This window comes from Bufo gargarizans, chromosome 2 (assembly GCF_014858855.1).
Source record: "Bufo gargarizans isolate SCDJY-AF-19 chromosome 2, ASM1485885v1, whole genome shotgun sequence".
In the NCBI taxonomy this organism is placed as follows: domain Eukaryota; kingdom Metazoa; phylum Chordata; class Amphibia; order Anura; family Bufonidae; genus Bufo; species Bufo gargarizans.
Window position 1 is genome coordinate 319,262,018 of NC_058081.1, and position 144,179 is coordinate 319,406,196.

The window sequence follows — 144,179 nt, forward strand, 5'->3', positions numbered from 1 at the left end:
GTATATGACTACAAACCTGCCGATGAGATGACTAAAAATATAATTAACGAAATGTTGGAAGACAGCAGGGGCATTGGTCAGACCGAAAGGCATGACTAAATTTTCGTAATGCCCCTCAGGGGTGTTAAAAGCTGTCTTCCACTCATCCCCTTCCTTGATACGAATCAGATTGTAGGCCCCCCTAAGATCAAGTTTGGAGAACCACCTAGCACCCGCAATCTGATTAAAAAGGTCAGGAATGAGAGGAAGAGGGTATGGGTCTCGGACGGTTATCCGGTTTAGCTCACGGAAATCTAGGCAAGGACGCAGGCCCCCATCTTTCTTTTTAACAAAGAAAAACCCTGCAGCCACGGGTGAAGAAGAGGGTCTGATGTGTCCCTTGGCCAGACTCTCGGAGATATAATCTTTCATGGCTTGTCTCTCGGGACCCGAAAGATTATACAACCTGGACTTGGGTAATTTTGCACCGGGAATCAGGTTAACCGGGCAATCATAAGGACGATGAGGTGGTAGCTTCTGACAACCCTTTTCAGAAAAAACGTCCTCAAAGTCCGAAATAAATGTAGGTAGGGAAGCTATGGAGGCGATTAAGCAATTGTTATTTAAGCAATTCTCTCTGCAATGCTCACTCCACTCCAATATCTCCCTGGCCTGCCAATCCACCACTGGATTGTGCGCTACCAACCAGGGAAGACCCAATACCACAGGAGAGGGAAGGCCCTCCAGAACGTAACATGAAAGACGCTCCTTATGGTGGTCCCCTACCCGAAGATGTAAGTTATGGACAACGTGAGTGAGGTTTCTCTGAGACAGAGGAGCAGAGTCAATAGCGAATATGGGAATGGGTCTCTGCAGCGTACAGAGAGAGAAACCCATAGTGCGGGCAAAATGGGCATCTATCAAATTTACCCCTGCACCACTGTCTAGAAAAAAAGAAATAGACTCCGTCTTAACACCAAAAACAATAACCGCTGGCAACACAAATTGAGATGTTCGTATGGAGGAAACGTATACCCCCCGGCTGACATCCTCCGCACAGCCTGGGGTTAGTAGTTTTCCGACGGTCTTTTGTTTTTGGGAAAAGGAGGGACAGACATTAATGAAATGACCCTTCCCCCCACAGAAAAAACAAGCCCCCCACCTACGGCGAACCTCAGGAGGACGGACCTGACGAGAAGTTCCTCCTAGCTGCATAGGCTCATCTAAGTCAGTACAGACTAACTGCTGCTTGGGAGAGGTTACCGATTGCTCAGGAATTTTCGATCTCTCCCTAAGACGTCTATCTATCCTGATAGAGAGGGACATAACAGCATCAAGGGAAAGGGGGGTCTCATACAGCGCCAGCGCATCCTTAACCCTTTCAGATAACCCAGAGCAGAACTGACTCCTGAGAGCCGGGTCGTTCCACTGAGTATCCGTAGCCCACCTGCGGAACTCTGAGCAATACTCCTCTGCTGGCCGATCTCCCTGTAGGAGTCTCCGTAACTTCGACTCAGCCAGGGCGACACGGTCAGGGTCATCATATATGAGACCCAAAGCCCCAAAAAATCCCTCCACTGACCGGAGAGCCTGGGAACCAGGGGGTAACGAGAACGCCCAGGATTGCGGGTCCCCCTGAAGCAGGGAAATAACAATCCCCACCCGCTGTTCTTCATTACCTGAGGAGTAAGGGCGCAGCTTAAAATATAATTTGCAGGCCTCACGGAACAACACAAATTTGTCCCTTCCTCCAGAGAATCTGTCAGGAAGAACAACCTTGGGTTCTGTAACAACCTGGTTACCCATAGCAACCGCTGGGCTTACGGTCTGCTGCATTTGCTGCTGCTGTTGGAGGACAGACGCCTTCAATCCTGCCACCTCCAAAGACAGGCCTTGAAGCTGTTTTGCCAAAGCAGCAATAGGATCCATATTGGATTCTAAGTAGAGAAAAAAAAAAATTATATATTTTTTTTTTCTTTTTTTTTTTTTTTCTCAAAAAAATAAAATAAGGGCCAGTTATAATATCACGATCGGCGTAACTGTCACATACGTGACACGGAGGGAGGAAAAGAGGGAGGCCCTGCCCTAGTGAGAGGGAAGGTGGTGACCCCTGACTCACCTTGCGACTGGCGCCTGGCTGCCCTGTCGTCCCTAGACGGGTTCCTCACCCGTACGCCGATCACGTGCCTAAAACCCTGGCTTTCCCTAAGATGAGCCCTAGATAGTGAACAGGGCGGTGGGAACACTAGTCCGCACCACTAGCTCTAAAGGAAAACACCAAGGGGAGGACAGACAATACAAACTAAACATATAATCCCAGGAGGGCAACAACAGGAGACAACAAAAGCCCAACAGGGATCCGGAGGGTAGCACTCTGGAACAACAACCAGATTCTCAGCTCCAGTGGGTCAGCATAGATGTCCAGGCAGGAAGCTCTATAACTGGCAACAAGAGAAGTGTGAGAGGAGAATATAAGGAGTTTGGGAGTGGCAGACAAGAAACAGCTGAGGAGGAGAAGCTACGGATCCCTGAGTGAGACAAAAAGGATAGCAAGGCAAACACAGAAAACAAACACTAAGAAACACCGTGATCTTTAGACATAGAGCGCGCAGCCACCCGCTGCGACTTCCTGACCACGGGTATAACGGAGTCAGACGTGGCTCTTGACACCCTCGTGACACCTGAACAACGCAAGGCTCAAGTCCTTTCCAGGTGCGCAGCAAGGTGAGAATCACCTGCCAGAGTAAGGACTAGAAAAAACACAATGGATGCAGTGCCTTGGCGTGTTATATAGAGTACCTAGGGTGTTGTCAATTGTGTTAATTGTTAATTGTTTGATTGTTAGATTTTTTTCTAGGTGGGCGGTCCTATGATACAGTGACTGGGACGGGAAATATCCCTTCTGTGCTGCTGTAGGACGAAGAAGAAATAAGCTATATAACTATCTATCTAATGAAATGTGGAAAGTACAGAGCACAGCAATGACACTACCTAACACCCTGCACTGGAACCTGTCAGCTACACTATATCAGGATATAACCTACACTGACTATCTGTATTATATATATAAGCTATATAACTATCTATCCAATGTAATGTGGAAAGCACAGAGCACAGCAATGACACTACCTAACACCCTGCACTGGAACCTACCAGCTACACTATATCCGGATATAACCTACACTGACTATCTCCCACTATCTGTATTATATATATAAGCTATATAACTATCTATCTAATGTAATGTGGAAAGTACAGAGCACAGCAATGACACTACCTAACACCCTGCACTGGAACTTACCACCTACACTATATCAGCATATAACCTACACTGACTATCTCCCACTATCTATCTGTATTATATATATATAAGCTATATAACTATCTATCTAATGTAATGTGGAAAGCACAGAGCACAGCAATGAAACTACCTAACACCCTGCACTGGAACCTACCAGCTACACTATATCAGGATATAACCTACACTGACTATCTCCCACTATCTGTATTATATATATATAAGTTATATAACTATCTATCTAATGTAATGTGGAAAGCACAGAGCACAGCAATGACACTACCTAACACCCTGCACTGTAACCTACCAGCTACACTATATCAGGATATAACATACACTGACTATCTCCCACTATCTGTATTATATATATAAGCTATATAACTATTTATCTAATGTAGTGTGGAAAGTACAGAGCACAGCAATGACACTACCTAACACCCTAAACTGGAACCTACCAGCTACACTATAACAGGATATAACTTACACTGACTATCTCCCACTAACTATCTGTATTATATATATAAGCTATATAATTATCTATCAAATGTAATGTGGAAAATACAGAGCACAGCAATGACACTGCCTAACACCCTGCACTGGAACCTACCAGCTACGCTATATCAGGATATAACCTACACTGACTATCTCCCACTATCTGTATTATATATATATAAGCTATATAGCTATCTATCTAATGTAATGTGGAAAGTACAGAGCACAGCAATGACACTACCTAACACCCTGCACTGGAACCTACCAGCTACACTATATCAGGAAATAACCTACACTGACTATCTCCCACTAACTATCTGTATATATATAAGCTATATAACAATCTAGCTAATGTAATGTGGAAAGTACAGAGCACAGCAATGACACTACCTAACACCCTGCACTGTAACCTACCAGCTACACTATATCAGGATATAACCTACACGGACTATCTGTATTATATATATAAGCTATATAACTATCTATCCAATGTAATGTGGAAAGCACAGAGCACAGCAATGACACTACCTAACACCCTGCACTGGAACCTACCAGCTACACTATATCAGGATATAACCTACACTGACTATCTCACACTAACTATCTGTATTATATATATAAGCTATATAACTATCTATCTAATGTAATGTGGAAAGTACAGAGCACAGCAATGACACTATCTAACACCCTGCACTGGAACCTACAAGCTACACTATATCAGGATATAACCTACACTGGCTATCTCCCACTAACTATCTGTATTATATATATAAGCTATATAACTATCTATCTAATGTAATGTGGAATGTACAGAGCACAGCAATGACACTACCTAACACCCTGCACTGGAACCTACCAGCTACACTATATCAGGATATAACCTACACTGACTATCTCCCACTATCTATCTGTATTATATATATATAGAGTTAAGCGAACACCTGGATGTTCTGGTTCGAGAAGTTCGGCCGAACTTCCCGGAAATGTTTGGGTTCGGGATCCGAACCCGATCCGAACTTCGTCCCGAACCCGAACCCCATTGAAGTCAATGGGGACCCGAACTTTTCGGCACTAAAACGGCTGTAAAACAGCCCAGGAAAGGGCTAGAGGGCTGCAAAAGGCAGCAACATGTAGGTAAATCCCCTGCAAACAAATGTGGATAGGGAAATGAATTAAAATAAAAATTAAATAAATAAAAATTAACCAAAATCAATTGGAGAGAGGTCCCATAGCAGAGAATCTGGCTTCCCGTCACCCACCACTGGAACAGTCCATTCTCAGATATTTAGGCCCCGGCACCCAGGCAGAGGAGAGAGGTCCCGTAACAGACAATCTGGCTTCATGTCAGCAGAGAATTAGTCTGCATGTCATAGCAGAGAATCAGGCTTCACGTCACCCACCACTGTAAGAGTCCATTTTCATAAATTTAGGCCCAGCACCCAGGCAGAGGAGAGAGGTCCCGTAACAGACAATCTGGCTTCATGTCAGCAGAGAATCAGTCTGCATGTCATAGCAGAGAATCTGGCTTCACGTCAGCCACCAGTGCAACAGTCCATTGGCATATATTTAGGCCCAGCACACAGGCAGAGGAGAGAGGTCCCGTAACAGAGGATCTGGCTTCATGTCAGCAGAGAATTAGTCTGCATGTCATAGCAGAGAATGAGGCTTCACGTCAGCCACCACTGCAACAGTCCATTGTCAGATATTTAGGCCCAGCACCCAGGCAGAGGAGTGAGGTCCCGTAACAGACAATCTGGCTTCATGTCAGCAGAGAATCAGTCTTCATGTCATAGCAGAGAATCAGGCTTCACGTCACCCACCACTGTAAGAGTCCATTTTCATAAATTTAGGCCCAGCACCCAGGCAGAGGAGAGAGGTCCCGTAACAGAGGATCTAGCTTCATGTCAGCAGAGAATCAGTCTGCATGTCATAGCAGAGAATCAGGCTTCACGTCAGCCACCAGTGCAACAGTCCATTGGCATATATTTAGGCCCAGCACACAGGCAGAGGAGAGAGGTCCCGTAACAGACAATCTGGCTTCACGTCAGCAGAGAATTAGTCTGCATGTCATAGCAGAGAATGAGGCTTCACGTCAGCCACCACTGCAACAGTCCATTGGCATATATTTAGGCCCAGCACACAGGCAGAGGAGAGAGGTCCCGTAACAGACAATCTGGATTCACGTCAGCAGAGAATTAGTCTGCATGTCATAGCAGAGAATCAGGCTTCACGTCAGCCATCAGTGCAACAGTCCATTGGCATATATTTAGGCCCAGCACACAGGCAGAGGAGAGAGGTCCCGTAACAGACAATCTGGCTTCACGTCAGCAGAGAATTAGTCTGCATGTCATAGCAGAGAATGAGGCTTCACGTCAGCCACCACTGCAACAGTCCATTGGCATATATTTAGGCCCAGCACACAGGCAGAGGAGAGAGGTCCCGTAACAGAGGATCTGTCTTCATGTCAGCAGAGAATTAGTCTGCATGTCATAGCAGAGAATCAGGCTTCACGTCAGCCACCACTGCAACAGTCCATTTTCATAAATTTAGGCCCAGCACCCAGGCAGAGGAGAGAGGTCCCGTAACAGACAATCTGGCTTCATGTCAGCAGAGAATCAGTCTTCATGTCATAGCAGAGAATCAGGCTTCACGTCACCCACCACTGTAAGAGTCCATTTTCATAAATTTAGGCCCAGCACCCAGGCAGAGGAGAGAGGTCCCGTAACAGACAATCTGGCTTCATGTCAGCAGAGAATTAGTCTGCATGTCATAGCAGAGAATGAGGCTTCACGTCAGCCACCAATGCAACAGTCCATTGTCAGATATTTAGGCCCAGCACCCAGGCAGAGGAGAGAGGTCCCGTAACAGAGGATCTGGCTTCATGTCAGCAGAGAATCAGTCTTCATGTCATAGCAGAGAATCAGGCTTCACGTCACCCACCACTGTAAGAGTCCATTTTCATAAATTTAGGCCCAGCACCCAGGCAGAGGAGAGAGGTCCCGTAACAGAGGATCTAGCTTCATGTCAGCAGAGAATCAGTCTGCATGTCATAGCTGTCATGGTCTTACCTTCGTTTGACATGTGCTGGCGGCCATCTTGGTTTCTGGGTTTCTTGTAGCCTCCCACCCTGCGGCTTCTCCTTCCCACTGGGAGGAGCTGGATGCCTAGCTCATATATTGAGAAGGTCTGTGGCTTCAGTTCCTTGCTTGGTCCTCCTGTGTTCACATGCTTCTAAGACTGCTGCTGCTTCTGGTTCCTGATCCTGGCCTCGTCTGACTACCCCGTTGGTTCCTGATCCTGGCTTCGTCTGACTACCCCGTTGGTTCCTGATCCTGGCTTCGTCTGACTACCCCGTTGGTTCCTGATCCTGGCTTCGTCTGACCACCCTCCTGGTTCCTGACCTCTGTCTACGCAAGACCCTGCTTCGGTTTAGCCATCCGTTTGGACTTTTGCTACGGCTTGATTTCCAATAAAGCCTTCTTATTTCCACTCATCTCTGTTGTACGTCTGGTTCATGGTTCCATGACATTAGGACCAAGCCATGAATTCTGACGGTACAGGGCCATCCTCGCTACCTACGCTGGTTGCCAGACTTGATCAGCAGGATCACCTGTTGGGTCGGTTCGCTTTGGCGTTGCAAACCCTGCTTGAACGCACGGCTCATTTCGCTTCCGTTGCCGATGGGTCGGTTGTCGCTCCTGGGCCCGCTCCTACTGCCGCTCCGGTTGTTGCGCCAGAGTCTACCCCGACACCTGTTGCTGCGCCTGCGGTGTCTCGGGGTATGACCGGTTCTGCCCCCCTTCCACAGCGCTTTGGGGGAGAGCCAACTCAGTGCCGAGGTTTCCTTAACCAGGTGGGCATTTATTTCGAGTTGCTGCCACATGCCTTTCCTACTGAGAGATCAAAGGTGGGCTTCTTGATCTCGCTGCTCTCGGACAAGGCCTTGGCCTGGGCCAGCCCTTTATGGGAGAACAACAATCCGGTGGTTGCCGAGTTTTCCGGTTTTGTTGCTTCTCTTCGGAAGGTATTCGATGTGCCGGCTCGTGCTGCCTCTGCTGCGAAGCTCCTTATGTCCATCAGACAGGGTTCACGATCCGTAGCTGAATACGCCATTGAGTTTCGTACCCTGGCAGCAGAGGTGGGCTGGAATAATGAGACTCTGGTCGCTGCTTTCTCTCATGGTCTCTCGGATGCCTTGAAGGATGAGGTTGCAGCTAAGGACCTACCAGTGGAGCTCGAGTCTCTTATTTCTTTCCTGATTTTGATTGACACCAGACTCAGGGAGAGACCTTCCTTTAAGGAGAGCCTGCGGAGGTCTCCTAACAGATTGGCGCCTACGTTTGCTGTCCCACCCGTGCCTCCCTCTCCTCCCACGCCTCCTGGGGATGACTTGTCTGGGGGTAAACCCATGCAGCGGGGGTTTGCTCGCCTGTCCGAGGGGGAGAGGGTACTCCGGAGACGCGAGGGCCGATGCATGTACTGTGGTCTCGGTGGGCATTTTCGGTTGGCATGTCCGAACCGTCCGGGAGAACGCTCGCACCTGAGGTCCTGTCGGGGGCAGATCTTGGGTGGAGTCTCCTCGTCCCCGGTTTCCCGTGTTGACAAACCACTGATCACGGTTGTCCTCTCCTGGGTCGGGGGCTCGGTGACGACCCAGGCGTTGGTGGACTCTGGTGCTGGTGGTTTGTTCATTGATAGAGTGTTCGTTGCCGCCAATTCCATTCCTCTGCAGCCTCGAGGTTCCCCACTGGCTCTTGAGGCGATAGACGGCAGACCCCTTCTGCCGCCACACGTGACTCATGAGACCCTTCCAGTGGGGATAGCCATTGGTGCCGTTCACAGAGAGTCAGTCTGTCTCCAGGTTATTTCGTCTCCACACTACTCGGTGGTCTTGGGGTACCCCTGGCTCCAGAAGCATAATCCGACTTTCGATTGGAGATCGGTCGAGATCCTCTCGTGGTCACCGCAGTGTGGGGCTAGTTGCATCCATGGGCCTGTCAAGTTGCTGTGTACTTCCTCGGACTCTCTGTTGCCTCCTGAATACGAAGAGTACCGGGATGTATTCGATAAGGTGCGCGCGGTTGCCCTACCTCCGCACCGCCCATACGATTGTGCCATAGAGTTACAATCCGGTGCCGTTCCTCCTCGTGGCAAAGTCTATCCACTGTCGGTAGCGGAGAATGAGGCCATGGAGGAGTACGTGAGGGAGGCGCTTTCACGCGGACACATTCGCAAATCCTCGTCCCCGGCAGGGGCTGGATTTTTCTTTGTGAAAAGAAGGGCGGTGAGTTGAGGCCTTGCATCGATTACAGGGGTCTCAATCGCATCACGATCAAGAACGCTTACCCGATACCCTTGATTTCCGAGCTGTTCGATCGCCTCAAAGGGGCCACGGTCTTTACCAAACTCGACCTGAGGGCGGCATATAACCTGGTAAGGATCAAGGCGGGCGATGAGTGGAAGACCGCGTTTAACACCAGGACCGGTCATTATGAATCCTTGGTTATGGCCTTTGGGTTGTGCAATGCGCCCGCAGTCTTCCAGGAATTCATCAACGATGTTTTCCGTGACCTGTTGCAGCAGTGTGTGGTGGTCTATTTGGATGACATCTTGGTATATTCTGAATCCATGGAGGCCCACATTATGGATGTCAGACGAGTGTTGCAACGGTTACGAGAGAACAGGCTGTTCGGTAAGCTTGAGAAATGCGAATTTCACCGATCCCAGGTAACCTTCTTAGGTTACATCATTTCCGCTGAGGGGTTCTCCATGGATCCTGAGAAGGTTTCGGCTGTCTTACAGTGGCCCCAGCCCAGTGGTCTCCGTGCCCTGCAGCGCTTTTTGGGCTTCGCCAATTATTATCGGAAGTTCATCAGGGACTTTTCCATGCTAGCCAAGCCTCTCACGGATCTGACCAGGAAGGGCAGTAATTTCCAGGTCTGGCCGCTCGAGGCCATCAGAGCTTTTGAGGCTCTAAAGTCCGCTTTTGTGTCGGCTCCGATTCTGTCGCATCCCAACCCTGGGTTGCCCTTTGTCCTCGAGGTGGACGCGTCTGAGACGGGAGTAGGCGCCCTTCTGTCTCAGCGTAGAACACCAGAGGGTCCTCTGCTTCCCTGTGGGTTTTACTCCCGGAAACTGTCTTCCGCGGAGTGCAACTATCAGATTGGTGACAGGGAGTTATTGGCCATCGTGCAGGCCCTTAAAGAATGGAGGCACTTGCTCGAGGGCTCGGTGGTTCCGGTTCTCATCCTGACGGACCACAAGAATCTGACCTACCTTTCTGAGGCCAAGAGATTGACACCACGTCAGGCCAGATGGGCTCTGTTCTTGTCACGTTTTAATTACGTGGTCTCCTACCTACCCGGCTCCAAGAACATCAGAGCGGATGCCTTATCACGGCAGTACTCCGAGCTGTCCGGGGAGGAGTCGATTCCGACTTCGGTCATACCTCCGAATCAGATCCTGGCCGCCATTCGCACCAGCCTGACCTCTCCCCTGGGTGAGCAGATTTTGGCGGCTCAATCTGGTGCTCCCTCTGGGAGACCCAACGGCAGGTGTTTTGTGCCTGAGGAGTTGCGCACTCGGTTGTTGCGAACCTACCATAACTCCAAGGCCGCGGGGCATCCTGGAAAGAACCAGCTGTCCTGGGCTGTTTCACGTCTGTTCTGGTGGCCTTCTCTACGTTCCGACATCGCCGCATATGTAGCGGCATGCTCCGTTTGTGCCCAGAGTAAGTCCCCTCGGCACCTTCCGTTGGGCCTTTTGCAACCCATAGCCACCGGGGAGCGCCCATGGTCACACCTGGGGATAGATTTCATTGTGGACCTCCCTGCATCCCGAGGCCATACGGTCATTCTCATGATTGTGGACCGGTTTTCCAAAATGTGCCACTGTGTTCCTCTCAAGAAGTTACCCTCTGCACAAGAGTTGGCCACGATTTTCGCCAGGGAGGTCTTCCGGTTGCACGGTTTGCCCAAGGAGATTGTGTCGGATCGGGGGAGTCAGTTTGTGTCCAGGTTCTGGCGCGCCTTTTGCTCCCAGTTGGGGATTCATCTCTCTTTCTCCTCGGCCTACCACCCTCAGTCCAATGGGGCCGCAGAACGATCTAATCAGGCCTTGGAGCAATTCCTTCGTTGCTATATCTCCGATCACCAAGACAATTGGGTTGACCTCCTGCCTTGGGCTGAGTTTGCCAGGAACACGGCGGTGAACTCTTCCTCTGGGATCTCTCCCTTCATGGCCAATTATGGGTTCCAACCTGCCGTGTTACCGGAGGTATTCTCTCCCCAGGATACTCCGGCTGTGGAGGATCACCTTTCCGTCCTACGTGCTTCTTGGGTACAGATCCAGAGGTCCCTTGAGGTCTCTGCGCAGCGCCAGAGACTCCAGGCTGATCGCAGACGAGCGCCCGCTCCTTCCTACCAGGTCGGAGACCGTGTATGGTTGTCCACCCGCAACCTCAACCTTCGAGTGCCCACTCCCAAGCTGGCGCCTCGCTTTGTTGGTCCCTTCCGAGTGCTTCGCAGGGTAAACCCGGTAGCCTATGCCCTTGCGCTTCCTCCTGGCATGCGGATCTCCAACGTGTTTCATGTCTCCCTGTTGAAGCCGTTGGTGTGTAATCGTTTCACTTCCTCGGTTCCTCGGCCCCGTCCGGTCCAAGTGGGCAATCATGAGGAATATGAGGTGAGCAATATCCTGGACTCACGCCTGGTCCGCGGTCGGTTGCAGTTTTTGGTCCATTGGCGTGGTTATGGTCCAGAGGAGCGTTCCTGGGTTCCCTCCGCAGATGTCCATGCTCCTGCTTTGCTCCGAGCCTTCCACGCACGCTTCCCTCAGAAACCGTTCCTTACTCCGCGGAGGAGGGGCCCTTGAGGGGGAGGTACTGTCATGGTCTTACCTTCGTTTGACATGTGCTGGCGGCCATCTTGGTTTCTGGGTTTCTTGTAGCCTCCCACCCTGCGGCTTCTCCTTCCCACTGGGAGGAGCTGGATGCCTAGCTCATATATATAGAAGGTCTGTGGCTTCAGTTCCTTGCTTGGTCCTCCTGTGTTCACATGCTTCTAAGACTGCTGCTGCTTCTGGTTCCTGATCCTGGCCTCGTCTGACTACCTCGTTGGTTCCTGATCCTGGCTTCGTCTGACTACCCCGTTGGTTCCTGATCCTGGCTTCGTCTGACTACCCCGTTGGTTCCTGATCCTGGCTTCGTCTGACCACCCTCCTGGTTCCTGACCTCTGTCTACGCAAGACCCTGCTTCGGTTTAGCCATCCGTTTGGACTTTTGCTACGGCTTGATTTCCAATAAAGCCTTCTTATTTCCACTCATCTCTGTTGTACGTCTGGTTCATGGTTCCATGACAATGAGGCTTCACGTCAGCCACCACTGCAACAGTCCATTGGCATATATTTAGGCCCAGCACACAGGCAGAGGAGAGAGGTCCCGTAACAGACAATCTGGCTTCACGTCAGCAGAGAATTAGTCTGCATGTCATAGCAGAGAATCAGGCTTCACGTCAGCCACCAGTGCAACAGTCCATTGGCATATATTTAGGCCCAGCACACAGGCAGAGGAGAGAGGTCCCGTAACAGACAATCTGGCTTCACGTCAGCAGAGAATTAGTCTGCATGTCATAGCAGAGAATGAGGCTTCACGTCAGCCACCACTGCAACAGTCCATTGGCATATATTTAGGCCCAGCACACAGGCAGAGGAGAGAGGTCCCGTAACAGAGGATCTGTCTTCATGTCAGCAGAGAATTAGTCTGCATGTCATAGCAGAGAATTAGGCTTCACGTCAGCCACCACTGCAACAGTCCATTTTCATAAATTTAGGCCCAGCACCCAGGCAGAGGAGAGAGGTCCCGTAACAGACAATCTGGCTTCATGTCAGCAGAGAATCAGTCTTCATGTCATAGCAGAGAATCAGGCTTCACGTCACCCACCACTGTAAGAGTCCATTTTCATAAATTTAGGCCCAGCACTCAGGCAGAGGAGAGAGGTCTCGTAACAGACAATCTGGCTTCATGTCAGCAGAGAATTAGTCTGCATGTCATAGCAGAGAATGAGGCTTCACGTCAGCCACCACTGCAACGGTCCATTGGCATATATTTAGGCCCAGCACACAGGCAGAGGAGAGAGGTCCCGTAACAGACAATCTGGCTTCACGTCAGCAGAGAATTAGTCTGCATGTCATAGCAGAGAATGAGGCTTCACGTCAGCCACCACTGCAACAGTCCATTGGCATATATTTAGGCCCAGCACACAGGTAGAGGAGAGAGGTCCCGTAACAGAGGATCTGGCTTCATGTCAGCAGAGAATCAGTCTGCATGTCATAGCAGAAAATCAGGCTTCACGTCAGCCACCACTGCAACAGTCCATTGGCATATATTTAGGCCCAGCACACAGGCAGAGGAGAGAGGTCCCGTATCAGAGGATCTGGCTTCATGTCAGCAGAGAATTAGTCTGCATGTCATAGCAGAAAATCAGGCTTCACGTCAGCCACCACTGCAACAGTCCATTGTCAGATATTTAGGCCCAGCACCCAGGCAGAGGAGAGAGGTCCCGTAACAGAGGATCTGGCTTCATGTCAGCAGAGAATTAGTCTGCATGTCATAGCAGAAAATCAGGCTTCACGTCAGCCACCACTGCAACAGTCCATTGTCAGATATTTAGGCCCAGCACCCAGGCAGAGGAGAGAGGTCCTGTAACAGAGAATCTGTCTTCATGTCAGCAGAGAATTAGTCTGCATGTCATAGCAGAGAATCAGGCTTCACGTCACCCAACATTGGAACAGTCCATTGGCATATATTTAGGCCCCGGCACCTAGACAGAGGAGAGGTTCATTCAACTTTGGGTAGCCTCGCAATATAATGGTAAAATGAAAATAAAAATAGGATTGAATGAGGAAGTGCCCTGGAGTCCAATAATATATGGTTAAGGGGAGGTAGTTAATGTCTAATCTGGACAAGGGATGGACAGGTCCTGTGGGATCCATGCCTGGTTCATTTTTATGAACGTCAGCTTGTCCACATTGGCTGTAGACAGGCGGCTGCGTTTGTCTGTAATGACGCCCCCTGCCGTGCTGAATACACGTTCAGACAAAACGCTGGCCGCCGGGCAGGCCAGCACCTCCAAGGCATAAAAGGCTAGCTCTGGCCACGTGGACAATTTAGAGACCCAGAAGTTGAATGGGGCCGAACCATCAGTCAGTACGTGGAGGGGTGTGCACACGTACTGTTCCACCATGTTAGTGAAATGTTGCCTCCTGCTAACACGTTGCGTATCAGGTGGTGGTGCAGTTAGCTGTGGCGTGTTGACAAAAGTTTTCCACATCTCTGCCATGCTAACCCTGCCCTCAGAGGAGCTGGCCGTGACACAGCTGCCTTGGCGACCTCTTGCTCCTCCTCTGCCTTGGCCTTGGGCTTCCACTTGTTCCCCTGTGACATTTGGGAATGCTCTCAGTAGCGCGTCTACCAACGTGCGCTTGTACTCGCGCATCTTCCTATCACGCTCCAGTGCAGGAAGTAAGGTGGGCACATTGTCTTTGTAGCGTGGATCCAGCAGGGTGGCAACCCAGTAGTCCGCACAGGTTAAAATGTGGGCAACTCTGCTGTCGTTGCGCAGGCACTGCAGCATGTAGTCGCTCATGTGTGCCAGGCTGCCCAGGGGTAAGGACAAGCTGTCCTCTGTGGGAGGCGTATCGTCATCGTCCTGCCTTTCCCCCCAGCCACGCACCAGTGATGGACCCGAGCTGCGTTGGGTGCCACCCCGCTGTGACCATGCTTCATCCTCATCCTCCTCCACCTCCTCCTCATCCTCGTCCTCCTCGTCCTCCAGTAGTGGGCCCTGGCTGGCCACATTTGTACCTGGCCTCTGCTGTTGCCAAAAACCTCCCTCTGAGTCACTTCGAAGAGACTGGCCTGAAAGTGCTAAAAATGACCCCTCTTCCTCCTCCTCCTCCTCCTCCTGGGCCACCTCCTCTTCCATCATCGCCCTAAGTGTTTTCTCAAGGAGACATAGAAGTGGTATTGTAACGCTGATAACGGCGTCATCGCCACTGGCCATGTTGGTGGAGTACTCGAAACAGCGCAACAGGGCACACAGGTCTCGCATGGAGGCCCAGTCATTGGTGGTGAAGTGGTGCTGTTCTGTAGTGCGACTGACCCGTGCGTGCTGCAGCTGAAACTCCACTATGGCCTGCTGCTGCTCGCACAGTCTGTCCAGCATGTGCAAGGTGGAGTTCCACCTGGTGGGCACGTCGCATATGAGGCGGTGAGCGGGAAGGCCGAAGTTACGCTGTAGCGCAGACAGGCGAGCAGCAGCAGGATGTGAACGCCGGAAGCGCGAACAGACGGCCCGCACTTTATGCAGCAGCTCTGACATGTCGGGGTAGTTGTGAATGAACTTCTGCACCACCAAATTCAGCACATGCGCCAAGCAAGGGATGTGCGTCAAATTGGCTAGTCCCAGAGCTGCAACGAGATTTCGCCCATTATCACACACCACCAGGCCGGGCTTGAGGCTCACCGGCAGCAACCACTCGTCGGTCTGTTGTTCTATACCCCGCCACAACTCCTGTGCGGTGTGGGGCCTGTCCCCCAAACATATGAGTTTCAGAATGGCCTGCTGACGTTTACCCCGGGCTGTGCTGAAGTTGGTGGTGAAGGTGTGTGGCTGACTGGATGAGCAGGTGGAAGAAGAGGAGGAGGAAGCCGAGAAGGAGGAGGTGGCAACAGGAGGCAAAGAATGTTGCCCTGCGATCCTTGGCGGCGGAAGGACGTGCGCCAAACAGCTCTCCGCCTGGGGCCCAGCTGCCACTACATTTACCCAGTGTGCAGTTAGGGAGATATAGCGTCCCTGGCCGTGCTTACTGGTCCACGTATCTGTGGTTAGGTGGACCTTGCTACAGATGGCGTTGCGCAGTGCACACTTGATTTTATCGGATACTTGGTTGTGCAGGGAAGGCACGGCTCTCTTGGAGAAGTAGTGGCGGCTGGGAACAACATACTGTGGGACAGCAAGCGACATGAGCTGTTTGAAGCTGTCTGTGTCCACCAGCCTAAATGACAGCATTTCATAGGCCAGTAGTTTAGAAATGCTGGCATTCAGGGCCAGGGATCGAGGGTGGCTAGGTGGGAATTTACGCTTTCTCTCAAATGTTTGTGAGATGGAGAGCTGAACGCTGCCGTGTGACATGGTTGAGATGCTTGGTGACGGAGGTGGTGGTGGTGTTGGTGGTACATCCCCTGTTTGCTGGGCGGCAGGTGCCAACGTTCCTCCAGAGGCGGAGAGGCCGAGGCGGCAGCAGCAGAAGAGGCCGAGGCGGCAGCAGCAGAAGAGGTAGCAGGGGGAGCCTGAGTGACTTCCTTGGTTTTAAGGTGTTTACTCCACTGCAGTTCATGCTTTGCATGCAGGTGCCTGGTCATGCAGGTTGTGCTCAGGTTCAGAACGTTAATGCCTCGCTTCAGGCTCTGATGGCACAGCGTGCAAACCACTCGGGTCTTGTCGTCAGCACATTGTTTGAAGAAGTGCCATGCCAGGGAACTCCTTGAAGCTGCCTTTGGGGTGCTCGGTCCCAGATGGCGGCGGTCAGTAGCAGGCGGAGTCTCTTGGCGGCGGGTGTTCTGCTTTTGCCCACTGCTCCCTCTTTTGCTACGCTGTTGGCTCGGTCTCACCACTGCCTCTTCCTCCGAACTGTGAAAGTCAGTGGCACGACCTTCATTCCATGTGGGGTCTAGGACCTCATCGTCCCCTGCATCGTCTTCCACCCAGTCTTGATCCCTGACCTCCTGTTCAGTCTGCACACTGCAGAAAGACGCAGCAGTTGGCACCTGTGTTTCGTCATCATCAGAGACATGCTGAGGTGGTATTCCCATGTCCTCATCATCAGGAAACATAAGTGGTTGTGCGTCAGTGCATTCTATGTCTTCCACCGCTGGGGAAGGGCTAGGTGGATGCCCTTGGGAAACCCTGCCAGCAGAGTCTTCAAACAGCATAAGAGACTGCTGCATAACTTGAGGCTGAGACAGTTTCCCTGGTATGCATGGGGGTGATGTGACAGACTGATGGGGTTGGTTTTCAGGCGCCATCTGTGCGCTTTCTGCAGAAGACTGGGTGGGAGATAATGTGAACGTGCTGGATCCACTGTCGGCCACCCAATTGACTAATGCCTGTACCTGCTCAGGCCTTACCATCCTTAGAACGGCATTGGGCCCCACCATATATCGCTGTAAATTCTGGCGGCTACTGGGACCTGAGGTAGTTGGTACACTAGGACGTGTGGATGTGGCAGAACGGCCACGTCCTCTCCCAGCACCAGAGGGTCCACTAACACCACCACGACCATGTCCACGTCCGCGTCCCTTACTAGATGTTTTCCTCATTGTTATGGTTCACCACAACAACAAAAATATTATTTGGCCCAATGTATTGTATTCAAATTCAGCGGGATATAAATTTGAGGCCTAGTATTTAGGCGCTGGGTGACCGGTATGGATTTAGTGACAGAATTAGACTTGGAAATGCACAGTAGCGTGTGTGTGAAGTTATTCTGAATGACCCTATGTGCACCTTGAATATTATATACCCTTTTAGGGATAGATTTCAAATAGCTCTGATATAGCAGGAACCACTAAATTATGAAATTGCTAAATTGGGAATTGTATTTCAACCCTGAACAAAAAATGTGCTTTGACGGACACTAAATAACTTGCCCATCCACAACAGTACAGCGGTAACGACAGATTTAGCGGGATATAAATTTGAGGCCTAGTATTTAGGCGCTGGATGACCGGTATGGATTTAGTGACAGAATTAGACTGGGATATGGCCAAAAAATAACCACACTATTGCTGGTTAAATGCACTTGGTGTGACAGCTTGACCAACCACACTACTGAGGGTTAAATGCACTTGGTGACGGGCGCAGCTTGCCCCTGATGTAGTATATGGCCAAAAAATGAACAGACTATTGCTGGTTAAATGCACTTGGTGTGACAGCTTGACCAACCACACTACTGAGGGTTAAATGCACTTGGTGACGGGCGCAGCTTGCCCCTGATGTAGTATATGGCCAAAAAATGAACAGACTATTGCTGGTTAAATGCACTTGGTGACGGGCGCAGCTTGCCCCTGATTTAGTATATGGCCAAAAAATGAACAGACTATTGCTGGTTAAATGCACTTGGTGTGACAGCTTCACCCTGATGTAGGCTTTAGCCAAAAAACAACCACACCATTGAGGGTTAAATGCACTTGGTGACAGGCGCAGCTTGCCCCTGATGTAGTATATGGCCAAAAAATAAACAGACTATTGCTGGTTAAATGCACTTGGTGTGACAGCTTCACCCTGATGTAGGCTTTAGCCAAAAAACAACCACAACATTGAGGGTTAAATGCACTTGGTGACAGGCGCAGCTTGCCCCTGATGTAGTATATGGCCAAAAAATAAACAGACTATTGCTGGTTAAATGCACTTGGTGTGACAGCTTCACCCTGATGTAGGCTTTAGCCAAAAAACAACCACACCATTGAGGGTTAAATGCACTTGGTCGCAGCTTGGATGCACTTGGTCGCAGCACCACACAAGACACAAAATGGCCGCCGATCACCCCAGAAAAAAGTGACTGACAAACGGTCTGGGCAGCCTAAAAACAGTGAGCAATTGAGTATCAGCAGCTCAATGATCCACAGCTGCAGATCGATCAATTAATCAAGTGCTTTGGAGGAGTTAATCAGCCTAATCTCGCCCTACTGTCGCAGCCGCAACCTCTCCCTACGCTAATCAGAGCAGAGTGACGGGCGGCGCTATGTGACTCCAGCTTAAATAGAGGCTGGGTCACATGGTGCTCTGGCCAATCACAGCCATGCCAATAGTAGGCATGGCTGTGACGGCCTCTTGGGGCAAGTAGTATGACGCTTGTTGATTGGCTGCTTTGCAGCCTTTCAAAAAGCGCCAAGAAAGCGTCACAAAAGCGCCAAGAAAGCGACGAACACCGAACCCGAACCCGGACTTTTACGAAAATGTCCGGGTTCGGGTTCTTGTCACGGACACCCCAAAATTCGGTACGAACCCAAACTATACAGTTCGAGTTCGCTCATCCATATATATATATATATATATAAGCTATATAACTATCTATCTAATGTAATGTGGAAAGCACAGAGCACAGCAATGACACTACCTAACACCCTGCACTGGAACCTACCAGCTACACTATATCAGGATATAACCTACACTGACTATCTCCCACTATCTGTATTATATATATATAAGCTATATAACTATCTATCTAATGTAATGTGGAAAGTACAGAGCACAGCAATGACACTACCTAACACCCTGCACTGGAACCTACCAGCTACACTATATCAGGATATAACCTACACTGACTATCCCCCACTAACTAAATACATATCTACATAATAATACAATTAAAATACAGTACATTTGCGGATCCACTTCCAATTCCATGATTGTTATATACCACAATAAATATATATATGTATAATAATACGATAACGGTACATTTGCAGATATCATGTAACCCCAAACACACAATTCATGTCCAATAAACAGTATATTTCATAAATCGTAAAAATATATATCCTCACATGCATGATTAAAAAAAGGATCACAATTCGTATCTATAATGTCCATTGACATAATATAATCCAATAAAGTGCTGAGTCAGTGCTTTCTCATAGAAAAAATATATGTAATAATAATATATAGATAAAATGAACCATGCTAAAAAAGTTAAAAAAAAGTTAAAAAAAAAGGAAAGAAATAGTCAATTTATTACAGTACATGTTACAAAGATCATCTTCAATATTAATGTTTCACCCATGCATAAAATTATAATAAATACAAAAATAAAAATATATGTTAAAGAATAAATGTAATAAACCTTAAATAAATAACACCTAAAAACCCATCAATAATCACTCTGCATGATGGATATACAAAGATTATCTATATTATAGATAAAAACTATCTCATAGTAAAGAAGTAATCGCATATACATTCTGCAAACCAGAGGGTGTGGACCATGCAACGGGACAAGTGGCCAGAAGAACGCAGGCGCAATAATAAGGAAGAGAGCAAACCAAGGACACTTATAAGTGAACAATAAATACATTTCTCAAATTGATTGTTAGGTCCTAATATTTATGCATCAAAACCAATCTCAAGCAATACATACACTAGCAGGAGTGAGCCACAACATACAGATAGAAATATATAATTTGAACAAAGGCCAGGTTAGCCACCCAAAAAATGAGAGGGCGTAAGGTGGACCAAAAAAGGGGGGGGGGGGAGAGGAAAAAAGGGGGAGTGTGTTTTATAGGGGGGGAGGGGGTGTTGGTTTAATGGCGCCTGCAGGTGTGCGTGGACCATGCACTGGGACACATCTAGGTGACATTCATCGGCTGTTTTCCCTCTGGCCCCCTTACCCAATGATAGCTTTTTAACAGGTATGACCACAGCTGATTTATATTTACTTAATTAAATATCTGATTATACTGACTATATAGGATGAGTTCCTAGTAGAGTTGAGCGAACACCTGGATGTTCGGGTTCGAGAAGTTCGGCCGAACATCCCGGAAATGTTCGGGTTCGGGATCCGAACCCGATCCGAACTTCGTCCCGAACCCGAACCCCATTGAAGTCAATGGGGACCCGAACTTTTCGGCACTAAAAAGGCTGTAAAACAGCCCAGGAAAGAGCTAGAGGGCTGCAAAAGGCAGCAACATGTAGGTAAATCCCCTGCAAACAAATGTGGATAGGGAAATGAATTAAATTAAAAATTAAATAAATAAAAATTAACCAAAATCAATTGGAGAGAGGTTCCATAGCAGAGAATCTGGCTTCCCGTCACCCACCACTGGAACAGTCCATTCTCAGATATTTAGGCCCCGGCACCCAGGCAGAGGAGAGAGGTCCCGTAACAGAGAATCTGTCTTCATGTCAGCAGAGAATTAGTCTGCATGTCATAGCAGAGAATGAGGCTTCACGTCAGCCACCACTGCAACAGTCCATTGGCATATATTTAGGCCCAGCACCCAGGCAGAGGAGGGAGGTCCCGTAACAGAGAATCTGTCTTCATGTCAGCAGAGAATTAGTCTGCATGTCATAGCAGAGAATGAGGCTTCACGTCAGCCACCACTGCAACAGTCCATTGGCATATATTTAGGCCCAGCACACACACAGGCAGAGGAGAGAGGTCCCGTAACAGAGAATCTGGCTTCATGTCAGCAGAGAATCAGTCTGCATGTCATAGCAGAGAATGAGGCTTCACGTCAGCCACCACTGCAACAGTCCATTGGCATATATTTAGGCCCAGCACACACACAGGCAGAGGAGAGAGGTCCCGTAACAGAGGATCTGGCTTCATGTCAGCAGAGAATCAGTCTGCATGTCATAGCAGAGAATCAGGCTTCACGTCAGCCACCACTGCAACAGTCCATTGTCATAAATTTAGGCCCAGCACCCAGGCAGAGGAGAGAGGTCCCGTAACAGACAATCTGGCTTCATGTCAGCAGAGAATTAGTCTGCATGTCATAGCAGAGAATGAGGCTTCACGTCAGCCACCACTGCAACAGTCCATTGGCATATATTTAGGCCCAGCACACACACAGGCAGAGGAGAGAGGTCCCGTAACAGAGAATCTGTCTTCATGTCAGCAGAGAATTAGTCTGCATGTCATAGCAGAGAATCAGGCTTCACGTCACCCACCACTGCAACAGTCCATTGGCATATATTTAGGCCCAGCACCCAGGCAGAGGAGGGAGGTCCCGTAACAGAGAATCTGTCTTCATGTCAGCAGAGAATTAGTCTGCATGTCATAGCAGAGAATGAGGCTTCACGTCAGCCACCACTGCAACAGTCCATTGGCATATATTTAGGCCCAGCACACACACAGGCAGAGGAGAGAGGTCCCGTAACAGAGAATCTGTCTTCATGTCAGCAGAGAATTAGTCTGCATGTCATAGCAGAGAATGAGGCTTCACGTCAGCCACCACTGCAACAGTCCATTGGCATATATTTAGGCCCAGCACACACACAGGCAGAGGAGAGAGGTCCCGTAACAGACAATCTGGCTTCATGTCAGCAGAGAATTAGTCTGCATGTCATAGCAGAGAATGAGGCTTCACGTCACCCACCACTGCAACAGTCCATTGGCATATATTTAGGCCCAGCACCCAGGCAGAGGAGGGAGGTCCCGTAACAGAGAATCTGTCTTCATGTCAGCAGAGAATTAGTCTGCATGTCATAGCAGAGAATGAGGCTTCACGTCAGCCACCACTGCAACAGTCCATTGGCATATATTTAGGCCCAGCACACACACAGGCAGAGGAGAGAGGTCCCGTAACAGAGGATCTGGCTTCATGTCAGCAGAGAATCAGTCTGCATGTCATAGCAGAGAATCAGGCTTCACGTCAGCCACCACTGCAACAGTCCATTGGCATATATTTAGGCCTAGCACACAGGCAGAGGAGAGAGGTCCCGTAACAGACAATCTGGCTTCATGTCAGCAGAGAATCAGTCTGCATGTCATAGCAGAGAATGAGGCTTCACGTCAGCCACCACTGCAACAGTCCATTGTCATAAATTTAGGCCCAGCACCCAGGCAGAGGAGGGAGGTCCCGTAACAGACAATCTGGCTTCATGTCAGCAGAGAATTAGTCTGCATGTCATAGCAGAGAATCAGGCTTCATGTCAGCCACCACTGCAACAGTCCATTGGCATATATTTAGGCCTAGCACACAGGCAGAGGAGAGGTTCATTCAACTTTGGGTAGCATCGCAATATAATGGTAAAATGAAAATAAAAATAGGATTGAATGAGGAAGTGCCCTGGAGTCCAATAATATATGGTTATGGGGAGGTAGTTAATGTCTAATCTGGACAAGGGACGGACAGGTCCTGTGGGATCCATGCCTGGTTCATTTTTATGAACGTCAGCTTGTCCACATTGGCTGTAGACAGGCGGCTGCGTTTGTCTGTAATGACGCCCCCTGCCGTGCTGAATACACGTTCAGACAAAACGCTGGCTGCCGGGCAGGCCAGCACCTCCAAGGCATAAAAGGCTAGCTCTGGCCACGTGGACAATTTAGAGACCCAGAAGTTGAATGGGGCCGAACCATCAGTCAGTACGTGGAGGGGTGTGCACACGTACTGTTCCACCATGTTAGTGAAATGTTGCCTCCTGCTAACACGTTGCGTATCAGGTGGTGGTGCAGTTAGCTGTGGCGTGTTGACAAAAGTTTTCCACATCTCTGCCATGCTAACCCTGCCCTCAGAGGAGCTGGCCGTGACACAGCTGCCTTGGCGACCTCTTGCTCCTCCTCTGCCTTGGCCTTGGGCTTCCACTTGTTCCCCTGTGACATTTGGGAATGCTCTCAGTAGCGCGTCTACCAACGTGCGCTTGTACTCGCGCATCTTCCTATCACGCTCCAGTGCAGGAAGTAAGGTGGGCACATTGTCTTTGTAGCGTGGATCCAGCAGGGTGGCAACCCAGTAGTCCGCACAGGTTAAAATGTGGGCAACTCTGCTGTCGTTGCGCAGGCACTGCAGCATGTAGTCGCTCATGTGTGCCAGGCTGCCCAGGGATAAGGACAAGCTGTCCTCTGTGGGAGGCGTATCGTCATCGTCCTGCCTTTCCCCCCAGCCACGCACCAGTGATGGACCCGAGCTGCGTTGGGTGCCACCCCGCTGTGACCATGCTTCATCCTCATCCTCCTCCACCTCCTCCTCATCCTCGTCCTCCTCGTCCTCCAGTAGTGGGCCCTGGCTGGCCACATTTGTACCTGGCCTCTGCTGTTGCCAAAAACCTCCCTCTGAGTCACTTCGAAGAGACTGGCCTGAAAGTGCTAAAAATGACCCCTCTTCCTCCTCCTCCTCCTCCTCCTCCTGGGCCACCTCCTCTTCCATCATCGCCCTAAGTGTTTTCTCAAGGAGACATAGAAGTGGTATTGTAACGCTGATAACGGTGTCATCGCCACTGGCCATGTTGGTGGAGTACTCGAAACAGCGCAACAGGGCACACAGGTCTCGCATGGAGGCCCAGTCATTGGTGGTGAAGTGGTGCTGTTCTGTAGTGCGACTGACCCGTGCGTGCTGCAGCTGAAACTCCACTATGGCCTGCTGCTGCTCGCACAGTCTGTCCAGCATGTGCAAGGTGGAGTTCCACCTGGTGGGCACGTCGCATATGAGGCGGTGAGCGGGAAGGCCGAAGTTACGCTGTAGCGCAGACAGGCGAGCAGCAGCAGGATGTGAACGCCGGAAGCGCGAACAGACGGCCCGCACTTTATGCAGCAGCTCTGACATGTCGGGGTAGTTGTGAATGAACTTCTGCACCACCAAATTCAGCACATGCGCCAAGCAAGGGATGTGCGTCAAATTGGCTAGTCCCAGAGCTGCAACGAGATTTCGCCCATTATCACACACCACCAGGCCGGGCTTGAGGCTCACCGGCAGCAACCACTCGTCGGTCTGTTGTTCTATACCCCGCCACAACTCCTGTGCGGTGTGGGGCCTGTCCCCCAAACATATGAGTTTCAGAATGGCCTGCTGACGTTTACCCCGGGCTGTGCTGAAGTTGGTGGTGAAGGTGTGTGGCTGACTGGATGAGCAGGTGGAAGAAGAGGAGGAGGAAGCCGAGAAGGAGGAGGTGGCAACAGGAGGCAAAGAATGTTGCCCTGCGATCCTTGGCGGCGGAAGGACGTGCGCCAAACAGCTCTCCGCCTGGGGCCCAGCTGCCACTACATTTACCCAGTGTGCAGTTAGGGAGATATAGCGTCCCTGGCCGTGCTTACTGGTCCACGTATCTGTGGTTAGGTGGACCTTGCCACAGATGGCGTTGCGCAGTGCACACTTGATTTTATCGGATACTTGGTTGTGCAGGGAAGGCACGGCTCTCTTGGAGAAGTAGTGCCGGCTGGGAACAACATACTGTGGGACAGCAAGCGACATGAGCTGTTTGAAGCTGTCTGTGTCCACCAGCCTAAATGACAGCATTTCATAGGCCAGTAGTTTAGAAATGCTGGCATTCAGGGCCAGGGATCGAGGGTGGCTAGGTGGGAATTTACGCTTTCTATCAAATGTTTGTGAGATGGAGAGCTGAACGCTGGCGTGTGACATGGTTGAGACGCTTGGTGACGGAGGTGGTGGTGGTGGTGTTGGTGGTACATCCCCTGTTTGCTGGGCGGCAGGTGCCAACGTTCCTCCAGAGGCGGAGGAAGAGGCCGAGGCGGCAGCAGCAGAATAGGCCGAGGCGGCAGCAGCAGAAGAGGTAGCAGGGGGAGCCTGAGTGACTTCCTTGGTTTTAAGGTGTTTACTCCACTGCAGTTCATGCTTTGCATGCAGGTGCCTGGTCATGCAGGTTGTGCTCAGGTTCAGAACGTTAATGCCTCGCTTCAGGCTCTGATGGCACAGCGTGCAAACCACTCGGGTCTTGTCGTCAGCACATTGTTTGAAGAAGTGCCATGCCAGGGAACTCCTTGAAGCTGCCTTTGGGGTGCTCGGTCCCAGATGGCGGCGGTCAGTAGCAGGCGGAGTCTCTTGGCGGCGGGTGTTCTGCTTTTGCCCACTGCTCCCTCTTTTGCTACGCTGTTGGCTCGGTCTCACCACTGCCTCTTCCTCCGAACTGTGAAAGTCAGTGGCACGACCTTCATTCCATGTGGGGTCTAGGACCTCATCGTCCCCTGCATCGTCTTCCACCCAGTCTTGATCCCTGACCTCCTGTTCAGTCTGCACACTGCAGAAAGACGCAGCAGTTGGCACCTGTGTTTCGTCATCATCAGAGACATGCTGAGGTGGTATTCCCATGTCCTCATCATCAGGAAACATAAGTGGTTGTGCGTCAGTGCATTCTATGTCTTTCACCGCTGGGGAAGGGCTAGGTGGATGCCCTTGGGAAACCCTGCCAGCGGAGTCTTCAAACAGCATAAGAGACTGCTGCATAACTTGAGGCTGAGACAGTTTCCCTGGTATGCATGGGGGTGATGTGACAGACTGATGGGGTTGGTTTTCAGGCGCCATCTGTGCGCTTTCTGCAGAAGACTGGGTGGGAGATAATGTGAACGTGCTGGATCCACTGTCGGCCACCCAATTGACTAATGCCTGTACCTGCTCAGGCCTTACCATCCTTAGAACGGCATTGGGCCCCACCATATATCGCTGTAAATTCTGGCGGCTACTGGGACCTGAGGTAGTTGGTACACTAGGACGTGTGGATGTGGCAGAACGGCCACGTCCTCTCCCAGCACCAGAGGGTCCACTAACACCACCACGACCATGTCCACGTCCGCGTCCCTTACTAGATGTTTTTCTCATTGTTATGGTTCACCACAACAACAAATATATTATTTGGCCCAATGTATTGTATTCAAATTCAGCGGGATATAAATTTGAGGCCTAGTATTTAGGCGCTGGGTGACCGGTATGGATTTAGTGACAGAATTAGACTTGGAAATGCACAGAAGCGTGTGTGTGAAGTTATTCTGAATGACCCTATGTGCACCTTCAATATGATCTACCCTTTTAGGGATAGATTTCAAATAGCTCTGATATAGCAGAAACGACTAAATTATGAAATTGCTAAATTGGGAATTGTATTTCAACCCAGAACAAAAAATGTGCTTTGACGGACACTAAATAACTTTCCCAGCCACAACAGGACAGCGGTAACGAGAGATTTAGCGGGATATAAATTTGAGGCCTAGTATTTAGGCGCTGGGTGACAGGTATGGGTTTAGTGACAGAATTAGACTTGGAAATGCACAGTAGCGGGTGTGTGTGAAGTTATTCTGAATGACCCTATGTGCACCTTGAATATTATATACCCTTTTAGGGATAGATTTCAAATAGCTCTGATATAGCAGAAACCACTAAATTATGAAATTGCTAAATTGGGAATTGTATTTCAACCCAGAACAAAAAATGTGCTTTGACGGACACTAAATAACTTTCCCAGCCACAACAGGACAGCGGTAACGAGAGATTTAGCAGGATATAAATTTGAGGCCTAGTATTTAGGCGCTGGGTGACAGGTATGGGTTTAGTGACAGAATTAGACTTGGAAATACACAGTAGCGGGTGTGTGTGAAGTTATTCTGAATGACCCAATGTGCACCTTGAATATTATATACCCTTTTAGGGATAGATTTCAAATAGCTCTGATATAGCAGAAACCACTAAATTATGAAATTGCTAAATTGGGAATTGTATTTCAACCCAGAACAAGAAATGTGCTTGAACGGACACTAAATAACTCGCCCAGCTACAGCACTAAGGACAGATTTAGCGGGATATAAATTTGAGGCCTAGTATTTAGGCGCTGGGTGACAGGTATGGGTTTAGTGCCAGAATTAGACTTGGAAATACACAGTAGCGGGTGTGTGTGAAGTTATTCTGAATGACCCAATGTGCACCTTGAATATTATATACCCTTTTAGGGATAGATTTCAAATAGCTCTGATATAGCAGAAACCACTAAATTATGAAATTGCTAAATTGGGAATTGTATTTCAACCCAGAACAAGAAATGTGCTTGAACGGACACTAAATAACTCGCCCAGCTACAGCACTAGGGACAGATTTAGCTGGATATAAATTTGAGGCCTAGTATTTAGGCGCTGGGTGACAGGTATGGGTTTAGTGACAGAATTAGACTTGGAAATGCACAGTAGCGGTGTGTGTGAAGTTATTCTGAATGACCCTATGTGCACCTTGAATATTATATACCCTTTTAGGGATAGATTTCAAATAGCTCTGATATAGCAGAAACCACTAAATTATGAAATTGCTAAATTGGGAATTGTATTTCAACCCAGAACAAAAATGTGCTTTGACGGACACTAAATAACTTTCCCAGCCACAACAGGACAGCGTTAACGAGAGATTTAGCAGGATATAAATTTGAGGCCTAGTATTTAGGCGCTGGGTGACAGGTATGGGTTTAGTGCCAGAATTAGACTTGGAAATACACAGTAGCGGGTGTGTGTGAAGTTATTCTGAATGACCCAATGTGCACCTTGAATATTATATACCCTTTTAGGGATAGATTTCAAATAGCTCTGATATAGCAGAAACCACTAAATTATGAAATTGCTAAATTGGGAATTGTATTTCAACCCAGAACAAAAATGTGCTTTGACGGACACTAAATAACTTCCCAGCCACAACAGGACAGCGTAACGAGAGATTTAGCAGGATATAAATTTGAGGCCTAGTATTTAGGCGCTGGGTGACAGGTATGGGTTTAGTGACAGAATTAGACTTGGAAATACACAGTAGCGGGTGTGTGTGAAGTTATTCTGAATGACCCAATGTGCACCTTGAATATTATATACCCTTTTAGGGATAGATTTCAAATAGCTCTGATATAGCAGAAACCACTAAATTATGAAATTGCTAAATTGGGAATTGTATTTCAACCCAGAACAAGAAATGTGCTTGAACGGACACTAAATAACTCGCCCAGCTACAGCACTAAGGACAGATTTAGCGGGATATAAATTTGAGGCCTAGTATTTAGGCGCTGGGTGACAGGTATGGGTTTAGTGCCAGAATTAGACTTGGAAATACACAGTAGCGGGTGTGTGTGAAGTTATTCTGAATGACCCAATGTGCACCTTGAATATTATATACCCTTTTAGGGATAGATTTCAAATAGCTCTGATATAGCAGAAACCACTAAATTATGAAATTGCTAAATTGGGAATTGTATTTCAACCCAGAACAAGAAATGTGCTTGAACGGACACTAAATAACTCGCCCAGCTACAGCACTAAGGACAGATTTAGCGGGATATAAATTTGAGGCCTAGTATTTAGGCGCTGGGTGACAGGTATGGGTTTAGTGCCAGAATTAGACTTGGAAATACACAGTAGCGGGTGTGTGTGAAGTTATTCTGAATGACCCAATGTGCACCTTGAATATTATATACCCTTTTAGGGATAGATTTCAAATAGCTCTGATATAGCAGAAACCACTAAATTATGAAATTGCTAAATTGGGAATTGTATTTCAACCCAGAACAAGAAATGTGCTTGAACGGACACTAAATAACTCGCCCAGCTACAGCACTAGGGACAGATTTAGCTGGATATAAATTTGAGGCCTAGTATTTAGGCGCTGCGTGACAGGTATGGGTTTAGTGACAGAATTAGACTTGGAAATACACAGTAGCGGGTGTGTGTGAAGTTATTCTGAATGACCCAATGTGCACCTTGAATATTATATACCCTTTTAGGGATAGATTTCAAATAGCTCTGATATAGCAGAAACCACTAAATTATGAAATTGCTAAATTGGGAATTGTATTTCAACCCAGAACAAGAAATGTGCTTGAACGGACACTAAATAACTCGCCCAGCTACAGCACTAGGGACAGATTTAGCTGGATATAAATTTGAGGCCTAGTATTTAGGCGCTGGGTGACCGGTATGGATTTAGTGACAGAATTAGACTGGGATATGGCCAAAAATAAACAGACTATTGCTGGTTAAATGCACTTGGTGTGACAGCTTCACCCTGATGTAGGCTTTAGCCAAAAAACAACCACACCATTGAGGGTTAAATGCACTTGGTGACAGGCGCAGCTTGCCCCTGATTTAGTATATGGCCAAAAAATGAACAGACTATTGCTGGTTAAATGCACTTGGTGTGACAGCTTCACCCTGATGTAGGCTTTAGCCAAAAAACAACCACACCATTGAGGGTTAAATGCACTTGGTGACAGGCGCAGCTTGCCCCTGATTTTGTATATGGCCAAAAAATGAACAGACTATTGCTGGTTAAATGCACTTGGTGTGACAGCTTCACCCTGATGTAGGCTTTAGCCAAAAAACAACCACACCATTGAGGGTTAAATGCACTTGGTGACAGGCGCAGCTTGCCCCTGATTTTGTATATGGCCAAAAAATGAACAGACTATTGCTGGTTAAATGCACTTGGTGTGACAGCTTCACCCTGATGTAGGCTTTAGCCAAAAAACAACCACACCATTGAGGGTTAAATGCACTTGGTCGCAGCTTGTGCTGGCGCACCACAAGACACAAAATGGCCGCCGATCACCCCAGAAAAATGTGACTGACAAACGGTCTGTGCAGCCTAAAAACAGTGAGCAATTGAGGATCAGCAGCTCAATGATCCACAGCTGCAGATCGATCAGTTAATCAAGTCCTTTGGAGGAGTTAATCTGCCTAATCTCGCCCTACTGTCGCAGCCGCAACCTCTCCCTACGCTAATCAGAGCAGAGTGACGGGCGGCGCTATGTGACTCCAGCTTAAATAGAGGCTGGGTCACATGGTGCTCTGGCCAATCACAGCCATGCCAATAGTAGGCATGGCTGTGATGGCCTCTTGGGGCAAGTAGTATGACGCTTGTTGATTGGCTGCTTTGCAGCCTTTCAAAAAGCGCCAAGAAAGCGTCACAAAAGCGCGAAGAAAGCGACGAACACCGAACCCGAACCCGGACTTTTACGAAAATGTCCGGGTTCGGGTCCGTGTCACGGACACCCCAAAATTCGGTACGAACCCGAACTATACAGTTCGAGTTCGCTCATCCCTAGTTCCTAGGATTAAAATGTACATGGGCCTCTGAGGAAGCTAGTCCAGGCACTAGCGATACGCGTTAGGCTTGAGTGCAGTCCTCTTGGATGGGTTTTGTATGCTTTGTGTGTTACCACCATGTTTGTGTTTCCACTACAGGATTGATGGATATTATTTGCAGGGATTTGACTGTTTATCCGTTCATGTATTGCTCTCCCTGTGGGACACTACCACACACATATATAATCATTGCCATACTTCCATTGTACCATCCTTGGGGTTTGCCCCATGTAAATGTTGTTTTTAACCTTTGTATTTCAATAAATTGCATACTTTTTTGATGTGCGGCCACTGTATGGTATTTCTTTGTCTAGTTTTATTCATTGGTTGCTAGGGATGTTGCTAGGCTCAGACAAAGACATTGCAGCCTTCTCATTGGCCCACAAGCAAGAAGGGAGGTTACTGATGAAAAACAAATCTAGAATATTCAAAATTACGAATATATATCACTATATTCTAAATATTTGTGAATTCTCAAAGTGCCGATATTCGCGATTAATATTAGCAATTCGAATATTCGCGGCCAACACTAGTTACTACTTCCATTCACTGCAGTAGCCAGCTCTGTCCACTACTCAGGGGATAGAGCTATGTAGCTCTGGTGCTGATATGTAGCGCTGGGGTTACCTCGAAACAGCTGATTAGTAGGAATGTGAGGTGTTGGCCCTAGACGATCCTAAGGATAGGTCACAGATTTTTTTTATAGGAAAATAATACAAGAAAAGATATAACATTCATATTGAGAGAAGTGGCATGATGTCATAGGCAACCATTACTTTAGAAAAAAGACAATCACACGTAATCAAAGTAAATCAATTGAAATTTATTGAAATTTATGGTACTTAAATGGCCGCGATGCTTATTACGTTTACCAATAAATTATTGATGTATAACCAACAGAAAACCAATTAATCATCAACCAATCAAATTAATCAAAATAATAATTAACCGTCAGTCCACTCAGAGAGTGACTTAACCCCCGTCAATAAGCAAGCGACTAACCAAATAAAATTAGGGAGGGAGGGAGGGTGTCTGTTGGAAAAACTTACGTGAATGCGCCAGTAATGAGGGTTTCTTCTTTTATAGGCTCAGAAAGACCGTTGAGAAGCCGTCCAATCAGCTGTCAAGAAGACCCCGAGATCAACAGACCCAGGGATTAATCCAAACTTCATATAAACAGGTAAGAAATAATAAGTTTAAAGCCATAACTTGTAGGTTGCCATGACATCATGGCTCCCCACAAGTTATGCACAGTGGTTCGCTCCATGATGTCATAGGCAACCATTACTTTAGAAAAAAGACAATCACACGTAATCAAAGTAAATCAATTGAAATTTATTTAAATTTATGGTACTTAAATGGCCGCGATGCTTATTACGTTTACCAATAAATTATTGATGTATAACCAACAGAAAACCAATTAATCATCAACCAATCAAATTAATCAAAATAATAATTAACCGTCAGTCCACTCAGAGAGTGACTTAACCCCCAAAGCGCCAAATCGGAAACGAAGTGGCCAACAAAGCATCGCAATCAATTAAGTAGCATATTTCTCAATCATATTTTGAAGGTCAGAAATGAAGATATCACAACCAATTTCTGAAAGTTGATCCGAACCAGGACAATACATTCCTTTTAAAAAACCTTCAAGCTCTACATGTCTGTAAGAGAGTTGACCAATACTTTGCATAAACTTCTCCATTTTATTATTGACTCTTTTTCTTATTTTGTCCAAAAATGACAATTCAGGACTGGACCAAGAGAATTTAGGAATAATATCCGAGAGTATAAGAACAGAATTCAGTAATATTTGTCTTATCTTGCAAATCAGTTCCTGAAGTTCGTAGATCAACAAATGAGTTTTTATCTTACCTATGTCAAAAGACCCAACATGTAAAATTACTAATTCAGGAATGTAACCTTTCGAGAACAAATAGTCAACTTCAAAAAGAACATTTGAGATCCGGAGGTTAGGAAATGCTTTCCACTGGATACAAAATTCCTCCGAAAAACCAAAATTTTTTGTGGATTTTCTGATATTGGAACGGTCCATTACACATCTAATTAATTCGTCACCAATTATCCAAATATTCCGTTTGGTTCCTGCAATTACTGAACAAGTAGATTAGGTCTAATATAACGCTTGTAACAGTTGGAATTCCATCTTCCAATGCGTTTTATAATGGAAGAATCCAAACCTATTTTTGCCGCAAATGTTGCTGCACCTATTCGAAAAGAATGCGCTGAAATTTTTTGATTAGAATGACCTAAATTTTGTAAACATTTATGTAAAACAAAGTTAAATTGGTATTTCGTTAAATATGAGCCATCCACATGAGTGAATAAAGCTGAAAAAGATTTCTCTCTCATACTTAACCACTTTGACATAAGTTCATATGGGCATATACCTTTATAAGAGAATTTATTAAGAGTAAACCAAATACCTTTTCCCATTTGATCGGTCTTAGATTTTTTTATGAACAATTGGACTTGTTCATTAATAGAGTTGAGCGAACACCTGGATGTTCGGGTTCGAGAAGTTCGGCCGAACATCCCGGAAATGTTCGGGTTCGGGATCCGAACCCGATCCGAACTTCGTCCCGAACCCGAACCCCATTGAAGTCAATGGGGACCCGAACTTTTCGGCACTAAAAAGGCTGTAAAACAGCCCAGGAAAGAGCTAGAGGGCTGCAAAAGGCAGCAACATGTAGGTAAATCCCCTGCAAACAAATGTGGATAGGGAAATGAATTAAAATAAAAATTAAATAAATAAAAATTAACCAAAATCAATTGGAGAGAGGTTCCATAGCAGAGAATCTGGCTTCCCGTCACCCACCACTGGAACAGTCCATTCTCAGATATTTAGGCCCCGGCACCCAGGCAGAGGAGAGAGGTCCCGTAACAGAGAATCTGTCTTCATGTCAGCAGAGAATTAGTCTGCATGTCATAGCAGAGAATGAGGCTTCACGTCAGCCACCACTGCAACAGTCCATTGGCATATATTTAGCCCCAGCACCCAGGCAGAGGAGGGAGGTCCCGTAACAGAGAATCTGTCTTCATGTCAGCAGAGAATTAGTCTGCATGTCATAGCAGAGAATGAGGCTTCACGTCAGCCACCACTGCAACAGTCCATTGGCATATATTTAGGCCCAGCACACACACAGGCAGAGGAGAGAGGTCCCGTAACAGAGAATCTGGCTTCATGTCAGCAGAGAATCAGTCTGCATGTCATAGCAGAGAATGAGGCTTCACGTCAGCCACCACTGCAACAGTCCATTGGCATATATTTAGGCCCAGCACACACACAGGCAGAGGAGAGAGGTCCCGTAACAGAGAATCTGGCTTCATGTCAGCAGAGAATCAGTCTGCATGTCATAGCAGAGAATGAGGCTTCACGTCAGCCACCACTGCAACAGTCCATTGGCATATATTTAGGCCCAGCACACACACAGGCAGAGGAGAGAGGTCCCGTAACAGAGAATCTGTCTTCATGTCAGCAGAGAATTAGTCTGCATGTCATAGCAGAGAATGAGGCTTCACGTCAGCCACCACTGCAACAGTCCATTGGCATATATTTAGGCCCAGCACACACACAGGCAGAGGAGAGAGGTCCCGTAACAGAGAATCTGGCTTCATGTCAGCAGAGAATCAGTCTGCATGTCATAGCAGAGAATGAGGCTTCACGTCAGCCACCACTGCAACAGTCCATTGGCATATATTTAGGCCCAGCACACACACAGGCAGAGGAGAGAGGTCCCGTAACAGAGGATCTGGCTTCATGTCAGCAGAGAATCAGTCTGCATGTCATAGCAGAGAATCAGGCTTCACGTCAGCCACCACTGCAACAGTCCATTGTCATAAATTTAGGCCCAGCACCCAGGCAGAGGAGAGAGGTCCCGTAACAGACAATCTGGCTTCATGTCAGCAGAGAATTAGTCTGCATGTCATAGCAGAGAATGAGGCTTCACGTCAGCCACCACTGCAACAGTCCATTGGCATATATTTAGGCCTAGCACACAGGCAGAGGAGAGAGGTCCCGTAACAGACAATCTGGCTTCATGTCAGCAGAGAATCAGTCTGCATGTCATAGCAGAGAATGAGGCTTCACGTCACCCACCACTGCAACAGTCCATTGGCATATATTTAGGCCTAGCACACAGGCAGAGCAGAGAGGTCCCGTAACAGACAATCTGGCTTCATGACAGCAGAGAATCAGTCTGCATGTCATAGCAGAGAATGAGGCTTCACGTCACCCACCACTGCAACAGTCCATTGGCATATATTTAGGCCTAGCACACAGGCAGAGCAGAGAGGTCCCGTAACAGACGATCTGGCTTCATGTCAGCAGAGAATCAGTCTGCATGTCATAGCAGAGAATGAGGCTTCACGTCACCCACCACTGCAACAGTCCATTGGCATATATTTAGGCCTAGCACACAGGCAGAGCAGAGAGGTCCCGTAACAGACAATCTGGCTTCATGTCAGCAGAGAATCAGTCTGCATGTCATAGCAGAGAATCAGGCTTCACGTCAGCCACCACTGCAACAGTCCATTGTCATAAATTTAGGCCCAGCACCCAGGCAGAGGAGAGAGGTCCCGTAACAGACAATCTGGCTTCATGTCAGCAGAGAATTAGTCTGCATGTCATAGCAGAGAATCAGGCTTCATGTCAGCCACCACTGCAACAGTCCATTGGCATATATTTAGGCCTAGCACACAGGCAGAGGAGAGGTTCATTCAACTTTGGGTAGCCTCGCAATATAATGGTAAAATGAAAATAAAAATAGGATTGAATGAGGAAGTGCCCTGGAGTCCAATAATATATGGTTATGGGGAGGTAGTTAATGTCTAATCTGGACAAGGGACGGACAGGTCCTGTGGGATCCATGCCTGGTTCATTTTTATGAACGTCAGCTTGTCCACATTGGCTGTAGACAGGCGGCTGCGTTTGTCTGTAATGACGCCCCCTGCCGTGCTGAATACACGTTCAGACAAAACGCTGGCTGCCGGGCAGGCCAGCACCTCCAAGGCATAAAAGGCTAGCTCTGGCCACGTGGACAATTTAGAGACCCAGAAGTTGAATGGGGCCGAACCATCAGTCAGTACGTGGATTGGTGTGCACACGTACTGTTCCACCATGTTAGTGAAATGTTGCCTCCTGCTAACACGTTGCGTATCAGGTGGTGGTGCAGTTAGCTGTGGCGTGTTGACAAAAGTTTTCCACATCTCTGCCATGCTAACCCTGCCCTCAGAGGAGCTGGCCGTGACACAGCTGCCTTGGCGACCTCTTGCTCCTCCTCTGCCTTGGCCTTGGGCTTCCACTTGTTCCCCTGTGACATTTGGGAATGCTCTCAGTAGCGCGTCTACCAACGTGCGCTTGTACTCGCGCATCTTCCTATCACGCTCCAGTGCAGGAAGTAAGGTGGGCACATTGTCTTTGTAGCGTGGATCCAGCAGGGTGGCAACCCAGTAGTCCGCACAGGTTAAAATGTGGGCAACTCTGCTGTCGTTGCGCAGGCACTGCAGCATGTAGTCGCTCATGTGTGCCAGGCTGCCCAGGGGTAAGGACAAGCTGTCCTCTGTGGGAGGCGTATCGTCATCGTCCTGCCTTTCCCCCCAGCCACGCACCAGTGATGGACCCGAGCTGCGTTGGGTGCCACCCCGCTGTGACCATGCTTCATCCTCATCCTCCTCCACCTCCTCCTCATCCTCGTCCTCCTCGTCCTCCAGTAGTGGGCCCTGGCTGGCCACATTTGTACCTGGCCTCTGCTGTTGCCAAAAACCTCCCTCTGAGTCACTTCGAAGAGACTGGCCTGAAAGTGCTAAAAATGACCCCTCTTCCTCCTCCTCCTCCTCCTCCTGGGCCACCTCCTCTTCCATCATCGCCCTAAGTGTTTTCTCAAGGAGACATAGAAGTGGTATTGTAACGCTGATAATGGTGTCATCGCCACTGGCCATGTTGGTGGAGTACTCGAAACAGCGCAACAGGGCACACAGGTCTCGCATGGAGGCCCAGTCATTGGTGGTGAAGTGGTGCTGTTCTGTAGTGCGACTGACCCGTGCGTGCTGCAGCTGAAACTCCACTATGGCCTGCTGCTGCTCGCACAGTCTGTCCAGCATGTGCAAGGTGGAGTTCCACCTGGTGGGCACGTCGCATATGAGGCGGTGAGCGGGAAGGCCGAAGTTACGCTGTAGCGCAGACAGGCGAGCAGCAGCAGGATGTGAACGCCGGAAGCGCGAACAGACGGCCCGCACTTTATGCAGCAGCTCTGACATGTCGGGGTAGTTGTGAATGAACTTCTGCACCACCAAATTCAGCACATGCGCCAAGCAAGGGATGTGCGTCAAATTGGCTAGTCCCAGAGCTGCAACGAGATTTCGCCCATTATCACACACCACCAGGCCGGGCTTGAGGCTCACCGGCAGCAACCACTCGTCGGTCTGTTGTTCAATACCCCGCCACAACTCCTGTGCGGTGTGGGGCCTGTCCCCCAAACATATGAGTTTCAGAATGGCCTGCTGACGTTTACCCCGGGCTGTGCTGAAGTTGGTGGTGAAGGTGTGTGGCTGACTGGATGAGCAGGTGGAAGAAGAGGAGGAGGAAGCCGAGAAGGAGGAGGTGGCAACAGGAGGCAAAGAATGTTGCCCTGCGATCCTTGGCGGCGGAAGGACGTGCGCCAAACAGCTCTCCGCCTGGGGCCCAGCTGCCACTACATTTACCCAGTGTGCAGTTAGGGAGATATAGCGTCCCTGGCCGTGCTTACTGGTCCACGTATCTGTGGTTAGGTGGACCTTGCTACAGATGGCGTTGCGCAGTGCACACTTGATTTTATCGGATACTTGGTTGTGCAGGGAAGGCACGGCTCTCTTGGAGAAGTAGTGCCGGCTGGGAACAACATACTGTGGGACAGCAAGCGACATGAGCTGTTTGAAGCTGTCTGTGTCCACCAGCCTAAATGACAGCATTTCATAGGCCAGTAGTTTAGAAATGCTGGCATTCAGGGCCAGGGATCGAGGGTGGCTAGGTGGGAATTTACGCTTTCTATCAAATGTTTGTGAGATGGAGAGCTGAACGCTGGCGTGTGACATGGTTGAGACGCTTGGTGACGGAGGTGGTGGTGGTGGTGTTGGTGGTACATCCCCTGTTTGCTGGGCGGCAGGTGCCAACGTTCCTCCAGAGGCGGAGGAAGAGGCCGAGGCGGCAGCAGCAGAATAGGCCGAGGCGGCAGCAGCAGAAGAGGTAGCAGGGGGAGCCTGAGTGACTTCCTTGGTTTTAAGGTGTTTACTCCACTGCAGTTCATGCTTTGCATGCAGGTGCCTGGTCATGCAGGTTGTGCTCAGGTTCAGAACGTTAATGCCTCGCTTCAGGCTCTGATGGCACAGCGTGCAAACCACTCGGGTCTTGTCGTCAGCACATTGTTTGAAGAAGTGCCATGCCAGGGAACTCCTTGAAGCTGCCTTTGGGGTGCTCGGTCCCAGATGGCGGCGGTCAGTAGCAGGCGGAGTCTCTTGGCGGCGGGTGTTCTGCTTTTGCCCACTGCTCCCTCTTTTGCTACGCTGTTGGCTCGGTCTCACCACTGCCTCTTCCTCCGAACTGTGAAAGTCAGTGGCACGACCTTCATTCCATGTGGGGTCTAGGACCTCATCGTCCCCTGCATCGTCTTCCACCCAGTCTTGATCCCTGACCTCCTGTTCAGTCTGCACACTGCAGAAAGACGCAGCAGTTGGCACCTGTGTTTCGTCATCATCAGAGACATGCTGAGGTGGTATTCCCATGTCCTCATCATCAGGAAACATAAGTGGTTGTGCGTCAGTGCATTCTATGTCTTTCACCGCTGGGGAAGGGCTAGGTGGATGCCCTTGGGAAACCCTGCCAGCGGAGTCTTCAAACAGCATAAGAGACTGCTGCATAACTTGAGGCTGAGACAGTTTCCCTGGTATGCATGGGGGTGATGTGACAGACTGATGGGGTTGGTTTTCAGGCGCCATCTGTGCGCTTTCTGCAGAAGACTGGGTGGGAGATAATGTGAACGTGCTGGATCCACTGTCGGCCACCCAATTGACTAATGCCTGTACCTGCTCAGGCCTTACCATCCTTAGAACGGCATTGGGCCCCACCATATATCGCTGTAAATTCTGGCGGCTACTGGGACCTGAGGTAGTTGGTACACTAGGACGTGTGGATGTGGCAGAACGGCCACGTCCTCTCCCAGCACCAGAGGGTCCACTAACACCACCACGACCATGTCCACGTCCGCGTCCCTTACTAGATGTTTTTCTCATTGTTATGGTTCACCACAACAACAAATATATTATTTGGCCCAATGTATTGTATTCAAATTCAGCGGGATATAAATTTGAGGCCTAGTATTTAGGCGCTGGGTGACCGGTATGGATTTAGTGACAGAATTAGACTTGGAAATGCACAGAAGCGTGTGTGTGTGTGAAGTTATTCTGAATGACCCAATGTGCACCTTGAATATTATATACCCTTTTAGGGATAGATTTCAAATAGCTCTGATATAGCAGAAACCACTAAATTATGAAATTGCTAAATTGGGAATTGTATTTCAACCCAGAACAAAAAATGTGCTTTGACGGACACTAAATAACTTTCCCAGCCACAACAGGACAGCGTTAACGAGAGATTTAGCAGGATATAAATTTGAGGCCTAGTATTTAGGCGCTGGGTGACCGGTATGGATTTAGTGACAGAATTAGACTTGGAAATGCACAGAAGCGTGTGTGTGTGAAGTTATTCTGAATGACCCAATGTGCACCTTGAATATTATATACCCTTTTAGGGATAGATTTCAAATAGCTCTGATATAGCAGAAACCACTAAATTATGAAATTGCTAAATTGGGAATTGTATTTCAACCCAGAACAAAAAATGTGCTTTGACGGACACTAAATAACTTTCCCAGCCACAACAGGACAGCGTTAACGAGAGATTTAGCAGGATATAAATTTGAGGCCTAGTATTTAGGCGCTGGGTGACAGGTATGGGTTTAGTGACAGAATTAGACTTAGAAATACACAGTAGCAGGTGTGTGTGAAGTTATTCTGAATGACCCAATGTGCACCTTGAATATTATATACCCTTTTAGGGATAGATTTCAAATAGCTCTGATATAGCAGAAACCACTAAATTATGAAATTGCTAAATTGGGAATTGTATTTCAACCCAGAACAAAAAATGTGCTTTGACGGACACTAAATAACTTTCCCAGCCACAACAGGACAGCGTTAACGAGAGATTTAGCAGGATATAAATTTGAGGCCTAGTATTTAGGCGCTGGGTGACAGGTATGGGTTTAGTGACAGAATTAGACTTGGAAATACACAGTAGCGGGTGTGTGTGAAGTTATTCTGAATGACCCAATGTGCACCTTGAATATTATATACCCTTTTAGGGATAGATTTCAAATAGCTCTGATATAGCAGAAACCACTAAATTATGAAATTGCTAAATTGGGAATTGTATTTCAACCCAGAACAAGAAATGTGCTTGAACGGACACTAAATAACTCGCCCAGCTACAGCACTAACGACAGATTTAGCTGGATATGAATTTGAGGCCTAGTATTTAGGCGCTGGGTGACAGGTATGGGTTTAGTGACAGAATTAGACTTGGAAATGCACAGTAGCGGGTGTGTGAAGTTATTCTGAATGTCCCTATGTGCACCTTCAATATGATCTACCCTTTTAGGGATAGATTTCAAATAGCTCTGATATAGCAGAAACCACTAAATTATGAAATTGCTAAATTGGGAATTGTATTTCAACCCAGAACAAGAAATGTGCTTGAACGGACACTAAATAACTCGCCCAGCTACAGCACTAACGACAGATTTAGCTGGATATGAATTTGAGGCCTAGTATTTAGGCGCTGGGTGACAGGTATGGGTTTAGTGACAGAATTAGACTTGGAAATACACAGTAGCGGGTGTGTGTGAAGTTATTCTGAATGACCCAATGTGCACCTTGAATATTATATACCCTTTTAGGGATAGATTTCAAATAGCTCTGATATAGCAGAAACCACTAAATTATGAAATTGCTAAATTGGGAATTGTATTTCAACCCAGAACAAGAAATGTGCTTGAACGGACACTAAATAACTCGCCCAGCTACAGCACTAACGACAGATTTAGCTGGATATGAATTTGAGGCCTAGTATTTAGGCGCTGGGTGACAGGTATGGGTTTAGTGACAGAATTAGACTTGGAAATGCACAGTAGCGGGTGTGTGAAGTTATTCTGAATGACCCTATGTGCACCTTGAATATTATATACCCTTTTAGGGATAGATTTCAAATAGCTCTGATACAGCAGAAACCACTAAATTTTTAAATTGCTAAATTGGGAATTGTATTTCAACCCAGAACAAAAAATGTGCTTTGACGGACACTAAATAACTTTCCCAGCCACAACAGGACAGCGGTAACGAGAGATTTAGCGGGATATAAATTTGAGGCCTAGTATTTAGGCGCTGGGTGACCGGTATGGATTTAGTGACAGAATTAGACTGGGATATGGCCAAAAAATAACCACACTATTGCTGGTTAAATGCACTTGGTGATGGGCGCAGCTTGCCCCTGATGTAGTATATGGCCAAAAAATGAACAGACTATTGCTGGTTAAATGCACTTGGTGTCACAGCTTGACCAACCACACTACTGAGGGTTAAATGCACTTGGTGACGGGCGCAGCTTGCCCCTGATGTAGTATATGGCCAAAAAATGAACAGACTATTGCTGGTTAAATGCACTTGGTGACGGGCGCAGCTTGCCCCTGATTTAGTATATGGCCAAAAAATGAACAGACTATTGCTGGTTAAATGCACTTGGTGTGATAGCTTGACCAACCACACTACTGAGGGTTAAATGCACTTGGTGACGGGCGCAGCTTGCCCCTGATGTAGTATATGGCCAAAAAATAAACAGACTATTGCTGGTTAAATGCACTTGGTGTGACAGCTTCACCCTGATGTAGGCTTTAGCCAAAAAACAAACGCACCATTGAGGGTTAAATGCACTTGGTGACAGGCGCAGCTTGCCCCTGATGTAGTATATGGCCAAAAAATAAACAGACTATTGCTGGTTAAATGCACTTGGTGTGACAGCTTCACCCTGATGTAGGCTTTAGCCAAAAAACAACCACACCATTGAGGGTTAAATGCACTTGGTCGCAGCTTGTGCTGGCGCACCACAAGACACAAAATGGCCGCCGATCACCCCAGAAAAATGTGACTGACAAACGGTCTGGGCAGCCTAAAAACAGTGAGCAATTGAGGATCAGCAGCTCAATGATCCACAGCTGCAGATCGATCAGTTAATCAAGTCCTTTGGAGGAGTTAATCTGCCTAATCTCGCCCTACTGTCGCAGCCGCAACCTCTCCCTACGCTAATCAGAGCAGAGTGACGGGCGGCGCTATGTGACTCCAGCTTAAATAGAGGCTGGGTCACATGGTGCTCTGGCCAATCACAGCCATGCCAATAGTAGGCATGGCTGTGATGGCCTCTTGGGGCAAGTAGTATGACGCTTGTTGATTGGCTGCTTTGCAGCCTTTCAAAAAGCGCCAAGAAAGCGTCACAAAAGCGCGAAGAAAGCGACGAACACCGAACCCGAACCCGGACTTTTACGAAAATGTCCGGGTTCGGGTCCGTGTCACGGACACCCCAAAATTCGGTACGAACCCGAACTATACAGTTCGAGTTCGCTCATCCCTATTCATTAACAATTAATAAGTCAGAAATGACCAGAGGAGGATCGGAATACTTATTTTCTGCAGCAATCTCTCCAATTCGAAGGGCGGCAAAAAAAGTTAAAGAAAAAGCTGCAGAAAACAAACACTCTTCGTAAGCCGAAGAACAAACTTTGGATAATAAATTTAAATTTCCAGCCAATTGGGGAACGGACAATGGATTGGTTCTTTCCCTCGGAATCGAAGATTTTTTGATACCTTTAATTAATTGTTTAATTCTGAAATTATTTAATATTGAATTATGACCATTCAATTTAAAAAAGAAAGAAATAGCAGATAATCTTTTTGAGATAGATTCAGCTGCTAAACCTTTTTTCCATAAATGAATTATGAAAGCGTTGAAATTCCCCAGATTAAATTCCGTGGCTGATAATCGACCCAATCCGCAAAACTCCTTCCAATCGAACCATGCAGCAGAATAGGCTGCCCATGTATTTTCAGCTAACGAATACATTAATAATTCGTTATTTATTCTTCTGTAAGACTCCATAACTGATCTGGACACGGTATTCCTTTCAAAGATGCTTGGGGTGCCATTGTGAAAAATTTCGAAAACTGCTGACGAGATAAAGCATCAGCAATAATGTTACTTTTACCTGGAATAAATTTTGCTTTTAACCAAATGTTAAATTTAAGACAATGTAAAACCAATTTACGTAATAAAGAAGTTACAAGAGGAGACTTGGATGACAAACAATTTATGGCAAAAACCACACCCATGTTGTCTGAACATAATAAAATGCGCCTGTTTTTAAAATCCTCTTGCCAGATTAATAGAGAAACCAAAACAGGGAAGAGTTCAAGAAAAACTAAATTTTTTGAATAATATTTGTTTTCTAGCCAAGATTGAGGCCATTTTTCAGCAGACCAGTTATTGTTGAAGAATGCTCCATAACCAATGGCACCCGAAGCATCAGTGTAAAAAGATAGAGAGTCGGAGTCTATAAATTCTTCCTGCCAAATTGTATGTCCATTGAAGTCTTTCATAAAATGTAACCATATGTTAATATCACTTTTTAATTCCCTTGTTAATCTAATGTGAGAATAATGAGAGGACTTACCTGCTGTTGCTGCGTAAAGTCTTTTAGAAAATACCCTACCCATGGGAATAACTCTAGTGATAAAATTTAGGGATCCAAGTAATGACTGTAATTGTTTCAGAGTAGTTTTTTCCTTGCTTGCCATAGAAGATAATAGCTGAGTGGTTTCAGAAATTTTAACCATAGGAATACTGAATTCCATAGTAACCGTATTGATGCAAATACCTAAAAATTTTAAGGTAGTAGTAGGAAAAACAGTTTTTTCCACAGCCAACGGTATATTGAAATAATCCGCTACTGCTATAAATTTATTAAGAAGATTCAAACATTCTGGAGTATCCATACGACCTATGAATAAAAAATCATCTAGGTAATGTAAGATAAATCCAGAATAAGAATGAATTTCTACTAACCAATGTAAAAAAGTGGAAAAAGCTTCGAAATAGAAGCATGAAAGAGTAAAACCCATGGGTAAGGCCATGTCATAAAAGAACTTATCCAAAAATTTTAACCCAAGAGAATTATAACCTGTAGGATGTATTGGTAATAATCTGAATGCAGATTTTATATCTGCTTTAGCTAGAAGAGAGTGTCTACCAGCTTTCCGAAGAAAATCCAGAGCTTGATCAAAGGAAGAATATTTTACACTAGCTTTATTCTTATCAATTTCATCGTTTAGGGAAGAAAATTTTGGAAAAGATAAATTATGAATGAGACGATAAGAATTACACTCTTTCTTAGGGACAATAGCTAGAGGAGAAACACGAAAATTAATAAAGGGAGGAGAATCAAAAGGGCCAGCTATTCTACCTGCGGACATCTCCAACAAAATTTTTTCCTTAACAATGTCTAAATTTTTCTTGACAGAATATGCGTTTTCCGCAATAACACAACCCGGACCTTCAAATTGAGGTACGTAAAAACCTTCAGAAAAACTTTTAAACAGTAAATTAGCCATCTGTGTGTTTGGATAAAGTTTTACCCACTGCAGTAATCTTCGCAAATTCAGAGGTGTCATCTGGCTTATTTGCATGAAAGTCTCTGATGGAATTTGGGAAATGAATTCCTTGCTTCTTAAAACATTTGATAACTGGGTGAGGACCTGAACAGAAGGAACATTCGTGGCGATATCTGCAGTTGGATTGCCATCTACAGAAAGCCTCGTTAAAGGCAAAACAAATACCTTTTTTGAGATTACTGGGACTTGATTGTTGGCGAAAAAGATAATTTTTATTAGGGAGCATAAGGCTCAACCAAAGTCCTACGTCTTTGTTACCCCAGTTTAAATTCGGATAGACTGCAATCTTTTGACGAAAAGATTCGTCATAAGAGCACCAGCCCATACCTCCAAAGTTCCTATATGCCTCTAATATGGAATCTATGTGATAAAAGAGACCGGTACATAAAGATGGGTGTTTTTCCCCTAAAACTGCGGAATAGATACAAAAAGCCTGAATCCAATTAAGAAAAGTTTTTTGTACCGGTTTCTTTTTCTCATCAGAATCAGATTTTTTATCCTTAGCAGATTCATTTTTAAAAATTTCATTTGAAGAGGGCAATAATGAAAATAAATCGATGTAATCTTTCCTCCAGATTTTTTCCTTAATGGCCTGAGGAAGATGAAATCCTAAGGGAGAAATTTGGCAAGCCATAACTTCCTTAACTACAGATTGTCTAATTCCAGAACTATTTTCTAGTTCCGGAACAAAGAGATCGGAAGATTTTTTAATAGAATTAGAAATAGAAACATTTGGAATACAATCCGTTACATCAGAGGCAATATTGGATGGGTTAGAAATGACAGGTTCAGACCAAACATTGCCTGATGTAACTGATTGATTGTTAAGAAATTGCATAAATTCATTGAATAATTGCAACTTAAAAGATGAGTTAATTATAGTATTAGGAATATCTTGGGCAGAAGTGCCCTGCAATTTGCAGTCACTTAGATAGATGTCAGTATTTTTCTCACCACTTAATTGCTGCTCCAGTTGACGGTTGGGCTGCATAACCGAAGCTGACTGAGAAGTGACAGTTGCTGAAGAAGTGCGTCTATGGTGAGAGGCACCTTTACTGGATGATGGCTGCTGTGCGGATCTCTTTTTTGAAGAAGGAGGCGCATATTGGGATGGAGAATATGCCCTCTTTTCCTTGCGGTTGCGTTTCTTTGCTGGCGAAATAACCTCCGTTTCACTGCGCATGCGCGCGCCAGTGACGGAGGTTAAATCGATTAGATTAGGGCTCGCGCTGCGGACTGGGCAGACGAAATCAGCATCAGGAGTAGCAGGGATCATTTCTTCCTGTCCGGACGGTAAGCGCAGACATTGCTGTAGCCACTCTTCACCTCCGTTGCCTTCCGCCTTCAAAATGAGTTGTTTGAGTAATTCCTCCATGGATAGAAACAGCGCAGGTGTTTGTCTGTTGGAAAAACTTACGTGAATGCGCCAGTAATGAGGGTTTCTTCTTTTATAGGCTCAGAAAGACCGTTGAGAAGCCGTCCAATCAGCTGTCAAGAAGACCCCGAGATCAACAGACCCAGGGATTAATCCAAACTTCATATAAACAGGTAAGAAATAATAAGTTTAAAGCCATAACTTGTAGGTTGCCATGACATCATGGCTCCCCACAAGTTATGCACAGTGGTTCGCTCCAGAGGAACATGAAGGCTATAATTTTTTTTAATAATCCAAATTGTTTTACTTACAAATGACAGTGGCAGGCATACTCATAAAGAACTGCAGCATAGAGATACAGCCAAGCTAAACTTGATGGTTAGCAAAGAAAGGCAAGAAAATGTTAACTGACTTTTTAATGGATTTCAATGTTTTGTGTCACGAGATTTCCGAGATGACACAGTGACATGTTTTATCAGAGTCAATTTTAGCTCTGCTACATCTGTATTTAAAATGTAACTGCCTAATGGGAGGTGGGAGGGAAGAGGGGTGTCTGCCCAAGCCTAAATGGAGAAAAAGACTTGGATTTGAAAGACAGATGTTCAGGTATTTGAGCCTTAAAGGGGTTGGCCACCATAAGTATAAAAACAAATAAAGTGCCCCAGGCAATAACTAAAGCCATGACAGATATACTATATATACAGTATATCATTTTTCTACTGCATTCAGCATAGCATGCTCCCATTAATGAGAGGCTGTGTGGGTGGAGCAGCTGCAAAGTGAAACTAAAAATCCCAGCATGCATCACAGCAAGCATTTTCAGAGGAGTGACATGACATCCCTGGCCAACTGTGATACCATAGTAACAACAGCACCTTAGGTGTCATTTCATCAGTGCTTTAGCATACCTCCCAACTTTAGAATAGAAGGAAGAGGGACACTATGTGCCTAAGGCTACTTTAACACTCGTGTTACCATAATATAACCGCATGCATCAGTCATGAACGGACCCGTTTGTATTATGTCTTCTATAACCATGACGGATCCGTCTTGAACGCCATTAAAAGTCAACTGGGGGACAGATCCATTTTCTATTGTGCCAGAGATAACGGATCCATCCCCATTGAATTACATTGTGTGTCAGGACTGATCTGTTTGGCTCAGTTTCATCAGGCGGACACCAAAACGCTGCAAGCTTCATACCTCCCCCGTACCAGGTCCGCCGCTGAAATCCGGGACTGTCCTGCCGGATAATGGAAGGAGGTATGGCTTTAGGCCTCATGCACAAGACCATAGCCTGCCTGTGCCTGTATTGGTGTTCGCGAACAGGGGGTTCGTAATATACAGGCACCAGCCGTGTGCGCACCATATCAAGTGAATGGGTCTGAAATCCAAAAGATACTGTGTGGTGTGGAATGGAAGCACAGATTGGAAAACTATGGAGTGCATCCATGGGTTTTCTGTCTATGCCTCCGCACTTTGAAACAGTACTGTCGGATGCAGATTGCAGACCCCATTTAAATGAATGGGTTCACGTCTGCAGACAGTGGACACACTGTCGGTGCCCATGCATTGCACATTGCAATGTATACACACACATATATATATATATATATATATATATATATATATACAGCTCCAAGAAGAAGTATGTGAACCCTTTGGAATGATATGGATTTCTGCACAAATTGGTCATAACATGTGATCTGATCTTCATCTAAATCACAACAATAGACAATCACAGTCTGCTTAACCACCTCCCGTCTGCCCATTGACTATAAACGTCCAGGAGGTGGATCTCTATTTCTGACAGCACGTTTTAAAACGTCCTGCAGCTTTCCCCCCTGTGCTCTGCCCCTGTACATAGAAACTCTGTGACTAAGCTCCCTCCTGACAGCCAAGAACATGGAGCTTTACCCTGAGACTTTTTTTGCTGGTCTCCGGGCTTTTGATCGCTCTGACAAGCAGTCAGAGCAATCACCAATGCATCTACCATCTCCCTCTTATTACTGCCAGTCAGAGAGGGAGATCGGTATTTAAACTAGGCATCGCGATCGTAATTCTTAACTGTAAGCCCTGGAGACCGATCAGCATGGTCTCAAGGGCATGTGAGCGCTGTAATTTCCAGTTACAGCGCTCTGAAATGCTTGCACCGTCTCCCTCTCTGTAGCGCTGGCAGGAGAGGGAGATCGGTACATTCTTTTCATGTCTTAAGCGTTTTACAGCGCGTTTGAACGCGCTGTAAAACGCTCAGGTGTGAACCCAGGGTCATACTCCAGCAGCGATCCCCCAGCAGCTGTTTACACTGGAGACAAATCATCAGCATTGTCTCCAGAGCATGTGTTGTGAGCGCTGTAATCTGCAGTTACAGCGCTCAGAAAGGCTTGTACTATCTCCCTCTCATTAGTGCTGGCAGGAGAGGGAGATCGGAACATTTACACTCACCCAGCAGCTGTTTTCACTCCAATCAGCACGATCTCCAGGACATGTGACTGTCTGAGCCGGGTGAGTGCAGGAGCTGTCAGGTCTCCAGAGACCTCGATCAGCCCTGCAATGAGGCTGTACAGCAAAGTATACTGCTGTACAGCCTCTCTGGGGGGTGCATTTCTCCTGTAACTGGGGCTACTGTGTCAGCCCCAGGTACAGGAGAAATCAACAGTGAAAAGAAAAAAAAAAGAAGTGAAGTTAAATGTCCCCCAGAGGTCTTGTATGACCTTATGGGGGACGCAAAGTGTAAAATAAAAAAAATAAAAATAAAATGTAAAAAAAAAATAAAAAATTAAGTTTTCACATGTAAAAAAAAAAAATTCCCCAAGTAAGGAATAAAAAAAATAATAAAAAAATAGAAAAAATAAAATAAAATAGACATATTTGGTATTGCCGCGTCCGTGAAAGTCGGCTCTATAAATATATCACATAATCGACCCAGTCCAATAAACACCATAAAAAATAAAAATAAATAACTGTCAAAAAAAGCCATTTTTGTCACCTTACATCACAAAAAGTGCAACACCAAGTGATCAAAAAGGCGTATGTCCCACAAAATGGTACCAATAAAACAGTCACCTCATCCCGCAAAAAATGAGCCCCTACATAAGAAAATCTCTCAAAAAATAAAAAAAACTATAGCTCTTAGAACATGGAGACACTAAAACATCATTTTTTTGTTTCGAAAATGCTATTATTGTGTTAAAGTGAAATAAAAAAAAAAATGTATACATATTAGATATTGCCGCGTCCGTAAAAACCAGCTCTATAAAAATATCACATGAACTAAACCCTCGGGTGAACACCGTAAAAATAAAAAAATAAAAACTGTGTCAAAACAAGCAATTTTTGTCACCTTGCATCACAAAAAGTGCAACACCAAGTGATCAAAAAAGGCGTATGTCCCACAAAATGGTACCAATAAAACAGTCACCTCATCCCGCAAAAAATAAGCCCCTACATAAGAAAATCTCTCAAAAAATAAAAAAAACTATAGCTCTCAGAACATGGACACATTAAAACATAGTTTTTTTGTTTCAAAAAGGCTATTATTGGGTAAAGCTTTAATAAATAAGAAAAAGTATACATATTAGGTATCGCCACGTCCATAACAATCTGCTCTATAAAAATGTCACTTGACTGAACCCCTCAAGTGAACGCTGTAAAAATAAATAAATAAAAACTGTGCTAAAACAACAAATTTTTTGGTCACCTTGCCCCATAAAGTGTTATAATTAATGATAAAAAAATCATATGTACCCAAAAATAGTACCAATAAAACTGGCACCTTATTACCTAGTTTCCAAAATGGGGTCACTTTTTGGGAGTTTCTACTGTAAGGGTGCATCAAGGGGGCTTCAAATGGGACATGGCATCTAAAAGCCATGTGGAGTTCCTTTTCTTCTGCGCCCTGCCGTGTGCCCATACAGCAGTTTATGACCACATGTGGGGTGTTTCTGTAAACCGCAGAATCTAGGTAATAAATATTGAGTTTTGTTTGGCTGTTAACCATCGATGTGTTAAAGAAGAAATTGGATTAAAATGGAAAATATTCCAAAAAAGTGAAATTTAAAAATTTGATCTCCATTTTCCTTTAATTCTTGTGGTACGCCTAAAGGGTTAACAAAGTTTGTAAAATCGGTTTTAAGTAACTTGAGGGGTGTAGTTTCTACAATGGGGTCATTTATGGGGGTATCCACTATGTAGGCCCCACAAAGTGACTTCAGACCTGAACTGGTCCTTAAAAAGTGGGTTTTGGCAATTTTCTTAAAAATGTGAAGAATTGCTTCTAAACTTCTAAGCCTTCTAACGTCCTAAAAAAATAAAATGACATTTCCAAAATGATGCCAACATAAAGTAGACAAATGGGGAATGTTAAGTAATAAATATTTTATGAGGTATCACTTTCTGTTTAAAAAGCAGAGGAATTGAAATTTAGAAAATTGCAAATTTTTCAAAATTTTGGGTAAATTTGGGATTTTTTCATAAATAAAGGTGAAATATATTGACTCAAATTTATGACTATCATGAAGTACAATGTGTCACGAGAAAACAATCTCTGAATGACTTGGATAAATAAAGGCGTTCCAAAGCTATTACCACATAAAGTGAGATAGGTCAGTTTTGCAGAATTAGGCCTGGTCAGGAAGGGGGCAAATGGCCCAGATGGGAAGTGGTTAAACTAATAACACACAAAGAATTAAATGTTACCATGTTTTTATTGAACACACCATGTAAACATTCACAGCGCAGGTGGAAAAAGTATTTGAACCCCTAGACCATATGTTAAGGAAGGTATTAATGGCTTTCTGCTGAAGCTAAGAGATACACATGAAGAGAAGTTTTGGAAGGGTGAAAGGTTGGTGTATGGTAGGTAGGGCCAGGAAAACTAAGCCTGCAGTAAGGGTAAAATCTGGAGTGCTAACTATTCTCATGTGATGTTCCATAATTGTCCAGAAAGATGTGATCAGCCGACATTACCACCAAATATGAGAGAGGAAACTCACGTGTGCATGACATCTCCAGCACAACTAAGTGTCTGAGAGACCTTGGTCCTTGGAGGTAGAACAATCTATGTTTAGCCTGTTGGTGTTTGAGTAAAAAAATGTCAAACTGGACAGATCTCTATGTGCCTGGTTAGTAGTTAAGAAGAGAAAGCAATGTTTCTGAACATGTTGTATTTGTAGGAAATTGACGTTGGATAGAGGTAGTACAGGATTCAGTAGACTAGAGTCTGACGTTTTATTAGATGGCATAAGGGAGGCTACTGTGACACCAACAGGGTTGTATCATTAATGAGTGAATCAGATTCTCTTGCCTCAGGTAGCGCACTGCTAGGACTGCAGAGAGGTGGAAATTTAGCCACCAGCCCTATAATGATAATTGTACAGTGGTTTTGTTTTACGGTTTTTGCAGCAATTTGCTGAAAAACTGCCATAAAATCTTACAATAATTCCAATACATACAAGTATGCCAGAAACGTAAATGACCTTAGGAGATCACTCGTGCAGGTCACATGATCGATCATTTCAAAGGTCCTTAACCACCCAAAAGACTTCATGGTGAAGAGCATGGAAAAGCCTCCTGTAAAACATGCCTCCCAATGCCCGGGTCTCTCATATAAATTATACTTACCCTGCTCCCCGAACCCGCGTCGCTCCTGATCCCTGCATGGCTGCTGCTGCTTCTCCCTGCTGCGCGGATCAAAACATCTGGTGATGGGGGAGCAGCCAATAGCAAGCCACGACAGGGACGAGCCTTCCTAGCATCACCCGTGCTAGGGAGGCTCTTCCCTGTCATGCTCCAGGTGTCCACTGTGGCATGCACCTTGCCACACACCAAGATTTGCAAGGCAGCCCACCTTCAACGTTAAGTCAGAGTACAAGGCAGGGACGGGTTTTGGGAGAAATTATGCCGGCTAGGTATCTTCCAGAGAGGCTGAAAACACTTCATCAGCTCCCTAAAGGCAGCAGGCTGTACTAAATGGTACAGCCTCAAATGCACCACCAACAACTTGGCCAGTTGGAAATTAAGCTTGCACACGATCGCTGAATGAGTTAAGTTGTTTCCTGGCCACGCATCCCATTATCGATGGCTGACAATGGAGCAGAGGAGGGGTCTGAGCAGAAGAAGCAGTAATTGAGGATGTCGTACAGAAGGACACCATACTGCATGTGGATGCGGTCTGGCTGCTGCAAAGGAGACCGGGAGGAGGAAACTTGCTGTACTAGCTGGTGCTAACCTCTGTTTTCCCAATGGATTGAGTGATGCTACTTTATGTGGTAAAATACAGCTGTGGTGCCTATGTTTGTGTTTGACTGCCTACGGCTTATTTTATTCTTGCAAATTGTGCACAGGGCCAGAGTGGGACTGACCATAGACCCTATAGGGAAATTTCCCTGTGAACCAATGCACACGGGACCGCTGTAGCCTCCTCATGGCCTTAGGCAGGGTAAATAATAATCTGATGCTCTCAGAAGGATCAGGTACTTATCCACCTGGCCACGGTTGCAGGTGCCTTTCTTCAATTCAACTGTATAGTCCTCAGGACAGTGATACAGTTGAATACTGTGTTGGGGCGGCAGTATTTTGTGCTGCACTGTGGTATTTGGTTCTGCTGGGGAAATATTTTGTCCTACACTAAGATATTGCTGGCCCTGTCTACTTCTGTTGCATACTTGTATTGACCCTGCCTACTTGTGTTGCCCTGCCTTCTGCCAATTTGGATTAGCTTATTACATGGGGCTACTTTTATGGTTTTTTTCCAGGGCCACTTTAAGTTTCCTTTCTGCCCTGCACAGGGCAATGCAGCATAGAGAAAAAAACTGCCAGACAGAAGATACTCATGCAGAAATAAAGGCAGCAGAGCCTGGCTTAGCCCTGGCAAGTTTTGGGCCTAATGCACCCTCAGTTTCAGCAGCATTACAAGTCCCTAGCCATTCTTTGAGAGGTTCTCGCCATGCATTACCTCTGATTTTTATTGCTTCCCCTGCCACCACCCTCCTCATCATATGTTACCTCCTCCTCATCACCTAGATTCGGCTCCTACCCACAGTATCAGCAGCATCACCAGTTTGAAAAGCACATCTGGCCCTGGCCATTCTTTGAGAGGTTCTTCTGGCCATACATCGCCTCTGTTTTTTATTGTTGCTGCTGCCACCACCCTCCTCATCAAATGTTACCTCTTCCTCGTCACCTAGATTTGGATCCCAGGTCATGTCCAACACACAATAATTAGAGATTAGCTAATCGAAGTTGACGAAGTGGAATTTCAGGAAAAATTCGATTCACACCGAAGTCGAATTTCCTCACGCTTCGTGGTAACGAATCACATTTTTATTCCTAAAATGGCTGCTGCAAATGTTAGGACATGGAGCATAGAACTCTGGAAGAATCACCCACAATGCCATGCATGCAGACAATCAGCAGCCAGCCAGCCCTGTGATGTCACAGCCCTATAAATAGCCTCAACCATCTTGGATTCAGGCATTTTCCACTGTACTTAGTGCAGGAGAAGATGTGACAGGCACTAGGGGTAGTGCTAGCAAAGACTTTATTGTGCTGAAAAAACTATTTAGAAATTCAGGAAAAGATTATTCATAGTGTAGGGAAAGGATAGGGAGGCATTATCCACACTATAAAAGGAGGGCAGGGTCCAATAGGGGAGTGTACAGCCTGGGTAATTGGAGCGACTCTATTACACCTTACTGCACTAACTGGGGATCCAAATTGCTGCTTTTAGGTTTGCACTATATAATAGCTCAGTAATTCCAGCAAATCTTGCTTGTTATTGGGGTTCAAGTTCTGTGTGATACAGACATCTACAGGGTGTATAAAAAGCAAATATATGTACGTCTGTTCTGCGGTGAAGTTACATTGTTATACATTTTTTTGGGGGGTGTACTAATAGGAAATAAAATTTCTTATTTGCCAGTCTGCAGTGAAGTTACATTGTACTACAGCCATTTACAGGGTGTATTAATAGGAAATAATACATAGGTCCTATTAGCCATTCTGCAGTGATTTTGCATTGTTATAAACCTTTTTAGGGGGTGTATTAATAAGAAAAAAAAAGTCTTATTTGACGTTCTGCAGTGAAGTTACATTGTACTACAGTCATTTATGGGGTGTATTAATAGGAAATATACATATGTCGTATAAGCCATTCTGCAGTGAATTTACACTGTTATACATTTTTTTGGGGGGTGTATTAATAGGAAAAAAATACGTCTTATTTGCTGTTCTGCGGTTAAGTTACATTGTACTACAGCCATTTTGTGTGTATTATAGTATGTCAGACAGACAAGTGACAGGCCCTTCAAAGGGAACGGGCAGTGGCCAAAATGTTTCTGTCGCAGGCATAAGTAGCAGCAGAAGAAGGGGGAAGGGGAGGCAGCAGGACTTGCAGTGAGAGGCCTCAGCTCCGAGTGTCATCTAATGGTCATGTCTTGACCAGCAACCCAAAGGTGCTTGAATGGTTGACTCGATCTTTGACTTAGTGGAAAGTGACATCAAACACCCCCAGCCAAGAGTCGGTGGGTTCCTCTGACACGAGGCTTAGTTGGCATGGCCCGGGAGCAGTTCCCTGTGCCCCGAACTGTCCTCAACCTGCCTCTGTCATTTTCTGTTTCCTCAGTGTGAGAAGTATTATATGCCGTAGGTTCGGCTCCACTTTTCAATGAGGACGAGCTACTAGAGGACAGTCAGCAGCTACTGCCCAACCAAGATCTGGAGGAGACATCCGCTGCTTCCTCTGGTAGGCGGGCAAGTAGTGATGATGAGCGTGGCGTGGGAGCTAGTGTTGCGAGCGGTCAGGCTCCAGGCCCTGAGACCATTAAGAGGGACATCAGTAACGTGCAGACAGTAGCGGATGATGATAATGTAGCCAATAGCACTTGGGAGCCGTGTGAAGAAGGGGCATCATCATCATCAGGAGAAGAGGGTGGCGGCTTGCGCGTGGGGCAGCGGCTGAGCCAGCAAGTTGGTAGCATGGCCGTGAGTCAGCAGGGTGGCAGCAGTGGGCGATCGGGAGCCAAACATGCCCGGGGTAAACCACCCACTTCACAGGAGACTACCTGCACTGAAAGTAGAGGTGCAGGTATTCACGGAGGCATTCAGCGTGGAGTGTTAGGGGGAAAATAGCTTACTCAGCAGTTTTTTGTTAAGCCGCCGGATGAGTTGTACATGGCCATTTGCCAAATTTGTGGGCAGAAGCTGAAGCTTTTCCACACATGCAGCATCACCATAAAGTAGCCTGTGAGAACTGTGGCTCCAATGTGGTGGTCCAGCCTGCCGCAGCAACCGCTGCATCACCCAGTGGCAAGCACCCGATATCATGCAGTCAATGCTCCACTACCTCAGCTGAAGGGAGCTTTCTGTCCTTCCGATCATTCAATGGTCCTGATGCTCCTGCTCCTCCTAATCCTCGTCAGTCATTTCGTCAGCAATCTATCACGGAAGCGATTGCCAAGAGCCAACGGCGCAGAATCTGAACTTGCTGATGCTGCAGTCCCTTTCTTTCCAAGTGCTGGACTCTGCACTGATGGCTTGTGCTGAGATGAGCTGGAGAGTCCCAAGCTGTCATTTCTTAGCGAAAAAAGGCAGTACCAGCCCTGCATACATATGTAGAACAGAAGGTGGGCAAGTCCTTGAGCCTGTCGGTGTCTGCCAAAGTGCACGGCAGTGCCAATGTGTGGAGCTGTAACTACAGTCAAGGACAATATATGTCATTTATGGCCCACTGAGTAAATCTGGTACCTGCCCAGCCACACCAGCAACTTAACCAGGTGACGCCGCTTCCGCCTCCATGCTCTCACGACGTTGGTCCTACGACAAAGTCCGCCTCTGTGTCCTCATCCTCCACCGTGTCCTCAGCCTCCACTGCAGGGACAATTTAGAGTGCTCTTCCAGCATACCACATGTGCAGGGCATGGCGGTGTCACGCTTTTCTGCACCTAGTTTTCCTGGGCGAATGGGGTGGAAAGCTCTGCGTCCTTCAAGAAATCGAATCCTGGCTTTCTCCTCGATGACTCAAAATCGGAACCCTGATGACCGACAATGGGAAGAACATGGTGTCAGTGCTGCATCAAGGAGGGCAGAGCCATGCTCTCTGCATGGCGCACGTGTTCAATCTGGTTTTAAAGCAGTTTCTGAAGTCTTCACCCCATCTGCAAGACATCCTGAAAATGTCCAGGAAACTTTGCATGCACTTCAGCCATTATTACACTGCAAAGCACACCCTCCTTGAGCTGAAAATGCAGAACGGCGTCCCCCAACATATGCTGATATGGAACATTTCTACCCATTGGAATTCCACCCTCCATATGTTGGACCGATTATATGAACAGAGAAAGGTCATAAACAATTTATTGATAATACAGGCGGACAGAGGTACTCCCCTGTGTAACTTCAATGGTATCAGATTCATAGAGAAATGAACCCTCAGAGATAGATTTTCTCTCTATGGGTGAAAAGAATGAAATAAGGTATAGAGCATCAAGGTGAGAAAGAAAAAGGGGTGATGACAAGTGCCACAGATCAATTAAATAGATATACGTACATGCAGTTAACACTAAATAATTCTTTCATCAAAAGAGGGTGTTAAAGGGACACTGACAGGCCTTCTGAGCATAATTAGCTCTTTATATGCCCCCCTAGGTCTTATAATAAGTTTCCAATTCATATAAGTATTATCCCTGTGCGCATTGTAAAACGTTAAAAATAATCTTTATAATCACCTGTCCTTTCTGCCCAAGGGGCGTTCTTTGTGCCGCATTTTTGCCCAGCCGCGTCCCAACTGCCGGATCCTTAGACACGCCCATATCATTAGTATTCACTTGGTGCAATGTGATCCCGGCGAGCGAGGGTGCCGGGCGCATGCGCAGGATCTCCGAATGTCGGGGACAGGAAAATACCGCCCAGCCCCGACATTCGGAGATCCTGCGCATGCGCCCGGCACCCTCGCTAGCCGGGATCACATTGCGCCAAGTGAATACTAATGAGATGGGCGTGTCTAAGGATCCGGCAGTTGGGACGCGGCTGGCCACAAATGCGGCACAAAGAACGCCCCTTGGGCAGAAAGGACAGGTGATTATAAAGATTATTTTTAACGTTTTACAATGCGCACAGGGATAATACTTATATGAATTGGAAACTTATTATAAGACCTAGGGGGGCATATAAAGAGCTAATTATGCTCAGAAGGCCTGTCAGTGTCCCTTTAATTATAAAATTTTAACATTGAAAATGTTAAAATTTGTTGTCAACTCAGTTCACCAGGGAGGGGGCCTGAAGGATAAACTCAATACACCAACAGATCTCGCGTCTTCTGTCGAGATCACTAATAGAGTGTTAGAAATCGATAACAGCCACAGGAGTCAGCATCTTCATCAATGACCTTTAATAAATAGCTCAACGCTTTTTGGGGTTACACATAAATCCCCCTTCTTCAGGAACAACACAATAATAAAACTATAAAATGATTTAAAAAGTGGACAAAAGGCAACACATAGCTTTGCCTCTAAAAATAAAGCTTATTTAATTTTTTTAGAGTGTAGGTTCAGATATAAGGTTTTTGCATTCCATGGACTCTATTAATTATGGATTTTATTATTTATGAATTTCAGATTTTATTTAATATTAGGGAATATTTATTACATATATACATTAATGGGATATTTACCTCTACTTTTTTAAATCATTTTTATAATTTATATATACAATTGTTTGTTTATTTGTTCTCTCCCATTCATTCATTTATTGTTTATTATCATCTATTTCACATAATATTATTTCTTTTAATTTTATGTTATTTTTTTAATTATATTTGATTTCTAGACATTGTTTCCATTAACCCCTTAAAGACTATGGACACCTTTGCGCACTATCCCGTTACATAGCACAGCTAGCATCCACTTACATATAGGCTGCTGGAACTTGCAAATAACTTGGTAGTAAGATTTCATTCCAATCCACAACATGGTGAGTCTTACAGTATGCCTCAACTTGTAATCATAAGATCTTTTTCTCACTTTCCATTCTGTAGTTCATTATTTGTAGACACAATAGATATTTCTGCTGATAGCATTAGTGCAACGCTTTACAGTCAGAACCATGGTGTTATAAGAAGGCTATAGATCTCATTACTGACAGCTGTCACTACTAGGGTCGATCGAGCATGCTCGGCTGAACACCAGTTTGTCTCAAGCATCTCGATGCTCTGCACATGGCGGTATTCGGCCGAATACTGCATGTGCTCGAACGCAATGCTCGAGTCTCCTCCCCGCACGTTTGTTGGTTGCTACGCAGCCAATAAACGTGCAGGTAAGTACTACCCTTCACTGTAATGCAGTAGCCATGTTGGTTACTGGCATTACAGTGATTGGCTGGCCAGAACGCGTCATTGGGTGCTATATAGCGCCAGATGACACGTGTTCGGCTCAGTGTTAGTCAGAGTCTAGAGAGAGCTGTGCTGAAGAAGGGAAAGATAGTGTAGGGAGTGAAATAATTTTTTTGTAAGTTTAAAAACTTGTCAGAGTCCCAAAAGTCCTTTTAAGGACTAATGTGTGACAGCAGCATTATATATTTTTAGCACAACCTGCTCTAAATTGCTAAAACTTTACAGACCCAAGAGTCCTTTTAAGGACTGTTGTGTGTGGAAGCAATATCTATTTTTAGTGCATCCTGCGCTAAATAGTGTACAATAGTTAGGCCGCTGCAGACAGCAGCATTATCTGCGCTATATCTCCTGTGTAACGTGTGGCATCCCAAAAATATCTGTGACATCCAGTGTACTTTTTCCGTAGATGGTGTCCGCTGTGGACAGTGACATTAGCTGCGCTACATCTCCTATGTAACGTGTGCGCATCCCAAAAATATCAGTGACATCCAGTGTACTTTTTCCGGAGACGGTGTCCGCTGCGGACAGTGACATTACCTGGGGTACATCTCCTGTGTAACGTTTCCAGATCCCAAATATCTGTGACATTCCCTGTAATTTTATATTATCAGCTGCTGAGATCAGCAACATTATTTGCAGTATTTCTCTTGTGTAATGTTTCCACATCCAAAATACCTGTGACATTCCCTGTAATTTTATATTAACCGCTACTGACATCAGCGACATTATCTGCAGTATTTCTCCTGTGTAACGTTTCCACATCCCAAATACCCATGACATTCCCTGTAATTTTTTATTAGCCACTGGTGACATCAGTGACATTTACTGCGGTATTTATCCTGTGTAACGTTTCCACATCCCAAATACCTGTGACAATCCCTGTAATTTTGTATTAGCCTCTGCTGACATAAGCAAGATTATCTGCGGTATATCTCCTGTGTGACGTTTCCACATCCCAAATATCTTTTTAATTTTTTTTGCGCATACACTGTATATGTGATATACTTTTAAACATATATTACATTTAAAATGAAGAAGGCGAGCCATAAGGGACAGTGAAGTGGCCGTGATGCTGATGGTGCACACATAGGCCGTGGCCCTGGGCGCCTCAAAACTGTGCCTCCTGCCAGAGCACAAGAAACACACTCATCCACGATACCTAGCTTCATGTCCCAGTTTGCAGGACAATGCTCTCAAAGTCAGACCTGTGCAACCAGGTGGTCAGTTGGATTGCAGCAGATAATGCTTCCAGTCAGTTATGCACCACCCTGTCTTCCACCAAGTCCAGTCTCAGTAGCCAAGAGTCTGGTCAACAGAATCCTCATCCTGATCCTCTTTCCTCTGACCATGGATAGTCTTGCCAAACAAGTGATTCCACACTCGGATATTCCAAGGAGCTCTTTTCAGCGCCATTCCTTCATTTGGGCCTCTCGACAAGCCCACTTGAAAAGGGACATGAGATCTTGTGCCCTGATTCCCAAACTCTTGAGCATCCACGGTCACAAGAAGATGACGGTGGGGAACGGCAATTAGTGTTTCACGAGATGGATGCTGATGATGAGACACAGTTGCCAATAAGTCAATGGCAATTAGTGTCTAAAGAGGTTGATGATGCATCCTGCCGCTAGTGAACGCGTGCCCCCGGACTGCCGCTCCATCCCCATTGACTATCATGGGGGCAGGAGAGGAGTTCCGGCGGAGGCACGGTGAGAGGCTGCTGGAATAAAACAACATGTCCAACATTTATCTACGACAGACCACGGCGAATCAATGGATGTCGAATATCTGGACTTCTCTGAAAACATTTGACACTGTATCACATAAAAGGTTAGTATATAAAATGAGAATGCTTGGACTAGGGGAAAATGTCTGTATGTGGGTAAATAACTGGCTCAGTGATAGAAAACAGAGAGTGGTTATTATATATGGACTACAGTACCCTGAAAGATTATCTGGGGAGAGCTAATAACTATGTATAAATCTATCAGGGGTCAGTACAGAGATTTATCCCATCATCTATTTACCCCAGGACTGTGACTGTGACGAGGGGACATCCTCTGTGTCTGAAGGAATGAAGGTTTATACACAAACATAGAAGAGGATTCTTTACGGTAAGAGAAGTGAGACTATGGAAATCTCTGCCTGAGGAGGCGGTGATGGTGAGTTCACTAAAAGATTTCAAGAGGGGCCTGGATGTATTTCTGGAGTGTAATAATATTACAGGCTATAGCTACTAGAGAAGGGTCGTTGATCCAGGGAGTTATTCTGATTGCCTGAATTTTTATTTATTTTTTGCATTCCTCAATTTGCAGGATAACAGTCTGGATGTACAGATGTCTTTTTTCAGCCTTATAAACTATGTTACTATGTACATGATGTAAACTGTAGTGAAGGTAATCTTCTTATATTTGTTCTGCCTTCTGATTCTTAGGTGTGTCATGTGCCTAACTCTCTGATCTCCAACTGACACAGGACAGGAAGTTAATTACTTCTCTATTCTTTACTCTGAGACTGACATTGAGGCTGCCATAGGAACATATAGAGAAACTGACTTCCTGTCCACACATAAGATACTGTGTTATTTGGAACTTCTGATTGTTGGTCACATGACATCGCTGAAAAGCAGAATGGAAGGGATAACTCACAAATACTGTCACTAGGAGGAAACATACCTTCACCACAGTTTACATCATGTACCTTTCTAACAAGTCAGATAATAAACATTTTTGTGGGAGTGTTACCTTGATAAACTAAAGTCATTTCTGTGTTCTTTCTGTTTAAAAATCTGAATTCAACCCGAATCCAAAGTGCTCTTTGGGATTGCTAGAATCCCAATTTTTGGATAAATTGGGATTGAATTTCTGAATTTTAGAGTCAATTCGCTTATCTCTATCCTTAACCATTTTTCCTAGAGCATAGCCCAAATGTTCTAATCAAATAATTTACTCTAGGAAATATCTTCATTGTAATGTATAGTTTTTTGTATACTTGCTTTTGTATAACAAAGCTTAATAAAAGAAGAGAATATAAACAAATTATTTTCTTTTACTTTAATTTTGTGCAGATTTGCATGTCAGTTGTCACCATTTACACAAACAAAACACAGAACAGAAGTGCATAAACATTAATCTATTAAATTACCGTGGTGCATGCTTTCCATATTCAGTACATCATGGTAAAACACCTAGTCAGTCAGATGTATATTGCCCTATTACTAACATCTGTATTGAGTTCCTAGCATTAATACATAATTATTGTACAGAGTCTCCTAAGGAAATATGATTTTAACAATGATAAAAATCACTAGTATACAAAGTGAGGGATACCATAATTACCATGGTTTAATCTAACACAATACCTAACATTACATAATAAAACAATAGTCTACACTCTTGGAACCTCACTGTTTATAGCATAATCTAAATAAATCTCACACCTTTTGGATATACAGTACCTGGAACATTTGGATCCAAGAAAGTTGATTTCTCGGATGATTTAGATGTTCTAATATATGATTAACCTGAAAGCAGAGCAATTAGTATACAAAAATATGTTGCCCCTCCCCATAAAATTCATACAAAAATCGCATGGTAGATTACTATGAACCTCAAATTATCTACATTAATCTAAATGAACTAACTGGTCAATTAGTTTAATGTATTGTAGATACCTAAATAACTATGGACTGAAGAAGTCTAAAGCAAATCATAATATCTAACGGTATTGGTGGCTGAATTTCATTTCCATCCAGACGTAAATAACGAAGACGGGGTCCATGTGGAAAATCTGGGTCGTGTTCATCTTTCACTACATTAGGACATATTATTGTTCCATTTATGTCTGAAAAACACAAGACAGTTTAAGAAATACATTTTTTGTTTTAAGTTGTTGCATTTTGACAATATCTGTTCAAACATTACTCTACGGTTTCTTTACCATGACCTATGGCATATACAGAAAGTCTGAGACAATATAACAATATATAAAGTAAGGGATATCTTTTAGAAAACATTTTGACAATGTCTGTAGATTATAAAAAATCATAACATACATAGCAGCTAGCAGCTATTTGGAGAATTAAGAACAAGCAACTACAGTACTGTGTAAAGGTTTTAGGCAGATGTGGTCAAAACGCTGCAATATATCATGTCCATAGTGTATTGTTTCCAGCTCGCTTATATCTCAGCACCTCGTGTGCATGGAACAAACAGGTGAGACCTCGAGGCATAAAGTTCAGCCTGCTACGATTAAGAACTGTTTGGAATCGCGTAAACAATGGTCGTAAGGTGGATGGATTGTCCTTGTCTGATTTATTGAAGCAATGAATAAAGATAAAAACGACACTTCTTGAAAGTGAGTGCTGGAACTTCCTTTTTTTCAAAACGCTGCAGTCTGAATGCTTTCAGAAATATATAAGTATTAGGTCTCATGCACACGACCGTTGTTGTGTCCCGTGTCCGTTGTTCCGTTTTCCGCGATTTTCTGCGGACCCATTGACTTTCACTGGGTCCGTGGAAAACTCGGCTAATGCACCGTTTGTCACCCGCGTCCGTGATCCGTGTTTCCAGTCCGTCAAAAAAATAAGACCTGTCCTATTTTTTTCACGGACAACGGTTCGCGGACCCATTCAAGTCAATGGGTCCGTGAAAAAACACGGAGGCACACAAGATTGTCATCCGCGTCCGTGATCCGGGTCCGTTTTTTTCCTATCATTTGCAAAGCATGTCTGGTGACCCTCCAAAAATCAAGGAAAACACACGGAAACAAAAACGGAAATGGATCACGGAACAACGGAACCCTAAGGCCTCATGCACACGACAGTATTTTTTCACGGTCCGCAAAACGGGGTTCCGTTGTTCCGTGATCCGTGTTAGTTTTTTCTTCCGTGTGTCTTCCTTGATTTTTGGAGGATTACCAGACCAGAAAAGTGAAAAAAAAATCTAAGTCAAGTTTGCCTTGAAATTGATAGGGAAAAAACGGACACGGATCACGGACGCGGATGACAATCTTGTGTGCCTCCGTGTTTTTTCACGGATCCATTGACTTGAATGGGTCCACGAACCGTTGTCCGTCAAAAAAATAGGACAGGTCATATTTTTTGGACGGACAGGAAACACGGATCATGGATGCGGATGACAAACGGTGCATTTTCTGAGTTTTCAACTGACCCATTGAAAGTCAATGGGTCCGCTGAAAATCACGAAAAAATGGAACAAAGGACAGGGATGAACACAACGGTCGTGTGCATGAGGCCTTACCCGTATTTTTTTGTCAATTTAAAAAAAATGTAAAGTGAATGAATAATAGACAAATCTAAATTAAATCAATATTTGGCGTGACCACCTTTTACCTTCAAAACAGCATCAATTGTTCTAGGTACACTTGCATATAGATTTTTGAAGGAACTCAGCAGGGATGTTGTGCAAAAAATATTTGAGAAGTAACCACAGATCTCCTGTGGCTGTAAGCTTTCTTAGATCTTTCTGTCTCGTGATCCCAGATAGACTCTATGATTTGAGATCAGCGCTCTATGAGGGCCATATCATCACTTCCGGGACTCCTTGCTCATCTTTACTCTGAAGATAGTTCTAAATTACATTGCTTACATGCTTGTGGTAATTTTTCTGCTGCAGCATAAATTTGGAGCCAATCAGACACCTCCCTGATTGATTTTTATATGATTGATACGTGTCTGTCTGCATTTCTCAACTCTGAGGACACCATGAATCTTGACCAAATCCCCAATTCTATTTGCTGAAATGCAGCCCCAAATGGAACTGCCATCATGCTTCACTGTTATCTGTAGACACTCATTATTGTACCACTCACCAGCAAACAAAAGTTCCCTCTGTTACAGCCAAATATTTCACATTTTGACTCAAGTCAAAGCTTTTGCTGGTATTTTTCTGCACCACGGTTCCTATGTCTTATTGCATAGTTGAGTCATCTGGCCTTGTTTCTATGTCAAAGGTCTGTCTTTTTCCTCGCAATACTTCCATGAAGACCACTTCTCTGAGCTGATGGCAGTGCTGAACATCTTCTGATTTTGAGAAACATAGGCAGATACTTATCCTTTATTCAATACCATTAGGGAGGCTTTTGATTAGCTCCAAATCTATTTGGCAGCAGGACAATGACCCCCAAATATAAAGTCAATATTATTAAGAACTACCTTCAATCTAAAGAAGACCAAGGAGTCATGGAAGCTATGATATGGTCCCCCACAGAGCCCTGATCTCGAAATCATCACATTTTTCTGTGATTACATTAAGAGATGGAAGGATTTGAGCAAGCATACATCCACAGAATACTTCTCCCGGCATTATATAGGCTTTGTGTTCCTTTTAGGCAGAAATTCTAATTTAAATATCTTTACCAGAAACTCAAAGGTAAGTAAATTAGCTTCCCTTTGTGAAAAAGCACTGATTAAACAGTTCAAAGCTACCACCAAGTCAAAATCTTATTATGAAAAAGCACTGATTGAACAGTTTGAGGCTACCAAAACAGGGAAATCTTATTATAAAACACACTGATTGAACAGTTTGAGGCCACCACCAGGGGAAAATCTTATTAAGAAAAAGCAACTACAATACACCTATCTATATGAATTGGTCTCTATAATAAGAAAGAGCAGCACAAGACCCTAACAAAGGCTGCTCACTCAGCTAACCAGGGCAACCTTCTCTTGAGACACTCATTTTTTTGTCCTTTTGGTAGGAAAACTGACTTGCACATCCCATTCAGAGAAGGGTAACATGGAGCGCTCTCTCCTTTTTTTTTATCAGCCTGTCATTCGGGTCATGTTTATTCTACTTATGTTTGTAGTATATTATGTATGTAAATTCATTTTAATATGTACAATACAAGTGCATCATGTTTTAAAATATGTGATGATCATCCTCAAGAATAGTGCGAATGAAACCTTATTCAGCTGAAAAGCACCATCTTATATGGCCTTGAATAAAACCATAGACATTAATTAAATTAAATGCAAACACTATTGGGAAAGTGAAAAACATTGTAAATGCCATCCTGGCCAAATGGTTTGCCAAGATATCACAGGAATCAAAAACATTCAATTTTCAGGCAAAAGACCTATGGGATTAAACATATTTGACCACTCAAAAAAAGATATAATAGATGACAGAGTAGACGTTTTAATATGACAACAGAAAGTAACACATATAAGCCAACCAACACTGAGTGAATTGCAAAAGGAGGGAAAGTACAAAGTAAGGTTTCCAAAGTGTTAAGGACAGCGATTCTTAAGTTTAAGTCTACACACTCGCGTTTTGGCTTTCAGTTTGTAAGATCCGTTCAGGGCTCTCAGAAGCGCTCCAAAACGGATCAGTTTGCATTCTGATGAATGCAAACTGATGCCATCTGATGAAACTGAGCCAAACTGATCTGTCCTGGCACACAATGTAAGTCAATGGGGACGGATCCGTTTTCACTGACACAATCTGGCACAATAGAAAACAGATCCGTCCTCCATTGACTTTCAATGGTGTTCAAGACGGATCTGTATTGGCTAAGGTAAAGATAATACAAACGGATCTGTTCAGAACGGATGCAGACAGTTGTATTATCTGAACGGATCCGTCCATGACGGATCAGCACAAAACGTGAGTGTGAATGTAGCCTAAGACAACTAATAGGTAAAGCTATTAATTAAGAAATCCTAGAAAAGTCATCAAAGAAGGTCAAAAGGACAATTATTTGAGCCTGTGATCTTTTCTCAAATCCATCCTTTTAAAATGGATACTGAGGAAATATATGGAAGACATTTGTCTGAAGAAAACTTGCTTTAATATGAGCATAAACTCTACTTGTGCCACTTTCTGGAATGCACAAATGACATTTGCCACAGCCTCTATTGTAAGGTCTTATATCAGTCTGAACTGCTTGAGGCTATTGAAACTTGAAAAAAATACACAATTACTGAGCTCAAGAATGAACATGTCCTTATACTAACTTGTTTGTATTTTTTATGGAGAACTACGTGCAGTATGTCAGCACATTAGATGGATGGGGGTTATGGAAAAACACAAATTACTACATGGCTACTACTACTTTGAACTGGGAACCAGGTCAGGGCCAGGAGCCTCTTTATGCTTTGGTTTATTGAGGGTTTCAGCTGATAGGACATATAAATTACTGAATTTAATTTATAATATGACATGAGGACTAAGGTATATTATCATATTATAAACAGCATGAACAATGTAGCAGAACATGTGATTTTAAAGTGAATGTCCTCGATAATGGTTACACAAAGATATAAAACACTGAAGAAGACAGATAGTGCCTATAAAATAATGGAGAATTATAAACTTTTCTTTGCATCAGTTCTTTTTTTTTTTTGTGGACCCATTCTAAACATTCCTATTCTTGTCTGCAAAAGGAAAAAATCTTTTTGCAGAACGACAGAATAGACAGGCAGATGAATGGATCTGCATCCAATCTGAATAAAATTAATGGGGCCTTAAATTAATGTGAATACATCGGGGCCATTTTTAGAAAGGCATCTGTGAAAAACGGCCATGAAAAATGGACCATCACTGTCATGTAACATAATAAATCTTCAATCAGAATCCTGATTGAATGATTATGTGCAGTATTTTTATCCAGCTGAAGTCACATCTTCCACCTAAATCCTAAATGAGTAAATTAGACATGCTCTAATAAGTTTGTGTAAGTTATAATTAATTTCAAACAATGTTTATGCATTGTGGTATCCATTGCAACACTTTGCTTACGTGTTAGAGAGAACATCTCCCGTTCAGCCTTGCAAGGCATGAAAGAATGGAGAGAGAAAAAATACCATATCTCAGTGTTTGAATCTAATTGCTAATTAGCAATGGGACATATCTTCTTGCCCTTGGGTGTGTTTGAAAGTGGTTTTGTTATAAACTTGTTGAAAGATTATTAAATTTAGAGAAAAAATAAAGCCCTGTAGCTTGGAGGAATGCATAGCAATAGTTAAATGGAATGTGTCACCAATTAGTTTTGTCTGATTAGGCTCCATTCACACGTCCGCAAAATGGGTCCGCATCCTTTCCGCAATTTTGCGGAAAGGGTGCGGACCCATTCATTCTCTATGGGGACGGAATGTGCTGTCCGCATCCACATTTGCGGATCCGCACTTCCGCATCCGTGCTTCCGTTTCCGCAAAAAAATAGAACATGTCCTATTCTTGTCCGCAATAGCGGACAAGAACAGGCATATTCTATTATGTCGGCAATGTGCGGTCCGCAAAATGCGGAAAGCACATTGCGGCTTTCCGTGTTTTGCGGATCCGTGTCTCCGTGTATCCGCAAAACACATTGCGGACGTGTGAATACAGCCTTACAGATCTTTTTTTTAACTTTATTTTCTAAACATGATTATGAGGGCAGCCATCTTGCCTGAACTGTTGCTAACAGCATTTAAAGATAGTCTTTACAGCAGCTACCATGGGCCATAGACTCAATGTACAGGAGAGGAGGAACTCACTGACTTCAATGGTAGAGTATTCTAGGTATGCTCATTGACCTATGCAGAGGTCAGGAGGGAGTAGTTAAGTTTATATCTGTGTTATCTATCTATCACCTATAGTATTTGTCTATCTATCTATCTGGCTTGAGAAATGCTCCACTATAGAGCCGAAACGTTGCGCTTCTTGCCTGGGTGAATAAACGCTTTTGTTCATTTTTCTATTTGAGAGTGCTGCCTATTTCCATTTTTTGGCGAGTGTCTTGTCCCTTTGGGCTTGCACCTCTTTTTGCATATGTTCTCTCTTTATCATGTGCTGACATTTTCTCCTTTTTGTATCTATCTATCTATCTATCTATCTATCTATCTATCTATCTATCTGTGATATCTATGATTCCAATCCTGCTTGTAATGATAAACATATAACTGCAGTAAAGTGATCTGTACAGACCAAGAAGTGGAGCCTATTATTATTAATATAGATATTGGTATAGAAAATTAAAAATGACCACCGGGGGGGCGGAACTAGCGCCAGACTGAGATGGATGCTTAGTTTACGGCTCTGCGAAAGTGACCGAACCTAGCACCAGCTATAATCAGCCCCAGCTAGCAAGGATGGTAAAAATCGGGAACCCCAAGCTGGGAGAACAAACTGTGACCTCCAAAGGCCAGTTCCCAAGTGGAGAAATTGATAAATTCCTTAAAAAAGCAGCCGCCATGATCGCGGCACGCGAACCAAAGATGGCGCCGGCCCAGCAAGCTAAGGCCCTGAAGCGCACTCCTGCACACTCCGAAGGGGACAGTGACTTAGAAGACCGCCAACCTAACTCGGACTTACCGCTCACCAGACGTTATCTGGACCGGGCGCTTAGCAGAGTAATGGAACCCATACTCTCTGAGATCTCGGCGTTCCGGCAAGAGGTGAGACTCGTTGGAGAACGGGTGGAAACACTCGAAACACATCAGGCCGCCTTCCTGAATCACCAATCAACGGTCTCAGCCTCACTCTGCCGATGCACAGAGCACCTTAATGAGCTCCACAATGCCCTGGAAGATCAGGAGAACAGAGGGTGCCGAAACAATTTAAGATTCAGAGGGATTCCCGAATCAATAGGGCCGGGAGAGATTACCTCCACCATCATATCCATATGCGGTTCTCTGTTAGGTCCCGACTACCCTCATGAAATCGCTATTGAACGTGCTCATAGAGCGCTACGTCCTAAACCCAAGCAGACTGAGCCTCCCCGGGACATCATCTGCAAGTTCCTGAACTTCCCTGTTAAAGCAGCCATCTTGGATGCAGCTCGCAACCATGCAGATCTCACCTATGAGGATTTCAGGCTGGAGATATACCAAGATCTGGCTCCCTCCACGCTCAAGAAGCGAAGAGCCCTAAAACCCCTGACCGACTGGCTTCGGTCTAATAACGTCATGTACCGTTGGTCATATCCATTTGGGCTTACCTTTTCTACCGCAGGCAAGCCATTTAATATCTCGTCTCATGCTGACATCACATCTACCCTTAAAGAGCTGGACATTCCCTCCATGCAAATAGAGAACTGGGAGCCATACCATGACCTAGGGGACCTGCCTGAGCTCCCCAAAGTGTTACCATTTGAAGTCCAGCGCACTCCAAAATCCTCAAGATCTAAGAAAAGAGGTCACCAGCTCACACCTAGAAGCCTCTCACAAGACCCTCAAAAGGTCTCGAATTCCAGCTCACCAGCACTGTTCACCCTTTTTTGGAAGCGACATGATGTCAGTTATCCACCGTTGCTCCTGATTTTGAAATAATATGAGTATTGATCTGTTTTCCTCCCTCTTTTATAGAAGCTAACTGCTAGACCTGTCCTTGCTTACTACTCCATGACCCTCATCATGGTGCTTTTTGGTCCACTAACTGGTCAACTGACCAACTACCCCCCTCATGTTCGAAGTGTACTTCTTGTATACTCACCTCCCTTTGTATTGCTGTTCTAATTAGTACTGTTTTTGTTTTCCCTCATGTTTTCATCCCAAGGTACTTGTCAACCTTCTCTATACATTGTGAGATACCCACCGCCCTGATTAGCATCCGGAATATGATAGCGGTACCCTTTTCCTGCACTGCACTCTCCTGGAGGACACAGCATTGGCTACAAGGTACTCCTACACACACAACCTGCAATGGCTGACCTACATATAGCCTCTTACAACGTTAAAGGCTTCCATTCCCCTTCAAAGCGAAGTCAAATCTTCTCTATTCTAAGGAAGGCTGGAGCCGATGTTGTGTTCCTCCAGGAGACCCATTTTCGATTTAATCATTACCCTAATATGCAATTCTCTCACTATTCAAATTGGTACCACTGCAGAGGAGGTACTTCAGAATCAGGGGGAGTCAGCATAGGGTTTCAAAGCAAAATCCCTTTTATGTATGTAAACCACACACTTGATCCTGACGGGAGATTTATTCTAGTGAAAGGCACCATAGGCCCACAAACTTATACCTTTATAAACCTATATGACCCCAATTCTAACCAGTCCCGCTGGTTTTCAAGTATTTTCCAGCTCATTGACTACTTTAAAGAAGGGGTAGTAGTGTTAGGAGGAGATTTGAATATTGCTCTATGTCCACAATTAGACACTTCCTCCCGGAAATCATCTCACTCCGGCAGATCCCTCCAAAATTTCTGAGATAACCTTTGGAATCTCCAACTGGTAGACGCGTGGCGATCCCTCTATCCCAATACATCCAATTTCACCTTCTACTCCTCAATGTACGGCAATTGTCACTGCCTAGACTACCTGTTTATATCTAAAGAACATTTGTATCTCTGTAAAGAAGCCTCAATAGGTTCCCTGCACCTTTCAGACCACTCCCCAATCTTCCTCACGGTCACGGCCCCAAATAGTATCCCTACATGTTTCAATTGGAGATTAAATGAATCCCTGCTAGGTTACCAACCCACGATAGAACTAGTTTCCAAACACATTACAGAATACTTTTCCTTGAATAAATGCCCTGACCTCCCCGCAAACACCCTTTGGGATGCACATAAACACTTCATCAGGGGTCAATTTATCAGCATTGGTTCATATCACAAAAAACTTAGGGAGAAAGCAATATATGAAGCCCTCAAAAATATTCAGAGGTTAGAATCACATCATAAAAAGTGTCCCTCAGATCTCCATCTACAGGAGTTATCTAGACAAAGAGCAGAACTTAAAACCCTCCTACAGGCCAAAGCAGCTAAATACTACATGAACTCCCAACACAAATACTTTGCCCACGGCGACAAAGCCACCAAATTTCTCATGAGCTTGATTAAAGGAAGAAGAGCCGCAAACCATATTCATCAATTTACATCACCTGAAGGCAAATCGTTTTTTTCTGCTCCCCAGATTGCTGCTCAATTCCACTCCTTTTATGAAAATCTTTATAACCTCCCCAACACACTGCCAGACAACCGGGCTTCCATCATCTCAACCTTTCTTGACTCCGCTAATATCCCCTCCGTCTGCCCAGACCAAAAGCTAAAACTAGAATCGCCCTTCACCCTAACCGAACTCAACAAAGCCTTGAGCCAAATGCCGAAAGGGAAAAGTCCAGGCCCGGACGGCCTCCCAGTTTCTTACTACAAAACTTTCCACAAAACCCTCCTACCTCACCTCCTTGAGGTCTGCAACTTAGCACTAAAAGGGGTGCCTCTGTCCAGAGACATGACAGCGGCCCACATTACACTCATTCCCAAAGAAGGGAAAGATCCTAAGAAATGCTCCAACTATACGCACATATCTCTCCTAAATATAGACCGCAAACTCCTAGCCAAAATGCTAGCTAACAGACTAGCCATTCTCCTCCCCCAGATTGTACACAGGGACCAGGTGGGTTTTATCTGTAATAGGGAGGGTAAAGACAACACTTCTAGAGTGATTAATGCGCTGTGTCATGCAAACCACTCCTCTACCCCCTTGCTTCTCCTCAGCACTGATGCTGAGAAAGCATTCGATAGAGTCAATTGGATGTACTTGAAGAATGCCGTGCTCCGGTGTGGTCTGCCGGGTCCCTTTGTGCAAGCCGTCTTTGCCGTCTTATGTATGATCAGGCAACAGCTCTGGTTATGGTTAATGGGATCCTATCCTCCCCATTTGCCATACAGAATGGGACGAGACAGGGCTGCCCCCTGTCCCCACTTTTATTCATTCTAGCATTGGAACCGTTTTTATCCATTATAAGGTCGGACAGGAAAATTGAAGGTCTATATTTGGGAGGCAATGAGCAGAAAATTGCAGCATTTGCAGATGATGTTCTTATGATGACAATAAACCCCTTAGTTTCACTACCTCGCATGCAATCCCACCTCAACCTTTACAGTTCCGTCTCAGACTTCAAGATTAACTCCAACAAATCCTTAGTCCTATGCTCAGGTATCCCCCTCATTACCAAATGACGTCTAATGGAGAACTAGCCTTTCAATTGGTCTTCTCCCTCCATTACCTATCTGGGCGTAAAAATTAGCCCCATAATGAATGACCTTTTCTCCCTTAATTACGTCCAACTCAAAGCCTCCATCTTTAAAACCATAGATAACCTTACTCTATCCAACCCTACATTGTCTTGGTTCGGCCGCAAAAATCTGCTTTGCTCCCTAATGATCCCACGTCTCACCTATCTGCAACAGGTTTTGCCGATCCCCATACCCAAACATTATTATGCCTCAATCAAAAAAAAACGTAGGTCCTTTATTTGGAATGGGAAAAAACCCATACTCGCACTCTCCCTTGTTGCCAAACCCAGGCAAGATGGGGGTATAGGCCTACCAAATCCAGAACTTTATGGTAAGACCATTCTCCACACTCCACACATAGCCTGGCTATGCCCCTCTCCACACTCTTCTGCAGTAGAAATGGAACTAGAAATACTAAATACGCCAGTTAGAGCACTCCTCCTAGGGCACCAAAACGTTTTAGCCGAACCCTTATCCCACTACCCGATTGTTAAAGCAACTTTAGGAGCATGGAAATGGTTGTCCTCCTCTCACTGTGCCATTCCTTTTCCCTCCCCACTCCTTTCGGTAAAAGATGTAATTGACACAGCCCCCACGGCCCTAAGAATGGCTACGTCGCAAGACCTCAACTCTTCATCATTAGGGATAGTGTCACTGCTAAACCATACTGGAAACAAACTTGATTTAGTCACTATGAATGCCTTATTGGGCCCTCGCCCACGCGGTATCTTCACAGTCTCATACCTCAGAGCTTCTATAAACCAACACATCCATAGGGGTGACCTACAATGTCCCCTAGTGTGGTTTGAATCTGTGATTTCCCTTCCCACAACCCCAAGGAAACTTATATCACAAATTTATAGCACGCTTCGCTCTCCGCCCATATTAGCTAGGCCTGCCTTCATAAAACAGTGGGAAATAGACCTGAACATCACCATCCTCTTTACATCTCTCCATAAAATTCTTGAATACCCCCACAGGGCCTCCTGCTGTGTCCGAATCCAGGAGAATGGGTACAAAATTCTTACCAGATGGCACAACACGCCAGATAAATATGCACTTTTCTCTCAAACTGCTTCGGACTGGTCTGAAATCTTCTCTCTGGCAAACAAAATCTGTCACACTTCCTTTCAGCCATCTCCTCAACTGGCTTTATTGTCCCTCAATCAAGATAAAGACCACCCACACACACCCTTCATCTTCCTGCAATTGCAGATAGCCGCTCGCCTGGTACTTCCCAGACATTGGAGGCAAAGTCAAACCACTTCCATAGAACAATGGTTACAAAAAGTTGACCAAATACATAGGTTCGAGGTATTATCCTCATGGGAAAATCGTATACATGTCACATTTATCAAAAAATGGCTCCCCTGGTCAACCTATAGAATCCCCCAAAACTAAAACATCCCCAGTCCCCAAGCTCTATGAGTTAGCCAGTAGACAATAACAGTTCAACCCTCTAATCTACTAAGGTTTTAAATTTAGGCCCCCAGGGTCCATCTACTCATTACAGATCAGAGGTGTGCCCCTCACTTTATCATCTGCTAGCATACTCTCCTACCACTCAGCTAAACCAGCAGCGTAATGATCACCTAATGACTCCGCAACTCATCCCTCCAACATCTGTAGTTCGGAATACTTTAAACAATTTTTTTTTCCCTCCTGATTGCCCATCCTTACTTTGCTCATTGACTTCTGTCTATATTTTATTGTAAGTCACAATGTATTCAACTGCACATTGATTTGGTCTGCGAGCCTTTACCTTGGTATCCTGTTACCCTTTGTTCTTTATTGAAAAATCAATAAAAATATAAATAAAAAAATAAAATAAAAAAATGACCACCAAAACGTTTAAAAAAACATATTTAACATAAAAACATGGCCAGTGTGATGACATCATGATGCACCGTGCAAGATTTTGCACAGGATCTTCAATCAAGATGGCCGCAGCACCCTCTTTACGCATCTGAACAGTTGAAAGACATGGGGGGAGGCGTAATCGCCGTTCCCCTATCATTGTGCCTGCTACTTACAAAGATATGTACTTTGTGATGAAGTAATTTGTAACGGGAAGAACATTATGTCTGCACTGTTTCAGAGACGGCTGTCTTCAATCTGGTTGTGACCCGAAACAAGGAAAATGTACATGCACTTCCGCCACTCTAACTGTTCAAAATGCACCCTCCTTTAGCTGCAAAGGCAGAATGGTGTTCCCCTACATTGCCTCATTTGCAACACTTCCACACATTGGAACTCCATGCTCCACATGTTGGACCTAAGTTATGAACAAAAGAAACCCTTGACTGATTTCTTGATGATGAAGACGGACAGGACTAGTCCCCGATGTAACTTTGACTTTAGCCAGTGGCAGCTCAGGCACGACACCTGTTAGCTGAGGCCCTTTGAAGAGGCCACTTTATTTGTTAGTCGCTGGGACTATGGGATGAATGATGTCAATTCCACTCTTTCATGTCAAGGAGGGGATGCTGATAAAACTGACTTGCGAGGGGACAGGAGAGAGGGGACAGGAGATGTGGTGCCAACATCTCATGGTCACCTGAGCCCTGTGGAGGCTGAACTGGCACAAGAGGAGGAAGAGGAGGAATTCTACACGGAACTAGGTGGTTTATATACCCAAGCGACAGGCGAGGAGAAGGGGGAGCATGAGAAGCTAGAGGGCGATCTGATAGACCATTCTCCAGGTCAGAATTAACCCCTTCCCTCCAGCCCTAGTGTTAAAGGCATACTTGGAAAACATTACATAGAGCGCTACAAAACATACAGGGTAATACAGAATCACATACATGTACCTATTACATCCATTGATGTCTCCTCTGATGTAGATGTTCTCTTTTCCTTATATTCTCCATTCAGAGAAGGCAACCATGATGATTTCTTTCAGCCATCTTTTCTCTATGCAGAGTTTAGCACACAGACATCGTAGTTTCTTACTTTTCCATCCTCCTCCCCACCTTCTGAAAACCCTACCCTGCAACCCTAATACTTTGTCCACTGTGCTCCCCAATACTATACTGCAGAAACAGTCCCCTGAAGATACTAGAACCACACAGATAGCCCCCCTTTCAATAATTACTGGCACACAGCACCCTTAAAAATAACTGAGCCCAGCAAATACTTCCCCTAATACTGTGACGGGGGCCCTGTTACAGTCCTCCCAAAAGTCCCACCAATAGTAATAATTCTCTGACAGAATTCACTAGGTGGTAACATTGCCCCATCAATAATAATGTCCTTAATTCTGCCCCAAAAGTAATAATGCCCCGTAGTGCCCATACTAGTAATCGTGTTCTCCGTAGTCCCCCAGTAGTAACAAAGCCCAACATAATGCCCCCCAGTAGTAATAACTCCCCCTTATAACATGTGCCAGTGCAAAAATGATCCCTTATAATGTGTGCCAGTCCAAAAAATACTCCCTTTTAATGCCCCTAGTAGAACGAATGTCCCCATAGTGGCTCCCTTATAATATGTGCCAGTAAAAAAATGCTCCCTTATAATGTGTGCCAGTACATAAAGGGCCCCTTTACGTGTGCCATTACAAAAAATTCTCCTTTATAACACGTGCCAGTCCAAAACAATTACCCCCTTTTAGTTACCCCCAGTAGAATGAATGACCCAATAGTGGCTCCCTTATAATGTGTGCCAGTACAAAAATTCCCCGTTTTAGAGTCCCCAATGTCCTCATAGTTCTTCCCCCAGGTTCAAAATAATGACCACCACCCATTGTAGCCGAACAGCATGCTACCAAATAAAAATAATACACCCAAATACTTATTGTACCTCTATTCTGCTGTCAGCAATGTGGTGCAGGTCACAGACCTCTTCCGGGCTGTGTCCTGAGCTGTATGCAGCCCAGCCTCTGATAACACCGGCCTCTAATACTAGTGATGAGCAGGAGGTGCCATATTCGATTTCGCGATATTTTGCAAATATTCGATTGAATATTCGTATTATATTTGTCGAAATCAAATATTCGTAATTATTTCATTTATCGCGAATAATATGCAATTAAATTAATTGTGCGTTTTTTTTTAGTTTTTTTTCCCTGTATAAGGCAACGTTCCTATGACTATGGCTAGGCTAATATGTGTATTTTACGAATATTCTTAACATTACTCTAACTTCGTCTTTTAGAATATTCGTAATATTCTAAAAGACGAAGTTAGAGCAATAGTAAGAATATTCGTAAAATACACATATAGATTGTAATTTAGCTAATATAGTGCTATAATCTTTTTTTTTTTTTTGTCAAAGTTCTTTTTGCCTCTTCTGAACTTCAGTTTTGGAAAATATATACACTATTAAAAAAATTAGTATAGCACTATATTAGCTAAATTGCAGTCTATATGTGTATTTTACGAATTTTTGTAATATTGGCTCTAACTTCGTCTTTTAGAATATTCGTAATATTCGAAAAGACGAAGTTAGAGCAATATTACGAATATTCGTAAAATACACATATAGATTGTAATTTAGCTAATATAGTGCTATAATCTTTTTTTTTTTTAGTAATTTTTTTTTTGCCTCTTCTGAACCTCAGTTTTGGAAAATATATACACTATTAAAAAAATTACTATAGCACTATATTAGCTAAATTGCAGTCTATATGTGTATTTTACGAATTTTCGTAATATTGGCTCTAACTTCGTCTTTTAGAATATTCGTAATATTCGAAAAGACGAAGTTAGAGCAATATTACGAATATTCGTAAAATACACATATAGATTGTAATTTAGCTAATATAGTGCTATAATCTTTTTTTTTTTTAGTAATTTTTTTTTTGCCTCTTCTGAACCTCTGTTTTGGAAAATATATACACTATTAAAAAAATTACTATAGCACTATATTAGCTAAATTGCAGTCTATATGTGTATTTTACGAATTTTCGTAATATTGGCTCTAACTTCGTCTTTTAGAATATTCGTAATATTCGAAAAGACGAAGTTAGAGCAATATTACGAATATTCGTAAAATACACATATAGATTGAAATTTAGCTAATATAGTGCTATAATCTTTATTTTTTTTGTCAATTTTTTTTTGCCTCTTCTGAACTTCAGTTTTGGAAAATATATACACTATTAAAAAAATTACTGTAGCACTATATTAGCTAAATTGCAGTCTATATGTGTATTTTACGAATTTTCGTAATATTGCTCTAACTTCGTCTTTTAGAATATTACGAATATTCTAAAAGAAGAAGTTAGAGCAATATTAAGAATATTCGTAAAATACACATATAGGGCCAGATTTATCATTACTCTGACAGCTCACTCCACTTTCACATATGGCTAAAGTCAGTTTTAGCCAAGTCAGATTTATGAACGGTCCTTTAAGACTGTAATAAATGTGGTTTGACGGTAGCAGTTTATCAGTCAGTAAGCAGCTTTACAAAAGTCGCACATCTTTACGAAAAAGTCGCACGTCTTTACGAAAAAGTCGCATGTTCTATTAAAAAGTCTCATAAGATAAGCATGGTCCTCACTGGAGTGAAATTGCGCATTTTTTTGCGACTTTTTAAATAGTCGCAATAGTAAATCTGTCTAGAGATTAATTTACATAAGAAAACACGCCCACTTTCAGAAAACTGGCGAGCATAGTGGAGAGCAGAAAAAAGTCGCAAATTTTTGCCCAGTTTTAGTGATTGCGCAAAGATTTGCGACTTTTTCACTCCATTATTCTGACTTGAGCTAATGATAAATCTGGCCCATAGACTGTAATTTACTGTATGTGTACTGTTATTCCACTTTGACATACTGCTAGCCGACAAGTGTCCCCGTAACCATGGGAACGCCTGTGCGTTAGAATATACCATCGGATCTGAGCTTTCACGATCTCAGGGAAAACTCACATCCTATGGTATTTTCTAACCCACAAGCGTTCCCATGGTGACGGGGATGCTTGTCGGGGAGGAGTATGCGAACAACTGTACATATAGGAAAAAAATAATGCCAAAATTCTAAATAACGAATATATTCACTATATTGCTATGTATTCTTTTTTTTTAGAATATGGGTCATTTTATTTTCCATATGAAAACATGATTCCCCCCTGCTTAAGTTGCTTGTGGGTCAATGGCTTATTGACCCACAAGCAAGAAGCAGGGAGAAATCATATTTTCAGATGAAAAAAAAAAAACGAATATTCGATTTCGCAAATATATAGAACTATATTCTAAATATTCGCGAAATCTCGAAGTTACGATATTCGAGAAAAAAATTCTCAAATCGAATATTCGCTTTCAACACTATCTAATAGTAGGAGTAAAGCCTATTAGAGGGAGTGTCGGGGCAGGGATACATCACACCCATGCCCTGCTGTAGCATTCAATTATATTGCTGTTCTGAGAACAGCAATACAGTTGAATATGCAAAGATGATCGCTTCCACAATGGAACCATTCATTGCCCATGGTCCTTCTGCTGCCCCCCACTTATCCCTGTTTGGCGCTGCCTGAGGCAATCGCCTCACCTCTCCTCATTGGCGGTACACCCCTGCCCACCTTCTGCTTAACATATATGTGCAGGGCTGGTGCAGATTTTTGGAGAAGTAATGATGGCTTGGGACTCTCCACCTTGGCTCTGCACAAGCCATCAGTTCTCTGAAATGGGCAGAGTCAAACACATGGAAAGGACTGTTGCACCAGCAACTAGGCTTCTGTGCCATTGGATTGGAGCGCACGCATACTATTGTCTTTTTGCAATCATCTCTGTGATTGAATGCTGGTGAAATGCATGATGAGGAAGAGCATCAGGATCAGTAGATGATGTGAAGGAAATATAGCTCCCTTCTGCTGAGGTGGTGGAATCTCGACAGCTGAATCTAAGTAGCAGATGCCACACATGCACCCTCCTGGCTCAGCTGCACGCTGCCACCCTGCCACTGTTTTGTGTGCAGCTGCCATCCTCACCCACTGATGATGATGATGATGCCCCCTCTTCATCTGGCTCCCACATGTGATTGGTTACATCATCATCCACTACTGTCTGCTCCTCACTTATATCATCCTCACCAGTCTCATAACCGCATCCCTGACCTCTCCCAGTGCCTGTTACCAAGCGACTCTCATTGTTGCTACGTGCAAAGAAGAAGTGGTGGATCTCTCCTCCAAATCTGGACTGGGTAGTAGCTACTGACTGTCCTTAATAAGCTTGTCCTTGCTGAAAAGCACATCAGAGCCAGTAGCATACAATACCTTCCAAGCAAAAGGAGCAGAAAAAAAAGAGGTAGGTTCAGGACAGATGACGGCACAGAGCTCGTTCCTGGGCCATGCCAACTAAGATTGGTGTCAGAGGAACCCACCGACTCCTGACTGTGGGTGTCTGATCTCAGTTGAGATGATGTTGAAGACCAAGTAAACCATTTACGGACAGCTGGATTGCTTGTCAAAGCATGACCACTGGATGATAGTGACAGCTGTGGCCTGTTGCTATGGCTGCTGCTACCACTTCCCTTCTGATGCTGCTACTTCTGATGGCCTTGACACCTGTTTGTTGGACATACTGTACTGTATCAGTAACTGTATATGTAAAATAAGTTAATATTGACACCCCGATAACAGTAGTATTAGACAGCTTTTTCACCCCAACTAGAGAATCAAACCTAATGGGATTGCTTATATAAGAAACAAGAGGGGCACCTCAATAACAGTAAAAATAGACAGCATATTCACCCCAATTTGAGAATCAAGGCCTAATGAAATTGTTTATCTTTTTAACATGGTGGATACCTCGATAACTGTTAACTTATATAGCTTTTTCACCCCAATTTGAGAATCCAGGCCTAATGGAATTGCTTATCTATTTAACAAAGTAGGCATCCCATAAATAGTTAAATTACACTACATTTACCACAAGTTGATATTCAAGACCTAATAGAATTACTATAAAACATAAGGGAATGCCCAAATAGCAGTTAAATTACATTACTTATTCACCCCAATACTAGAATCAAGGCCTAATGGAATTGCTATTGGATCTTTGTATCTACTAAACAAGGAATATACCCCAATAACAGTAAAATTACACAGCTTATTCACCACAGTTTTAGAAAAAATTGCTTATCTATTAAACAAGGTGGGCACCCAAATAATGGTTAGATTAAACAAGCTTATTCACCCCAATATAAGAATCAAGGCATAATAGAATTGTGTATCTATTAAACAAGCGGGGCGCCCCAATAGCAGTAAAATTACGCAGCTTATTTACCCCAATTTGAGAATAAAGGTGTAATAGAATTGCTTATCTATTACACAAGGTGGGCACCCCAATAACAGTTAAATTAGACAGCGTTTTCACCCCAATTCGAGAAGCATGGAGTAACAGAATTTTATCTATTAATGCAAACTGAGCTGTCTCCAGTAAATTCTTTCAGCTCCTGATTACATATCCTGCACTGTTCCTGCAGTCTACTTATGCTCCCCTTACAGTGTGTAAAAACCCTCCCTATGATCTCCCTACACTGTTCCTACACTGTTCCTGCAGTCTCCTTAGCCAATATTCTACAATTAAAGCTTTATTAAACACTGTCCCTAGCTCTTGTCATGTCTCTCCCTATGCTCAGTTTACTGTAAAATGGCTGAGGTCAGGCGGGATTAGGATTTTTATAGGGCTGTGACATCACAGGGGTTGTCTAGCTACTCATTGGCTGTCTGCACTGCAATATGGGCGATCTCTTGTTCCTGGACTTCTTGTTTTCACTTTGTAACACGTCAGTGCCATTATAGGAAAAAAGCGATTTGTTACCACGAAGTGGCAGGAAATTCGGATTCGTTGTGAATCAAATTTTTCCTTCAGATCGAATTCCACTTTGGATGCTTTGATTTGCTCAACACTAGTAGCCATGGGCATTGTGATAGGGGCACTGGTAGCCATGGCAACAGAGGCACTTGAGGCAAAGAGGAGGGAATCAGGAGGGTAGCCAAGGAGCCCACAATGATATATCACAATGTGATAAAAGTGGTAGAGAGGGTGAAGACTAAAATTATGATTGTGTGTTGGACAGGACCTAAGCGGTGGAGTAGGGTGCTCAGTAGCAGGTGACATCAGAGGAGAAGGATGGTTGAGGCAATAAAAAGTGGTTGCAGCTTAGAGCCAAAATTTCAACAAAACAACAAAAAATTTACAGGATTAGATTTGCTTTTATTGTGGTTGGCTTAGGCAGTGGTGGTACTGGTGCTGATACTGTGGACATAGGCTCAAAAAGTGCCAGAACTAGGCTTTTGCTGCTGTAGATTCGTGTAAATACCTCCCTTCTGGCAGTCAAAAACACTAATATGTGCAAGATCTGCTGGATTAAAATAAACCATGGCCGTTGAAGCACAATCATAGGCACTAGAGCTCTCTTGTAGCACATGAAGCAACATCACCATATCTAGTGGGAAAATAAAACTGACTACAAGCAATCAGAACTATCCTTCTCCCAGTCTCCTTTGTAGCTGCAAGCCACCTCTATATTCAGTACAGGGTGCTTGTCATTGTCATCAGTTATCTCTTCTCCCACACAGACTACTCCTCCTGCTACTCTACTCTGTTGACAACCATCAATAATGGAATGTGTAGCCATTAAATAACTCTTTGCGCCCAGCAATCTGGGGAACAATAGGGAACTAATGTGAGCCACTGAGCCTCACTTGAAGCTACCTAGCCACCATTATTTCAAAATATACCTCTTTGCAATCATCACTGTGCAGTAAGGTGCATGCAACTGTGGACACCTGGAGCAAGGCTAAATTGCTGTATTACCAGAATACACTGGGTTTGCAGTTCGATGAAAGCTTGCCGCAGCTTTCATCGAACATATGCCTTCTGCCTAGGTGTCTGAACAGGAGACCCCTTTTTACCCCTCACTGAGTCATCCCCTCTGACTTTCTCTGCTACCACAAGTAGCAAAAGCCATATCAGCTAATGTAGTCCCATGATCATAATTGTATGTGCTGCTCTGGGCTGATGCAAACAGAGATGGGTCGCCTGAACAACCAGGTTCAGTCCTACCTGGACTGTGACCTTTCTTCAGCACATATCGTGTTCCTTGACTTTAGTCAAAATAATTAATTAGCCATGGATGCATGAGGATTTTAACACACTTCTGGCTGAGGAAATTGAATAGATCCACCATTGCTAATGGCGGCTATTTATCATGCCACTGCTACTGTCTGCCTACCTACCAAAAGTTTCTGTACTTTATGACCCGTACTACTACCAGTGCTGTTGCAGCTTCTACTCCCCATACACAGTCAGCCACTACTACCCAAAAACAGACACACAAACATGTATTGCCTTTTCTGTTCCATGCTGTGTTGCTACTGCTGCTATTTCTGCCATATGTCACTATTACCTCTGCACACCTTAACCATTCCACATCCACAAAGTACGCTTCTGCTCCCAAATAAAAGAGATAATTTTTCCAGGCTTGTTCAGAACAAGCTTCTGTAGCTTATGACATTAACACTTGTATGCATATAAACAAGGGCAGACATCTGCCTCCATTAGGGCATAATGTTTGGATGCGTGTTCAGAACATGCAATTTCTTCTGGCACTACTGCGTGTGCATAAATATGGGTAAGCATCTACTCCTGTTAAGGCATACTTTTAAAATGTTTGTTGAGAACACTTCTTTTTCCAGATTAAACTGTGTGTGTTTAAATACTAGCTGCCCCCAAAAAGGTGCAATTTTAGGAATGTGTTTACATTTTAAAAAGCATAACAAATGTTGTTCCTTTCAAAGTTATACTGTAGAGGATGTTGTTCGATGTATATTAGGTGTCAACCAACATTCCCATTCCTTCAGGATCCAACTTGGTCCTGGCAGACTTCCACCTATCACAAAGTGATGGTACATCATACCAATATCAGACAATATTCTGTTATTTGATAAATAAGGTTTTCTATCATCTCTATTACAGAATGATATCTGATCCTGATTCTTAGCAGCCCAGTAAGTTGAATAAGTAAATGAGGTGAAGTACTCACATGACTGGTATGCTTAAACAGTTTACTGGATAAAAAAGACTTTATCACAGCTGTGACTGCTAAGTATGTCTAAATTTACAAAACCTACTCTTAAACAGTGATGGCCAGTTCGCATTGTTCGCCAGCGAACACATGCGGGCTGCCATCTTTTTTCACAAGTCCGGCTAGGCACAGGTAAGCCCTTACCTGTGCCTGTGCTCGAGCCGGTCTGAAAACAAGTGCAGTCAGCGGGAGCAGGCAGTTCTGAGAACAGCCACAGGGGGCCTTCATTGGCCTGTTCTTGGAACTGCCTGCTCCCGGTGACCGCATTTGTTTTCAGACCGGCTCCCGTCACAGGCACAGGTAAGGGCTTACCTGTGCCTCGCCGGACTTGTGAAAAAATATGGCAGCCCGCATATGTTCACGGGCGAACAATGCGAACTGGCCATCACTGATCTTAAAGAGGTTGTCCGGGTTCAGAACTGAACTTGGACATACCCACATTATCATCCAGGCAGCCCCCCTAATATGAGCATCTGAGCATTTCAGTTTTAAGTGGGCTTCTGAATAAGTGGAGTTTAAAGAACCGAAGTACTGGTGCTGAGTGTGATTTTGTGGGGGTGATTGCAAATAGTTGCATATATGTATTATATAGAAAAGGTCCTCGTGAGTTTAGTGCTTGCGTTTAGGTACTAACATTGTTTAAACCTATTCTCATTTTTTTTTTATTTCTCTGCTTTTAAAACAGAAAGTGATACCTAATAAAATATTTATTACTTAACATCCCCCATGTGTCTACTTTATGTTGGCATGATTTTGTAAATGTCATTTTATTTTTTAGGACGTTAGAAGGCTTAGAATTTTGGAAGCAATTCTTAAAAATTTTAACAAAATTTCCAAAACCCCCTTTTTAAGGACCAGTTTAGGTCTGAAGTCACTTTGTGGGGCTTACATAGTGGAAACTGTGACGGACTGCTTGGCACCCGACTGGGTGCCTACACCAATCGATGCTTCCTAGTGCTCACCGAGCACTTCCAAGCACTCCACCGGACACCATCAACACTGTAGTCCCCACTTCCAGCATTACAGCTTGGCTGGGCCCAAGACCAGGATCCAGCTTAAAGTGGGTAGAACCATGTTGTAATCCCAGGGGAGTATAATGCCAATAGCAATCCCCAGAGTAAATATAGCTGTTCCCCCCACACATGAGATGAGACTATATGTTGAGGGTGAAACAAATCAATAACTCTCTTTATTGAAGACCAACAAGAAGTCCAACAAAACAACTCGATCAAACATGAACAGACTACCCTCCTCAGTGTCTTAATGAAAGAATAGTGAGAGAGGAGACACATGTTATGGGATTATCTCCTGAGTGTATCATAGGGTGATCTATGCCTCTACATCGGAGTCGGCTAGTCCTAGACGCAGCTATCTTAATACCATCACTAACACAATAGAACAAAGGGACAAATAAACTAGAACACATTCATTGGGAGTCTCAGTGCAGAGTTAACCCTTTTTGTGTTGCGGGATTAACACTCTGCACCTTTAATGGGCAATAGGAAAGATGTGGCCTATAACTCCACACATAAATCATGGTTAATAGTTCCTTGTAACCCCAGGAGGTCTGAGGGGGGATTCCATAGTTCTAGGTCCATTGTCTGTAGGAAGAAGGCTAGTCCTCAGGCTTCTCCACCAGCCCCATTGACGGTTCAGTCCGTCACAGAAACCCCCCATAAATGACCTCTTTGTAGAAACTAGACCCCCTCAAGTTACTCAAAACTTATTTTCAAACTTTGTTAACCCTTTAGGTGTTCTACAAGAATTAAAGGAAATTGAGATGACATTTCTAAATTTCAATTTATTGGCAGATTTTCCATTTTAATCCATTTTTTTCTTTAACACATCGAGGGTTAACAGCCAAACAAAACTCAATATTTATTACCCTGATTCTGCGGTTTGCAGAAACACCCCACATATCGTCGTAAACTGATGTAAGGGCACACGGCAGGGCGCAGAAGAAAAGGAGCGCCGTATAGTTTTTGGAAGGTAGATTTTGCTGAACTGGTTTTTAGATGCCATGTCCCATTTGAAGCCCCCCTGATGCACCCTTACAGTAGAAACTCCCAAAAAGTGACCCCATTTTGGAAAATAGGGGATAAGGTGCCAGTTTTATTGGTACTATTTTGGGGTAAATATGATTTTTAATTGCTCTATATTATGTTTTTTGTGAAGGAAGTTAACCAAAAAATGGCACCCTTTTTATTTTTTTACTTTTATAGCATTCATCTGACAGGGTAGATCATGCGCAATTTTTATAGAGCAGGTTGTTACGGATGCAATGATATCAAATATGTCTACTTTGTTTGTTTGTTTCCGTTTTACGTAATAAAGCATTTTTTGTGTTTTTAGTTTTTGTGTCTCTATTGTCTGAACGCCTTATTTTATTTTTATTTTTTTCTGCTGATCGTCTTGTGCAGGGGCTCGTTTTTTGCAGGAAGAGTTGATGTTATTATTTTTACCATTTTTGGGTACATATGATTTTCTGATCATTCATTACTACACTTTATGGGGCAAAGTGACCCAAACATTTTTAATTTTGGCACAATTTTTATTTATTTATTTTTCCAGCTTTCATCTGAGGGGTTAGGTCACATGATATTTTTATAGAGAAGATCATTACGGATGTGGCAATACCTAATATGTATACTTTTTCTTATTTATTTAAGTTTTACACAATAATAGCATTTTTGACCGATTGTCTGCGTTAGGTTCTTATTTTTTGCAGGATTAGGTGACATCTTGATTGGCACCATTTTGGGGGGCATACGCCTTTTTGATCGCTTGGTGTTGCACTTTATGTGATATTATCCAGACATCCTTCCCATGCTGTTTCCAAACCATATTGGTGGTGTTTCCATCAATTTCTAACCTTTTTCTGTGAACCAGACACTCTCTCTACTTCAGAGCAGGGGGTGTTCGGTTTAATGCTTGGGTCTCCCATTGATTTTCATTGTGCTCAAGCATACACAGTATCCGGCCGAACACTGTGATGTTCCAAGCATAGCAATGCTTGAGCTGGACTGCTGTTCGGCTGAGCATACTCATTCAACACTAACTTTAACACAATAATAGCATTTTTTAAACAAAAAAATAATGTTTTAATGCTTCCATGTTCTGAGAGCTATACATTTTAATTTTTTTTTGTGATTTTCTTATGTAGGTGCTCATTTTTTGAGTCTGGGGTGATGGATTTATTGGTATCATTTTGTGGGACATGCACCTTTTTTTTATCAGTTGGAGTTGCACTTTTTTTTACACAGTTTTTATTTAAAAAAAAATTATGGTGTTTATCAGACGGGGTGGATCATGTAATATATTTATAGAGCCAGTAATTATGGAAGCAGAAATACCAAATATGTCTATTTTATTTATTTTTTCGATTTTTTTATTTTTTTATTACCTAATTGAGGAATTTCTTTTTTACATGTGAAACCTATTTTTTTAAAACTTTTTTTTTTTTTACTTTACTTTTTTTTTACACTTTGCGTCCCCCATAAGGTCATACAAGACTTCTGGGGGAAATTTTTAACTTCACTTTTATTTTTTTATTTTTTTCACTATTGATTTATCCTGTAACTGGGTCTGACATAGTAGCTCCAGTTACAGTGGAAATACAGCCTCCAGAGAGGCTGTACAGCAGTATACAGCGCTGTACAGCCTCAGTGCAGGGCTGATCAAGGTCTATGAAAGACCCGACAGCTCCTGCACTCTCACGGCCCCGCCAATCACATGACAGGACAGGACAGGAAGCGCATAGACAGCAATATAGAAGGCAGGGCACAGCGGGCCCCTGCTCGGCAGCTGCACAATTAGCGTGCAGCTGCCATCTCTGGATGGATGTTCCAGAACGTCCATTCAGAGATAAACATCCACCCATAGGCCGTTTATATCCTATGAGCGAGGATGTGAAGTGGTTAAACCCATTTTCTTTATTCTGCTATGTACCTGGTAAAGGGGAGTGGTTTCTGCTCCCAAGTGCTATTAATTGCACTGTTGGACTCTTCCTGAGCTTACTGTACTGGGCTTGCTGCACTAAGTGGGCTTTTGAATAAGTGGAGGTTAAAGAACCAGAGTTGTGTATTGTTGGCTTGATTCTAGCAAGTTCTCCAACTCCAAACAGGTCGAAATTTAAACTTGTATTTACTGTTTTCCTACCTTCCTTACTGTTTATTCACATTTAAACATGTGCTCCATAGACAATGCTTCTAAGTGTGTGTCCTGTGCAATGTATGCATGCCTTAAAGAGCCATTTAGGGGAGAATACATTTGCACTAGATACAAGCATGTTGCATATTTGGAAGCCCAGATCTTGGATCTAAATAGGCAACCTTAAATACTTAGGGGCATTGCAAACTTGGAAAGAGGATTAGACCTCACTGTTCAGGCATTGACTGGGGTCAGTAAAATGGAGGTGGGAGGAGGAGAGCAAGATCAGGACTATCAGGTCAGAACTTGAGTCCTAAGTCCTAAGCTGGAACGCCATAGTAAATATGCCTGCTTGGCTGATATTAGGGACGAAAGCCCAGGGCCAGCAACACTGCAGCAGGGCGTTTCTCCTAGCAATCAGGAAAATGACCGCTGAAGGAAGGATGGTAAAAAGAGTGCAGCAAAGGTCAGACAGATGCTGGTGGTAGGGGACTCTATTATTAGGAGGACAGAGAGTGGCATCTGTCACCGAGATCGTGAATGCCGAACAGTGTATTGTCTTCCGGGTGCTCGGGTTCGGCATATTACAGATTGGATTGACAGATTGCTGGTTGGGGCTGGGGAAGACTCGGCAGTCATGGTACACATTGGCACCAATGACAGGGGGAGATGGAAGGGCCTTAAAAATTATTTTAGGGAAGCTCAAGTCCAGGACCTCCAAGGTAGTGTTTTCAGAAATACTACCAGTGCCATGAGTGTCACTAGAGAGACAACGGGAGCTTAGGGAGTTAAATAAGTGGCTTCAAAGCTGGTACAGGAAGGAAGGGTTTGGTTTATAGAGAACTGGGCTGACTTCTCTGTCAGCTACAGACTCTACAGTAGGTACGGGCTGCACCTTAATGGGGAGGGTGCAACTGCTCTAGGGGAAAACATTGTTAGATGGCTGGAGAAGCTTTCAAACTAAGACCTGGGGGAGGGTGGGGGTCATACTAATAAGGGGGTATATAGTGAAGATAGAGAGTTGGATATAGGAGGGGACAGGTAGTATTTAGTGGGGGCTGGGTTTAGTGAGAAAAGTAGGGAGAAGAATGGGCATGAATCTGAAGACAAGAGTGAAAGAGGCAATTGTGGGTGCGGATGGTGAGGATGTAAAAACCTTATGGGTGGAAGTTCAAAGGGATATAAACACTGAAAAAATAATACTTGGTGTAATCTATAGACCCCCTAACAACACAGAGGAGATAGAAGCTCAACTGTATAACCAAATAGAGCAGGCTGCACAGGCTGGTACAGTGGTCATAATGGGAGATTTTAACTTCCCAGACATTGACCTGGGTCATGGTCCTGTCTCAACCGTAAAGGGGAGATTCCTCAACTTGCTGCAGGACAACTTTGTGGGCCAGTTTGTAGAAGTTCCCACTAGGGGTAATGCTCTGTTGAATCTGGCAATTTCTAATGATGAAGAGCTTGTTGGAAATGTTACTGTTTGAGAAACACTAGGTAATAATGACCACAATATAATTATATTCCCGCTAAATTATAAGAAGCAAATTCTGCCAGGCAAAGCAAAAACATAGAATTCTAAAAAGGCTAATTTCCTTGTGTTGAGGGTAGCATTTTAGGGCATAGACTGGGAGCAGCTAATGTCACATAATAATAATGAGTATAAATGGGAAAGCTATAAATCCACATTGAGTAATTTATTCTTCTAGGTAACAAATATAAATGGCTAAAATTAAACGCGCCATGGCTTATAGCTACTGTAAAAATGGCAATAAATTGCAAAAAAGGGCAATAAAAAAATACAAATATGAGGGGTCAGCTGTAGATTTTGAAGTTTACAAATGGCTTAATCAAATCTGTAAAAAGGAGATCAAATTAGCAAAAATACAAAATGAACAGCAGGTGGCAAAAGAGAGCAAAACAAATCCCCAAAAATGATTTAAATATATAAATGCTAAAAAACCAAGGTCTAAGCAGGTAGGAGCCCTAAATAATGATAAAAGGGGGTTAGTCACTGAAGATAAAGAAAATGCAGAGTAAATAAATGTGTTTTTAGCTCTGTATTTACAAAAGAAGAGAAAGGAGCTGATATCTCTGGTGCTGGGGCTTTTAGTACATCCAATAATACTCAATTAGCTAACTGTAGATGTGGTCCAAGCTAAATTAAATAAGGAAAATGTGAACAAGGCTCCGGGTCCAGATGGATTACACCCAAGAGTTCCTAAAGAGCTCAGTTCAATCATTGATGTGCCCCTGTTTATAATTTTTAAAGATTCTCTAGGTACTGGTACAGTGCCAAGTGATTGGTGCAAGGCAAATGTGGTGCCTATATTCAAAAAAGGATCTGGGTCCTCCACAGATAATTATAGACCAGTTAGTTTAACTTCTGTTGTGGGAAAAATGTTTGAAGGACTCCTAAGGGACTATACAGTATACAGTAGTATGTGACTGCAAATAATATTATAAGTGATAGCCAACATGGGTTTAAAAAGGACAGAAGTTATCAGACTAACCTGATTTGTTTTTATGAGGAGGTGAGTAAAAGCCTGGACAGGGGGGTAGCTGTGGATGTAGTGTTTCTGTATTTTGCAAAGGCTTTTGATACTGTCTCTCATAGACATTTAATAGGTAAAGTAAGGTCTATTGGCTTGGAAAGTATAGTTTGTAATTGGTTTGAAAACTGGCTGAAAGACCTTGTCCAGAGAGTTGTGGTCAACGATTCCTATTCAGAATGGTCCCAGGTTATAAGTGGTGTACCCCAAGGATCAGTGCTGGGTCCTCTATTAATTCATTTATTTCTTAACCCCTTCCCGACCACAATCTGTATATATACGTGATAGCTGCACATACCCCGTGCAGCTATTATATATATAAACGTTCTGGCAGCTCTTTAATCCAAGCGCTGCAAAGCGCTTGGATTAAAGCTTCTGCCCCTGCCCTGTGTGCTGTCACGGACAGCATACAGTGCAGTAATGCCGGCAAGGGACCAATCAGAGTGGCCCCTTGCCGGCAATCGATCCGATTGGTTAGTCTGTACAGACTAACCAATCGGATCGCGGCAGTGAAAAAATGCCGGTTTCAGGCTCTGATCTGCGCTCTGCAGATCAGAGCCTGAAATCACAGTGTCCTCGTGCCCCCCCTGATCCGTGCAGCCCCCCCATCTGTGCAGCCCCCCGATCTGTGCAGCCCCCCATCTGTGCCCCCTCCATCTGTGCCCCATCTTGTGTCCACAGTGCCCCCTCCTTGAGTCCGCCCCCTCCATTCCTCCTGCTGGCTGTGACACCCTCCCTCCCCCCCTTCCAGCGCTGCCCCCCGCTTGGTCTGCCCCCCTGCTGTGTTTGATGGCGGCGGCTCCATTCCTGAGCCGCCGCCATCATCAGAGTGTCAGCTCTATGCTGACACTCTGCTGTAACCCCATAGATGCCACGGCAGCGGCATCCATGGGGTTAATAGAGGGAGGGGGCTTCCTTTCTCCACCATAGGGGCTGCTGTGCTGCAATGGCAGCCCCGATGGTTGCCATGGCAACCGGACGCTTTGCAAAAGCGTCCACTGTTGCCACCTACAGGGCATCTGAATGAATTACACTTTGCAATGCAAGAGCATTGCAAAGTATAGTACAGCCCCACTGGATCTTCAAGATCCAAGAGGTACTTGATAAAAAAAATGTGAAAAAAAATTGCCTTTTCCTATAAAAAATGAAAAATAAAAAAACTACACATATTAGGTATCACCGCGTCCATAACTACCGTCTCTATAAAGATATCACATGATAGACCCCGTCCGATAAACACCATAAAAAAATGGAACTGTAAAAAAAAGCCATTTTTGTCACCTTACATCACAAAAAGTGCAACAGCAAGCGATCAAAAAGGTGTATGACCAATCAAACCGTCACCTCGTCCCGCAAAAAAGGATACCCTATTTAAGACAATCGCCCAAAAAATAAAAAAGCTATGGCTCTCAGACTATAGAGACACTAAAACATCATTTTTTGGGGGTTTCAGAAATGCTATTATTGTGTAAAACTTAAATAAATAAGAAAAAGTATACATATTAGGTATTGCCACGTCCGTAATGATCTTCTCTATAAAACTATCACATGACCTAACTCCTCAGATGAACGCTGTAAAAATAAATAAATGAAAACTGTTCCAAAACAGCCAATTTTTGGTTCACCTTGCCCCATAAAGTGTAATAATGAATGATCAAAAAATCCTATGTACCAAAAAATGGTACCAATAAAAACCTCAACACTTTCTGCAAAAAACGAGCCCCTGCACAAGACGATCGGCAGAAAAATTTAGAAATTTCATCTCCATTTTCCTTTAATTCTTGTGGAACGCCTAAAGGGTTAACAAAGTTTGTAAAATCAGTTTTGAGTAACTTGAGGGGTGTAGTTTTTACAATGGGGTCATTTATGGGGGTTTCCACTATGTAAGCCCCACAAAGTGACTTCAGACCTGAACTGGTCCTTAAAAAGTGGGTTTTGGAAATTTTCTTAAAAATTGTAAGAATTGCTTCTAAACTTCTAAGTTTTCTAACGTCCTAAAAAAATAAAATGACATTTCCAAAATTATGCCAACATAAAGTAGACATATGGGGAATGTTCAGTAATAAATATTTTATTAGGTATGACTTTCTGTTTTAGAAGCAGAGAAATTGAAATTTGGAAAATTTCATAAATAAAGGTGAAATATATTGACTCAAATATATGACTATCATGAAGTGCAATGTGTCACGAGAAAACAATCTCAGAATGGCGTGGATAAGTAATAGTGTTCCAAAGCTATTACCACATAAAGTGACGCATGTCAGATTTGTAAATTTTGACCTGGACACTGGGGCATCAATGACCCTTGTTCATGAAAGGGTTAATGATATCGAGGACGAGATTAATAACACCATTTCTATTTTTGCAGATGACACTAAGCTATGTGGTACTGTGCAGTTTATGGAAGATGTCCATAAAATACAAGCTGACTTGAACACTCTAAGTGATTGGGCATCAACTTGGCAAATGAGGTTCAATGTGGATAAATGTGTGTAAAGTTATGCATCTTGGTAGTAATAATCTCTGTGCTTCATATGTCCTAGGGCAGTGATGGCAAACCTATGGCACGGGTGCCAAAGGCGGCACTCAGAGCCCCCTCTGTGGGCACCCGCACCCTGGAAAAAGTCTATGGTGTACAATATGTCTTACACTTTTCCTGCAAATCATTCAGCGCAGGACGCACTATGAGCAGTACAGGCAGTTCAATGAATGTAGACAGGCTATTATAGCTAAATAATAAAGTATATGGAAGATAGACTATACTGGACTGTACCATTCAGGGTAAATTGCTGTGTTGGCACTTAGTGATAAATAATTGGGATATGGGTTGCAGTTTGGGCACTTGGTCTCTAAAAGGTTCGCCATCACTGTCCTAGGGGATGTCCTTGTAGATCGTAGATTAAATTACAGCATACAATGTCAATCAGCTGCTTCCAAGGCGACCAGGATGTTGTCATGCATTAAACAAGGCATGGACTCACGGGGCAGGGATGTAATGCTACCACTCTACAAAACGTTGGTGCAGCCTCATCTGGAATATGCAGTTCAGTTCTGGGCACCAGTCCATAGAAAGGACGCTCTGCAGCTGGAAAAAGTATAGAGAAGAGCGACTAAACTAATAAGGGGCATGGAGGGTCTTAGTTATGAAGAAAAATTAAAATAATTTAATCTATTTAGTCTTGAGAAGAGACATCTAAGGGGGGACATGATTAACCTATACAAATATATAAATGTGCCATACAAAAAATACAGTGAAAAGCTGTTCCATGTAAAATGCCCTCAAAAGACAAAGGGGCACTGCCTCCTACTGGAGAAGAAAAAGTTCAGTCTCCGGAAGCGTCAAAGCTTCTTTACTGTAAGAACTTTGAATCTGTGGAATAGAATTCCTCAGGATGTGGTCATAGCAGGAACAGTGGACAGTTTAAAAAAAGGGTTTAAATAAATTCTTGAAAGTATATGACATTAATGCTTATGAAAATGTGTAGAAATCTGAGTCTCACTTCATGTCCTCACCTTTCCCTTGGTTGAACTTGATGGACTTATGTCTTTTTTCCACCGTATTAACTATGTACCTATATGATGTCCCAGGCTCTCCATAGGTACAGCTAGGTGGAGGTTTCAGCCCTGGACAATCCCTTTAACCAATCTGTAGGCCTAGGAGTACATAAACTCACTCAAATACGCATGCTGTTTATTTTCCATAAGGCAAGCACAAAGTATATATTTAGATGAGAATGAAACTTGGATTTACATTTGTTATTTAATTTACCTGTCTGTGTCACATGAAATGCTGTCAAGCAGAAGCATACAGAAAATGGGAAAAACTGGACTACTAAAAGTACAGTGTACTAAAGTAACACTGATCATTTTGTTTCTTGTGGCCATGTCTCAGATAAAGATAACAAAAATGCTACTTGTAACGTAATGTAGTACATTATATCTGGATCACAAATGAAAAAAGTTTAATAATGCATTGTTGTTTGCTGCTCTGTCACAGATGACAGAACACTGAAATAATATGACACACTGAATGTGGTCATGTCTCAAATCTTAAAAAAAGAATCCTAAATTTACAGTGCAATCTATCAATGGTGTACTTGCTGACTAGGTCTTCTGCACTAGATCCAAGACCAAGAAGCAAGGTAAAGTTAGCCTGGTATGGAAGTTATTCGGCTGACTATGGCACTCTGACACCAAACAAGTTCTTAGAATTTATATAAAAAACAGTGGCTCACCCTCTTCCTATATGGGTAAGGTGCACACCCCCTGGTCCCACCCATAGGACCAAATATCAAAGCACGTCTAGAAAACAGGTATGGGGGGGGGGGCACACTTCAAAAGACAACACTCAATGGGATAGTGGTGATACACTTTAATATAAAATTTAAGTTAAGAACATACCCCTAAAACATACATAAAATATGGTACATCAATTAGTCTGAACCAATCCAATCTAATGCACACTCAGTTTCAGGATGTAATATACCCGCCAAATGGCTATATATGGCAATTTATACTATTGTCCACAATCAGCGATGCTGTCCAAGTAATATCCAGCAAATGTCCAGCAACTACAAGCTTCAGAGAATAATGTCCCGCAAGTAGGTAGAGCAGATATATGCGTTTGCGTCCACTAACTACCGAGCTGATAATCGGCCTATTCACTCCAGTGCACTTCCAGTATACTGCCCGTAGTTAAGAGCTTGAAAATGCTTTAGTACAATAAAATTTGTGCTCCAAAACGAGCCCGGTCTTACCCGTCACCGCTGCTGTAGCGTTGGTCCAGGAGGCCGCACACCCGCAGCGTCCCACGTGGTGTGCTACTGCCTGTACGCGGCGTCCCACGTGACCTGGTAACCAAGGGGACCGGATGCAAGCTCGTATGACGTCTATCTTGTGCGTCAGCTTCCGCTCAATGCTGTTTATTCCGCGTCTCTTTCTTTTCCTTGCCGGCTTTCTTTCTTTTCTTTACTACTAGGTAGATCAACGCTCACTCTAGACACCGCCAGACGCGTTTCGGGGTCTCACTTTATATTAAAGTGTATCACCACTATCCCATTGAGTGTTGTCTTTTGAAGTGTGCCCCCCCATACCTGTTTTCTAGAAGTTCTTAGAATTGTAGCTAGGTAACTAGGCTTTCTTTAATCTTGGATAAAGTCTCAGTTTGCTTCCATAGCACTGGTCACTCTTCATTCTGTAAATGCTACCTTAGTGCGAATGCACTAACATTTGGTGGTTGGAATTATTTGTAGCATAATTTAAAGGGCACTTCTGACTGACAGTTATTATAACCATACGCAGAGATATATTGTAAAGGAAAGAATGTATTACCCTAACATTTATGCAGCATCCTGGAATACGGTACCATGTAGAAAAATAAATCAAGAAATATTGAATGCTAAACAAATTAAACATTGCCTATTATGTTTGGAGTGAGCTAGATGGGCATCTCTAGTAAAAAAAAAAAAAAAAGGAAAGAATTCTTTAAACTCAGTCTGGTATGTCTCACTTTTTGTAACGGAAGTGGATGTGGATCTGCTGTGCCTATCAAACATATTTGACTTGGAGCTACTCCTTAGTGCATTATCTAAGTAGCCATCCTTGGTTATACCCCTATAACCCCTATACAAGGATCTGGACTTCGCTGCTGGGTAACCACTAGGCTGAAACCTATTAGAGTAGTCTCCGTTCAGAAGATTGCTGATCCAGGTTGGTCAAAACAAACCCATGTGAAACAGATCAGGCAAAACTGTAGTGATGAACAGACTGAGCTCAGGACAGGCAGAGTTTGTGAAATACAAAGTCAGTCACAGGATCAGGCAGTGGCATGCCTAGGGTGTTTGGCACCCGGGGCGGGTCCTTTCTCTGGCACCCCCCCCCCCCCCCAATACTTAAAAAAAAATTGTACCCCCTCACAGTAGTATTGCCCTCATTGTACAACCTTCACGGTAGTTTTGCACAGATGTGTACCCCCTCACAGTAGTTATGCCCACATTGTGCCCCCTCACAGTAATAATCCCCTTTGTGCCTTCTTCACAGTAATAATCCCCATTGTGTCCCCTTCATAGTAATAATCCCCATTGTGCCCCTTTATAGTAATAATGCCCACTGTGCCCCCTTCATAGTAATAATCCCCATTTTGCCCCTTCACAGTAATAATGCCCAAAAAGCAGACAACCCCTTTAAAGACATACTTGAACAACATTACATACAGCGCTACAGAACATACAGGGTCATACAGTGCCACATACCTCTTGGATCCAGTGACTTCTCTTCTCTGATGTAGATATTCTTTCCTCTTCCTCTCCTGTTAGACCAGACCACCATGGTGACTTCTTTCAGCCGTGCCTCATCTCTGCAGAGTTTAACAGACATCTTACTTTCCTACTGTTCCATCATCCTCCCACCTTCTCAATACCCCATCCTGCCACCCCCAATACTGTGTCCACTGTGTTCCCCAATAGTTTCCTGCAGAAACAGTCCCCCTGAAAATACTGGTGCCACACAGATGTACAAAAGCACCCCTTTATATTGTGCGCTAGTAATAAAAAATAAAAAAAAACACCTTCCTTTCAGATCAGACCCCCATATAAAATCCTAAATGAGATCCCTCAATCTCAGACCAAACCCCCTTTAGACCTCTATGTCAGACCCCATATAAGACCCCAGTTTTATACCTCAGAACAGACGCCCATTAGACCTCTATATAAGACCCCGACCCAATATCAGACCTCAGATAAGACCCCCATATAAGACCCCCATTAGACCTCCTGACTCCCACTAGACCTCCAGACCCCCATATCTGACCCCATTAGACCTCCAGACCCCATTAGACCTCCAGACCCCCATATCTGACTCCCATTAGACCTCCAGATCCCCAATCAGACCCCCATTAGACCTCTAGACCCCCCAGTCAGACATTCATACCCCCAATCAGACCCCATTAGACCTTCAGACCTCCATTAGACCTCCAGACCCCCAGTCAGACCTCCAGACTCCCAATCCGACCCCCATTAGACCTCTAGACCCCCCATTCAGAAGTCCAGACCCCCAATCAGACCCCTATTAGACCTATAGACCACCCAGTCAGACCTCCAGACCCCGAATAAGACACCTATTAGACCTATAGACCCCCAAGTCAGACTTCCAGACCCCCTATTAGACCTCTAGACCCCCAATCAGACCCCCATTAGTCCTCTAGACCACCCAGTCAGACCTGCATACCCCCAATCAGACCCCCATTAGACCTCCAGACCTCCATTAGACCTCCAGACCCACAGTCATCCCTCCAGAACCCAATCAGACCCCCTTTACACCTCTAGAACACCCAGTAAGACCTCCAGGCCCCCAATCAAACCCCCATTAGACCTCAAGACCCCCAATCAGACCCACAGACTTCCAGACCCCTATTAGACCACTCCAGACCCCCCAGTCAGACAACTCCAGACCCCCAGTCAGACCACTCCAGACACCCATAGACCACTCCAGACCCCATTAGACCTCTCCAGACCCCCCATTAGACCTCTATATCAGACCTCAGATCAGACTATAATAAAGTCACTTACCTCTGAGCCCTCCTGTCACCACTCTCCCTGTCCTGGTTGTCTTCTCTTCTCAGGGCCCATGTTGCAGTCACCTGACCTCCTGCAGAGTCAGGTCAGAGTGCGCTCTGTACGTCCTAATGCTGCAGGCAGCCGGGACACAGAGCGAGCAGGAGGAGGGGTAAGTACTGGACAGCACTTCTCTCCCCCTCCTCCTGCAGACTAGCGAGTGCTTCCATTATGGAAGCGCTCTCTAGTATTCCCTTTATAAGATGCACTGCATCCTATAAAGGATGAGCGCTTCCATCTGTATTGATGGAAATGCTCATTGCTCGTGTTCTTGCACCCCCCTGAGAGCTGACTTCCCCCCCTGGACACACCACTGGGGTCAGGGAAGGTAGCTCCGGGTTATTATGGAGTTCAGGCAGAAATCAGGCCAAGCAGAAAAATCTCAAAGTTCAAACGAAAGTATTGTACACTTTTGCATGACACTAGAATATCAAAACCTATTGCTCAGACCTATTACACAGGTGAAGGTGTCTTAAAGTCTCTAAGGTGGGCAACCACTGGCTAGAGAAAACTAAGGTGTGGGTCGGCCCTTTAGGAGCAAAGGAGAGCATACATGAGTGCACCCTAGAGGTGGAGAGAGTTGAGGCTGGCAGAAAGGAGAAGGCCCCAGCCCGCATTGAGTGGCAGTACTATGGAGATGCCTGCTCGGAATAGGCACTGTTAGAAGCATAGAGTGATGGACTGAGGGAGCTTTCCATTTGCCACAGATGTGCCAGAGAATCTGCATAAACATTAGTCCTATAGTCATTAAAAAGGACTTGTTAACAAAAAATGCAATACAATTTGCAGACAGCATGTTATAAAGCAGTAGAAGCTGAGCGGATTGATATATACTTTTGTGGGAAAAGAGTTGTTGTAGATTTTAAAATCTGTAGCACAGCCATTCTGCACAGATTTTTTTCACTGCATATTAATGTGATATGATATAACCCATTCACTTACATTTTATGAATTACTCCATGTGATGTACTCAACAAATGCTGAATTTGAAAATGCCTAAATGGGTAAATGTTGCACCAGCTGTTGTATCTGAAAAAATCTTACATGGAAATTATTTTTATAGTAAATCTTCAGTGGCGTTGCGTCATGTTTAGTCTGTTTTGCCAAAATGCTGCTTTTGAGTAGCTCACAGTTAGGGAGGAGCGAATAACGGATGGATCCGTTATGCTGGCCATAGACTTCCATTATGACGGAATGCATAACGGAATGCCTCTAAAGGCATTCCGTCATGGAATTGCATTATGGTCCGTGGTAACGGAATCCATAACACAATTCACCATATACCCAAATTCAAAACTTAAAGTTCGCTCATCCCTACTCACAATCATGATTATAATACCTATGCTAGTGAACTTTGATGTCTTATATCATTCTTTGGCCTAAAGCATTGCACCTGTTTCCATATCATTATTCACTAGACTTTCTGGTTTTGTTTACACCTGATACTCTTATAGATTCATCCTCAAGTATTTGTTACCATACAGTAAAAAAATTACTTACTTTTAATCTTGTTGTGATCAAGATAAAGGCGCTCCAGATGGCCATTAACAGTGGGCAGAGTTGCTAGTTCATTGTGTGACAACTGCAAGTCTAGGAGGGAAGTTACATTAAATACATTTGCTGGTATACCCTTGTCAGATAACTTGTTGTAGTTGAGCCTAATAAATGAGATTCTTGGCACATTATTAAAGTAGTCATCAGGTATTGACTCAATATTATTCTTGTCTAAATACAATTGTACGGTATTAGAAGGTAGGCCTGCTGGCATTTTCTTAAGTTCATTTTTGGCCACATTGAGCTGCATCAGATTTTTTAGTCCTGAAAATGCATCATCTTGAAAGGAACCATCTTTGAGCTTGTTCTGATGTAAATCCAGTAAAGTAAGGTTTTCTAAATTGCTAAAAACACCTTCAGGAATCTTTGAGATTTTATTTTTTGCTAAACGAAGTTGTTCTAAGCTGCTTGGTAATGGGGCAGGCACTTCTTCTAAATCATTGTCTTCTAGAAACAGGTAAAGTACATTCTTCATTGCTCCAAAGAAATTCTTTTCAATACTTTGACTTGTGATTTTATTTTTGTTTAAATTGATCCACCTAAGTTGTGTAGCGTTGGAAAATTGCTTTTCGTTAAGCGACTCAATTTCATTGTTTTGCAGATACAAGTACCAAATTCTTGACGGGATGCGAGGAACTTCTTTCAAACCTTTGTTTTCACAGTATAAGGCACGTGGAAAGCTAGGAGGGCAAGAACACTCTTTTGGACAGTCATTGGAAAGCAAATAAGCAGGTTCCAGGTCAAAATAGTCATAAACTTGACTTTCAACAGCAGTAAAAAAAATAGTGGCCACAAAAAGTATAACCGTTCTACGAAAGATATGTGTGTCCATTGTCGACCTTAAAAATGATAATGAATAATGTTATTTACATTTTGACAAAGTAAGTCTCCAACTCTATAATTACATTTTTAGCAACTATATTTCCATTGTGAAATCATTTGATTTGGTACTGCATGCATGCCTTACTTTATATGCCTGTGACGCTGCCTTGTAAATGTCTACAGTGTATTGTAAACATTAAACTCATTCAGAAGACCAGATGTTTTAATCTTTACATCACCGTCAACTTGAGCTTGAATGAACTCACTACATCATCTAATGTCTTTTTTTCATAGTCCCAAAAGGTTTACAATGAAAGGCTCTTTATTGTTTTAAATTTCCATGAATGAGTGTGATGTGTGGGTAGTGGAATTAATCTAATAGGAACATAGACAACAGAAATTAACTCTTTTAAATCAAGTAGGATTTCTCAAATGTATTCACATGTTATGCCTTTCCATCCTCCAGCATGAAAATTCATCTGGATAGCAGTTTCAATAAATATGCTTTGAGATCAAAGGGCATTCAGACAGCTGTTTCTGGTGTATGACTCTGAAACCTGGAATAAACTATGAGAATACTTGCCCTCCAGCTATATGAATACCCCTAGACAAACAATCATTTTAATCATATCTTTGAGCATGTTGCTTTGCTTAAATTGTAATTGTAAGTAACAGAATGGGGAAAAGGTTAAAAATACAAAAATTACATTAATTGGGTTTTCTATCTATTTATCTTTTGTATCTATCTATCTATCTATCTATTTATTTATCTATCTGGTAATGTGGTACAAACAACTAAAATGGTAAAAAAAATACTGTATATAAATAAAAAATACAGAAACCAAAATGTACTACATGCTATTCAAATAAATGAGTAAAGTTTAACATCCTTTATGCATGATATTAGCTTTCTGAATATCCCATGCTTATTTTGTAAATTAAGCTCAAGCTCAATGAAATATTGTTGTTTCATTAATGATGCCTATCTATTATACATCAACATCTCATCAAGTGACTTATACAAGCAGGGTCACGTGAATAACAGTTCTACATGTCATTTGACAATGCAAGTATTTCCAAATCTGGATTCTCTCCAAAAACAACTATATGAACAAACATTATTACCATGCTTAAACTGAGTAGAGCTGTAATTCAAAGTATTATAGTCATAACTAACATTGTGAAAGATTTACCTTATATATGTGGAATGTAGATGTTCCTCTTCACACTAGTTGATGCCTCTTAGGATTCACCTTAAAGTGGAAACTCTTGGCTCTTAGCAGAATGTTTTGATCATGTCCTTTGAGATTTAACTGCCTCTTACATCAACTCTTCTCTTATTACACTCACAAGTTGCTTCTTAAGTTACTTGGATAATGTAATCATAGCCATTGTGCCTGCTCAGCTGATGTTTTAGGCTTACCTCTTATTTCCTGACTGTTCAGTTGGTTTGTGTCGCTCCTTGGTCAGACTATGACAGAAGTAACATGCCTAAGTTTATGAATGCTGACTACCTAATACATATGCACCAGTGACTACAACAGTTAACCCATAAAGCAGCTTTAGACATTTAAGAACCTAGGAGGATATGCTGGGATTTTAAATAAGTTGCTGCAGAGAACATGTTCTAATCTGTTTTATCATTCAGAAATTGGTACAAATTGAAGCCTGTTACCATAGTATATTACTTGTAAAGAAAGAATACATTTCAATATAGTAAAATGCCTGCTTATTAACAAAATGTTATTGGTGTGTATAGAGTAAATAGTTTATATTGTATATATCTAATCTGGAGCAATAGTGTATGTTTAGTAAAACTTTGGGTAGAACCTGCGACAGATGACGTTTATTGTGAAAGTGTAAAGATATTTATGCCTTTAAACCAAGTTAAAGAAAAAACAATAAGTATCACAAAAACCTAATCACCAACATGCTGGTGTGTGTCTCTATCTTAACCCTTTCCCGAAATGTACCATATATGTATGGCACACTTATCAGGTGGGAAAAGGAGCTGTTGCTGACAACCAGGCCCCTACTATATCCGTGGGCATTAGTTAGAACTCAGATGCTGGTAGATTTACCCCTGAGATGCTGTGGTCAATGCTGACCACAGCATCTAAGAGGCTTGGAGAGGGATGGGCTCCTTCTCTGCCCGTTGGCTCCCCAAAATGCAATCACGGAGTGCCAATGGTTTTCATAACACCTGGAAGCTTTACAAAGGTATTTGGTCCTGCCATGTACAAAAGCTTAGGTTGGGTCTTATAGGCAATTGTCAATGTACTGCATTGAAACAGCGATAAGACCCTTAAAATTTGAAGTCCCATAGTGGGACTAAAATAAAAACAGTTTTTTAAATAATAGGTTTTAAGTGTAAAAAAAGCCCCCTTCCCCTCATCAAACCATTGAATTTTTTGTAATTAACAATTTTATTAATTTTGTTAAAAATCACAAGAAATAGACATATTAGTCTGCCGTCTGTAACGACTATCTCTAGAAAAATATCACAAGATGTACCCCATTAGGTGAACATCATAAAAAGTAAATTGAAACTATTAAAGAACAGCTAATTTTTTCTTCACCTTGTCTCCCCAAAAAACATAATATGAAGCAATCCAAAACATTTTATGTACCCCAAAATGGCAAAAATGAAAATGTCAATTCATCCCATGAAAAACCCTCACACAAGACCATTTTCAGAAAAATTTAAAAAAATATGGCCCTTACCTCAGAAAATAACACAAAAGGCATGATTTTTTTTTTCCAAAAATGCTTTAATTGTGCAAAAGTAGCAAAACTTAAAAGATCCCTCAAATTATTAGGTCTATAATCATACTTTCCAGTAAACATGCAATTTTTTCCACACAGTGTATGCCACATTAACAAAAAACAAAAATCAATGGCAGAATTGCTGTGTTTTCTTTATCTGCTTCCTAAAAAGTGAGATAAAAACTTACATGTATCCCATACATGATGTCCAAAAATCATTCCAGAAAAACCTGCCCTACAAAAACATAATCGTGCTCCTTCCCTTCTGAGTCCTGCAATGTGCCCATACAGCAGTTTCCGACCATATGTGAGGTGTTGCCTTATTCAGGAGAAAATGAGTAAGAATTCACATTTCATTTATCCAAATTTGCTGTAACTTTTGGGGTTTTAATAATAAATAAAGATAACATATAAAGAGTAAGAACCAAAATTTACCAATAACAAGTGCCATGTGTCATGAAAAACATAATTACTTGGATAAGTAAAAGAATTTCACAGTCATTACCACATAAAATGAAACATGACAGATTTGCAAAAATAGTTTCGGTCAGGAAGGTGAAAACTGTCTGTTTGGAAGGGGTTAACTGGGTAATCTTAGCAAGTCACCTTCTTTCCATATTACCTATCTGGGCAAAATGAACTTCGTCTATGACTACATGAGCCCTCTATGAGCAAAGAGCCACTAACTATCAGCAATGGTGGATCCTGTCTCCGCTAGAATATGCTCATACATTAATTAATGGCTTATAAATAATATTACAAAAACTGTAATTGGCATAGCTTCCTGACCCTATAACAGCTAATTGCAGATCCTGCAGGTATCAGATTATCACTAGGGACCTGGCTTCTTCAATACTAAGTGATCAGTAGTGTTGATCGAGCACCAAAGTGCTCGGGTGCTCGAGTAGAACATCTTGGGATGCTCGGGTGCTCTACCGAGCACAATGGAAGAAAAAGGGAGAACCTGAGCATTAAACCAGGCACCCCTGCACTTAAAAGGTCAGAAATTGATGGAAACACCACTGAAATGGTTCAGAAACAGCATGGGGAGGATGTCTGGATGCATCTTGGACTCCCATGTTGCTGCTGGGAACGATGTTGTCTGAGTAGTATGCCAATTTTACAGACTGACAATAATATGCACAAAACCGAAAATAAAATCAATTTTAGAAGAAAAATTGTTGGGAAACATTCTTTCCTGTATATTTACTTGAATATAAAATGCAAGTGCTGCCAAAAATTACAAGGAAGAGGCACTCAGATACAACTTGTATATCACACTGTGGTACAATTGTTCAGGTAGTGGGACTTCTACCCTTTATTACACATAAAGGAGAGGATCAAACACACCCTTAAAAAATGATGATTAATGGCCTGCTGGTGACCCTCAAAAACATTAGAAGCAAGGGCCTGCTGGTGACCCTCTTAAACATTAGGGGTGATGACCTGCTGCTGATCTGACCATCTAAAAAATTAGGGGTGAGGGTCTGCTGCTGAGATGATCATCTAAAACATTGAGGGTAAGGGCCTGCTGCTGAGCTGACCATCGAAAAAATTATGGATGAGAGCCTGTTGCTGAGCTGACCATCTAAAACATTATGGGCAAGGGCCTGCTGCTGAGCTGACCATCTAAAATATTAGGGGTGAGAGTCTGCTGCTGAGCTGATCATCTGAAACATTAGGGGTAGGGGTCTGCTGCTTAGTGGAGTCTCTAAAACATTAGTAGCTAGTGCCTGCTGCTAATCTGACCATCTAAAACATTATGGGTGAGGGCCTGCTACTGAGCTGACTCTCTAAAACATTAGGGGTGAGTGCCTGCTGCTGAACTGACCATCAAAAAAATTATGGTAGAGGGCCTGCTGCTGATCTGACCATCAAAACAATTATGGTTGAGGGCCTGCTGCTGAGCTGAGCCTTTAAAACATTAGGAGTGAGGGCAGCCTAATAAGCATGTTGATATGATGGAGGAGGAGGAGGACGACGAGAAAAGGAATATTGAACAATATACCCTTTTTTGTGATGGAAGGGGTGCATGAGAATACAGGGTGTTCAATACACCATAAAGGTGTGAGAAGGTCTGACAGACGTCCTTCTCTACCTCTTGCATGATTTTCTTTGTTTTGGTTTCACTTTCTCATCTAATTTCCTTCTCCCAGGTGTCACCTATTTAGACTAATCCTCTTTCCTTTATATTCCCTCCCATACTCACTTTGCGGTTTATACTACTTCCTGGATTGAAGTGTTCACTGCTGGAGGCTTCTGCTGCTGCTTGTTCAGATAAGTCCTTTCATGTATTGTGTTTTCTTGCTGGCTTGATTCTAGGTGACCCTGACTCCCTCTGTATGAAGTGCAGGGAGCCAGTGGTCTTGTCCCCTCACTATTATAGGGTTTTCAGGTGTCACACAGTCTTAGGTACGGGGGCATACAATCGTCTACCTTTGAGACCCTTGTATGTGCTTAGCAGTCAGGGCGAGCTCTTAGGATTTTATGGGGGTCACCTATATGCTCCTTAATTTGGGATCAAGCCAGTCGGACGTTTATTCATAACTTCCAGCTATCTGCAACATCATCCGTGACATTATAAACCGCCATTACCGTCTTAAGCATGGATCCGGTTTCAGCCTTGGTTGACCGCATGCAAGGTCTTTCACTGGAGGTAGCAGATCTCCGTAAAACTGTGTCTCAGTTTCAGGTGACCGGTTCTGCTTGCGTTCATGGAGTTTGTTGCGAGCCTAAGATCTTGCTTCCAGACACGTTCTCCGGGGGTAGTGAGAATTTTGTTCGCTTTAGAGAGGCTTGCAAACTCCATTTTCGCCTACTTCCCCATTCCTCTGTTGATGAGGAGCAGAGGGTGGGGATCATCATCCCATTTAAAGTGCCTTTATGTTCACCTGATTTCCTCTGGTGGAGTAGAGAAGTCAGGGGCACTCCAGGCCTTTTTTTCATTTTGATAAGAGTCAACCTGTCAGCATTTTCGGTTGAAAGGCAGGTGCGCTTATCAGTTATTATGCCCCCAACAGCACTAAATACCCGCTCTGACAAAACGATGGCGGCAGGGCAGGCCAGCACCTGTAGAGCGCCAGTTCATGCCACATGTCCAGCTTGGACACCCAATAGTTGTAAGGCACAGAGGGATTATTGAGGATGCTGACACGGTCTGCTACGTACTCCTTCACCATCTTCCAAAACTTTTCTCTCCTTGTGACACTAGGCTGTGCATCAGGATGAGGTTGCTGGTGGGGTGTCATGAAACTTTCCCAGGCCTTGTAGAATGTTGCCTTGCCTCTGTTGGAACTGCTGTGTGTTCCCCTTGTCTCCCCTCCTTGGTTGCCCAAGGAAGTACGTACTCTGCTGCCAGCGTGGTCAGCTGGAAACTTTTGGAGTAGTTTTTCCACAAGGACCTTATGGTATTGCACCATTTTGCTTGTCCTCTTCACCACAGGAATGAGAGATGAGAAGTTCTCTTTGTAGCGGGGGTCGAGAAGGGTGAACAACCAGTAATCGGTGTTGGCCAAAATGCGTATAACACGAGGGTCATGGGAAAGGCAGCATAACATAAAGTCAGCCATGTGTGCCAGAGTCCCAACAGACAAGACTTTGCTGACTCTCAATCTCCTCATCCTCTTCCTCCTCTTCGGCCCATCCACGCTGAACAGATTGAATAAAACCTGCTGTGCTTACTACTCTCTGTAGCGGAGGCAACTGTCTCCTGCTCCTCCTCCTCTTCATTATCCAATTTGCACTGAGAAGACGAAAGGAGGGTGGTCCGGCTATCACCCTGTGTACTGTCTTCCCCCATTTCTACTTCTTCCACATGCAAAGCGTCCTCCTTCATTGTGAGCAGCAAGCGTTTCAGTAGACACAGAAGTAGGATGGGTACGCTGATAATAGTGCCATCGCCGCTAACCATCTGTGTTGATTCCTCAAAGTTGCGTAAAACCTCACAGAGGTCAGACATCCATGCCCACTCGTCGCTTGTGAAGAGCGGAAGCTGACTGGAAAGGCAATGACCATGTTGCAGCTGGTATTCCACTACTGCCCTCTGCTGCTCACAAAGCCTGGCCAACATGTGCAATGTGGAGTTCCAGTGCGTCTTCATGTTGCACAACAGTCGGTGAGCTGGCAATTGCAAGCGCTGCTGCAGCGTTGCCAGACCAGCGGCAGATGTAGAGGACTTTCGGAAATGGTCACACACGCGGCACACCTTCACCAGTAGATCAGTGGGGTAGGTTTTGAGAAACCGCTGAACCACTAAGTTTAACACTTGGGCTAGGCATGGTATGTGTGTGAGCTTGCCAAGTTCTAAAGCCGCCACCAAGTTACAGCCATTATCAACCTGGTTGTAGGTTGAGTGGCAAGAGCCACAGCTCAGTCTAGTCCATTATACCCTGCCACAGCTCTGCAGCGGTGTGCTGTTTGTCACCTAAACATATTAGTTTAAGCTCGGCCTGTTGCCGCTTCCCCACTGCAGTGCTACACTGTTTCCAACTACTGACTGATGGCTGACTAGTGCTGCAAGATGATAATTCAGAGGTGAAAGTGGAGGAGGAGGTGGAGGAGGAGAAGGGGGGGTTGCAGCCACTAATGTAGGTGGTGGCGGAAATCCTGATGGAAGTAGGGCCCGCAATCCTGCCGGTATCACCTGTGTCATCCCAGGGTATGACACGCTCCCGGCCTCCACAACGTTCACCCAGTGTGCCATCAGGTAAATCTAGTGTCCCTGGCCACAAACACTTGTCCATGTGTTAGTCATTAAGTGGACATTTCCAATAACTGCGTTGCGCTTTCGTTCAAAGGCCTGGGGTATGGACATCTGTACGCTGCGCTGGGACACAGAAGTGGATGTGCTAGCTGATGGTGCTTGCGAAGGTCCAAGAGCAGGGCGGGAGGCATCCATGCCTGTGTCTTGGAAAGGGGATTGGCCAGCAGGTAACACAGGGGAAGAAGAGGCAGTGGTGTCACCAGCAGACACTGATTGTGGACCCAGAAATTCGGCCCACCTATTAGGGTGCTTTGATGCAATGTGGCGGATTATGCTGGTGGTGGTGAGGTTGCTAGTGTTCTAGCCCTTGGCAAGGGATATTGGTTGCTAGGGATGTTGCTAAGCTCAGACAAAGACATTGCAGCCTTCTCATTGGCCCACAAGCAAGAAGGGAGGTTACTGATGAAAAAAAATCCAGAATATTTGAAATTACGAATATATATCACTATATTCTAAATATTAACAAATTCTCGAAGTACCGATATTCGCAATTAATATTCGCTGTTCGAATATTCGCGCCCAACACTACTCACAGATATTTTTTGTATGCACACACGTTAACAGGAGATATAGCGCAGATAATGTCGCTGTTCGCAGTGTCTATGGAAAAAGTACACTGGATGTCACAGATAGTTTTAGGATGCGCACACGTTATACAAGAGATGTAGCGCAGATAATATCGCTGTTTACAGCGGCCAAACAATTGCACGCAATTTAGCGCAGGTTGTGCTAATAATATATATTGCTGCCAGATACAACAATAGTCCTCAAAGGGACTTTTGGGTCTCAAAACGCACGCAATTTAGTGCAGGTTGAGCTAAAAATATATATTGTTGCCAGACACAATAATTGTCCTTAAAGCCTAGCCAAAAATAAAATTCAATTCCCTACACTATCTGTCCCTTCTATAGCACAGCTCTCCCTGACTAAGACTGTCCGAACCATGTGTTATCGGGTGCTTTATAGCACCTGATAATGCGTTCCGGCCAGCCAATCACTGTAATGCCAGTAACTAACATGGCTACAGCATTACGGCAAGTGGCAGTACTTACTTGAAAGGGTATTGGCTGCATAGCATCCAACAAACGTGCGGGGAGGAGACTCGAGCATGGCGCTCAAGCACACGCAGTATTCGGCTGAACTGTTTTTTGGCCAAGCATGCTTGATCATCACTAGTGATCAGCTGTTATTTCTGGGGATACTTGGGCTGGTCCTTCAATGCAGTCTAGTAGAACAAAACCAGTTAAAAAACATTAATTGACATTTATTTAGACTAGACCTACAAACCAACATTGGTCACACAAACTCAGACATATAGAACACCATTTTAAATTTACTCTCAGAACTATGGGGAGATTTATCAAAATTGGTGTAATGGAAAATGGTATATGGCACATCCTGCAACTGCTATGGGAGGATGCCAGGGGAGGCCTGAGCTTATGAATCGTATGCATTTTTAAATATATTTTAACTACTTCCAGACCAGGCCATTTACCCCTTTCCTGACCAAGCCTAACTTTGCAAATCTGACATGTCATTTTATGTGGTAATAACTTTGGAATGCTTTTACTTAGGGTACTTTCACACTAGCGTTATTATTTTCCGGCATTGAGTTCCGTTCTAGGGGCTCAATACCGGAAAAGAACTAATCAGTTTTATCCTAATGCATTCTGAATGGAGAGCAATCCATTCAGGATGTCTTCAGTTCAGTCCTTTTGCCTTTTCAGGACGGAGATAATACTGCAGCATGCTGCAGTTTTATCTCCGTCCAAAATTACAGAACGCTTGCTGTAATGCCCATTTTTTTCCATTGACATGCATTAATGCCGTGTCCGGCCCCGAGAGTTCCGGCAAAACGGATCTGGCATTGCGGTCTGCCCATGCTCCAAAAAATAAATGCCGGATCCGTTTTTCCAGATGACACAGAGAGATGGATCTGACATTTCAATGCATTTGTCATATGGATCAGGACAAATGCCATCAGTTTGCATACGACGGAGCTGCCTGCTGGAATCCTCTGCCACAAGTGTGAAAGTACCCTTATCCAAGCCAATTTGAGACATGACACATTATACGTCATGATAATGGTAAATTTGAGACAATATGTTTTACCTTTATTTTAAAAAAAATACCAAATTTACCAAAATTTTAAAAAATTCACAATTTTTTTATTTGAATTTCTCTGGTTTTAAGACATATAGTGATACCTCATAAAATAGTTATTAACATTCACCATATGTCTACTCTATGTTCAAATCATTTGGTAACATTACTTAACTTTTTTAGGATGCTAGTAGGTTTTGAATTTTAGAAGCAATTTTTTAAATTTTCAATACAATTTTCCAAATTGATTCTTTATAGATCAATGCAGTTCTGAAGTCAAGAATTTTTAAAATTTCACATTGTTTTGCAGATTTTCCATTTTAATCAATTTTTTCCTCTAACATGTCAAGGGTTAAAACAAAAAACTAATCTTATTACTTATTACCCTGATTCAGCAGTTTACATACATACTCCACATACTGTATAATCGTAAACTGCTGTATGGGTACATGGTAGGGATCAGAAGGCAAGTAGCACCATATTGTTTTTGGCAGGCAGATTTTACTGGAATTGTTTTTAGGCACCATGTTGCATTTGAAGAGACACTGGGGTATCTCTACAGTGGAAACCCCCAAAATGTGAACATTTTGGAAACTACACTACCCAAGGAATTTTTAAGAGGTGTAGTGAACACTTTTACCCAACAGATGTTTCATGGAAGTTATAACACTTGGTTGTAAAAATGAAATTTTTTTTTTTTTAAAGGGACAAAAAAATTGCTTTAGGCCTAAACTTTCTTTTCCACAAAGGATAACAGGAGAACATCACCCCGCAATTTGCTACCCATTTTCTCCTGAATACAGTAATATCTAATTTGTGGTCATAAAATGCACTATATTGAATATAGTGCTATATATTAGTTTTTTAGAATATTCTTAATTTTTTTCCATCTGAAGTTATGATTCCTCCCTGCTTAAAGAGGACCTTTCACCGATTATGACAATGTGAACTAAGTATACAGACATATAGAGCGGCGCCCCGGGAATCTCACTGCACTTACTATTATCCCTGGGCGCTGCTCCGTTCTCCCGCTATGCCCTCCGGTATCTTCGGTCACAAAGTTATGGTAGGCGGAGTCTGCCCTTGTTCTGCTGTAGCGTTGGCCAATCTCAGCGCAGAGCTCACAGCCTGGGAGGTTATTTTCTCCCGAGGGCAGACTCCGCCTACGATAACTTAGTGACTGAAATCTCCGCCTACTATAACTTAGTAAGTTAAGATACCGGAGGGCATAGCAGGAGAATGGAGCGGCGCCCAGGGATAATAGTAAGTGCAGTGAGATCCCCGGGCGCCGCTCTCCATGTCTGTATACTTAGGTCACATTGTCATAATCGGCGAAAGGTCCTCTTTAAGTTGCTTGTCAGGAAACTTAAGCAGGGAGGAATCATGACTTTGGATGGAAAAAAATTGCGAATATTCTAAAAAACGAATATATAGCACTATAGAATATATAGTGCTATATATTCGTTTTTTTAGAATATCCGTCATTTTTTCCATCTGAAGTCATGAATCCTCCCTGCTTAAGTTGCTTACATCTTAAGCAGGGAGGAATCATAACTTCAGATGGAAAAAAAATGACGAATATTCTAAGAAACGAATATATAGCACTATATTCAATATAGTGCTATATATTCATTTTTAACCCACGCCTGTATTGATCGCGTAATATTCACATATTAAGAGATTATTACCTTGCCGATTTTCCAAGTAATAAAAAAAAAAAGAATATTCGAAAAAATAATATATAGCACTATATTCGAAATATTCGCAAATTCTCGAAGTCGCGATATTCGAGATAAATATTCGTAATTAGAATATTTGCACGCAACACTAGTGGTCAAGAGGTTGGATCTGATGGATCAAGATGTCTCCAGATGTGTCTTCCAAGATGTTCAAGATGTTCCCCTCCAGAGGTGTGTTCAGATGATCAGGAAGCTCCTCTCTGTTACTCTATACCCTCTATTTATCTCATTAGAAATGGGTTTGGTCTGATCATTTACTAATGACATCATTACTAGCACCTCCTACCGGTTTTGCAATACATTCCTTAATTCTATTCTACCACCAGATGGCACCAGAGGTCCACGTATAAATTCTGGGAATTAATTTGGATTTTACTTATTAACTGATTTCCCAAACAGGACTTAGAATGTCTAAAGGAAAACCATGAAATATTGACTCTTACCAAATAATTATATGTACCCTTTTGCTACCTTCCAGTCTAGTCACACAATACAGAGTCCTAACTATTCATGGCATTATCCACATCTGCTTGTGGACATATACAGTAGTTACATACTTATATAGTTAATACGGTTGAAAAAAGACAAAACGTCCATCAAGTTCAACCAAGGGATAGGTGGGGACGCGAATCCCAGAAGCAAGTGAGTCTCAGATTTCTACACGTTTTAATAAGCATTAATGTTTTTAACTTTTAAGAATTCATCTAAACCCTTTTTGAAACTGTCCACTGTTACTGTTGTTACCACTTTCTGAGGAAGTCTATTCCACAGATTCACAGATCTTACAGTAAAGAAGCTTTGACACTTCTGGAGACTGAACTTTTTCTTCTTTAGATGGAGGCAATGCCCCCTTGTCTTTTGAGGATACAATTTACATGAAACAGCTTTTCGCCGTATTTTTTGTATGGCACATTTATATACTTGTTAATCATCATCAATAAATGCAATTATTTTAATCTTTCTTCATAACTAAGACCCTCCATGCCCGTTATCATTTTAGTCGCTGTCCTCTGTACTTTTTCCAGCTGCAGTGCATCCTTTCTATGTACTGGTGCCCAGAACTGGACTGCATATTCCAGATGAGGCCGCACCAGCGCTTTGTAAAGTGGTAGTATTATATCACTGCCCCGCGAGTCCATGCCTCGTTTAATGCATGACAATATCCTGGTGGCCTTAGAAGCAGCTGATTGACATTGTATGCTGTAATTTAATCTACCATCCACAAGGACACCCAAATCCTTTTCTATAAGTGACTTCCCCAGTGTTACATCACCTAGGACATATGAAGCACAGAGATTAGTACTACCAAGATGCATAACTTTACATTTGTCCACATTGAACCTCATTTGCCAAGTTGATGCCCAATCACTCAGAGTGTTCAAGTCAGCTTGTAGTTTGTGGACATCTTCCATGGACCGTACAGTTCTACACAGCTTAGTGTCATCTGCAAAAAAAGATATGGCGCTATTAATCCCGTCCTCAAATATCATTAATAGGGTTAAGCGAACCCGAACTGTATAGTTCGGGTTCGTACCGAATTTTGGGGTGTCCGTGACACGGACCCGAACCCGAACATTTTCGTAAAAGTCCGGGTTCGGTGTTCGTCGCTTTCTTGGTGCTTTTTGAAAGGCTGCAAAGCAGCCAATCAACAAGCGTCATACTACTTGCCCCAAGAGGCCGTCACAGCCATGCCTACTATTGGCATGGCTGTGATTGGCCAGTGCAGCATGTGACCCAGCCTCTATTTAAGCTGGAGTCACGTAGCGCCGCACGTTACTCTGCTCTGATCAGTGAAGGGAGAGGTTGCAGCTGCGACGTTAGGGCGAGATTAGGCAGTGATTAACTCCTCCAAAAGACTTCATTCAGAAATCGATCTGCAGCTGTGGATGATTGAACTGCTGCTATTGAATTGCTCACTGTTTTTAGGCTGCCCAGAGCGTTTTTCAGTCACTTTTTTCTGGGGTGATCGGCGGCCATTTTGTGTCTTGTGGTGCGCCAGCACAAGCTGCCACCAAGTACATTTAACCCTCAATAGTGTGGTTATTTTTGGGCTATATCCTACATCAGGGTGAAGCTGTCACACCAAGTGCATTTAACCATCAATAGTGTGGTTATTTTTTGGCCATATACTACATCAGGGGCAAGCTGTCACCAAGTGCATTTAACCCTCAATAGTGTGGATATTTTTTGGCTATATCCTACATCAGGGTGAAGCTGTCACACCAAGTGCATTTAACTATCAATAGTGTGGTTATTTTTTGGTTATATCCTACATCAGGGTCAAGCTGTCACGCCAAGTGCATTTAACCATCAATAGTGTGGTTATTTTTTGGCCATATCCCAGTCTAATTCTGTCTGTAAACGTATACCTGTCACCCAGCGCCTATATAATAGGCCTCAAATTTATAGTCAGCTAAATCTGTGGTTATTGCTGTAGCTAGGCAAGTTATTTAGTGTCCGTCAAAGCACAGTTTTTGTTCTGGGTTGAAATACAATTCCCAATTTAGCAACTCTCTAAATTAGTGGTTTCTGCTGTATCAGGCCTACTTTAAATTTATCCCTAAAAGGGTATATAAGATTCAAGGTGCACATAGGGTCATTCTCAATAACTTCACACACACGCTACTGTGCATATCCCAATCTAATTCTGTCTGTAAACGTATACCTGTCACCCAGCGCCTAAATAATAGGCCTCAAATTTATAGTCAGCTAAATCTGTGGTTACTGCTGTGCCTGTATTAGTGTAATACGGTACCTAAATAGATAGCCAGATAGTGTTAGGTGTCTGTAAAAAAAGGCCTGAATTTGAATTCAATACATTGGGCCAAATAATATTTTTGTTGTTGTGGTGAACGATAACAATGAGGAAAACATCTAGTAAAGGACGCGGACATGGTCGTGGTGGTGTTAGTGGACCCTCTGGTGCTGGGAGAGGACGTGGCCGTTCTGCCACAGCCACACGTCCTAGTGTACCAACTACCTCAGGTCCCAGTAGCCGCCATAATTTACAGCGATATTTGGTGGGGCCCAATGCCGTTCTAAGGTTGGTAAGGCCTGAGCAAGTACAGCCATTAGTCAATTGGGTGGCCGACAGTGGATCCAGCACGTTCACATTATCTCCCACCCAGTCTTCTGCAGAAAGCGCACAGATGGCACCTGAAAACCAAGCCCATCAGTCTGTCACATCACCCCCATGCATACCAGGGAAACTGTCTGAGCCTCAAGTTATGCAGCAGTCTCTTATGCTGTTGAAGACTCCGCTGGCAGGGTTTCCCAAGGGAATCCACCTAGCCCTTCCCCAGCGGTGGAAGACATAGAATGCACTGACGCACAACCACTTATGTTTCCTGATGATGAGGACATGGGAATACCACCTCAGCACGTCTCTGATGATGACGAAACACAGGTGCCAACTGCTGCGTCTTTCTGCAGTGTGCAGACTGAACAGCAGGTCAGGGATCAAGACTGGGTGGAAGACGATGCAGTGGACGATGAGGTCCTAGACCCCACATGGAATGAAGGTCGTGCCACTGACTTTCACAGTTCGGAGGAAGAGGCAGTGGTGAGACCGAGCCAACAGCGTAGCAAAAGAGGGAGCAGTGGGCAAAAGCAGAACACCCGCCGCCAAGAGACTCCGTCTGCTACTGACCGCCGCCATCTGGGACCGAGCACCCCAAAGGCAGCTTCAAGGAGTTCCCTGGCATGGCACTTCTTCAAACAATGTGCTGACGACAAGACCCGAGTGGTTTGCACGCTGTGCCATCAGAGCCTGAAGCGAGGCATTAACGTTCTGAACCTTAGCACAACCTGCATGACCAGGCACCTGCATGCAAAGCATGAACTGCAGTGGAGTAAACACCTTAAAAACAAGGAAGTCACTCAGGCTCCCCCTGCTACCTCTTCTGCTGCTGCCGCCTCGGCCTCTTCTGCTGCTGCCGCCTCGGCCTCTTCTGCTGCTGCCGCCTCGGCCTCTTCCTCCGCCTCTGGAGGAACGTTGGCACCTGCCGCCCAGCAAACAGGGGATGTACCACCAACACCACCACCTCCGTCACCAAGCAGTTCAACCATGTCACACGCCAGCGTTCAGCTCTCCATCTCACAAACATTTAAGAGAAAGCGTAAATTCCCACCTAGCCACCCTCGATCCCTACCCCTGAATGCCAGCATTTCTAAACTACTGGCCTATGAAATGCTGTAATTCAGGCTGGTGGACACAGACAGCTTCAAACAGCTCATGTCGCTTGCTGTCCCACAGTATGTTGTTCCCAGCCGGCACTACTTCTCCAAGAGAGCCGTGCCTTCCCTGCACAACCAAGTATCCGATAAAATCAAGTGTGCACTGCGCAATGCCATCTGTGGCAAGGTCCACCTAACCACTGATACGTGGACCAGTAAGCACGGCCAGGGACGCTATATCTCCCTAACTGCACACTGGGTAAATGTAGTGGCGGATGGACCCCAGGCGGAGAGCAGTTTGGCGCATGTCCTTCCGCCGCCAAGGATCGCAGGGCAACTTTCTTTGCCTCCTGTTGCCACCTCCTTCTACTCAACTTCCTCCTCCTCTTCTTCCACCTGCTCATCCAGTCAGCCACACACCTTCACCACCAACTTCAGCACAGCCCGGGGTAAACGTCAGCAGGCCATTCTGAAACTCATATGTTTGGGGGACAGGCCCCATACCGCACAGGAGTTGTGGCGGAATATAGAACAACAGACCGACGAGTGGTTGCTGCCGGTGAGCCTCAAGCCCGGCCTGGTGGTGTGCAATAATGGGCGAAATCTCGTTGCAGCTCTGGGACTAGCCGGTTTGACGCACATCCCTTGCTTGGCGCATGTGCTGAATTTGGTGGTGCAGAAGTTCATTCACAACTACCCCGACATGTCAGAGCTGCTGCATAAAGTGCGGGACGTCTGTTCGCGCTTCCGGCGTTTACATCCTGCCGCTGCTCGCCTGTCTGCGCTACAGCGTAACTTCGACCTTCCCGCTCACCGCCTCATATGCGACGTGCCCACCAGGTGGAACTCCACCTTGCACATGCTGGACAGACTGTGCGAGCACCAGCAGGCCATAGTGGAGTTTTAGCTGCAGCACGCACGGGTCAGTCGCACTGCGGAACAGCACCACTTCACCACCAATGACTGGGCCTCCATGCGAGACCTGTGTGCCCTGTTGCGCTGTTTCGAGTACTCCACCAACATGGCCAGTGGTGATGACGCCGTTACAATACCACTTCTATGTCTCCTTGAGAAAACACTTAGGGCGATGATGGAAGAGGAGGTGGCCCAGGAGGAGGAGGAGGAGGAGGAGGAAAAGGGGTAATTTTTAGCACTTTCAGGCCAGTCTCTTCGAAGTGACTCAGAGGGAGGTTTTTTGGAACAGCAAAGGCCAGGTACAAATGTGGCCAGCCAGGGCCCACTACTGGAGGACGAGGATGAGGAGGAGGTGGAGGAGGATGAGGATGAAGCATGGTCACAGCGGGGTGGCACTCAACGCAGCTCGGGCCCATCACTGGTGCGTGGCTGGGGGGAAACTCAGGACGATGACGATACGCCTCCCACAGAGGACAGCTTGTCCTTACCCCTGGGCAGCCTGGCACACATGAGCGACTACATGCTGCAGTGCCTGCGCAACGACAGCAGAGTTGCCCACATTTTAACGTGTGCGGACTACTGGGTTGCCACCCTGCTGGATCCACGGTACAAAGACAATGTGCCCACCTTACTTCCTGCACTGGAGCGTGATAGGAAGATGCACGAGTACAAGCGCACGTTGGTAGACGCGCTACTGGGAGCATTCCCAAATGTCACAGGGGAACAAGTGGAAGCCCAAGGCCAAGGAGGAGCAAGAGGTTGCCAAGGCAGCTGTGTCATGGCCAGCTCCTCTGAGGGCAGGGTTAGCATGGCAGAGATGTGGAAAAGTTTTGTCAACACGCCACAGCTAACTGCACCACCACCTGATACGCAACGTGTTAGCAGGAGGCAACATTTCACTAACATCGTGGAACAGTAAGTGTGCACACCCCTCCACGTACTGACTGATGGTTCGGCCCCATTCAACTTCTGGGTCTCTAAATTGTCCACGTGGCCAGAGCTAGCCTTTTATGCCTTGGAGGTGCTGGCCTGCCCGGCGGCCAGCGTTTTGTCTGAACGTGTATTCAGCATGGCAGGGGTCGTCATTACAGACAAACGCAGCCGCCTGTCTACAGCCAATGTGGACAAGCTGACGTTCATAAAAATAAACCAGGCATGGATCCCACAGGACCTGTCCATCCCTTGTGCAGATTAGACATTAACTACCTCCCCTTAACCATATATTATTGAACTCCAGGGCACTTCCTCATTCAATCCTATTTTTATTTTCATTTTACCATTATATTGCGAGGCAACCCAAAGTTGAATGAACCTCTCCTCTGTCTGGGTGCCGGGGCCTAAATATATGACAATGGACTGTTCCAATGTTGGGTGACGTGAAGCATGATTCTCTGCTATGACATGCAGACTGATTCTCTGCTGACATGAAGCCAGATTCTCTGTTACGGGACCTCTCTCCTCTGCCTGGGTGCCTGGCCTAAATATATGACAATGGACTGTTACAGTGGTGGCTGATGTGAAGCCTGATTCTCTGCTATGGCATGCAGACTGATTCTCTGCTGACATGAAGCCAGATTCTCTGTTACGGGACCTCTCTCCTCTGCCTGGGTGCCTAGGCCTAAATATCTGACAATGGACTGTTCCAGTGTTGGGTGACGTAAAGCATGATTCTCTGCTATGACATGCAGACTGATTCTCTGCTGACATGAAGCCATATTCTCTGTTACGGGACCTCTCTCCTCTGCCTGGGTGCCTGGGCCTAAATATATGACAATGGACTGTTCCAGTGGTGGGTGAAGTGAAGCCTGATTCTCTGCTATGACATGCAGACTGATTCTCTGCTGACATGAAGCCAGATTCTCTGTTACGGGACCTCTCTCCTCTGCCTGGGTGCCTGGGCGCTTGGGCCTAAATATATGACAATGGACTGTTACAGTGGTGGCTGACGTGAAGCCTGATTCTCTGCTATGACATGCTGACTGATTCTCTGCTGACATTAAGCCAGATTCTCTGTTACGGGACCTCTCTCCTCTGCCTGGGTGCCTGGGCCTAAATATATGACAATGGACTGTTACAGTGGTGGCTGATGTGAAGCCTGATTCTCTGCTATGACATGCAGACTGATTCTCTGCTGACATGAAGCCAGATTCTCTGTTAAGGGACCTCTCTCCTCTGCCTGGGTGCCTGGGACTAAATATCTGACAATGGACTGTTACAGTGGTGGGTGACGTGAAGCCAGATTCTCTGCTATGGGACCTCTCTCCAATTGATATTGGTTAATCTTTATTTTATTTTTATTTCTATTCATTTCCCTATCCACATTTGTTTGCAGGGGATTTACCTACATGTTGCTGCCCTTTGCAGCCCTCTAGCTCTTTCCTGGGCTGTTTTACAGCCTTTTTAGTGCCGAAAAGTTCGGGTCCCCATTGACTTCAATGGGGTTCGGGTTCGGGACGAAGTTCGGGTCGGGTTCGGATCCCGAACCCGAACATTTCCGGGAAGTTCGGCCGAACTTCTCGAACCCGAACATCCAGGTGTTCGCTCAACTCTAATCATTAATAAATAAATTAAATAATAAAGGACCCAGCACTGAACCTTGGGGTACACCACTTATAACCTGGGACCATTCTGAATAAGAATCATTGACCACAGCTCTCTGGACACGGTCCTTCAGCCAGTTTTCAATCCAATTACAAACTATACTTTCCAAGCCAATAGACCTAACTTTACTTATTAAGTGTCTGTGAGGGGCAGTATCAAAAGCCTTTGCAAAATACAGAAACACTATACCCACAGCCGCCCCTCTGTCCAGGCTACTACTCAACTCCTCATAAAAACAAATCAGGTTAGTCTGACAACTTCTGTCCTTGGTAAACCCATGCTGGTTATCAACATAGTGTTGCTCAGTTATTGTCTCTTACAACCAGTCTGTTAAATATGTTAAACCTTCTGTCCACAGTTCCAGAAGGGATATTTAGAATTACTCCCTTACCAAGTTTTTCCTCACTTAAACCACAAAACCTATAAACCATATTAATCTTACTTTATACTGAATCATATATAAACTTTATCATGATTTTTATATTATTACATTTCTATCTTATTTCTAAAACTTACTCATAAAGGACACAACATCTAACATATGATTTCTTCTCCATGCATTTCAAAGAAAACAATGACCTTTGGCCATTTCTTTGCTTAAGGCCTCATGCACACGACAGTATTTTTTCACGGTCTGCAAAAACGGGGTCCGTAGGTCCGTGATCCGTGACCGTTTTTTCGTCCGTGGGTCTTCCTTGATTTTTGGAGGATCCACGGATCCGTCCTGAAATACAATGCAAGTCAATGGGGACGGATCCGTTTGACGCTGACACAATATGGTGCCATTTCAAACGGATCTGTCCCTAATTGACTTTCAATGTAAAGTCTGGAGTCCCTTTTATACCATCGGATCGGAGTTTTCTCCAATCCGATGGTATATTTTAACTTGAAGCGTTCCCATCACCATGGGAACGCCTCTATGTTAGAATATACTGTCGGATATGAGTTAGATCGTGAAAACTCATTTCCGACAGTATATTCTAACACAGAGGCGTTCCCATGGTGATGGGGACGCTTCTAGTTAGAATATACTACAAACTGTGTACATGACTGCCCCCTGCTGCCTGGCAGCACCCGATCTCTTACAGGGGGCCGTGATCAGCACAATTAACCCCTCAGGTGGCGCACCTGAAGGGGTTAATTGTACTATCATATCCCCCTGTAAGATATCAGGGCTGCCAGGCAGCAGGGGGCAGACCCCCTCTCCCCAGTTTGAATATCATTGGTGGCCAGTGCGGCCCCCCCTCCCTCCCTCTATTGTAATAATAGGTTGGTGGCACAGTGTGCGCCCATCCGGCCCCCCCCTTCCTCCCTCTTTTGTAATAATTCGTTGGTGGCACAGTGTGCGCCCCCCATCGGCGGCCCCCCTCCCTCTATAGCATTAACAACATTGGTTGCCAGTGTGCGGCCTCCCATCTCCCCCCCCCCCTGATCATTGGTGGCAGCGGAGTTCCGATCGGAGTCCCAGTTTAATCGCCGGGGCTCCGATCGGTAACCATGGCAACCAGGACACTACTGCAGCCCTGGTTGCCATGGTTACTTAGCAATAGTACAATAGTAAAAGATTCATACTTACCTGGGAGCTGTGATGTCTGTGTCCGGCCGGGAGCTCCTCCTACTGGTAAGTGACAGTTCATTTAGCAATGCGCCGCACAGACCTGTCACTTACCAGTAGGTGGAGCTCCTGGCCGGACACGAACATCGCAGCAGTCAGCAGGTAAGTATGAATCTTCTACTATTGTACTATTGCTAAGTAACCATGGCAACCAGGACTGCAGTAGGGTCCTGGTTGCCATGGTTACCGATCGGAGCCCCAGCGATTAAACTGGGACTCCGATCGGAACTCCGCTGCCACCAATGATCGGGGGGGGGGGGAGGTGGGAGTTCCAATACAATAGAGGGAGGAAGGGGGGGCCGGGTGGGCGGGGGGGGCACACAGTGCCACCAACAAATTATTACAATAGAGGGAGGAAGGGGGGGTGGGGGGGCGCACACTGTGCCACCAACCTATTATTACAATAGAGGGAGGGAGGGAGGGGCGGGGCCGCACTGGCCACCAATGATATTCAAACTGGGGAGGGAGGGGGTCTGCCCCCTGCTGCCTGGCAGCCCTGATCTCTTACAGGGGGATATGATAGTACAATTAACCCCTTCAGATGCGGCACCTGAAGGGGTTAATTGTACTATCATATCCCCCTGTAAGAGATCAGGGCTGCCAGGCAGCAGGGAGCAGTCTTTTACACAGTTTGTAGTGTATTCTAACTAGAAGCGTCCCCATCACCATGGGAACGCCTCTGTGTTAGAATATACTGTCGGATATGAGTTTTCACAAAGTGAAAACTTAGATCTGAAAAAGCTTTTATGCAGACGGATCTTTGGATCCGTCTGTATGAAAGTAACCTACGGCCACGGATCACGGACACGGATGCCAATCTTGTGTGCATCCGTGTTCTTTCACGGACCCATTGACTTGAATGGGTCCGTGAACCGTTGCCCGTCAAAAAAATAGGACAGGTCATATACAGGGATACAGGGATCACAGACTCGGCTGCAAAACGGTGCATTTTCAGTTTGTTCCATGGACCCATTGAAAGTCAATGGGTCCGTGAAAAAAAACGGAAAACGGCACAACGGCCACGGATGCACACAACGGTCGTGTGCATGAGGCCTAAGTCTGTGTGTACTCTCATGTGGACATTTTATTAGTCCTATTGTTATAAACAGGATTCATATAATCCCTTTTAGGTCCTTTTTCTCTAAAGATATACAGTATACACCTTTGCAAACAGTCTTACACAATTACCTAACTAGAGTTAATTATTCAAATTTAATAAGACTTGAATTTGTCTTGTGCGCTCTTTGAAAATCTGAAAAAGATGGCTGACATTTATCACAGATATCAAGATATCAAAGGCTATAGATATATGATGGATTATTTTATGTCCAAAAGTTCTGACAGATCTGTTTTCTCTGACACAATCTGGCACAATAGAAAACGGATCCGTCTCCCATTGACTTTCAATGGTGTTCAAGACGGATCCGTCTTGGCTATGTTAAAGATAATTCAAACGAATCAGTTCTGAACGGATGCAGACGTTTGTATTATCTGAACGGATCCGTCTGCGCAGATCCATGATGGATAAGTACAAAACGCGAGTGTGAAAGTAGCCTTACTATGAATACCTGTCGGCAGTGATCTGTTATATGCTCGGCCCATGTAAAAGGGTTCTTAAATGCCATCTGCCAAACTCCTTGTATGTCTTTTTCTGCTGCCTGGCCGTATCTATTTCTAACAGTTGCTTTAGACATGGAGACAGCCAAGTAACTTAACCCCTTAAAGCAAACCTGGTTTCTTTGGACCAAATGCCGAAATCCCATTATCAAATCTGACATGTCACTTTTGTGGTAATTACTTTGGAACGCTTTTACTTATCCAAGAAATTCTGAGACTGTTTTCTCGTGACATTTCAAACTTCAAAATAGTGGCGAATTCGAGTTGATATTTATTGCCTTTATGTATAAAAAAATCCCAAATTTACAGAACATTTGGAAAAATTTGAAATTTTCTAAATATGAATTTCTCTCCTTGCAAAATAGTTAATAATCAACATTACTCACCTGTATACTTCATGTTGGCATCATTTTGTCAATATCATTTTATTTTTTAGGAAGCAATTTTTATATTTTCAAAACTGTCTTTTTTAACCCCTTAGTGACCAAGCCTGTTTGGGCCTTTATGACCAAGCGTTTTTCTTCCTTTTTTCATGGTCTCGTTCCAAGAGCTATAACTTTTTTATTTTTTCGTCTATATAGCTTTATGAGGGCTTTTTTTTTACGGGACAAGTTGTAGTTTTTAATGGCACCATTTTGGGGTACACATAACTTTCTGATTAACTTTTATTAACTCTTTCTGGGAGGGAGATGGGGGAAAATAGCAATACTGCCACTGCGTTTTTACATTATAAATTTTACGGCTTCATTTTTCGGTACAAATAACATAATATCTTTATTCTCTGGGTCAGTACGATTACAGTGATACTAAATACTTATAATTTCTTTTACGTTTTACTACTTTTTTTTCCAATAAAACCCCTTTTATTAACCAAAAAAATGATTTTGCATTGCCACTTCACAAGACCCATAACTTTTTTTTTCTTTTTCTATGGAGTTGTGTGAGGGCTTTATTTTTGAGGGACAACTTTTATTTTTCATTGGGATCATTTTGGAGTAAATGGCGCTTTTTGATGGCTTGTTATTAAGTTTTTTTCGGTGGAAACTAAGAATAAATTAGAAATTCTGTCTTTTTTTATTTTTATTTTTTACGGCGTTCACCATAGGGGTTAATTTATGTAATATTTATGTAGTCCGGGTCGTTACGGACGCGGCAATACCAAACATATGGGGGATATTTTCTTTTTGCAATTTTTTCATTGAAAAGCGTATTTTCAATGGAAAAAAAGCATATTTTTTTATTTTATGGAATTTTTTTATTTAATAAATGTGTATTTAAAAAAAAAAAATTTACTACTTAAAAGTCCCACAAGGGGACTATAATATACAGTATTTTGATTGCTTTTAAAATGTAATGCATTATCTCTATAAGGCATTACATTTCAATAGCAATGCTATTCAAACCTTGACCAGCAGGCTGCGCCAGAGAGGCACAACCTGCTGGAGAAAACTGCAGACAGGCTCGGCGCCCTGATCGGAAGCTAGGTAAGCTTCACAACACATCAGCACCCTGCGATCTTATTTTCGGGGTGCTGATGGGAGACAGAGGGAGTCCGCTCCCTCTGTCACCACTTTACATGCAGCGGGCGCCATTGCGCCCGGCATGTAAAGGGTTAAACAGCCCGGATCGGCACTCCTGCCGGTCCGGGCTGTTAGAGCAGGGTCCCGGCTCTCATGTGAGAGCCGGGTCCGTGCTCCCCGCTAAAAACGCGGCGGCCCAGCCTAAGGCCCCTTAGTGACCGCCGTAAAAACACGTATGGGTGGTCACTAAGGGGTTAAGGACCAATTCAGTTCTGAAGTCATTTTAAAGGGCTTTTGTAGTAGAAATAACCACAAATGACTATGATCATTTTAGAACCTACACCCCTAAAATTATTCAAAACTGATATTCATTTTCAATGGGGCCGGAATGTGCTGTCCGCATCTGCATTTGCAGATCTGCACTTCCGCATCTGTGCTTCGGTTTCCCCCCAAAAATAGAACATGTCCTATACTTGTCCGCAATTGCAGACAAGATTAGGCATTTTCTGTTATAGTGCCGGCGATGTGCGGTCCACAAATTGCGGAATGCACATTGCTGGTGTCCGTGTTTTGCGGAGCCACAAAACACTTACGGACGTGTGAATGGACCCTCATAGTAACATTATTAAAGGTTACGTTTTATCTTTATGTACAGTACAGACCAAAAGGTTGGACACACCTTCTCATTCAAAGAGTTTTCTTTATTTTCATGACTATGGAAATTGTAGATTCACACTGAAGGCATCAAAACTATGAATTAACACATGTGGAATTATATACATAACAAACAAGTGTGAAACAACTGAAAATATGTCATATTCTAGGTTCTTCAAAGTAGTCACCTTTTGCTTTAATTACTGCTTTGCACACTCTTTGCATTCTCTTGATGAGCTTCAAGAGGTAGTCACCTGAAATGGTTTTCACTTCACAGGTGTGCCCTGTCAGGTTTAATAAGTGGGATTTCTTGCCTTATAAATGGGGTTGGGACCATCAGTTGCGTTGTGGAGAAGTCAGGTGGATACACAGCTGATAGTCCTACTAATTAGACTGTTAGAATTTGTATTATGGCAAGAAAAAAGCAGCTAAGTAAAGAAAAACGAGTGGCCATCATTGCTTTGAGAAATGAAGGTCAGTCAGTCCGAAAAATTGGGAAAACTTTGAAAGTGTCCCCAAGTGCAGTCACAAAGACCATCAAGCGCTACAAAGAAACTGGCTCACATGCGGACCGCCCCAGGAAAGGAAGACCAAGAGTCACCTCTGCTGCAGAGGATAAGTTCATCCGAGTCACCAGCCTCAGAAATCACAGGTTAACAGCAGCTCAGATTAGAGACCAGATCAATGACACACAGAGTTCTAGCAGCAGACACATCTCTAGAACAACTGTTAAGAGGAGACTGTATGAATCAGGCCTTCATGGTAGAATATCTGCTAGGAAACCACTGCTAAGGACAGGCAACAAGCAGTGGCAGGGCCGATCCTAGGGTCACAGGCGCCTGGGTGCAGAAATATTTCTGGCGCCCCCACATGGGCGTGGTTATCTTACTAACTCCTCCCCTTTACAATGTTTCTATGGCAACAACTTCAGCCCCCAACTTCAGCCCCACGAATCGGCGGCTCGGCGTAAAAAAAAAAAAGTAAAAAAAAAAAAAGTCCCGGCGGCTCGCTCGGCCAGGGCCGGACTGGGGATAAAAACCAGCCCTGGAAAAAGTTGCACACCAGCCCCACAGCATTGCGTCATTATTTACTTGTTTATAATAGGAGAAAGCATTCATTTTAAAACACGTGTGTAAACACGAATATGAACTTTGCCCCACGATAGCTCTTTTGTAGAACCCCCATAAAAACTTACAGTTACTTTACTTGGCCCTTGGGGATCTCGGACGCCACTTCAACACTTTGGCCGGGGGCTCGGCGGAGCTGATGTTGTGCTTTAACCTAATGAGAAAGATTTCATAATAAGGATTTGGAGAAGGGGCAGAGGGATAGCAGAGCAGGGAGAGGCTGGTGCTGCTACTAGGGGGTCATACCATGGGGGAGTAATAAAGCCCACCATAATGCCCCCCCAGTAGTAATAATTCTCCTTATAATATGCAAAACATTTGTAATGCCCCCAGTTGAGCTAATGTTCCCATAATGTGCCAATATAAAATACCCCTTCTCAGTGCCCCCGTAGATGACCCCCATAGTGCCCCCCCTTCCCCATAGTACCCACCATAATGTGTCCCAGTATAAAATGCCCCTATACAGAGCCCCCATATAAAATATCTTCTTTTTTAGCCTCAGTAGATGCCCCTATAGTGCCCCCCAATAATCTGCAGTAAGATGTGCCCCCATAGATGCCCCCAATCATGTGCCAGTAATAAGAGCCCCCCCACCATCATGTGCCAGTAGCCAGAGCCCCCCCATATCATGTCAGTAGCCAGAGCCCCCCATATCATGTGTCAGTAGCCAGAGCCCCCCATATCATGTGCCAGTAGCCAGAGTGCCCCCAATCATGTGCCAGAAATAAGAGCCCCCCCACCATCATGTGCCAGTAGCCAGAGCCCCCCATATCATATGCCAGTAGCCAGAGCCCCCCCATATCATGTGCCAGTAGCCCCCCTTATGTGCCAGTAGCCCCCCTATGTGCCAGTAGCCCTCCTTATCATGTGCCAGTAGCCCCCCTTATCATGTGCCAGTAGCCCCCTTATCATGTGCCAGTAGCCCCCCTTATCATGTGCCAGTAGCCCCCTTATCATGTGCCAGTAGCCCCCCTTATCATGTGCCAGTAGCCCCCATATCATGTGCCAGTAGCCAGAGCCCCCCCCCTTATCATGTTCCAGTAGCCAGAGCCCCCCCATATCATGTGCCAGTAGCCAGATCCCCCCCATTATCATGTGCCAGTAGCCAGAGTGCCCCCATTTCATGTGCCAGTAGCCAGAGTGCCCCCATATCATGTGCCAGTAGCCCCCCTTATCATGTGCCAGCCCAGTAGTCCCCCCTTATCATGTGCCAGCCCAGTAGTCCCCCCTTATCATGTGCCAGCCCAGTAGCCCCCCTTATCATGTGCCAGCCCAGCCCAGTAGTCCCCCCTTATGTGCCAGCCCAGTAGCCCCCCTTATGTGCCAGCCCAGTAGCCCCCCTTATCATGTGCCAGCCCAGTATTGTACCTATATAAAAAAATATAAAAAAATAATACACTTATACTTACCTCCAGCAATGCGATGCGATGCAGGCCGCCTCTTCCGTCTGTGTCCCTCGCTATACGGCTCAGGCGATGCGTCGCGATGACGTCATCGCGCCGCCTGCAACGGCCTGAGCTCTGATAGGCTGCCAGCACTAAGCCGGCAGCCTATCAGAGGAACAGGAGGGGACACACCTCTCCCTCCTCTGCCGCAGCACAGGCATCTGTATTGCCGTCCTAAGGACGGCAATACAGATGACTATGGAGATGAGCGCTTCCGCAATGGAGGCGCTCATCTCCTGCTCTGCCCTGCCGCCGGCCGCGGCCGCCCCCACTTGTCACCAGGGCCGCGGCCTTGCGGCACTCAGGCTTGCCGGCCCACCGGGAAATTTCCCGCTATCCCGGCAGGCCAGTCCGGCCCTGCGCTCGGCGCCTTTCGGGTGACAGCGCTGGGGTGCGGGGCACCCACTGCACCCCGTGTAGGATCGGCCCTGACCAGTGGAAATCTGTGCTTTGGTCTCATGATTCCAAATTTGAGATCTTTGGTTCCAAACACCGTGTCTTTGTGCGACGCAGAAAAGGTGAACGGATGGACTCTACATGCCTGGTTCCCACCGTGAAGCATGGAGGAGGAGGTGTGATGGTATGGGGGTGCTTTGCTGGTGACACTGTTGGGGATTTCAAAATTGAAGGCATACTGAACCAGCATGGCTACCACAGCATCTTGCAGCGGCATGCTATTCCATCTGGTTTGCGTTTAGTTGGACCTTTTGGTTGGACCCATTTATTTTTCAACAGGACAATTACCCCAAACACACCTCCAGGCTGTGTAAGGGCTATTTGACCATGAAGGAGAGTGATGGGGTGACCTGGCCTCCACAGTCACCAGACCTGAACCCAATCGAGATGGTTTGGGGTGAGCTGGACCGCAGAGTGAAGGCAAAAGGCAAGACAAGTGCTAAGCATCTCTGGGAACTCCTTCAAGACTGTTGGAAGACCATTTCAGGTGACTTCCTCTTGAAGCTCATCAAGAGAATGCCAAGAATGTGCAAAGCAGTAATCAAAGCAAAAGGTGGCTACTTTGAAGAACCTAGAATATGACATATTTTCTGTTGTTTCACACTTTTTTGTTATGTATATAATTCCACATGTGTTAATTCATAGTTTTGATGCCTTCAGTGTGAATCTACAATTTTCATAGTCATGAAAATAAAGAAAACTCTTTGAATGAGAAGGTGTGTCCAAACTTTTGGTCTGTACTGTATATTCTAATAGATTGCCTTACTTGTACAATGTGATAATATACTTTATATGTTATTAAGTATATCATAGTGCATTTGTATTGTGTGGCAGTTGTTTGCGGTTCTGCTGCAATACAGCAGGTATATAGAGGGACAAGCGTTATTGAAACAAATATTTTCTACTGGTGTGATATACCAGTCGCCCCCCCCCCAAAAAAAAACTGATTGAAGCGGGGTGTTATATACCAATATACTTTCTTTATAGTGCATTCGGGTACTGTATAGTGCATTTGGGCATGCGCGAAAATTATATTGCCGATATTTCGCATTGAAAAAAATAATGAATGGAGATCGCAAATTCAAATAATACATCTGGTATGTCACTGTCTATGTTGTGGGACTATTTGTGCACTTCTAGTAATTATTTCCTGGCTGCAAATATGAGCTGAAGGCCATTAAAATGAATGAGACCCGCCGCGAACTTGCGGTTCGTGAACATTTGATCGCGTTCGTGAACCGCCCCGGCAAATGTTTGTCCATCACTACTGAAGAGGGCTTGGCAGTTGTAGAGAGAGCAGAGCCTCTAGGTTAGTGATGTTCAACCTGTGACCCTCCAGGTGTTGCAAAACTACAACTACCAGCATGCCATATTAGCTGTTAGCTGTTCAGGCATACTGGGAGTTGTAGTTTTGGAACAGCTGGAGGTCTGCAGGTTGTACATCCCTGCTCTAGGTGTAACGGCACCGTCCACATTGCTCCTAGAAGATCATTTGCATGTATTAAATCTATTTTTTTTTCAGCAATGTGTGCACATATGACCATGGGACCAACCCAGATGTCTTCAGCTGCCAAGCAATGTCAGCCATTTTTATTGGTACAAATCTTCTGCCCTTTAATTGTAATATCTGTGGCCAGCAATGTCAGATAATTTAGCTATCCACTAGACAGAGAGGATCTGCTTATTGGCCTGCCAAGTCTTGTGACATTTGGTGCCCACCCCACTGGTGATGCAGCTCCATTTCTTTTGGTGCTGCCAAAGCCACAACATGTCAGGGGCACATCAAGAAAAAGAGCTATAAATGAGGCAAACACATGAGTGTCTTTCTTTTACAGCAGTGTATGCTCTACATGGGAAACAAAAAAATAGCTGGAGTGCTTCTTTAATTTTGTGGTCTGGTCTGTGGTCTGATTTAATTCTGGGAACTGGTTTAAGGGAAGAATCAATGCCTTTATTGTCCCATTCCTGCATTTTTACTTCAGGTTGTGCATTAAAAAAGTTAGCAGTAGGGGCCTGCACTTGTACATATATACTCCATTCTGCCCATTTTCCTTGTTCATTCTGAATGGTGTTGTAAAACAAAATAAGATATGTATCTGAGCTATTGGATTTTCAAAATTCAAATGTTGATTTTTAAAGTAAAAGATGTGGATGCAGATGCTTATTACTGGTAGACACATTCTACCTGTTAGGAGAGCTGCCCATGACCACCTCTTTCCTGCTCACCTATGTGGGCATGGATGCCATGCTAGTCACCATCCTGCTTCCTCCATGTTTCTGTTTAGTACACTAGCCTCTGTCCCATTCTGCCTCTTAAAGAATGTCTCCTTCAGAATTCTCCCTCAGTCAATGGCTAGGGGTCCATGAGTAATTAAGGTGTCCTCTCCAAGCAGAGGGTGCCTGAGCTTTAAGGTTTCTGGGGACTAGCAAACGTGTTAAAGTCTAGTGCTACTACAATTGTGCCTGTGTTTATCCTGCATTTATTGCTGTTTGTGCTGTAGTCCTGCACCTGCCTTGCCGGTGAGCTCCTACACTTCTAGTTTCAGTTCTGTTCTTGATTAAGTTGGCCCTGTTCATCTGATTTGTGTTCCTTTCAAGTACCCAGCCTGTCTGCCCTGCCTGTGTCTTCACTACCACCCAGCCTGCTGGTTTGTCTTCATTCATCCACACTACCAGTGTGCAGGCTGTATCTTGAAAATCTGCATTTCAGACCTAGTGACTTTTCAGACTGCTCCTGTGGTTTACCTGCAGTTTTTGTGCGCTTTCTGTATCTTGAGTTTCTGGGGCCTGCATTGGGGTCCCTGACCTCAGTGGGTCAGCTGCAAACTACATCGGGATTATCACAGAAAGTAGCAATCTGGTTGCTTCCCTGCTGTGAAGGTCAGATTACTGTACAGGGGTTAAAGGGTGAATACCAGAGGAGCACCTGAATTATTCCCTTATAGTTAGCCCAATGCCAAGCCGGATAGCTGGTATAGATGGATCCACACTCACTGATCCGTAACCCTACCATATCACTTAGCAGATTCTTAAAAGAGCTGATCCAGATAGAATGTTGTTATCTGTTGTAATAACTGTACCTTGCTCCAATATCTGAAGGACTTTGGGCACAGCAATTCAGAAAAGAGAGCACCATTTTTCAAACTCCCAGTGGTCTGCACCTTGCTGATCCTGCACATTTACTTTGTGTTGACTTTACAGTTTTGCATTCTGCCTGTAAAAGGAGTCTGAAATTAATGGGTGTGACCTGTGGTAGCCCCACTCTAGGATTGCTCAGTGACATGCATAGACTCTGCAAGCAAGTCTGACTCTGCAAAACTGCTAGCCGTGCAAGCTATAAGCTGTAGATAGCAATTGAAATATGTTTTTGACCATACAGCAAAATAACTTTTATTCTTGCAGATTTAGGAATTGAGCATATAGTTACAGTCTTAGAGAAGGAACAAACTTCAGCATCAGATTCCCAGCATAGGCAGCAGTCCATAACCACCCAGTTGGATCTCAGGAAATGTACCTCTTTCAGTAGGTCTAACTCCAACCACAGATCCTTATTGCTAACTAACTACTAACAGGTGTTCAATGGCTAACCAACTGCCACAAACTGACTTCCAGGGTTCTAGCTCCCCTTGTGTATGACTTGTTTCCACTTAGGACATAGCTTGAGAGGTATAACACTTCACACATATGATGTCTGACCTCAGCCAAGGCACGAGCCCACCATCACAGTCTTAAAGGTAAAGTACACACAAAATACAGTGCCAGCAATAAAATGTGTCTTAGATTTTACATTCAATCCCCTAACCCAACACAATTTGTTTAACTGCTTCAGAGTATTTCCGTTTTAGCAATGGGCCTACCTAACTGCAAATAACTAATTAATTTCTGGGCCTACCTACATGTATTTGACATTATTCTTCATGGTACACCTTAGACCTTTCTTTTGTGACATTAGATGACAGATATAATATTATTATTTTTTTAAAGGGAACTTGTCATTAAGTTTATGCTGACCTCACTGAGCTAATAGTAAGTGGTTGCTGAGAACCAGCATCATAATCATTGTAGCCCAGGCCTTGGAAAGAGTCAAATCTACCTGAGAAGAGTCCTGGTTATTTATAATATCCTGCTCTCCTGCCCATCTGCTGATGATGAGAAAGGGAGAAAACTAGGTAGAAGACTGTCAATCATCAGCCGGTGGGCAGGGAGAGCAGGAATTGATGAATAACCATGACTCTTCTCAGGTGGCCGGGACTCTTTTCCAGGCCCAGTCTGCAAAGATTGTGATGCTGGTTCTTGGCAACTACTTATTTTTTACTTTTAAATGGCAGATTGCTGAAATCAACTCACCTGTCTCTACTTTATGCTGCTGTTAGTATGGGCAGCGTAAAGTTGATGACAGGTTCCCTTTAAGTAAAAACTGAAAATTATGAAAAAATTTATATTTTCCTTTGCTTTTCAATTTTCTTTTATGTTACAAAAGATTTCAAGACCAAACATTTCTAAAAAAAAACATTACTGTATGTTTGTACTGTGAAAATGGAGGCTATTTGTGTTACTTATCTACTGGCTGGGCTCACTGCAAGACTTCAAAGGACTGGAGAGCATTTTGGAATTTGGCAGCCTCATTTTCCTTTGCTGGTTCTATGGCACCTTAATGACAGTACAGATGTTGGACACTGTCGAAGCATTAAAAACTCCTTCTAAGTTACTTTTCTTATGTTGGCCCCCTAAGGTATTAATCTTGGATAAATTTTCACATTTAAAGCTTTTGTTTTGTTTTTTTAACATTTTTTTAATTAAAAAAAATATGTGTGGATTTGTACATTTTACACACAAAAAATCCTGCTATACTAAATATAGCTAAAATAAATACCTACATTTGTATATTTTTATGAAAGAGAAAGGTGAAAAGATGTGTGTATATTTGTATATTTTACACAAAGTAACTTTTGCTAAAACTAATAAATATATATTTTTTAATGAACAAAAAAAGGGAAAAATGCATATATGTGTGTGTACGTAGGCTGCTATACTAATGCTAAAACTACAGTATATAGCTATATGTGTTTTTATTTTCTTTATTTCACTATTTTTTTAAATGAAAAAAAGTGAATTAACGCCTTCCTGCCACAAGGGGTTATTTAACAGGCTGCTGGCTCACAGTTCATTTTAAAGCCATCAGGCCCCTGCCAGATTTTTCACTTTACATTGTGATGGATCACTGTAACACCCTATTACAGTGTGTTAACACGCAGGAAGACCATTTTGGCTGGTCTCAGAGATACTTACTGTGACAACAGTAAGTCTAATGACCATGCAGTCACAGAGATCTGCAGCACCATGGGGCACTGTCAGATCAGAATGTAACCTAATACTTCTATGCATAGGGTTACAGATAGGAGCTTACAGCCACTACATATACTGTATACTGTAGTTGCGTGGCAGTAAGCAACAGGTTAATATAGCATATTGCAGCATATATGACATAACATGGCAAAACATAACAAGACATTGGACACCGGTTGCTTTACTGGCTGTTACAGTTTAAGAATACACTTGCGAAGAGGTGGGATTCAGTGGTCTAACAGTTCTCATTAGAGCACCCCCCTCCACCCTGTCTTCTTGTCTAAATTCCTGACCATCTCTTTTTCCTGATCTCAGCCAGATTGATGACAGATTTGTTAAATTACAGGACGGTAGATAATTTTTTTTCCTGGGGGGGGGGGGGTTCAGCTTTCTCAAATTATAAGACTTTATCTAGCAGACACACCAGGGTTTGGAAAAAATATACCAGCCATATCATTCCTAAACCAATCCTTTACCTTGAGCAATACCGATTTAGTTGTCTGACACCATATGGAAAAAAACATGTTTTAAAAAGACTCGTAATTGGTACCTCCCCACTCCAGTCTGGAATGACAGTCTATGGCACGCATGGCACATCACATGCTAGCTTACTTTGTAATTTCCATAAGAAATTGCGTTTCTTTATTGTTGAGGATACTAGAGTGTGAGAGACTAGAAAAAATACATCAAACCATGCAGCCTGCACAATAAGTGATGTGGACCAGCATGGTGGTGGCCAGTTCCCTCAATTCATAAGAGTCTGGGGGCTGGACTAAATATATGAATTGACACTGTCTGTAGCCTAGTGTGGGCTTTGAATCTTCTTGAGTTTATTTTTTAACTATTACTTTTACTTACACTAGTGCTCCAGAGTCTCTGTCAGTCTCTCTCTCTCTCTCTCTCTCTCTCTCTCTCTCAAACTACTTCTTTTTCTTTCTTCTCTCTCTCTTCTAATCTTCTGAGATCTCCAGGCTCTGTGCTCTGTCAGCCGCCGCCCAGGAGTAGCAGGCACGCGGAGGCAGGAAGCTGGCCGGGGTCCAGACGTACGACAGGGGGAGGCGGAGCCTGAAGGCAGCGTGCATGCCATGTGATCATCAGCGTCATCCCTGCCTGGCTGCCCTGTGTGTGTCTGTGACTTACTTGTGCCGCCGTACCTGCCCCCCTGCGCTGCCCGGCCCAGCCCTGCAGCCTCCATCACCTCTGTGTGCTGCACTGCCCGCGCCGCTATTGCAGGCAGCGGCACGCCCGGGCTGTTCTCTGGCAGGTTAGGAGGACAGACACTCTGGGGGGGGGGGGGGGGGGTTTGAACCCCCCTATCCCCCCCCCCTTATCTACGCCCCTGTGTTAAAAGCAGTTTTATATATTTGTACATTAAATGCATGAAAACAGCATCTTTGCTGACACAGATACAGCATAGATCATTAACTGTGGGGAATTCATTGTGTTGGCTTGCAATATTTCTACCCATAAAATGAAGAGACACAATCTATAAAATAGATATGCATGAATATTGTATACTAACATCAATGGATGTTTTAAATGACTGAAGTTGCCTGGTTGCTATTTGAGACATTACTCAGTCATAAACTGTATTTGTCTGGCACTGGAGGAAATGATAAGTCATTTTTGGCTTTAACTAAAAGACTTTAGAAAAAAATTACACAACATCATAAAGCTACATGGAAAAGAACTACGTGGAGAATAAGAACAGCTCTAGGCTAGTTTACTTGCTTTTGTTTAGAAAGTGGCCAATCAATGTAATTGGATGGATGGTACAAGTCAATAAATCTTTTTTTATGAGAAACTTCAGATTCTGGCTTTGTATGACATCATCTGTAGTCCTGATAGAAATTATGTGAGTTACTTGTAAATTCCAATTTTTTACAAAAAGAGACTCCAGATTCTCAGAATTGGCATCTACTGTACATATACCATAGATAAACCCTTTAAGGACTAGGCACATTTATGTTTTTCTGCTTCCTTTTTTCCTGTCTACCTTCCAAAAACACAATTTTTTCCATTTTCTATTCACATAGCCATATGGGGACTTTTTAAAACAATACAATCCTGCCATTTTTTTTTTGATTCTGTCACTATACTATGTGCTAAAAATGACATTATTATTCTGAGGGTAATTACGATTACAGTGATACCTAATGTATATCATTTTTATTATGTTTTATAACTTAAAAAAAATACAAATATATATTGTTTGCGTTATAATTTTCTGACACCCATAACTTTTATTTATATTTCCATTTACAAAATGGTGTGCTGGCTTGTTTTTTGAAGGGCAAATTGTAGTTTGGAGTAATATCATTTTGGGTTACATATGCCTTTTTGATAACTTTTTATTCCGTTTTTTTGGAGGGACAAGGTGACCAAACAAGTGAATTGTGCATTTTTCCTTTTTTTCTATGGCGTTCACTAAGCAGGAAAAATATTTTGATATTTTAATGGTTAGGGCATTTTCAGTTGTAGCAATAACTGGTAACTGGTATGTTGATTTTTTTTATTCTTTATTTACATATGTAACATTGGGAAAGGTGAGTGATTTGAATTTCTAATATTTTTTTTTTTTTTTTTTACTTTTAAATATTAGTCCCCTTGGGGGACTTGTACATGTATTCTTCTGATCACTTGTACCATAGACTGTAATATAATACTATTGTAGTCTATGGGATTTTCACAGGCTGTCTGTCAGGTTGTGGTTGGGCACAACTCTACAGACAGTTCAATATGACAGTATTTGGAGCCTTTAAAAGGCCCTAGTCTAGTCTATGACAGATTGGGCACAACTTGGGCACAACTCTACAGACAGTTCAATATGACAGTATTTGGAGCCTTTAAAAGGCCCTAGTCTAGTCTATGACAGAAAGTGGCCAATCAATGTAATTGGATGGATGGTACAAGTCAATAAATCTTTTTTTATGAGAAACTTCAGATTCTGGCTTTGTATGACATCATCTGTAGTCCTGATAGAAATTATGTGAGTTACTTGTAAATTCCAATTGCTCTAAGGGCTCTAAACAGTTGCTATGACAGTCATAGACTAGACTGTCATAGCAACTGTTTAGAGCCCTGTGATTTCACTACGGATACAGGGAGAGCACCTTACCTCTGTTTAACCACACAGAAGATGTAGATGTCAGCGAAATGTGAGAGAGTAAAAGATCATCAATGGTGCCAGACTATACCCCGGCAGCCCTGTAAGATGCAGAAACTCCACAAAACTGTAGCTGTAATAGCATGCTCCATGATACAATATAATAACTTCAATTAGTCATTAAAAAAGTCTGAATTTGCATAATTCAAAGATCAATGCATAAAGTGATGCATAAACTAAAATAAGTAGATATGAATACCATATACAGTAGCATGCAAAAGCTAGTACACCCCTGGTAAAAAAAATACTGTTATTCTTACTGTGAACAGTTATCCAGGAAATTGATATATGGTCTATTTTCAGGATAGGTCATCAATATCAGATATGCGGGGGTCTAACTCCTGGCACTCCCTTCGATGAGCTGTTTGAAGAGACTGTGGTCCTCTGGTGAGCTCATCAGTCTTTTCATAGCTTACCAAACACAGAGTCATACATTGCATACTGGCTATGCTTGGCATTGCAGCTCATTCCCATTCAAGTGCCTGGGCCATGTGACTGATGTACAAGGACATCACTGGTCTAGTGCTCACTGAGCACCACGTCTTCTTGGAACAGCTGTTCAGAGGGGGGTCCCAGGCATCAATCTAATATTGATGACCTACACTGGAATTTCATTGAACACAATATTCCCCCTATCCTTGAAATGTTCCCAGTGCTATTGGCTGCAACCCAACCCCAAAGCATGATTGACCCCCCACTCCCACTTAACGGTTGTAGAGGTGTTCTTTTCATTAAATTTTGTGCTCTTTTTTCTACAAACACACCTTTGCTCATTGTAGCCAGAGAATTCTATGTTAATCTCATCGGTCTAACACTTGTTTCCAAAATGCATCAGGCTTGTTTAAATGTTCTTTTGCAAACTTCTGATGCTGAATTTTGTGGTGAGGACACAGAAGAGGTTTTCTTCTGATAATTTATGAAGACTAGAGGTGAGCGAATTTCTAAAAAATTCGATTTGGTCGGTGTGTCAACAGTAAGTTTGTGTTGACGTCACTGATTATTTTGCCCTTCCTCTGATCCATTAGAACAATAACCCCAAAAAAATTGGTCCGGTCTGTTAAGCATTCACATTCACTTGGTCAGTAATCCATCAGTATTGCTAAAGCCAAACAAAAAACAGGAGTGGATCCAAAACAGAGATGACTCCTGCTTTTGGCTACCATATCATAAGCCAATTGTGATGCAAAATAGGAACAATGTCGTACAGGCCTTACAGCTGCTACATAGATAAGATCCGTTGTGCGTCTAATTTTTCCTTTCTTCTGACAGATCAAAAGAAGGGTCAAATAAATGGTGATGTCAACCAGGCCAAAAAGACTAAATAGTGGCCCATAACATGAGTTGAAAAAATAAAAAAAAACATGAGACAGCACATCCAAAGTGGTGGAATTTAATCCGGATCTTGTTATTTACGATGAATTGGGGGTATTTTTACCAACCCCCTGGAGACGTGCACCCACCACACTGATACCAAAGAGTGCTGTTCATCCCTGTTTTTTTGCAAAATAGTGGCCCAGTCATGGAGTGGGGAGGTAGCAGCAGCATGAGGAGACAACAGAGTGGCCCAATGACAGAGTGGTTAGGTAACAGCAGCATGAGGAGTCCACAGAGTTGCCCAGTGACATAGTGTTAAGGTGGCAGCAGCATGAGGTTACCACAGAGTGACCCAGTGACATAGTAGTGAGATAGCAGCAGCATGAGGAGACCACAGAGTGGCCCAGTAACATATTGGTGAGATGGCAGTGACATGTGGACACCACAGAGTGGTGAGGTGGCATCAGCATGAGGAGACCACAGAGTGGCCTAGTGACATAGTGGTGAGGTGGAAGCAGCATGAGGAGACCACAGAGTGGCTCAGTGACATAGTGGGGAGGTGGGGGGCAATATGAGTACCAGGTGAAGATGTTGGGTGGCTGTAGGAGCACCTGGCAGCAGGTGTGGCATCAGGCAGGTGGCAGCATAAGAATAGTAGCTGAAGCAGGTAACCAGAAGAAACAGGTCTCTTGTCAAAGTGTATGTGTGGCACCATGGATGATCTAGTCTTATTGATGCATCAGGCACTGGTGTTCGAAAATCCTGGCTAATCCACACCTGATTCATCTTTACAAAGGTCAGTTTCTCCACATTTTGAATGGACATATGAGTTCTCTTTGGGGTAACTATGGCCCCCACCGTACTAAACACCCACTCTGATGCTACACTGTTGGCTGGGCAGGAAAGCTTGTCCAGGGCAAACTTGGCCATTTGCGGCCACAAATTAAGTTTGTCTGCCCATTAGTCCAGACGATCTTCAATGTGGGGTTGCAGGGTTCAGTCTAAGTATGCTACAACCTGCTGGTTCAGGTTCTGCTCTATGTCTACCTACTGCTGGTGGTAAGTAGTTTCTTCAGTAGGCGGGTGAAAAAAAATGCTCATCAGCGACTCTAGACTTAAGTTGCTGCTGATGGAGCTGGTTCCACTCCTGCCCCCCCCCCCCCCTGCAGCCATGGCAGTAACACGTGATTGCAGAGGGCCTCCCGATCAGACCTGCGTGAGGATGGGCGATGGTGCACAAAGGCAGCGGCCAACTGACTACATAAGATGTCTCGATAGTAGTTAAGTTTGTCCTCCCTCTCAGCAGGTGTAAAAAAGCCCCCATTTTGGACCAGTAGTGAGGGTCTAACATGGTGGAGAGCCAGTAGTTATCCCTCTGCCGAATGGTGACAAATCCAATTTGGCTGTCACTATGCAATAAACTGAGCATGCATCAGGCCATTTGTGCAAGTGACTTGGAGGGACTCCCTGCCTCCATCTCCACTGCATACTGCCATGGTGTGTCTGGGTCATCTGCTTCATCTGCTACTGCTCCTCCTCTCCTGTCACCTGTGTAGAAAAAACTGTCATTTCTATACACATTGCTTGTGCTCGAATGTCCTCCTCCTCACGTTGAGCCCGCACAGGGCTCATGTGGCCGTGATATGTGGTCGCCACATTTCCAGTCCCCTGTTCAGTCAGATTTAGCAACATCTGTTCCAGGACATGAATCAGTGGAATGACATTGTTAATCCCGTAGTCCTGGCAACTGACAAATAAAGTTGCCTCCTCAATGGGCCTCAGCAAACGGCAGGTGTAGGGGGATGCCGTTCTGCCGCTGCAGCTCAAGGAGGGTGCACTTTGTGGTGTACAAGTGGCTGAAGTGCATGAAAAGTTTCCTGGACATTTTTAGGATGTATTGCAGATGGGGTGAAGACTTCAGGAACCGCTTGACAACCAGATTAAAGACGTGAGCCATGCAAGGCGCATGGCTTAGCCCTTCTTTATGCAGCGCCGACACCATGTTCTTCCCATTGTCGGTCACCATGGTTCTGCTTTTGAGTTGTCGAGGAGAAAGCCAGGATTTGATTTCTTCATAGACGTGGAGCAGTTCCTGTGTGACTCCGGGCAAGCTAGGTGCAGAACATCATGACACCGCCATGCGCTGCATGTGTGGTATGCTGGTAGAGCACTGTGAATTGTCCCTGCAGTAGAGGCTGAGGACATGGTGGAGGATAAAGAGGCAGAGGAGGACATTGTCGCAGGACCAAAGGCGTGAGAACGTGAAGGTGGAAGCGTCATCACTTGTCCAAGTTGCTGGTGTGGCTGGGCAGGAACCACATTTACCCAGTGGGCAGTAAAGGACATATATTGCGCTTGACCGTAGTTACAGCTCCACACGTCGGCGCTGCCATGCACTTTAAAAGACACTGATAGGCTCAAGGACTGGCCCTCAAGGACTGGCCCACCTTCTGTTCTACATATGTGTGCAGGGCTGGTACTGCCTTTTTTGGCTTGGTACTCTCCACATCGGCTCGGCACAAGCCATAAGTTCTCTGGAAGGTGCAGAGTCCACCACTTGGAAAGGGAGGGAATGCAGCACCAGCAACCAGGAGCACGTTCAGCTTCTGCTCCGAAGGATGAGTCCACACATACTGTTGTCTCTTGGCAATTGATTCGGTGATTGATTGCTGACAGAATGATTGACGAGGAGTAGGAGGAGCATCAGGACAGACAGCGCCTTTTGGCTGAGGTGGTGGAGCCTTGACTGCATGAAATTGGGTGTGTGCCACTGGATGATGAATCGTTTGCTTCGGCAGGCTGGAACACCACATCGGAGCCACGGTTCTCCCAGGCCACTTTATGGTGACGCTGTATGTGTTGATGCAGGGCCATGGTGCCAAAATTGACACCCTGGGTACGCTTCACCTTCTGCTCACAAATTCTGCAAATGGCCATGTTCACCTCCTCTGGTGGCCTAGCAAAAAATTACCACACTGCCGAGTATGGCATTTTCCCCTCAACACTCAATGCTGACTGCCTGCTACTGCTGCCCCCGTGAACCCCTGCACCTCTACTTTCCATGCCGGTAGGCTCCTGCGAAGTGGGTGGTCTACCCCGTTTGTCTCCTGACCTCCCACTGCTGCCACCTTGCTAACTGACAGCCACACTACCACCCTGCTGGCTCAGACGCTGCCTCACGCGCAATTGCGATTGGCTACATCATCATCCACAACTGTCTGCACAATTGTGATCAGCTACATCATCATCATCCGCTATTGTCTGCACGTCACTGATGTCCCCTTCAACAGTCTCAGAGCCAGGAGCCTGACCACTCGCAACACCTGCTCCCACTCAACTCTCATCATCACTACTTGCCCACCTACCAGAGGAAGCTGCGGATGTCTCCTTCAGATCTTTCCTGGGCAGTAGCTGCTGACTGTCCTCTAGTAGCTCGTCCTTACTGAAAAGTGGAGTTGATCCTACGGCATACAATACTTCTCGCGCTCAGGGAACTGAAAATGACAGAGGAAGGTGCAGGACAGTTGGGGGCACAGGGCCTGCTCCTCGGCCATGCCAACTAAGGGTTGTGTCAAAAGAACTCACCAACTCTTGACTGGGGGTGTCTGATGTCACTTACGACAAAGTCAAAGACCGAGTCAACCATTCAAGGTCTGCTGGGTTGCTGATCAAGACACAACTACTAGATGACATTGGGAGCTCAGGAATCTCACTGCGACTCCTTCTGCCACCCCCCCCCCCTTCTTCTGCTGCCTGCCACTGCCCGTTCCCTTTGAAGGGCCTGTCATCTGTCTGTCTAACATACTGTATAATAAAAGAATTAAATATAATTTGCTACCAGCAAATAGGGCGTCTACTTGCTGGTAGCAACTGCAAAAAAACGCTCACTCCTCCTGTTGATTGACAGGGCCAGCCGCGATCTCCTCCTCCGGCTGGCCCTGTCAGCATTTCAAAAATCGCGTGCCTGTGTTGATTCGGCGCAGGCGCTCTGAGATAAGGAGGCTCGCCTCCTCAGCACTCCATCAGTGTGCCTGTGCCGATGACGTCTTCTCTTTCGGTGACGTCATCGGCGCAGGCGCACTGAGGGAGTGCTGAGGAGGCGAGCCTCCTTATCTCAGAGCGCCTGCGCCGAATCAACACAGGCGCGCGATTTCTGAAATGCTGACAGGGCCAGCCGGAGGAGGAGATCGCTGCTGGCCCTGCAAATCAACAGGAGGAGGGGGCGGTTTTTTGCGGCTGTTACCAGCAAGTAGACGCCCTACTTGCTGGTAGACAGGTAATTATATTATAAAAGTATGTTTTTTGACATATCTTCAGAACGAAAATGATTAATAACATAATGTATAGCTACAGACGTGGACAAAATTGTTGGTACCCTTTGGTCAATGAAAGAAAAAGTCACAATGGTCACAGAAATAACTTTAATCTGACAAAAGTAATAATAAATTAAAATTCTATAAATGTTAACCAATGAAAGTCAGACATTGTTTTTCAACCATGCTTCAACAGAATTATGTAAAAAAATAAACTCATGAAACAGGCATGGACAAAAATGATGGTACCCCTAGAAAACACAGAACATAATGTGACCAAAGGGACATGTTAATTCAAGGTGTGTCCACTAATTAGCATCACAGGTGTCTACAACCTTGTAATCAGCCATTGGGCCTATATATATGGCTCCAGGTAATCACTGTGTTGTTTGGTGATATGGTGTGTACCACACTCGACATGGACCAGAGGAAGCAAAGGAAAGAGCTGTCTCAAGAGATCAGAAAGAAAATTATAGACAAGCATGTTAAAGGTAAAGGCTATAAGACCATCTCCAAGCAACTAGATGTTCCTGTGAGTACAGTTGCACATATTATTCATAAGTTTAAGATCCATGGGACTGTAGCCAACCTCCCTGGACGTGGCCGCAGGAGGAAAATTGATGACAAATCTAAGAGACGGATAATCCGAATGGTAACAAAAGAGCCTAGAAAGACTTCTAAAGAGATTCAAGGTGAACTTCATGCTCAAGGAACATCAGTGTCAGATCGCACCATCCGTCGTTGTTTGAGCCAAAGTGGACTACATGGGAGACGACCAAGGAGGACACCATTGTTGAAAACGAATCATAAAAAAGCAAGACTGGAATATGCCAAACTACATGTTGACAAGCCACAAAGCTTCTGGGAGAATGTCCTGTGGACAGATGAGACAAAAATCGAAGTTTTTGCCAAGGCACATCAGCTGTATGTTCACAGACGAAAAAATGAAGCATATCAAGAAAAGAACACTGTCCCTACTGTGAAACATGGAGGAGGCTCTGTTATGTTCTGGGGCTGCTTTGCTGCGTCTGGCACAGGGTGTCTTGAATCTGTGCAGGGTACAATGAAATCTCAAGACTATCAAGGAATTCTAGAGAGAAATGTACTAGCCAGTGTCAGAAAGCTTGGTCTCAGTCGCAGGTCATGGGTCTTGCAACAGGACAATGACCCAAAACACACCGCTAAAAACACCCAAGAATGGCTAAGAGGAAAAAATTGGACTATTCTAAAGTGGCCTTCTATGAGCCCTGACCTCAATCCTATTGAGCATCTTTGGAAGGAGCTGAAACATGCAGTCTGGAAAAGGCACCCTTCAAACCGGACACAACTGGAGCAGTTTGCTCATGAGGAGTGGGCCAAAATACCTGCTGAGAGGTGCAGATGTCTCATTGACAGTTACAGGAAGCGTTTGATTGCAGTGATTGCCTCAAAAGGTTGCGCAACAAAATATTAAGTTAGGGGTACCATCATTTTTGTCCATGCCTGTTTCATGAGTTTATTTTTTTACATAATTCTGTTGAAGCATGGTTGAAAAACAATGTCTGACTTTCATTGGTTAACATTTATAGAATTTTAATTTATTATTACTTTTGTCAGATTAAAGTTATTTCTGTGACCATTGTGACTTTTTCTTTCATTGACCAAAGGGTACCAACAATTTTGTCCACGTCTGTATATCGCAGGATAGGGATTATAAGTACCCCCCCAAAAAAATGAGTTTAGTGGGGTGACAGAAGCCCTTCAAGGTTTGAGACCTTGTTCAAAGTTATCTCAGCACTCAAATCTCCTTCGGTCCCCATACTTTTGAAAGGTACTCCTTTCCTGATATTGCTTAAACCGTTAAAAAGTGTGTTTCAGCTTTAACTTTATGCCTTTTGGAGATAACATAATCTTCAACTTGTTAAAGTGTTCACAGTTACAGTCATTTTGACCAGGTGTCAAAATTACTGGTCACTGTAAATATTCCTTTCGGCCTGAAGATCTGTGTATGGGACACAATACAACAAAGTATAGTACTGATAGAATGAGGTCATTAATATATTCCTGAGGTGGAGGAGAAGGAATAGATCATAACAGAGAATAAGGCCAATGTGAATGGATGAGAATATTACATTATATCATATGATATCGATCACTGCTACCATATGTATCCAGTTAACTAGAAACCATCAAAAATGCATTACATTGAGTGTCCAAATTTTGAATATAGAAAATAATTTAAGAATTTTAAATTTTACAGTATTTGTACCATACTTCTTTAAAAAGTTTGAACAGCCCTGGTAAAACATGACATATTCCTGCAAATGTTGCACTCCCTCTTACAGCTCAGAAAATAACTCAGTGGGGGAATTTACCACACCCTGCACTGCAGAGTTTTGTCTTCAAAAAGATTTTTAGGATTTACTTGCACAAATATTTTAGCTTTACTCCAGATTTATCACTGCCAGTGGCGGGCAGGGGGTGGGGTAAAATAAAACTAGAGTGGTATTTCTAGACAAAAGCGTTGAGCTTAAAGATACACAAAATTTAACAAACATTGTGTACATTTTTATAAATTTGGGGCAAAGAGGGCCAACACAGACTGAAGTAAAGCTGACTTCAAATATTAGTCTCATGATAAATTCCCCCCAATATGTGTAACATATGTGAAAGCTGAGCAGCTCCCTAGATGATCAACTAGGATATTTTTTAAATTCTTAAATTGACTTAAAAGTTAATCCAAATCATTAGTATTTTCTTCACTCACAACCGTGTGACAGATCCATTTATTGTAGTGGACTTATTTAAGATTCAGTCAAAAGATGTTTTTCATAGTTATACGTTTAATAGCTAGGTAACTTGTGGGAACTGTACAATTCCCATTGCTGAATATACTGCAAAAGTGCTTGTAGAAAC

The 144,179-nt window shown here is 44.1% G+C and overlaps 1 protein-coding gene and 1 long non-coding RNA gene across 2 annotated transcripts; one reads left to right on the top strand and one right to left on the bottom strand.

The window, feature by feature from the left end:
• Window positions 1-42,180: 42,180 nt before the first annotated feature.
• LOC122928173 lies at window positions 42,181-45,729 on the top strand. Its single transcript, XR_006387856.1, has 3 exons — window positions 42,181-42,245; window positions 44,059-44,103; window positions 45,664-45,729. It is a non-coding gene; the product is annotated as an uncharacterized LOC122928173 (long non-coding RNA).
• Window positions 45,730-61,106: 15,377 nt separating this feature from the next.
• Window positions 61,107-101,071, bottom strand: KERA (keratocan). The gene is made up of 3 exons (XM_044277214.1): window positions 100,843-101,071; window positions 98,774-99,666; window positions 61,107-61,809 (listed from the first exon to the last, which is right to left on the bottom strand). The coding sequence occupies exons 2-3, from the start codon at window positions 99,657-99,659 to the stop codon at window positions 61,640-61,642; spliced, it is 1,056 nt and encodes a 351-aa protein (XP_044133149.1). The 5' UTR covers window positions 99,660-99,666; window positions 100,843-101,071; the 3' UTR covers window positions 61,107-61,639.
• Between the last annotated feature and the right edge of the window lie 43,108 nt (window positions 101,072-144,179).

Bases quoted from the DNA above. Each gene is read 5' to 3' on its own strand.
- KERA (XM_044277214.1), bottom strand. From the start codon at position 99,659: ATGGACACACATATCTTTCGTAGAACGGTTATACTTTTTGTGGCCACT. The intron at 61,810-98,773 runs GTAAGTAATTTT...TGTGTTTTTCAG, and splicing joins TGATCACAACAAGATTAAAA to ACATAAATGGAACAATAATA.